General features: G+C 41.3%; 6 protein-coding genes, 1 long non-coding RNA gene and 1 pseudogene across 14 annotated transcripts; 5 read left to right on the top strand and 3 right to left on the bottom strand.

Moving 5' to 3' along the window:
• Window positions 1–12,136: 12,136 nt before the first annotated feature.
• LOC113151398 lies at window positions 12,137–12,269 on the top strand (annotated as a pseudogene).
• Window positions 12,270–23,687: 11,418 nt separating this feature from the next.
• Window positions 23,688–37,815, bottom strand: pcdh12 (protocadherin 12). 3 transcript variants are annotated; one of them, XM_026344123.1, is made up of 6 exons: window positions 37,753–37,815; window positions 34,497–37,434; window positions 31,282–31,373; window positions 28,646–28,794; window positions 25,094–25,282; window positions 23,688–24,934 (listed from the first exon to the last, which is right to left on the bottom strand). In XM_026344123.1, the coding sequence occupies exons 2-6, from the start codon at window positions 37,365–37,367 to the stop codon at window positions 24,675–24,677; spliced, it is 3,561 nt and encodes a 1,186-aa protein (XP_026199908.1). In that variant the 5' UTR covers window positions 37,368–37,434; window positions 37,753–37,815; the 3' UTR covers window positions 23,688–24,674. The 3 variants fall into 3 exon arrangements, with proteins under 3 accessions (XP_026199908.1, XP_026199910.1, XP_026199909.1); XM_026344125.1 differs by having other exon boundaries at window positions 25,094–25,258; XM_026344124.1 differs by having other exon boundaries at window positions 31,282–31,370.
• Window positions 37,816–44,610: 6,795 nt separating this feature from the next.
• Window positions 44,611–48,836, bottom strand: LOC113151228 (ganglioside GM2 activator). Its single transcript, XM_026344146.1, has 4 exons — window positions 48,628–48,836; window positions 47,739–47,891; window positions 46,495–46,677; window positions 44,611–45,860 (listed from the first exon to the last, which is right to left on the bottom strand). The coding sequence occupies exons 1-4, from the start codon at window positions 48,730–48,732 to the stop codon at window positions 45,705–45,707; spliced, it is 597 nt and encodes a 198-aa protein (XP_026199931.1). The 5' UTR covers window positions 48,733–48,836; the 3' UTR covers window positions 44,611–45,704.
• Window positions 48,837–54,836: 6,000 nt separating this feature from the next.
• shtn3 (shootin 3) lies at window positions 54,837–72,634 on the top strand. Of its 4 annotated transcripts, XM_026344128.1 has the most exons (16): window positions 54,837–54,926; window positions 62,865–62,959; window positions 63,522–63,690; window positions 63,828–63,925; window positions 64,042–64,123; window positions 64,388–64,482; window positions 64,883–65,029; window positions 65,355–65,508; window positions 66,470–66,644; window positions 66,910–66,980; window positions 67,236–67,354; window positions 67,853–67,867; window positions 68,151–68,216; window positions 68,372–68,501; window positions 69,415–69,721; window positions 69,870–72,634. In XM_026344128.1, exons 1-16 carry the CDS (start codon window positions 54,875–54,877, stop codon window positions 70,003–70,005), a joined length of 1,911 nt encoding a protein of 636 aa, XP_026199913.1. In that variant the 5' UTR covers window positions 54,837–54,874; the 3' UTR covers window positions 70,006–72,634. The 4 variants fall into 4 exon arrangements, with proteins under 4 accessions (XP_026199913.1, XP_026199915.1, XP_026199917.1 ...); XM_026344130.1 differs by lacking the exon at window positions 67,853–67,867 and having other exon boundaries at window positions 68,154–68,216; XM_026344132.1 differs by lacking the exon at window positions 67,853–67,867 and having other exon boundaries at window positions 68,375–68,501.
• Window positions 72,635–72,948: 314 nt separating this feature from the next.
• On the top strand, window positions 72,949–76,433 carry thoc3 (THO complex 3). Its single transcript, XM_026344141.1, has 6 exons — window positions 72,949–73,161; window positions 73,723–73,879; window positions 74,133–74,337; window positions 74,952–75,113; window positions 75,283–75,383; window positions 75,740–76,433. Exons 1-6 carry the CDS (start codon window positions 72,982–72,984, stop codon window positions 75,901–75,903), a joined length of 969 nt encoding a protein of 322 aa, XP_026199926.1. The 5' UTR covers window positions 72,949–72,981; the 3' UTR covers window positions 75,904–76,433.
• Window positions 76,434–86,015: 9,582 nt separating this feature from the next.
• On the top strand, window positions 86,016–116,470 carry LOC113151229 (complexin-2). The gene is made up of 4 exons (XM_026344147.1): window positions 86,016–86,109; window positions 104,057–104,214; window positions 110,442–110,617; window positions 111,286–116,470. Exons 2-4 carry the CDS (start codon window positions 104,184–104,186, stop codon window positions 111,481–111,483), a joined length of 405 nt encoding a protein of 134 aa, XP_026199932.1. The 5' UTR covers window positions 86,016–86,109; window positions 104,057–104,183; the 3' UTR covers window positions 111,484–116,470.
• A 576-nt stretch (window positions 116,471–117,046) lies between these two features.
• On the top strand, window positions 117,047–121,123 carry LOC113151231. Its single transcript, XR_003297707.1, has 3 exons — window positions 117,047–117,202; window positions 119,586–119,685; window positions 121,078–121,123. It is a non-coding gene; the product is annotated as an uncharacterized LOC113151231 (long non-coding RNA).
• Window positions 121,124–121,563: 440 nt separating this feature from the next.
• Window positions 121,564–133,503, bottom strand: slc25a48 (solute carrier family 25 member 48). Of its 3 annotated transcripts, XM_026344138.2 has the most exons (7): window positions 133,339–133,503; window positions 132,062–132,105; window positions 131,642–131,713; window positions 128,193–128,451; window positions 125,750–126,037; window positions 125,155–125,288; window positions 121,564–123,778 (listed from the first exon to the last, which is right to left on the bottom strand). In XM_026344138.2, exons 1-7 carry the CDS (start codon window positions 133,391–133,393, stop codon window positions 123,641–123,643), a joined length of 990 nt encoding a protein of 329 aa, XP_026199923.1. In that variant the 5' UTR covers window positions 133,394–133,503; the 3' UTR covers window positions 121,564–123,640. The 3 variants fall into 3 exon arrangements, with proteins under 3 accessions (XP_026199923.1, XP_026199924.1, XP_026199925.1); XM_026344139.2 differs by lacking the exon at window positions 131,642–131,713; XM_026344140.2 differs by lacking the exons at window positions 131,642–131,713; window positions 132,062–132,105.
• Between the last annotated feature and the right edge of the window lie 10,676 nt (window positions 133,504–144,179).

The following is a 144,179-nucleotide window of genomic DNA, read 5'->3' as shown; positions in this document are numbered from 1 at the left end:
GGGAATAAAAGGAGAACAGGAAGAGAAACAGACAGAAAGAAGGTAAGAAACTGGGTGACGAATAAGGAAAAAGAAGAAAGAAGGGAGTGAATGAGAGAAAGCAAAAACGGAAAGATACGAGTTTCAAGAAAAACCAGAAAACCACAGAAAGGTGAAAGACACAAAACACTCACACAGACACACTTAAATAAAACGTAATGGAAACTGGACTGAAGTCCACAACTGGAGACACTTGGTTTGGTTATTTTACAGGAGGAGGAGGAGAAGGTGGCACTCCCCATGGAGACGAGGCCCCGGCCAGAAAATCGTCTAATTGGGATCGACAGCACAATTCACACATATGCTCGACTAATAAGGAGAAATCAGTGCTGGGCGGCGACAAAACAACCACATGTGACGGACAGAGGGGAGACGGTGATCACGAGGTCGAGACATCAAGGATGTCCTTGCAGAAATTGACTCGCTGTCGTCACTTAGCGCCGTGCTAAATCGTGTTTTTAAGCTGGAAATGAGAAAGTGTGTTTTTTAATGTGTGAAATTGTTTGTGCTGTGACCTCTAGCATGCACAGACACCGACAGCTGGGTTGAGTCAGGACCAGTTTGTTTCACAATGAGCCGTGAACGTACACAAGACGTCTCCCATTTTACACATGCACTAGACGCAACACCTGTCCACCATCATTTACTCTGTGCTTTATTTGACCTTTTATTTCAGCAGCACGGTCTCTTGAGATCAGAGTCTGTTTTAGGAGAGTCACAACCGAAATGGCAGCAGAATTATGTTTCAGAAACAAAACACACAGAATAAAGATGAAGGGGGGGAAGAATGAAACAGATATTAATGTGGTTTAATCCAGTGCAGTTCTCCAACATCCTCATCTGTTCTAGTAGGAGGGCTGGAAATGATCAACAGCACCTAAAAAGCTGCTCATTAACATTACGTATGGTGGACATTTATCTCATCATCTCCTTCTTAAAATGTTTCTCAATTTAGTTTTTTTTTAACAGTGTCAGATTTTTAAAAATTATTTTAGACATTTAAGAAAATCCTTCAGTTATTCTGCAGTTTCGGTGCATTTCAGTCACATTTAAACACATCTATTAACAAAAAGCGATTTTTGCCACTTGGCTTTGTTGATTATTATTTATTATTTGTCCAGTGGTTAACAAAGGTTCCTTCAGTGAAAGACAGAGATTACCCAAACTGGAGACTGAGCAGGAGACGGAGCCTGTAATTAGGCAGCTCATTATAACGACCAGTGCTACAACCGTTGTCTGACCTGGAGATTCACTCACCTTTACCTGTCTGTGTGTTTTGGTGCCAAGTGCAGTGCTGGGAGGTTTATTCAGATAAAGTAGTGCACAGTGAGCTCTAGCTGTTGCTACACAGATCACATCAGTCTGTTGGCACGTGGACTAATGGAACACTGCTTAAAATGCAAATAAAAAACAATTAACACGGTAAAAGTGAGATTTCTGGTAGAGTGGATTTATAAATGAATCTAATTGATCCTGACACAGCTGCTTTGCACCGGACCACAGTACAGTGTAGTCATGCGTGGATATCCACCGTGTTTTGCTTAATTAAATCAGGAGCAGAATGCTAAAGTTAGAAGTCTGGATCCTCTCTGTCGTACAGGAGATGTTGGATTTCAGTGGCTCATTATTCCCGTGTGTTGCAGTAGGTGAAACAGCTTCACCAAACATGTTAATGTTGTTTAAAGCCACCGTCCCCAACCTCTCCGAGCCTGACGGTGATCCCTAACCTTAACCAAGCTGTGAGTGTCTAAGGACACCCATCGCTGTAGTCAGACACGCTGGATGTTGTCATGCACGACTGGACGTTTTGTAGAACTGTACACACGTACGCAGTAAAATGTCAGTGATGTGTTTACAGCTTGTTCCACTGGTGAAGTTACCGTTGTAGTAGATTAAAGGCAGTGCTTTACCCCAGACACGGGCTGAGAGAAAGCACAACCTTAAAGGCTGATGTCAGGGAGCTAGAGTCTGTTTTACTGACACTCACTTTATTAGGTTCACCCATACAATCTAATGCAATCCTATGCAATAACTCTGCAAAGTTATAATTTGTCTATAATAATAATAATAATAATAATACTCATATATATAAATAAAATTCTACTGTAGGTTTCTTAACGAGGTCACCGTGGCTGCCTACATGCACCACTACACCTGTGCACTCCACATGCTTCATTGTACAGCTGGGAGATGTCTCTATGAGTCTCTATGTGTCCTAGAGATATCAGGAGTGGCTGTTTTGACCTGCTGCAGTTAATATCAAGTAACGATGTGCTCATGTTGCCAGATCTTAAAGATAAAACTTGAGAATTTGGATAGCTTATAAAAAATAATGAAAAAAAAATGCATTAAGGTTAGAAATGGCAGAAAGATGTGTCGTCTTCTAAGAGAAGAAGAGGAAGCAGAAGAAGGCTTTGACAGTGTTAATATTTACCCTACTGAGGAAAGGGCACAACATTCTGCAGGAGCTGCAGATGACTTTGAAATGTCATTTTCTAGTTCACTGCCCTGTAACTCTGCTGCTGCTTTAAAGAAAAACAAATAGCAGCATTTAAATCGCAGCCACCGCAAACACTCAGAAACACTCACAACTGCAAAATGTCATGGAAACACAGACACTTCAGGTATTTACAGGATAATCCAGTCACAGCTTATGAGAGATGATTTTATGAAAAATACATTTTATGTAAAAGACGTGTTGACGTGTTGCAACTCTGGACCAAATAATACACAAAATAAAAAAGACAACTAGTTCATTTTCAGTCTGTAAATTTGAGTTTGTGACCACATGTCCAAGATGATTCCTGGAAAATTATTAAATCCATTTAATTATATATAAAATAAAGCTTTTAAACTCTCATCCTCTGCCTCTTTAATTTGCCTTAACTGCATAAAGCCTTGTATGACAACTCTGAAGAAGTACAAATAAGTGTTAGTTTGGCATCCGGGAAGTGCAAAGGCTGGAAATTCAGTTTAAACGCACTATAATAAGATGTGTAATTATGTTTCCCAGTAATGTTTCCAAAAATTAAGTCATTTTTGTTATTTCTCTGCTGGGAAACTGAATTAAAGGAATAGTTACAATATTTTCCTGATGTACATTAGTAAAACTACATAATGCAGTAATTGTATTATAACACTAACTACTGAGGTGTTAATTATATATATTAGTACTGTCACCTACAGTAAATGGGTGGAAGTGAGTATTAGGAACAAAAATCTGTTGAGTTGTGAATATTACTGCAAGTGGAGTCTTTTATAAGCTTATTGTGAAGTGAGATATTTGACTTTCAAAGTTTCTGCAGGTTTGGACATTTGAATAAAATGCTAAATAAATCAACTGTGCAGAACTTAAAAGACGACACTTTTCGATTGTCTGTAGTATTTTGTATATTTACAAATTGTATTGTATTTACATATACAAAAATATGGTAATATGATATTTGATCATCTACATTCTAATGTACTTTGAGATATATCTGATCTTTAATATTTGTAGTACTAGTACATACTGTGGTGCTGTTTGGACTCAGAAGTGCCAAAGAAAGTTGGTGAAGGACGATTATAGAACGGTGAATCAGCCACTGCTGTGGAAAAGTGGGTGAGACAAGCTCATATTGGGGTCCGACAGTTCAAAAAGTCGGGGGTTTAAAGGTCCTGAAACGCAGAACTTCATGTAAGAAAACAGACTTCAGGTGTTTTTTCTTCCCTACATGCGGCACAGACACATCTGTTCTCACATCAATCTGCCATCACTGCTAATTGTGCTCCCAGTCTTTCTGGTGAGAGCTACAGCGCTGGCGAGAGTTTAGTGCTGTCTCACCTCAAGAACCTATTTATATCCACTGTGCACACATGCAGTCTGGTGGTTGTGTTTTTGGAGCTCCAGGACTCTCAGACAGTGCAGCAGTGACTGCAGCCCTGCCTGTCGGCCATGACGGCTGAGTCCAACCTATCACACACTTCCCCCTGGTGCCGCCAGCCAGCATCTCTGAGGCTGAAAACTTCATCCTGCTGTGACTGATGGGAAATTCAGAGGGTGTGTAATATCTCAAAAAGAACATTTCACCGGTCAAGCAGAACGTTTCGTGCTGAACCGAAGCAAAGGGATTTCGGTTCGGCTGGAAATCCTTCCCCCTATTTTCTGGTAAATCGATGTCGACCTGCAAGACGTGACAGAGTGAAACCGACCACGAGCACCTGGAAGAAGCTGTGACACACCAACATTCATCAGACACAGAAATTAACATGATTTTCAGGTCTGCTTCCTTCAGAGGAGATGTGTCCTGCATTCAGACACACGGAAATTAGATGATTTTAGCCTTCTCAGACTAACTGCTCTACAGGTTTTAAAGACAGAAGGTCTTCAGAACAGTTCACTCTGACTGCGAACATGCAAACAGGCAAGAGTCAGGAAAAGTTCATTCCTCAGTCAGTGTCTAACCTAACTCTCCTCCTTCCAGCCTCTGTGAATTAGTTTGAGCTACATGTATGATTTGTGGTGATATGTTGAGCTGTGAACTCCCTGTGTGTGTGTGTGTGTGTGTGTGTGTGTGTGTGTGTGTGTGTGTGTGTGTGTGTGTGTGTGTGCCATGGGCCAGGATGTGGCAGATACGTTCTTTAGGTCAGGTGTATACTGATTAAAATCCTCCGACCCCTCCCTCCATGTGTTCTTTTGTCCATCTTATTATTTTACTCTTATTGTCCAGTGTGGGGGATTTATTTACAACTCTAACTCTGATTTAAGTGAATTGTTTATTAAAGTTAATTGTTATTAATTATTGTTTGTCTAATTGAATAATGTGTAATTAGTAAGTTTTCATGTGTCTTCATAGGACAGCCTGGGGAGGGAAAACGGGTCACCGCCCATCACTCACTTTATTACTAACTATTACTAACAGTGCCACTCAGACTGTTCACAGCTGCTCAAATCATTCTCAAATCAAATGTTTCTGCTGTTATATGATCTAAATATTTGTCACAGAAGAGAAAAGAAGAATTTCTATTTAGTCTTTAGTAAACGTCAGAAACAGAAAATGTCTGATCGGCCTTGAATAAGGAGCCACTGAACATTATCTGGACTTAGTTTGATGTTGAACGACAGATTAGAAGGTTATTTAGGTGGAAAACACGTCGTGTGGGGACATTTAACTGATAGTTTCATTGTCAGTTCACGATTTACATAAATTAACAACATCTTAACAGAAAATGTACTTTTTTTCTTGATTTCAACAACAATAGGAGAAGAAAATATATCAGTGTTTTTATATATAGTGGGATCAGTTTAGAGTTGGTTTTAAGGCTTTTTCTGAGAAGGACAATACAGAATATCACTACACTCACCCTTCATAAAGGATCAAACCTTTGCCTTTCTATAAAAACCACTTCAGCAACACAAGTCTAGAACTGCATAGTATATCATGTCAACACTGCTTCATATACTGTACTATAGCTCTGTACTGTCTTTATTAAAAAGTGTCATTCTGGTAGCTCTGTTATGTGTTTCTCTGCTCCTACACTATTTTGTGCCTGTAAATATGCTGGATATGAGAATGTTTTCCTCTGCTGTATTTAGTCATTTATCTCCTATCCAAAGGCCAAACAAAGATGTAGACCCGAGTAACTTCTCTGCCTTTCACTCCTGAATGTTTTCCTTGATTCTCATCATTTCAGAACTTAAGAGGGCCAGAACAAAAATACAGAACACTAATGAAAAGACTCTTGTGACTATGAGGAAGGCTTTTTAGAGTGCTGAGAGGAAGCAGATGTTTCTGTGTGTTATTGCGTTTCATCGGATTTGCAGCGTGTGTGGAATCTGGGGGAGTGAATCAGGGTCACACTCTGAGTTCTCCTTCCTACTCAGTTTAAAAGAACACGCTATGCTGACGGGAGACCTTCTGGTTTTAATACGCAGAGTAAGGAAGGTAGAAGTGATGGGGAGACGTCCTGAACTCAGTAACCTCGTGACCTTTATCTGGCTGAAGCCAGTCAATAAGAAGCTACACAGAAAGATAATGGCCGTACAGAAGAGGAGTTTATCAAACTTCCTGGTAGTTTATGGATAATGAAAGGAATAAATCTTCACACTCAGGTGTGTTTTATGTTGTTTTAACCTGTGAATGGTCTGGTGGGAACTTATTCAAGGCTTAGAGTCACGTTAGAAGGAAACAAGATGGAATCAACAAGAATATAGTTGTTGTAAAATTACTCATTTTGATATTTTTCATATTAAGTTATAATCCTCTTTTTTTCATGAACCCACTTTTGATTCTACTTCTCACAGATGTTTTACATTAATATGTAACTTCATTACATTTATTATGTCTTAAACACTGGCACAGTCCACTTGGGCTGTGTTGACTGTGTTCACCCAGTCATTTCAGAGTATTGACTTATTTTGAAATGTGCTAAGCATTTCCTTCTGCAGGTATTTCACATAAAAGCATTCACCTAGAGAAATAAGGTTTTCCCTTTTATTGCTTGGAACATGTCAGTGTAGGCATTTTACATGGAAATTATTGCTGACCACACTTCAATGAGTCTGCAAAAAGAGACATTTGGGACATTTTGACATCAATTACACATTAGGAAAAATCTATTCATTTATTTACATTGTTCATTTGCTGAAATTCCCACGGGGCCTTAAGTGTAGTAAGAAAAGACCGAGTTTTCAGATTCAGTCATCCTGCAAATCACAGCTTCTGGATTTATGTATTGAACCAAACTGAAGTGCTGTATGTGCACTGAATGAAGAAATTACCCTTCATTCTCTTATGATTTTTATGGATATATTAACTGTGCTGCCAGATGCACAGAACTCCCAGAACCTTTACATGCTGTGATAAAGTGCTTTTGACTGAAAGTAGACAATTTACTGTAAATAAATTGTAAATTCAACGGCTGTTCGTACTTTATGTCAGAACGTCCCGATGCTACAGTACATGGTACATACTGCACCTTCAAATTGTCATGTACAGACAGCTAACTGCTGATTTTACAGCTGTTGCATGGCATAATGGTCCCCGGAGGTGTGTCTGGAAGGTGTTTTTATAGCATCAATCCATCTGCACTCAACACTTCGGCTCCTCCATTGTACCTGGTCGCTCTAATTTTGGAGAATTGACCCAACTTGTCATTTCCCACAGACGTGCAGCATATTAATGTCTTCACTCTGCATTTGCCTGAGGATGATTACAAAGCTTACCTCTCAATCACGGGATGTTAATGACAATGGCCAGGTACGATCAGGTGATTGATAGGTGGCATTTATCTGGGATGGAGCCCAATATACTCTGTCCTCTTACCAGAGGACCAAAGGGAGGAGAGCGAGCCACCACCTTTCAATAATCGAAAGCCTCTCGCCCAGTGAAAGGCTGATCCTTTTGTTCTAATTAACCTGTGAAATGAGTTCAGCGGCTCCCTCTCTACCCGCGGTGCAAACGTTATAATAGTCTCTGAATGGCCGAGCGCGGAGAAGAATGCCAAGAGGTGGAAGGTCTGCCGGGCGACTTTCAACAGATGCTCTCTGTCTCTGATAGCATTAGCATCAGGAGAGAGGAAACCCAGGCACACTTTGAGGGAATTTAGGTAGAAATGAGATTTCTCAAGACCAAATGACTGGCAGCATAAAATAAAGGGATTTTTGGGAAATTACTGACTTAATAAAAAATCTGAGTCATTTAGCAACAACTGGGGATAAGAGGATATCGCTGCACTTGAATTAAGTAGCTTTCATGAACTGTACTGTATTGAAATGACTCATTCTGTTTTAAGTAAGTCAGTGTTTAAGTGTTTCAGACACTCAGTTTGTTATTCTATAATTATGTTGACTCATCATTATTATTATTTATATAAAGTAGAGAAGGAAATTCTATCTATTTAATCTGTGCCTTGATTAATATTCATTTTATTGGAGAAAAAAGGTGCAGTTTTGTGACTTTACTGATGAGAGATTTAACTATCTACAGGGTTATACATCGACAGTGTGGGTTTCTGTTTCAGACTTACAAACATTAGATCCTACATATTAAAATATCAAATTAATAAATCAGTGTAAACTATGGTTTTATGTTCTCCGGGAACCCAAACAAAATATTAAGGTTAGGGAAGAAGCCAAGAGTACATGGATTCTGCCTCTGTGCTTATGGATAGGGGTTTTTACTTTTCTATTTTATTTACTATTCTTTATCTTTATTGTTACACGGATATTTTTATGGCATGTTTCCTGCATCAACATGACAGTGCCCCTGTGCACGAAGCCAGGTCCATAAAGACATGAATATCACATTGGTGTGGAAGATATTAACCTATCCGCACAGAGCTCTGACCTCACCCCCGTCTAAAGCCTTTGGAATAGACTGAAACACCCACAGCAAGCCTGGCTATTAGTATGTGTACACCCACTGCACATACATTTCCGCTTGTTTTGCCTTGAGGCAGTTTTTTAGTTGATGCACACATGTACAAGTCCCCACGGCATGATGATATATTATTGTTTTGTAACTGCTGGATTTGTGAGAAGAGAGATGCTGAAGTATGTTAGTCTTAGTAAGCTTCAGATATAGAGGTTGTTCAGTTTTAATGAGACAATGAAACATCAGGAACTAGCAGGTGAACATAGGTCCGAACTGTTCAGTGTTAGTATGTCATCGTATGTTTTGGTGAAGTTATTCACAAATAATAGGTTTCAGTGTTTTCACTTTGTATTTTACCACAACACACACACACACACACACACACACACAGATTGAAGCATCTGCAGAGGAGCAGCCTACTAAACCATAAAACCCTGCACATCCTTGATAGTTTTGATATTCTGGTGTTTTTCTGCACCACCAAACCCCACTGAGCTTGTATCTATTTCTGCAGATGGGGAAGCAGTGAAGGCCCTCGCAGAAAAAGAGAGAAGAGGAGTGAGGTGGAAAAACAAAACAAATTCTCCAACATGATGCCTGAGGCGGCGAGGCTCTGCAGGCAGACCGGCTCTCCTTCATCTTCCTGCCGAACTGAGAAGAGGATTTTCAAACACCGTCAGAAGCAGAGGGCATCCCCGCTAACAGGGAAGAAGGCCGGCGGCAACGCTGTCAGTCAACATGCAATCCGAAGCGGCTCATCTGTCTGCAAGTACAGCTTTATATTTATACCCTGGTACTGTAGGAAGGCCTGTAGGCCACAGGACGACACAGTGCAAGTGAGAAAGATGTGTGAAACCCTCGACACATCCAGTTTATCACCTGTTAAACCTGATATCGGATTTATACTTTGTTCGTCCACAGCCTCCTGAGCAGCACATGAAAGCATTGTCTTACCTGCCAACGTGGGGAGTTATAACAGCCACAGTTTGTGGCTCTGCTCTGTCACGTGAACATTAACAGATGTTTTTGTGAGTGAATTATTAGCCTAAAAAGGTTACTGCATTGCTCCCAGTACTCTATGAGTGCAGTTTTATGGGCACATGGGACTAAATTAGCTCTGATTCAGGAGCAGGGATCTACCTTCATCTGATTCAACTACACAGTATGTGTCAAGGATGTAAAAGTTAACAGTACTAGTTCACTGTACCTCTAATGCAAGTTCTTCTGTTCTGTTCTTCAGGCTTCGGTCTAATGCAGGGATGTTATTTGTCATGTGTACTACATGACATTGAAACGTGATCATAAATACAAACACATACAAATGAAGTTTATGTGAAACAAGCTCCTGAAAGATGTGCCTGTGAAATGTGCCTGTTACGAGAGAGCAGTTACAGCAATGCAGGTTAATGGGACGGTGGTAAAAGACTCTCTTCTATGTGCTTTTTACACACACACACATCACTAACACCGAGCGCGCTCTCTGCAGCAGGTTTGTGTTTAGTCCAGATGCGACCAACTATCTGATCATTTCTGGCATCATTCTGCTGCTGTTGGCAGCTTGACCAGCCAAACAGAAATATAGATTTCACCCCCAGCACACACGCACACTCTCTAACATTTACACTTGCATGCACATTACCTTTGGCTGTTATTATCACACTGCACCCACTCAGTGATTCGGTGTATTGGCTGAGTGGCCAGAGGCTTGAAGTATTGAGTCCTATTACAGCGGTCCGAGCTCGAGCGGGATAGCATCAATGTAAAGTTGGTAAACAGCGGGTGGGCCTCTGGCTGTTTCTGTTGCTCTCAGGCAGGAAAATGAGCACAGACTTCAAAATGTCATTTGTGGTTGCTGGGCAGATAAATGGACTTTTATACATTTTGGGGGAAAAAAGAACAAATCTGATAGAAGAAAGTCAGAACGGCTGCCGGCTGTTTGGATGCAGTTCATAAAAAGCAGTTGTATCTCTGTCGGGTTTGTTGAATAGGTAGAAAATAAACATTAAAAATAAAACATTTCCAACCTTCACCTGCACACAAACTGTCACTAAAACCCCACTTTTAAGTTTGTCCAAATCTCAAAGCTCATTAGTCACAATACAAAAAGAACAACTGTTAAACATGCTCAGGTCAGTGATCTTACAGACGCTTTATCTAATTAATTTTATTCAAACTTTGCCTCTACTCACATCTCCCAAACCCTTTACACAAACTTTAATCATAATTTATCCAAACCTTTATATGTATATACATTTATTTCCAGAGCTTAACCTTTATCAAGATCATTATTCATACCCTAACCTTTAACGAAATGGAACATTTATTCATTATTTGCCTGCATCTTAAATCTTTTCCAGACACAGGCTGATATTTTAATGTTCTTCCAAACTTTTGCCTTGAATCAAAGCCTTTTTCCACTTTTCTCTAAAACTGAATCTAAATTCTTGTCAGAACCCTCAGAACTCAGAACCTCCAACACCCAAATCTTCATCTAAGCCGTCGACTTCATCAGTCTGTTTTTCCAAATCTTATCCTGTACTAAGTGCTCTACGTTAGTACTAGTGCTCTTATTTCATATCCTTCATGTTCTCAGAACATCAAGTTTTTCAGAAATTCATGCAAATATTTGTAACTTTCATCCAGTTCTTCCAAACGTCTAAACCACCCTGTTGAACTAAGCTAAATATGCTACAATCATGAACCTTGAAATTTGAATATAATAAGAAGACGCAACCACTTGCTCCAAATTAATCTTCATCTCTCTACTCTAATAATTTATTGTTCATTCGAACTCCACTTCCCTCCCATCCAAACTTTTAGCTTCTTCCGAGTGTTGCTTTTCACAGTGTGCGCATGCAGGCAGCCTCTACCTGTCATTTATCACATTGAGAAACGAAGCACTAATAGACCCACAACACACAACACCTCATCTCTTCCTCCTCAGTTTACACTCTTCCCCAAAGGTTGAACACATTGACAAATGTTCAAAATGTCCTCGATTGACTGACAACAGGTCTGGCATTGACTGAAGATCTCCAAGGATCAGCCAGGTTCCAATGTCGACTGTTTAGCAGCATTAAGCAGCCCTCATTAATGCATTGCTGGAGAAAGAAAATAAAAACGCTCAATTAAACTTAGGAAGACAGGAGCTGGGGGAGAGCGGGTAAGAAGACAATTAGATAGACAGATGGTGAGAAATAATAATTGAAATGAACAAGTCCAAGTGAGAAGGGTGTAAACTGAGGCAGAGGGAAATAATGAGAGGACAATAATCCCAGGTAGAGTCAGAGAGAAAACATGAAATAAGGGAGAAACGTGAAAGAGCGAAAGAGGAAGGTAAAGCGAGCCAGTTAAGTACTCACTGTTTGCATCAGGGAGCTGCAGGCCTGAATGACAAAGTCCCCATTAAACCAAGATGGAGTCTCCTGCCTGCAGCAAAGCACAGCCAGCACTGTTCGCTAAGGTGGATCCATTACAGAGGCGTAATTAGAGAGAGAACACAGTGATTTCCACAGACGGGTCGTCTATGGAATTTAGCGCCGCAGTTAACAAGAGAGCTGCTGAAAAGTTTTACAGCAAACTCGTTGATTTCTGACACAACTAACATCCCCAGTAAGGTTTGGACATGTTGACGTGTCTCCAGACCATCAACAGACGATCTGACCACCACTTCACTGAAAAACATCATCTAGGTCTTTAGAGCAATCGGCTAATTTCTTAATAAGAACGTTTTTTTTTATTTTATACTTATCTGCCAGAGGAGATCCGATGATCAAGGAGAGGGTTCACCCAGGGTGAGGCTCAGCTGTTGTGTCGGCCCCTACCAATTCCCCAAGTGTGGGAATTTCAACAGCATCATTTTTGCTAAATCTGGAGGAAAATATTCATGATGCAAACTTTAACTGTCTTTAACTGTAGCAGGTTGTTTTTTGACAGCAATGGAAACAGCATGAAGCACTGTGAAAATCTCACTATGCTCATAATTGAACAAAATCACTTCTTGAGTCGTCTTTAGGTGTTTTGCACTTCCTGAGCTACAGCTGTCTGTCTTTGGGTAAAGTGACTTTGTGCTGTGATGTGCACTTGTGCAAACGTTAGTGCACATCACATAGTGAAGAGATGGAGTGTTGCACAGTTAATGGCACCATTGTGCATCAGGTATACTAATGTTCACTACTTGTCATATACCTTATGGCCTTGAATCACAAATCACCTGTCACTGCTTTGAGTTCTGCATAAGAAGTCACAGACAAAAGCGCAAATTCAAAGTTAAAGATGATGAACACTCATCCCCAGGTTGTACTCTTTCAAAGTCGTCTTTGTTGTCTTCACAGGCAAAAACAAAGTTAACACCAAAATAACATAACTGTACAAAGATAGACTCTACAGACCATAAGGATCTGTTCTGTGCCAAAGACTAAACTATGCATATAAACACCTGTAAAGTTGCCTCATTTACATAATGTGGTGATATTTATCTTCTCATTTAATACTTGAAAGCAAAATAAGTATATTTCCAAAATGCTGATGTGTAACCTGGCTAAAAAGTATTGTGTGAAAAATGTTAATGAGATAATCACAGGAAATGAGACACTGACTACGTCTATAATGAGTTTATGGTTAATATAGTTTGGTAAAAGTGACAAAACACAGTCGAACTGCAGCAAGAATGACTTCAGTACAGTAAAACAGAGGCTAAATTAAATATTGGAGGTATGTGGGTGGAAAGTATGAAAACAGCCTGAATAAAAACAGAAAAATATGTTGAGACAAAGGAATAACTAAAAAAATATAAACAGTAATCTCATCCTCCAGGCCTTCTTTCCTCACTCTTTATCTTCTGTTTGCTCGTTCATATATGTGAGAATCTCTCCATCTATCCGTCTCTGTCAGACACTTTCATTTCCCTGCATCTCCTCCACCATCTCTCATTATTTCTCTCTCTCCTTCTCTCTCAGTCTTAATTGAAGCAGTAGCAGCAAGGCGAGTGAGGCGATACCTGATTAGGAGGTTAAACCAATGGTGCGGCCCGATGGCAGATCCATCTGCTAATAAACACAAGGAAGCGATTATATCTCACCACCCGCTCACCCTCGCGCTGCCTTATTTCGTTTTCAATTCAAACTTGTTTTATTGGCAGAAATCTACAGCGTCTCATCAAAGCTCAAAGCATCACAACATCTTATATGTATTTCACTTGATTTGTCCTGTATCAGATCCAATAATGCATTTTTTATTATGCAATACAATTCCAAGTACAACTGAGAACTGGAAGAACTTATTTGAAGGCCTTAAAACCATGCTATAGAAATTTAGCTGTAAAAATGGTCTTATTACCCCAGCTGAAGACTGATGCTATGAATCTTACAATGTCCAATAAACAATAGAGTTGTGTTCCCTTTTTCAAAGATGGTGTCTGGGAGTCAGAGCTTTGCATGACTTGGTTAAATGTGAAAGTCTCCAGGATAAATCAGCCTTACAAAAGATTAACAGCTGTGTTGGAAAATATCTGCTTCTTACAGAAAAAGTCAGAGGTACAAGTCTGTGAATGCAAGAACTTAAGGAGAGATATCATCTAACACCCCTAAGGTGCATTTCAGTAAGAAATGTTCAAGCACCGAGGTTAAGGCTCTGTTCCGACAATCAATATTGCCAATTTAATGTGAATAAATTGCAGCTTTTCAAGTCCTCAAACAGGACAATAGCCTGGTGATTTGACGGTCATCGATTTGCAGGGTTGCAAGTCAGATTCATGCCAGTGTTCAGTCTTACATGGAAAAACACTGGGGGCAGGTGTTTAGTCATATGCTGCATAAAGGTTCATACAGTATGTGTCCTGTAGAACAAGGTTCATATAATTCAAATGGATGGAGAGAATGAGAAACCTTTACTGTCACCTGAACTAGTATCTTTGCCTCTATTTCAACTCTCCCACACCTTCCTGGGAGGTGTTTGTGCAGCTGAATATCCAGGTCTACAGACTATATCCTCGTGTTTTGCTAAATGTTAATCATCAGCTGGAATTCTGAGGTAAATTACCAGACACAGAATATTCTATCCCCTACCACCACCCTAATGGGGCACAGGTGTCACTAATAACATTAACACTCACTCTGTTCTATTCAAGCACATCCTGACAGTGGGACAGTGAGTCAGCATGTCGAAAACCAGTACCCTGAAACTGCATCAGCTAAATGGAATTCAGCCATTTATTTTCCTGGTATGGACAGAGCTGTAGCTCCTGTTTGTTGCAGTAAAGGTAACTGCTAATGTACCATTGGCAATGATATTAAAAGCACCACCGTTCTTCCACATAGTTTGAGGAAAGTCATCTTCTTTTTCAGTAGTTTTCCCAGATTGGTGAATAACAACTTGACTGACAGAGCCCATTATCACTCCTGGGATGAACAGGAACACCAACCAGAGCCAGACCTCATCACACCACATCAGTGTTGGACCTCAGCGCTGCTCTTGTGTCTGAATGGGATCAAATCCCTGCATCAGATTCAACATGGAGTGGAAAAACTGCAACCAGAAGAATGGAGGCTGTTAGAGCAGAACGCTAATAATCATGGTTTTGAAATGTTCAACAATCACATATGGGTGTGATGCCTGTGTCTCCAGTTTTTCTTTTGGCCATGTGGTATATCTCGCTTTGGACCAAATTGCTGGACCAACTGTCCTCTCCAGCTTTCATTGCCACTGGCAAACTAAAAATCTGGGCATTTTGCTGAGGTTCCCAGTTTGTCCAAATTAAATTCTGGTGTCAGTCTAATCGCTGGTGGAAAGTCTCCTCCTCCACACAGGATGTGGCCGATCCAAACTGAAGAATAAAAGACAAATATTTGTCCTAAAACAGCCGTGCTGACTTGTTCTATCCAACTGTTTCCTCTTACAGCCGTATGAGACCAACAAACTAATTCAATAAACAAAAGAACTTGGTCCCTTATTGTAAACAGGGTCTGCAACTGCAATATGCTGGTGATGTTTTTATCTGTTCGCAGCACATCATGAACAACTATTTCACTACCTGCCCCAGTATACAGCAGGGTTTTCAAGTAGGTTGTTGCTGAAAGGTGGTTATGCTCCAATTCAGCATAGTTTGGCCCAGAGGAAGACGGCCACAAGCTGGTCAATCAGAACTGAGTGGGATGACTTTAATGACACAGGAGCTCAAATCGGCTGTTTTAGTCTCAAGGTCAGCTACACTTAACACAAACTCTAACAACTGAATCCTAAAATCAAGTCTTAACCCTCAAAATGCTCTTTGAAGTTTGAGGACTGTCCAAAATGTCCTCATATCAATGATAAACATTACATGTGAAACATTACATCAGAATTCAAACATTATGAATATTTAATTATGTCTTTCTTGTGCAACACTCGCCAGCTGCATTATGTTCTACTGTATTATTTAAATACTAGTAGGACACATGCATGGTCCCTGCAATGTTTTGGTTTCTGTGATTGTAACTTATAACTTCTGTCGACATGCATAAAGACAGGACATCAACACATATCAGCAAATGGGACAGTGGCCTGATGGATCAAGGATTGCAGATTTGAGGGCTTGACTGAAAACAACAGGTGCACAGGCGTCAGGTTAGTATTTTGTGGTTTCTAGCAGTAAAAAAGGTGCTGACCAGGAGTAGCTGTGAACTGACAGTAAATCAAAAGACATGTTAATGGAAGCTTTCCATCTGCGTCTCTGTTGACAGAAAGTGACGTCAATAGGATGGTTAGTTATTTAAATGGAGATGTAGGTGGATAATCAGAGTTTCTATAGCTAAAATAAAATAAAATAAAATAAATGCCAAACACACTCTATAAAGCAGAAGGGGGAAAATCAGTGTTGTTCCAAATAAGCACAGAGGGATGAAGACAGACATAGAAAGGGAAGAGGAGTGAGCAGGGGATCAGAGGGAGAGAAGTGAACCTGGAAGATAAACCTCCATAAGCAGCAGCAGCTTAGACTAATAAATATTTGGTGTGGAGTAAATTGCCTGCTGCCCGCTGGTGTTTGACCACAGTCTGCTCTGTCACTGAGCTTTACAGCCTCTGAACTCACATCTGAAAAAACCCATCGGGCCTCTCTCACAAACACTCCACACACTTTCCTGAGGCCTGGAGAGCAAATAAACATTTAGCTGCTCTGTGGACACATGAATATAGAAAATATGTTAATTTGACAAGCTAGACATCATGTTCTGGCCAGTATTTCTTCATCGTCCTTCCCTCCTCGTCCTGCCATTCACGATTTCTATGTTGCTATTTTCACATATGGTACTTTTTTCTGTGACTCCTGTCACTCCGATATGAAGAGCTGTTTTGAAGCTGTTTTGAAGCTGTTTTGAAGCTGTTTTGAATCTGGTCCATCTGGAGCTTCAGTTCTTTGTGTCCAGCTACCAGAAAGACCACAACAGAGTCCAAAGCCGATTTTTTTATTTTTGGTGAAAGGAGGATTTCAAACAGAAAGTATTCAGATTGGTTCTGCCTCTGAGGCTAACTGTGTGTTTATCAGTGAAATCATCTGGTGGAGGATTTGGCAACAGTAAAAACCTGGAGATGTTTGGCTCCATATGGCACAAAAGGCCTCGAAAGGAGCAGTTCAGTTTACAAGGATGCAACAAAACACTGGGGGAAAAGAAAATATACCGAGACTCAAAGAAGGAACAACTGTCTTGAACAGTAAAAAAACACATTTCGTACCAGAGATGCCATTAATGGGCAATCATTTTGGGACATTTGGTTTCTGGTTGAACAGCTTCTTCATATTCTCATAAAAATCAACAGCTGTTTTGTGGACATGACAAAAATGGCATACCTAAAATAAAATGGATCATTTTCTTGACCGTAGGGATTCCATTTATGAGCCTGGTCTATTTGTGGAGTAACAGTCTGTACTTAACTGTCAAATCTTCAGAATTAGTTGAAGTGCAACTCAACAAAATTCACAGAGGCACAAAGTTGGTACGGGAAATGGGGCTTGTACATAGAAACATGGGTCTGTAGCTGCACCTGACAAACACCAAACGACATGATGCGTATATAAAATGGTGAAATACCATAAACAGTATCTTTATATTATTCCACAAAACTATTACAAATTACAAATTACCTTTACAAAGTACCTGGCAGGCCATATTGTATCAGTCACCCCAGTCAAAGGATAGGATTAGCTGGCTGGTACAACAATACAAAGTTTATACAGACATGTTGCTTTAATTATTCACTGACTGTGATGCACAAACATGAATGAGGCTTGGTGACATGATACAGACAGTACAGAGGTCGCACCTCTCCCAGAAGTTTCAGGAGTCAATCAGTAGTGACTCCCTGACACCTGCAAATCATATAAAACACCAGGTAACAAGGTCATTGAATACTTCTCCCTTCTTTGAATAAGTCAGACTAGGAGCAGCTGGGAGGCATTCGGGAAATGTACACAGCTTAGGTCATTTGGGTGTAGGCACACAAACCACACATCTCTCCGAAATTAGTTTTTGGATGGTGGGACATCAGATTCACTGGTATTTACATCCAAGCAACAGAAACTGAGAACAAACAGGAGCAGTAGTCACAGAGCGAATCGTAATTCAAACACCAGAGGGTTTGTGGACTTTATGTTGCATGACATGTTGTAGGACAACCTGGTCTATTGATACACTGATTATATGTACTTTTAGATTTTGAGGACACTGGCTTGTGTATGACTTGAAGCTTTGACAGAAAATGATGACAGAGAGAGAGAGAATCATCTCTAGACGACAGGAAACGATGAAGACATTTCGACGTGTGTGTATGTGTCTAAGTAAAAGCTCGCAGATACACCAGAATGGGATTTCAGAATGTTCATAGTACCATAAGCTAACTTATGAGCAGGCTGCAGTAAAAGCATGTGAGCCAGCCATCCCACTATATTCAGACTAAGCACATATTGCGTATCTATGTGATACAGCCCATTCCCATTTTCAGCTACTGAACTCTATTTGTCCAAATAATCTATAAAAACTCATCAGTGAGCCTGTTGCAGTGGGAATGACACACTCACAAACAAACAGGAGCAAAACATGAGGATTCATCCACCACAGGAAACAGTCCCCAGTGTCTGGTTCCTGTGGTTCTCAAATCTGAAATGTTTGAATGCTAAAACAAAGAGCTTGAAATTGAAGGTTGTAGAAAAGTGACTGACAATACTAGATATTAAAAATGAAACCAGCACATTTTGCATAGACCAGACAGAGGAGGAGCCCGAGCAAATAGGAGCATTCAAATGTCAGAATACTGCAGGGGGATAATGTGGTCAAATGAAAAGTCTGTAACTTAAATCAAGCAATTGAAATTACAGCAAACGGATGACTGAAGTCCTCATTTCTATTTCTGCTGTGTCAAACATCCCATCACCTGTTGATCAAAGCTGATGCACAACAGAGATATACTGTATAGGAAACAGTAAATGGAAGCAGTAATTAAACGTTGCTTGGCCTTCACCTGATGTAAGTTAATGATCAACTCCTACTGTGCTGCCAAGCTTTTATCAAACCCACAGAACTTCATTCTAAATTCTAACATTTCTAACCTCAAGCTAACGTGTTTCTCTATAAATAATATTTCCGCTTTATTGAATGGTGCAGCCATGAAAACCTAGGCAAAGATTGAATATTTTACTAAGTTCAAACAACATAAAGCTTCAGCGGAGAGTTGAACAAGCAGAAACAGAATTTAAAATATGTCAGCATGGAGCAAAATACATTTAGAGAGTAGTCGATGGTAAAATCAGGGTTCAAGACATTCAAAAGTTAAGTGTTTCCACATAAAGTGGATATTTCTGGTTGTGGAGATGGATGAATGAAACGGCAGCGTCTCTCCCTCCAGGTGGAGTTAATGCTCATCTCTCTGCAGATGTTCTGACGCTTCAGACAGACACAGGAGCTAAGAGCAGATCTGTGGAGCGTAGCAGCCGTGAGCGTCGACGCTGTTCCAGGCAGCGAGCCGTTTACATCTGTCGCTGCATTTGGACGTTCTCCTCAGCTCTGTGTGTGTGTTTGGCTGTTTGTTTGTTTGTTTGTCTGTTCTGTCGCCCAGCCACCTGTCACACGCAGTGATTTTACCTGGCGCTGTGTGTCGCTGATGGTCGAATTGACACAAGTCCTAACCGGCTCTGTCCTTTTCCTCACTGCAGAAGGTCAACGACTTTTTTCACTGATACCAAAACACTAAAGTTCTTTTAATTAAGTCCAGTAAGCAACAAGTCGTGGTATTTAAAACTTTTCCATACACTGAAACTGTCTTTCTATTGTTCTTGTTTCATGTAGAAACTGAATCTTAAAACACCTTTTCACCTTCTGTTCGGTTAAGTCAGGTCTGATTTCTCTCACTTCTGTGAGAGGAACATTTAATAGAAACTACACTGACCAGCTGTTCCAGGAAACAGCTGTGACGAAAACACAGAAGAGAAGTGTCAAACCTTCTCTTCTAATACTATGTTGAATGAGAATCAGACACAGCTGAATGCAGGCGACTTAGTTGAGGGTAAATCTGCAGACCACTGCCTTCATGTATCGTATTATCTGATATAATATTATTTCCATTTGATTGAAATGTTACTAGTCATTGCTGGGAAATCACATGCTTTTATTTTAGCTGCCAATCCTACATAAAGACAGCGAACCCTCAGCTGCAGTCTGGTTTGTCCCGTATGCATGCGGTTGCTATGGGAACAGCTTTAAACAGGCCTGTCCTGCCTGCAGTCCTCAGCAGGGAGCTGACAGCAACATCTGAGAAGACCGATAATAAAATGCTATTTATTAAATAGAGTTTGGTGTAGAGCTATAGGTGCAGCTGCCGTGTTGATGGCCAGTTTGTGTTCGAATCATCATCAGCTAACACTGTTAATGTGAGACACCCTGTTTTTGACCACCTGCTCCGTACTGCTCTGAGGTTCCAGTGTGTTAAGATACGATGCCTCGCTTTGTTATTGGACTGGTTATGTGTGAAGAAGCTCTGTGTGTCTCTGTGTGTCAGACTACAGTGTGGAGGGAGAAGCTGCTGGATGAAACAGTTTGCCTGACTCATCTTGATTTGAGTCTTGGAGATTTCCAGGCTGCAGCTGTTCATTTGCAGTCTGCTGCTGCCCCCCAGTGTTTCCTGAAGCTTCAGCCACACTGAACGCAGCAGCTCTCTGCTGCTCTAATGCTGCGTGACTGTCATCGTGCAGTAAACATCCAACCTTTACACATAAACCAGGGATTTACTAAAAGGTCAGTCAGTGAATCATCCAGACTTGTAGTAATATGGTATCTACTGTAGTAAAAATGTGTTTATTTAATAAAATGTTATTTAGCATTGAACTACTACTAACTAACTACTATACTATAGTTTTACAGTGAATTAAACATTTATCTCACTTCTGTTTGTATAGTTCAAACATGAATGTGCATATTTTCCAGGATATATGAGAATTTAAGCCTAAACATTGCTGATTCAAGCATATTTAACAGTATGAAAAGACATTAACACAGCGTCTTGTAATGTACAACATGCGACACAGATTTGTTTCCCCTATAGTCCGCAGCGGAGGTTAATGCTTCAGGTGAATTACAACTAAAACGGGGAAAAGCGGCCAGAAAAGAGGCTTTTTAAATCTGTTCTCTTCTCATCCGAAATGTTGCCAGAACAATCAATACCTGCAGAGTGAGCTGCAAAAAGCTGCTAAAATTTTAGAGGGCGTGTGTGTGTGCAGTCAAAGCAGCAAAACACAGCTCAAAGAAGGAGCCTGCAGCAAGCCTGGGGGCTGAAAGCCCACCAGCAGTTTAATAATGTAGAGGAGTTACACATACTTAGATAATACTAAATACTTTTACAATGCTGTGCAGCAGCGTTTACATACTGCAAGCTGCGTCACAGCAGCAGAAATTAATGTACAGCAGGAAAGAGCAGACTGATCATTCATACATAGAAATATTCATAACATGATTTAAAAAGCTGATTGAATATCTACTGGGTGTTTTATGAATGTGTCTGATTCTACTGAAATATGTTTCAAGTGTTGCAGGATGTACAACATAAGAACTCAGGGCTCAGCTCTGCACACACACGCACACACACACACACACACACACACACACACACACACACACACACACACACACACACACACACACACACACACACAGACTTTACTCTGATGGTTTATTCAGACATTTGGGAAAATGGCATTTATGATAGTATTAAATATAAACACATATAAATAAGAAATAGAAATGATAAATTACATAGCAGCCGACTAAACCCAGACTTTTATTGTCTTCCTTGATAGAAAGTTATCAACTAGCACAAACTGCCGTCCCTGACCTATCATGTTAGTCATTTAATATTGAATAACTTCATAAAAGACAGGCTTGTAATTCTTCTAAGTTGTATTAATAACCAAAACAGAGCCTGGTACAGCCAAGTAGTGGTACTGTTCATCAGAAAACAAACAGAAGTCCATTTCTTTTTTCCTTTTTTAATACAAATGGTTTATTTTATATTGGCCTTCAATGATATTCCAGTTCCTTCATCATCTGAGATGACTGGTGCAAAATTAAACACCTGTTGTTCTAATACTGTTTCTGTGCGTCTCCTTTTATTCATTGTTTCTTTAAACATTTCCATTGAGGCCCGGCTGTGTTTTATTCTGCAGCAGGTGAATCCACTTTTCCTCCTCCACACAGGTTCCTCCTGGGATTCACTCCTCGGCCCAAACGTCCTCTCATTTCTGCCAGAAATGAGTTTATACTCCACTTGTATTGTTTGGGTTTACAAATAAATGACTAGTGTTGTTTTAATCGAGTTTTTATTGAATTTCTGGTTCCTCTCACACACACTAGCTCACAGGTGGCACATTTAATAGCAAACTCTGCATTAGCAGCTTCCAGATCTATTTCCTTCCACAGGGCTGCTCCCACTCCTTCCTGTTTACTGTCCATCTCTGGGGAAGAAAAATGTTTGTTTTGCTGTTTTTCTCACTGAAATGAACTGGACCAGTTTGTCTTTTACATTAATATTCTCTCTACATACTGGACTCGTTACATTGGCTCCGAGCTCATCGACTGTCTCGGGAGTAAAGTTGGATTTTAGCTTTCTAAAGAAGGAAGTAAACTTCTGGTCAGAGGAACATGTAGGTATAAAGGAAACGGATGTACAGTGTTTATCAGTCAAGTGTAAGTAAAGAGAAGAGAGACGGAGATCAGACAAAAATAAGTCAGAGGATCTAAATTCAAGAATAAATTAAAAACGTCAAATTCCAGAAAATTATTATAAAAGACACTTCCTGTGTAAGTGATAGGAGAAAAATCACAGCCCTTCACGTGTGAAACATGAATTTTAGTGACAATAAAAAGCTTAAGTTGTCCTGATTAGTCACAGATAGTTAGTGGATATCTGGTACAAAAGTGGATTTTGGACCTCACGTGGTTCTTTGTGGCAGTATAAGCAGGAGGAATGACTACAGGAAGTAAAACCTGACCCCTGTTTTAAGACTAAACTCTAACTTTAATAAAAAATAAGCATTAAATAATCAGATGCGAATGAAGTATAAACCAGCAAGAGAAGTTTCAGTGACAAAGAGTGGGATGAAGAGATGCCTGCATATTTATACAGTATCTATCACATAAAAGTCGGTGTTCGTTACTGGAGGAGGCCACTGAGTGGCGCTGTTGTTGATGTTCTGTGTCTTTTAACCTCCACAATTCTTCTGCACAGTGGAAACATCCACACACCCTCCGCCTGTCGTCTCACTAGTTATTAAATCAAAAAGTAAACATCCACAGTAACATTAGCGGTGAACGTCTAACACCACCCACAGGTGGTGGCATGGACACACAGACAGGTGGTGGAGCAGTTGGCTAAAAACCACAAAGTGAGTGGTTTGATTCCCGGTTCCTCCTGGCTGCTTGCTGAGGTGTCCTTAAACACCGAACAACCGTAGTAGCGCTGACAGATACTGTCTGGTAACTGTCAACTGTAATTTCCCCCCTGGGATCATTAAATGATTACACAGTATAAAATTGGATGTTTCATCAGTGAAGTTCTGAATCGTGTCTGTTGTTCAAATTTAATTTGAGTTCTGTAACAATTCAGTATGAACATGAGACTTTATTAAAAATATTTCAAAAACCTTGATATAAAAAGATTATGTACAAAGTGCTGTTCACCTGGTTTGTAAAGTTAAAAAACAGAAAACAACTATAAATGGATATTTCTACTTTGCTACACACACATTTGTCCAGACTGAGCCGCTTTTCCTTTTCCTCTCTACATTCAGCTTGTTGTTGTTGTTGTTTAGTCTTGAGGAAAAGCGAAAAGACAAAGCATCACTTCCTCCTGGTTCAACAACTTTCTGCTGGCCTGAACCACCGCGGGTGACGTTTGCCGGCTTTCAGGTGAGAGACACTGGAAAACAAGGAACGTGTTCAGCTTTTCGATTCAGCATTAGCTGGATGCTTTCTGTTCCTGCTCAGTTCCTTCCTTCATTTCCTGTTTTCTTCCAAAGACTTGTCTGTTTCTTATCAGTGCTGCTTGATTTTCAGAGTAAACAACCTGGTTATAGCAAAAGAACTGATCAAATTCACATTAGCAGAGCAGGAAACAACTCTGCATGTGCTGTTCATCTGTGAGACCCGGCTGTCGTTACAGATCCTTCGTTCTCCACCTGGCCACTAGCTGTCCTCAGTGTTCTCACCTGCTCCTCATTCCCTCATTACTCACTCTGTATTTAAACCAGTTTCTCTTCCCTCAGCAGCTTCTCCTGGATGTTCTGTTTTGCTCTGTAGCTTTAATGTGTCGCCTCTAGTCCTTGTCACCTGCCTGTGTTCCTTGTCTTTGTCACTAATTAGTTCAGTTTGCCTTTGCTGACTGACTGTCTCTGAGTAAACTCTGCTCTCAAAACGAGCCCAACAAAGGTTCCCTTATCTTGACTTGATCTTTGAGACCTGCTTTTAAAGCCTGTGTCTTCACTCTGAATCCTCCTCGGACCACTAGTCTCCTCACTTACTGACACAACAAGTGTGGAAAGTGACGCCTCCTGTATGTTAAGATTTGATTCTACAAAAACATGATTTCTAGTGGCATTATTTACAGTTGCATTCATTTAAATTACATTTCCCTATTGTATATTTTAATGCCTCTAAAATCCCAACATACATCTCAAACACAGAGACATTTTCTGTAGCTCTCTGTTATGAGCTGCATCAATCAGCTCTCCATCTTTTACAGCATTCAGTGAACCCAGTTTTTCATTTACTGATAAAGTCCTGAGGTTGCAGCCAGGCCGAACCGCTTCTCAGTGTTCCCAGAGTTCCTTGGTGCATTGCCTGCAGCAGGTGTGGTGGTGCCGTCCAGGCCCAGCGAGCGCCGGTACGCCGCAGAGAGCCGGTACAGGACGTCGGGTCGAGGGCCGGGATGGGCATCAGCCTTCTGCGACATCAGCATCTCAAACAGCGTGCTGACCTCAGACAGGAGGGCTCCACCCAGTGGGCCGTCCTTCTCTGGAGTTTTACCTGAGTGGAGGACAAGGAGAGGAGGTGTCACTCTGCTGCCATTTCTGTAAACTGAAAATAACTTAGAACGATGATTTAAATAGAAAATTAAGTTGTTTTTAAGAAAAAACAATGTTAAAATAAGTTCTAATAAAGTTTTCCAAGAAAATGTAGTTCTACCGAAGGTGGAGAATGAGGAGGAGTCCAGGCGGTCCCGAGGGAGGAGCTCGCTTTCAGAAGATGGAGGCCCGTCAGGAACAAAGATGTTGTCGTGGTAATCGGTCAAGAGTGGCAGAGAGAGTCTGGCCATCCAGGCCGGGTCAGTGACCTCGAAGAAGACGTCATCTGAAGAGAGAGAGGGAGCCGTGTCTATGAAGATGAATTCAGCAGCGAACATTTTGAGTCGATTCATCAGTGGTTAGGGTTAGAAAAAAAATCTTTACAATGTGTTGATGTGAGTAGCAAACATCTGACACAACCTCAGTCCCACTGGAAACAGAACAGGAGCTAAATGAGTGACGACGTGTTTTCACACTGGTGCTTTGAAGAAATTACAAATATACAGTAAAGTCTGTTCTTCACGAAGTGTGATCTTCCCTTTCAGCTTCTGTCTGACTGTTGGACCAGAAATGACACAGTGGTTAAATCTGGCTGCTCTCAACAGGCTTTTCCTGCCATCCGTGGTGTCCGACGCACTTCAAGCGTACGGCTAAGCATCACGTCCACAGAGCTATAAAATAAACCTCTCGGCCTGCTGGCTGCCTCCAGCCTGACATTCCAGTGACTGAGGCGGAAACGTCGGGTGTGTCTGACGAAAACACACAAACCGAGTCTCTGAGTCACAAACAAACAGATTATATGACGATGACATGTCTCATTTAGATTTCTTGTCTGCTGCACATAAAAATAAGCTTCCCTGTGGTTCCTACTGTTTTACACCTTGATTTTCTTCTGTCCTGTTTACGTCCTGTTTTTGCGTCTTCCTGCCCCATCAGAGCTATTTAAGGCTCATCTGATCTAATTTAATCCCAAACCATGAAACATCAGCATGTAGCTGGAATCCGTTCATGTGTACGAGATTTTTTTTAAGGAAGGTTAAATAGGTCAAGTGGAACCGATGTGGACACGTGCAAGAACACCCAGCACTCAGTTACTCAAGTTAAAGACATAAGAATCACACACACACAACCTTTTTAGCTTTTCCTACCCAAAATGTGTTTTTCTCCATCTTTATGTCATGTTCAAGCATTTTGTGTAGTAGTAGTAGTAGTAGTAGTAGTAGTAGTAGTAGTAGTAGTAGTAGTAGTAGTAGTAGTAGTAGTAGTCCTGCGGTCTCATTCATCTAACCACAACCACATGCAAGGAGCTAAGGTACACACAGTGTGGTGCAGACCGCCCTCAGTCAACCCCTGCTCTGCCCCTTTTCATCTCTTTGTTTTTGCAGTATTTCACCACTGATCTAACAGACACAGCTCTCTTTAAATGACTAAACGCATAGTTTTAGCAGATCCTTCAAAGATAAAGAGTTTACAACTGGTGTTTGTCTGCTCCAGTGTTGAACCTGGAAGTTAAACCTCATTTTAACTGCTTTGCTGCATTAGGGCAGGACAACTTACAGTTATTGAGAGGATGATGAATTCCCAAGTGTATCAAAACTTCTTCAGGATAATGTGAGAATATATGTACATCAGCTGAAACTCTGTAGGAGTCGGTTGACGGGTGTCAACCAGGTATTCATTTCTTTTTATGGTTGTTCTCAATAAAGACATGAGAGATAAGAATTTTTTGTGTGTTATTATTTTAGGCACATTATTTTCTTACAGAAGTTCAGATCACATTTTATGATAAATTAATACAGAAAACCATGAAAAGGTTCACATACTTTTTCTTGCTCTCACTGTATTTATAATAAACTCCAAGTTTTACAAGTAGTTGTATTGTTAGCTAATGTTGCTCAGACAGAAGGAAACAGTGCATTTGTTGGGACTATTTTCAGTGGTGGATTGATCCATAGTGTTTTAGTGTCTAGGTTGAACTACAGTGTCTTTGTTCAAGGGTGTGTTTCTCTGGTGTGTCACACAATACTGATTACAAAGATATGTTCAGTGTTAAATCACATAAAGCTGTTGGAGATCTTGTTTGTTAAAAGTCTCAAACTAACCATTTCACCCATTAGAACAGTGAAACGTGACGAGACCAACGTGTTTCACTGTAGAACACCTGATAACTGGACCAGTATGACCCATTCTGCTCATAACAGCATCTTTAGAGCTGAACAAAGAGACGTGTCTGTGTGTGTGTGATTCATCATGACTTGAAGAAGAAGCAGCAGTTACAGGTTAGAAAAACATGAGAGAAAGGAATACTGTGTGTTGATCAAAGCGTCAACACACACACACACACACACACGGTGGTGTGACTTACACTAATAATGGACCCCGCAGGGTGGAAGGTGAGTCAACATGCTCCCACACATTCCTTTGTTCCCCTCTCTCTCCAGTCACAAAGCGAAGCTTGCTCTACCATTATCAGGTGGTAAACCCCTCTCCTCCCCCGAAGGCTCTGACCATCACAATACCAGGAAGACGCTGTTTTAACACACACACCTACTGTACACACTGAAACTGGGAGCTGGTCTACGCAGCAACATGGAATTCACAGCTAAACAATGAGGCTCATTTGTATTTGAGGTCAAATACCTCTGTTAAACTTTAGGAAAGACGGCAGCCAGAGTAACAAACAGGAACACATCCACTGGCCTGACTTGTACTTCAGTCTCGTTTCACAGGGCTAAAAGTGTCCAGTCCAGGTTTGACCTGCACAGTTGCTTTGGTTAAATTAGAGTTTTATTCATTTTCTAGCAACAAACCATGTTGAATCTTCTTGTAGTCTAAATGTGTGGAGCATGCGTGGGTGGATGTGGACGTATAACCTTCCACTGTGTTGTTTCCTGCTGTCTTCCTGTTTTCTACATTTGTCAGTGTGTGTCCATTGTGAGTGACCAGTGTGTATGTTCTGCAGGGGTCATAGTTCAGCTGCTTTTGTTCTAACTAATCAAAGAGCTTCAGCGGGAGGTCCCTGCTAAACTCAATGACACCAGTAGTAGTTTACAGAGTCAAACACTGCAGTGGGTTATGTCATATCAATATTGAACTGCTGCTGTTTGTGTATATGTACTGTCTGTTGGTGTAGTTTTAGATGTACAGAGCTGAAGTGAAGTCATTCTGGTCTCTTTGACTGACTTGGTGGTTTGGAGTCAGTGAGCAGAGACATTACGTCTAACACTGGCTTAACTTACTGTACCAAGGTCAAAACAAATTGAAGGATACTAGTGATTTGAGTTTTAGTACAGTCAATAACCTCCATTTATTGTCATCAACACTCACTGGTGCCTGTCTTTATTGACCTCCAGCAACGTGATCTACACTCCTCTCCAAAAGTATTGGAACAGTGAGGTCAGTTCCTTTATTTTTGCTGTAGACTAAACATTTTAATTTGACTTTCAAATATGAATATGAGACAAAAGATCAGCTTTTATTTCCAGGTGTTTACGTCTGGATTTAATACCCAAGTGAGAAGATGGCACCTTTTGTTTGAACCCACCCATTTTTCATGTCAGCAAAAGTATTTGAACCGATCGACTTAAAATAGATTAAACAACACATTTTTGACTGTACTAAAACACGCGTGTGTGTGTGTGTGTGTGTGTGTGTGTGTGTTTTGTGTATATACCTGTGGTGTTAACTATGTTGTTGAGTCCCTCTTCCAGCTGTGGGTCTATGGGCGAGTCTCTCCCCGGTTCCCAGTCCATGTCTCCAGCTTCGCTCTCACCATGACCACTGTCTTTGGTGCTCTGCCAGTCAGAGTCCTGACCTCCGTATCTGTACAAAATGCATGTGTACAGATTTCAGATGACATTAGAAATTACTGATTTCTTTTGTGTGGAAGTGCCCTTGAAAAAAGCAGTGAGCCCCAAGTTAAGAATAGTAGTTATGAATAGAAGCTGTGCTGAGTCATGTCAAGGAAGTGAATAATTAAAGGAGATGAATATGCCATTATAGAATAGTTGGACAATGTACTTCAACTCCCAATGGCTATAACGGGAATCCTATAGTGGGACATTTTGTAAAGTATGAAAAGATAAATGTCGACAGTCGCAACATTTGTACTTTTTTATTTTCACAGTGACAAAGTCCATAAATCCTGATAGAAACCAGACAGTGTAAATGTAAAGATGTGGAGCCAGTGGTCTGATGAAGTGAGATTAACAGGTGATAAAATTCCTGAGGTGTTGGGTGACAAATCCCCTGATTATCACAATCAGCCCCACACACACACACACACACACACACACACACACCTCTGAACCTGCTGAGCTGTGTGTGGCTGCAGGCTGGTTCACACAGGAAATGCCATTCCGACACAGGTGAGCTCACGAGTGAGTCACCCCCAGGTGAACATACAGCCTCATTTTATTACAAGATCACAATCTTATTTATCTGATCTGACTCTAAGGTGTTTTCACTTAATGTTACTTTGTGATTTTATTTCATAGTTGTGGAAAACAAACTGTAAGTGCTGTAAAATAAAAATATTTTTAATGCAGATTCTTTGTACGAGTCACCAGATGGAAGAAGATAAACTTTGTTACACATCTGTGATTAATCAAATGATGTAGCTCTGATATGGAGAGAAGCTGGAGACTTGAAAAAATGATTCATGTTTCCTGATCTGCCATCACTATAGATGTGGTCCAAGGTGTGTGTGTGTGTGTGTGTGTGTGTGTGTGTGTGTGTGTGTGTGTGTGTGTGTGTGTGTGTGTGTGTGTGTGTGTGTGTGTGTGTGTGTGTGTGTGTATTTGCAGTTGCAGTGAAACTGTACCATATGTGTATCAATGGGATATCAGATCTAATCTCATCACCACGGCAAAGAAGCTGAGGTAGCTGCTTCCTGTCAGAGACCATGAATCACTCAGATAGAGCCGCTATAACCTGCCTACACACACACACACACACACACACACACACACACACACACACACACACACACACACACACACACACACACACACAGATATTGATAAAACTATAGTGCAGCTAACCATCACTATGACTTTACTGTCAACTAAATTCTAACCTTAACCATTAAACTAAGTCTCAATCCTGAAACAGCACCTTGACTCTAAATGTCCTCACAACACACAGAAATCTGTCCCCACACATGTGGACACGCTGGGGTTATGAGACACTCTTCCTGTGACACTGAGTGTTTGACTCCGTGTCCTGTTTGTCTGTTATTTCAGTCACAGCAGGTCAGTTGGTCAGAGTCACTTAGGAAGACATTTATCAGCTACAACTTCTGCCTTTCACCACATTTCATCATGTTAGATGTAAAATGTGCTGATTTTACCCTTATAAATAAAAATGGACCTGTCATTTGTTGATATGTGCGTCTGTGCCCCAGAACAGCAGAAAGACACAAAGCTGAGAAGAGAGGTTCAGTCCCTTTACGAAGCCCAGAATGAGCTGAAGCTATTACAATGGAAACGAGAACAGACGTACGTATGAGAACTACGAGTGTTTCTAGTGCAAAGTTACTCTGCTGTGATTTGGTGACTCTGTCAATAACATCTGCTCCCTGCGCTTGCAGCTTTGTTCAATACAACAATGTGAAGGCAGCAGCCGTATGATAACTAATGCAATGACTTCTTAGAGCTGATCCAACCAAAAACAACCTCCAGTTCACACAGTGCCACCGTGCATCAGCGACTTTGATAAAGTCACACGCACAACGCTGCTATAAATTAATCATAATTCCCCTTTAATGTCGGGCAGCATGGTTTGATCAGAGAGCGTAGCAGTGATCACAGCCTGAAACCTGCTGCCTGCCGGCTCTGCAACAAACCTGACGATGATGATGGTAAGAGATGGAAGAGAAGAGAAAAGATTGTCTGTCTAGTGGAGTTTCTACAAGATCGGCAGGAAGAGACTCTGGTTGCATGTTACAGCTACTGTCTCTTCTCTGTGTTAGTGTCTCTAATAAAAAGTTTAAAATAAAGTCTTATACATGAGAAAAACAGCTGTGTCAGATCTAATAGAAATACAACATCATGCAGTGTGTTGGTGGTAAGATCTGAAAAACCACATGCAGCCACAAAGAAAACCGAGCTTCTCTGTTATAACCGAGTCCTCACTGGGTCTAAAATAAACAGCTGGCTGAACAATCTAAAACTGATTCTGAAAACTGAAGGAGTTTTTATTTTGGCTTTGTTGTGGTTTTGTTATGTCGACATCAGAGAGGGACAAGAAGCAGGCGGAGAATGGAGGATAAAGAGGAAGATGAGGAGGAGGAGGAGGGGTCAGACTGACCTGCCGTTGCGATGAGAATATTTGTTGCCCCTGAAGTTTGGCCTCGGCTGCAGCTGACCCTGCCGCAGGAGGGAGAGGAGCTGGGAGATCTGCTGCAGGAAGGAAGAGCAGAAGGAGAGAAAATGATTCACACATTGGTTTCACACCTGTGTATTGTAAAATACCATTTACACGTGCTGCCTGATACACAGGGACTTTCCAATTTTGCCTCTCACTCACCTAATTTTACACTGATTTACAGAAAAGTTAGTTATTGTAGCGTGTAAAGCACTGGTTTAACAGCTCGGACCTTATAACTCGAGGACAAGTTGACTGAATTCTGTAAATGACCTGATGAAAGACTGAAGCACTAAACTGTTCTCTGTGAGTCAGAGGTCAACAGAATGAGCTACTAGCTGCACCGGGTTCACTGCACAACATCAGTTTCAGTGAGTATCTTCAAAGCAACTTGTAAAAAATACGGCTTCAGTAATTACACAGCTGTTACATGTTACATATGAAATATGATCATAGAGTTACATTTGATCAAATGCTCTTGAACCTCACACCTCAAGCTGCACAGGAAACATTTCTCCCTGAGTCTTGTTGTTTTATTTTGGACTGTATCAGCCTGGAGTGAGCAGCGACAGTATCTCTGTTGGTTTAGCTGCTTGAACAATACGTGAAGCTGATTTCAGGTAGAAAGTGAATAAACGTTTTCTTTTTTTCTCCAGTTTAACAGTGTGAGAACTGAGCAGCTGTGTCCGTCTCATCACTCAGAGCTTTCTGCTGACAGCTCTGTTATACAACGGAAACACACTGCACACCAGGGAGGAAACACTGCACACGCACACACACACACACACACACACACACACACACACACACTGGTGAAGGTGTACTTGAACCTACATGCTAATATATCTTTGCATTAGCCATGACTTCTGTGTGTTTTGTGTGTTTTTGCACGTGCGTGGCTCTGCAGCGGCAGGAAATGGCCTCTATGCTGCAGCCTATTCTTCTCTGGCCAGTTTCCTTCCAGGATGGACGAGGGGAGGAGGAGGAGGGGAGGAGGAGGGGAGGAGGACGGGTGTATGTGTGTGTTGAGGTGGAGGTGAACAGTAAATCCCCTCTTCCCAGTAGGCCTCTTCCTCTGCAACCTTGAGGGAGGAAAGAAATGTCTGAAGCCAGAGAAGTGCCAACTGGGCCGACTGGAGGGCGGAGGAGGGGGAGGAAGTTATGAAAAAAAAAGAAAAAGTCCTCTTCCTTTCTTTAATGGGATTCACGTGAGGATCTCGGACCGGGCCGAGTTCTTTGTTCTCTGTCTGCAGGGCGTCGGCAGCGACTTTCGCCCTTAATGACGCAGGTTTGTGTTTCAACCTGTGCAGTGATTTTACATTTGTGTTAAAACAGGTGTTTCTGATGAAGACGAAGATGAAGATGATGTTAATGTACCTGATTTTATGAGCTTTTCACTGATTGAGCTCCTTACAAAAACGTTATTTTAAGGGGAGTAATAATCTAATAATAATAATCTAATATGTATCAGTAAAGGGTAGTACACAACATGCTTTTCATATGCGGGGTGTTCAAAATACTGCAGAAAACTACATTTGTCATGTGACATGTTCAGAATGTCTCTGGTGCTACACTAGTTAAGATCATTGTCCCATGAAATCACAAACTGTCTGAATACTTCCCTAACCTGCCTCCAGCTGCCAGATTCAAACTTGCTTTTTAAAAATGTCAAATTGTTTTTCATTAAATATCAAAAAAGTATCAGTAATTTACTAAAACTTCAATTATGTGAAAACATTGTTCAAAATAAAAAAATAAGGTAAATATTGTTCCCTCGAAGTCTTGAGACTGGCCCAGTTTCACACACACTGTACAGTGTAATAAATAAACCTGTGGACATGTGGTCTTCGCTCTGTGTCCTGATGTGTCCTGATCTGCTCTCTTCACTCTCAGTTGTTGTTCTTCCCTCCTGCTGCAGCTCAGCTCAGTAAAAGTGATTTTAGGTCATTTGTATGTGACAGAGCAGCATGTCAGGGTGGTGTTAGCTTACACTACAAACACATCACATCTTGCTATGGCTGGCCTGATGTCCCCCAGCCAACCCTACACTCTGGTCAGATCCCCCATCCAGCAGAGCAGAGTTCACCCCCCTCCTCGGCCCCTTTCTCCTGGTTTCTATATGAATCTGACATGTGATATTCAGTAAAATACGCTGTCTGAGTTTCTCAGGAGGAGGATTAACTGTCTGTGACACATGAGCACCTGAATAAACTTGCTGCTTTTTTGGCTGCACAGTTATCCGTCAGCTAGTTTACACCCCCCACACACACCTCGGCCTCCACCCGACTCCAGGCCTCAGGGTGTCTTGAGTAAGTCATCATGCATGAGGCTGAAAAAGCAGAGAGGCTACTGGGAAAATGTAGAGACGCTGGTCTGTGTGGGGGGCTGGGATTCGGGGTGGCTCTAATGGACTTCACTTCAGATTAATCTCAAAGGCTGCAGGGTAGAAACTTAATTATGCCAACACTAACTGTAAGCACATGTTGAAATAAATGTGATCACACATTTTAGATGGAGGTAAATGACATTTAAATGAGAGGCAGCAGTGCATTAGCCTTAATGCTTAAGCTATAGTGGAAAATGTAAATAGGGAAACATTAAAAAATAATCATGCAGATTTACTTAAAACATTAATGTAATGTAAATGGAGACATTTGTCAGTTTGACTTGCAATAAAACTGTTTTTTTCTGCCTTGAAAACAACTTTAGAACTTATAACCATGAATTTTAGCCTCGCTACAAAAATTAAAGTTTTAATAAACCTTGACCTGAGTGAACTCAATTTTAAGTTTGTTGTAAAAGACATTGTGAACTTGTTACCATGCTTCCAAGAAATAATTTTTTCTTATTCTCCTTTAAATATATTTACACGACAGGGCCTCATTATGAGTTTTTAAGATAAGTAATAGGTTTTTGTAATAAAAGTAGAACTTTAACTATGAAGAAAAAGTAATTTTGATGGAAGATCTGTCCCCCATTATATTGCTTCGAGAGAATCAATTCAGTCTCATGTGTGAAAATGTCTACGATTGTTCATTTACCATTCAATGATTCATTCGTTACATCTAAGAAAGAAAATTTTACTTCCTATTCTAAGATACTGGGTTGGCTGAAACTGTGTTTATTACAGTGAATGCTGGGAAGGTTTCAGTACTCACCTGCACCTCTGGGGAAGCTGATGAAAGCTCAATGGAGTCTCCAAACGCAGCCATGGACAGTCGAACCAAGTTTCGAAGCATCTGTTGATGTGCAGCCTCTTGTGCTCCACGTCCCTCTGAGTTCTTTGGCCTCCTAAGAGTCGCCTGGGATCCAGAACACGGCAGATCTGGCACTTCTCCTACATGATGAGGCTGGCGCTTCAAGGTGCTTGAATGTGAGACTGAAGAGGATGACGAGGGGTTCCTGGCTTTCCGAAGAGTCCGATATGATGTAGCTGGCGTCAGTGTCAAAGTGCCGTCAAGTTCGATGTTTCCAGGCTTTCGGAGTGTTCTGCATTGTGGGGGAGTTGCATCTCCTTCTGGGTACCCTTGGGAATGGAAGCTTGTGTTCATTATTGATGGTGGCAGGGTATACTGTCCCTCAGTTTGATCCTCTGACATCATGGGAGCTGGAGCCAGTGGCTTAGCTTCACTGTCATCTTCAGAAGGGTCTTCCTTTCGCCCCCTGATGACAGGAATGAGCTGGATGTCAGACTTTCTGATGTTTTTCTGTGGGCGCCGAGGATGGCGCGTGTAGGTTGACTCAGCCTGTCTGCAGTTATAAGCCCGGTTGTCCCGTTTCTCAGGGCGGCAGAATGTCGTCACCATAGCAATGGCCAAAAGAAGCAGCAGGCATGTAGCACCCAGACAGATTGCCATCATCATTGTAAAGCTTAGTTGTCCACGGTTACCAGGTGATGAGTTCTTCAGATGGTCTTTGAGGTTGATGAAAGTCACCTCCAGCGTCACATTGGTGTCCAGTCTGGGACTACCCTTGTCAGATACTGTTATCTCCATCTTAAAGGTTTTCCCAATAAGCTCAGTAGCATTGGTAGTGTTTATGAACAACTGGCCTGTAGTCTGATCCAACCAAAAGAGTCCATAAGGGTTTCCACCAGTAATTAGGTATTGGAGTTCTCCATTGAGCCCTGAGTCAGGGTCTTCAGCCGTTATGGTGGATGCAAAGAATCCAAGTCCCTCTCTGACGAAGTGATTTATTGGCAAAGTGGTAGACGTCTCGTCCATGTTATTCCCCAGCTCAGTCACAATTTCCCCCTTGTCTGCATTGACAGGCACGCTCAAAGAGGCAACACCCTTTCTGGGTTGTGGCTCTTTGATGACCGGGCAGTTGTCATTTACGTCCTCAATGTCAACCTGCACAGTTGCAGTGCTGGTGAGAGGTGGGTGACCATGATCAATGGCCTCCACAATGAAAGAGTATGTGTGGGATTTCTCATAGTCCAGAGGGCGCTGGATGCTTACAACACCACTGGTTGGGTGGATAGAGAAAGATTTTATATTAGTTTCTAGGTCCTTAGATCTTTCTAGGTCATTGGAGTTGTGTATGGAGTAGGATACTCTTCCACTGAGATCCAGGTCGAGATCGTGGGCTTCAACTTTGAGGGCATGGTAGCCTGCAACATTGTTCTCCTTAAAGGAAGTCTTATAAATGGAGGTGGAAAACACCGGGGCATTGTCATTTTCATCCAGAACGTGGACAGGCAGGTGTTTAACACAGGACAGTGGGGGATCTCCATAATCCTGGGCACGAATTGAGATGTTGTACTGCATAACCTTCTCTCGATCCAGGCTGCCATTCGTGACAATCATGTAATTGTTGCCATGTATCTTTTTTAGGCGGAAAGGACCAGATCCTGAAAGAATATGTGCTCTCACTTTACCATTTTCCCCTGAATCAGCATCAGACACCATCACCAGAGCAAGAAATGTGTCTTCTTGTGCTCCTTCCAGGACAGTCGCCACAGGTGAGTTAGGTGGAGTCCACGTCATGTGTACCCTTGGTGCATTATCATTAACATCTCTAAGCTTGACGTGCAGTTTGCAGTGTGAGGGGATTGCATTGGGCCCACGATCACGGGCCTGTATGGTTACTTCATAAGAAGTCTGAGCTTCATAGTCCAAGGGTGCTCTAAGACTCACTGCTCCACTTCGTGGATCCACATAAAAGAACCTCTCTAATTCTGAATCTGTATGTTTACTGAGCGAGTATTCCACTTCACCATTGGCACCCTGGTCTGGATCAGTGGCCTTGAGGTTGATGATGACTGTCCCACGGGCAGTATCTTCAGGTAGCTCCACAGTTGGATTGCTGTCCTCAAACGTTGGGCTGTTATCATTTGAGTCCAGAATATTAACACGAACTAATGTGCTCCCAGACTTGGAAGGGATTCCTTTGTCCCATGCCACCACAGTTAGGTTAAAGGAGGCCTGAACCTCCCTGTCCAGCTCTTTAATAACCACCAGTTCTGCCTGTTTTGTTCCACCATGAGCAACTATAACGTTCAGATCAAAGTGCTGGTTGACAGACAGAGAGTAGTTCTGGAGGCCGTTGGGCCCTGCATCAGGGTCCACTGCCCGCTCCAAAGGGATTCGCATTCCTTGGCTGGCTGACTCTGAGATCTCCACTTCCTGCAGAGAACTGGGGAAGGTGGGACTGTGGTCGTTTATGTCCATCACCTCCACATGAACAGTAAGGCAGTTCACAGCACCACTTTTCCTGTAAAGAACATTGAAGGCCACCTCACAAAGGTCCGACCCTCTGCACAGCTCCTCCCTGTCCAGCCGGCCTTGGGTGGAGACGACCCCATCTCGTGTGCTGACGGAGAAGGGAAGGGCTTTTCCGTGCTCCACCACCTGGAAACTGTCCAGAGGACCACCTTCATCCCTTTGCCGAAGGTCATCCACCAGACACCCGACCTGGGTTCCCTCTGGCTGCTCCTCCCTAACCCGGTATTGGATAGTAATTGATGACGGCTCGGAGGAGTGAGCCTCAGAGCAAACACTCAGAACCAGGAGCAGAACCAGCAGCATAATGACGAAGAGAGGGAATAATAATCTCTCGTCTATTGGCTAAACTGACATTTCAAAATATACTGTCCTGAAATATGAAGGAAAAAGACACTGAATTATTTTACTTTAAACTTTAAAATTGTTTACTTTAAAAAAAGTAAAAAGGTATATATGATATATAATATCACGTGTATCTATAACAAATATGACATAAAATGAAACTTAAATTTACTTTTTCTTCAAAGTAATTTACAGTTTCCTCTTACAAAACACACAACCACAACCAAGCTGGTTTCTAAAGTAAATACCTAGAAAAAAAACATTCTGGTCTAGGGACAGTTATAGAAACCCATAATTAAGATATCATCCTTTCTCGGTTCTTACACTGCCTGCTGCTGTTACTCACTCATTCGGCTGCTGCTGTCTGGCCTCTCAGTTCATCCTTCTGTACTTAGGGAAGTTTTGGTCCAACTGAGAAAGTTTGGATGTGAGTTTCCACATGCCAGCAGAGCGCCGGCCAATCCGAAGGGAGGAGGAGGATCATATGCAAATGAATCCAGACTCAACACAAAGATAAGTCCTCCTGCCCTAAGGGAACTCTGCACAACTCCGGAGTGCTTTTAAAGAAATAAGACACCACCTCTCCTGTCCCTTAAAGCTTCTCTCCCTCTTCTGTGTCTGTGTAAATTCAAACTAGAGTCCGAACCCTTGAATCATTTGGAAAATTTATGTTAAGTTAAATCCCACTGAGACAAAATGCCATGATTTGATATATAGACAGTCACCATAAATGTAGTGACTGTTTCAGTGCTGCCAGTCATCAGTTTAATGCAAAGTAGAATGCTACTATCTGTGAAGCAGAGCGGCTTTTTGTTCCGAGTAAAGATTTAATTATTACTGCAGATTCTTTAAGTGTAAAGTCTGATGAGACCACAGTCAAGGACATCCCACACAATCACAGCTCTCTCTTCTCTGAAGAATTAGTCTGCTTTGTTATACGTCCTTGGAAATGAACATGATAAGGTTTTAAAGATGGAGAAAAACAACCCTGGAAGATTCAACTAGCCAGGCAGTAAATGCTCAAAATTCAGAGGCCTGTCGTTAATGTGACAAAAACCCACATTCCAGCTTTTTTCTAAATATATTCATGAAGAGTTTGAATGTTCATCTTCAACCACAGGCCACAGAGGTCAGAACACTTCCAGTAAACCATGGCAGGAGCTCATTTCACTCATTCTTTTGTGTGTTAAGGTTTCTCAGATGATCAGAATGTTAAGTACTGTACATCTTATATTCTCATATTTTATATCTTTAATGTAAATGTTTGACAGGTTTGATATTACACTGAACTGTAACACACAACTTCTGCTAGATCCATTCCATTCAAGAGGACATTTGCAGACTTGAGTGCATGGTAATACTATCAAAGTGACGACCTAACAAAGACAGTTTGAAACTTATTATATAAAACAGTACTTCATGTGCACATACAGTACAGTATATTCCTGTTTTTCCATGTGACCTGCTGTCTTTGGTTGATTTATTTTCTTTTTAACAATGAGTTAAAACCATTAAAACCAGTTAGAGTTCAGAAAATTGAAAACATTTTTCCCAGGAGGCTCATGGGTTATTTTTCACTTGGTGCCCTGAAAATCCTGCAGGCTAAGAGAGAATCTTTCTGAGGAAGGTTCAAGCGTATCACTTTCCTCTCAGTTCAGAGAGAGGGGGACTGTTTCAATCATAAGGACATCAGCACTGTCACCTGTCAATGACAGACGTCCACTGGACAGAGAGATGGATGACTGAAGTAATACGGTGAAGGGTAGGGCAACGCTGACAGGGTTCAGGGATTCAAGATAAAAATAATAGTGTATAAGTGAAAAACTACAGTAGTCTGTGTCACTTATAAACTCAATTTTACAGTTTGCATAGCTCAGAGTAATGAAAGCAAACCACAAACCCTAATCACAGACTTAGTTTAAGCCATGTGTCAGAAACCCAAATCTATGAAGTGCTGAGGAAAATGTAAAACTAAGATTGTAAGAAAAACGAACAAACTTAATCCTAATAGGAGGAGAAATACTTAGTTTAACCTTTAACTTTCTGCGATGTCTGTGGTCGTCTGTTCAGGGACCTAAACCTGAGCTGGAGATCATTCAGGCGAAGCAGAGGTCAGTCAATCAGATTAGATTATCACGAAAACAAACACCACACACCGTCAAGCCCTGTCTGCAGCCAATCAACTGGCACCGTGTGTGTGAGAGAGAGAAGCTACATTCCTAGTTGAGCAAGCTGCCAGCAAAAGGCTTTTGCAGACACACACATGCATGTATGTTTCCAATTCGTTTACCAACTGTACAAAACATACACACGTCGATCTTCCTGCATGTGAGACTCACAGTTGAAGCTGTTCAATATAAAGAGTTTCATTGCTGTCATTTGCTTTGATTTTTTTTTTTTAATAATGGACCAGTCCAGCAGCTGTAGTGATGTAAGACAAGTTTGTGATGGAGGTGTGTCTGACAGTGTAACCTCTAAGTGAGTGAGTCTCTTTTCCTTTGTTCTTCTAACATGTCTGATAAGCAACTTTGTAGCCGACAGATCACAGCATGCTGGGTTATCTCACACACACACACACACACACACACACACACACACACACGGCAGTGTGATGATCTGGAGGCTGCTCTGGTGAAGCTAAACACAGCGATTTGTACACGACTGGAGCCGGTTTCGTCCCTCAACAGGACATTGACCCAAGGCTCAACTAACCTTCAGGAACATCTGCTGAAATTGCTTCAGACTCAACTAATGGATAACTAGGAGATCCAGCATCATGGCTGTAGCTGGCTGTACATGGACTCCTGTTGTTTTTATTTGTTTGTTGTTGTTGTTCTAACTCGCGTCATGTTTTTTGTCAAGGACGTCGTGACCCTAAAGTTAGTGTACACGGTGTAACTGTGTTATATAACATTTCTATGAAATTCAGAGCTTCACCTGACTGTGTGCATGTTTGTGTGTGAGCGAGTACATGTATATGACCCCATTAGCAGCCATTAGCGGTGCAGTCAACAGAAAATTCACCTTTTGTTTGGCCTGAAGCTTCGTTGAAAGCAGCTGAAAAATCCCTCAACAACAGAGAGTCAGTGTGTGTGTGTGTGTGTGTGTGTGTGTGTGTGTGTGTGTGTGTGTGTGTGTGTGTGTGTGCTGTTAAAAGCAGGATGTAGCTGATCTCCTGACCCACATGTTGCCAGATAAGGATCAGAGTGGAAGAAGACAAATACCAGACTCCCCCTGTGAGTGAGTGTATTACCGAGTGCTTAGGAAAACGTTTTCCTCCCTCACTCATTTCAGACAAGTTGAACTTTTTAAAAGATCAATCTGGTGATTTTCTGTCTGTCTCTGTTTCCAAAGCCTGACACATCTTTACAGTAGAAAACAGTTTGAGCTGTGACTTCACCCGTGTTCATAAGTGAACACTAAGAATCTGAGAATCTGTCTTATAGTTATCAAAATGACAAACGGCACTAAAGTTCTATCTGGTGATGAAGAAGACTCATTTATCAGATGGTGACCAATACTGCTCCATTCAGTCCTTTCTGATTGGTTGATTGGTTGATTCCACATGACAACAGGTGATGACATAGGTCTGTTAACATCCAATCAGGAAGAGAGCTGAACCCGTTCACCTCCACTTCTTTTGTCAGACTAAGCCAGCGATTTGTTTGTTTGCACGGTCACCTCTGACCTCTCTGCTCCTCCTCATCATCACCTCCTCTCTGCCTGCCTCCGTCTCCTCGCCACCCTTCTGCCTTTTCCTTAAACATTTCTGCAGACATTACTACTCTCCTCTACTTCTCAGCCAGCTCCTCCTCTCCATCCTGCCTCGCCACCTATCCTGCATCTGCAAATCAGTTTCCTGACACGGGAAACAGGCTGACTGCAGAGGCCAGAAACGGGTTTATTTAACAGAAACTTTTGTTTCTAGTACACAATACAATATATATATATATTTCTGCTTCCCATTTCAAAGTTCTCTGCGATCGATCCAGCCCTCTGTGTCCCTGCTCTGCATTAGTACGTCTTACTATAAATTCCTGCTATTGTCTCATTGGATAGAAGGTGATTCACTGAACAGCTCACAGCCTGTGTCATATGAGGCTTCGACAGCATCTCTGTAAATTTGGTGCATGTTTCTATTAAAATAATATTCAAACCAAGAAACTTGCAGCTTTACCCTGTCTCTGAATCTCTGCTGTTACTTGGGTAGAGTAAGTATTTTCTATATTTGTCATTCGTGTTTATTTAACACGAGCCGACTGGTTTGGATATTCTTCTTTTAGATTCGTGGCTCGTTCATTTGTGGGCTCGTGTCCATGCAAATAAAATAACCAGCGAGCTCATCGAGGAGGAATTTTGAGGCTAAATTGCTAAATTGAAACTGAATTGTTAACTGCGAACACCATTCACTCGTCGGTCGACAGCTCTTGTCAGTAACATTAACATCAGTGTCCATGTCGCCTGTTTTAACAGATCTCCAGATCAAATTTTAAAACCTGTTTAAAACTCTGACAATGAGCTTGTTGGCGTCTTCCTTCCTTGACTTTCAACATCCACATCCGCATCTACTTTCTGACCTACTTGGTGTTTCCACTCATTCATGAAATAATGACTGGCATTTAGTTTGTCTTACGGAAGACGTGATGATGCATCCTGCATTTCCTGTTTATGAGGAGTGAACAGAACAACAACAACTGGACACGTCGCTGAACGTGATCCGATCCACTTCTGTAACTTTAAAATCAAATCTGCTTAAAAGAATAATCGGAATATGTGTGTATTCTTGATTTGTTTCATTAGTGGGCTGATAAAATGAAGGCGACACACACACTTCAAACACAGGAAACAGCAGAGTCATAACATTAGTGCGTGTGTGTTTCGTAGTGTTTAGTTCTTGTATGAGTGCTGGGTTAATTATTTCTTCCTGTGATTGTGGATATTCGTCCACCTCACCCAGACCTACTGACCTCCTCAGCACACACACACACACACACACACACACACACACACACACACACACACACACACACACACAGACTTTAGTGTTAACTAAATGTTACAGCGTTCAGAAACACCTGATACTAAAACCTGAAAGTGGTATCTTTCCACAAATACAAATAGGAACCAAGATTTTGGTTTTTCCCTGGAATTCCTGCCAAAACTGATGGGAATTTAAAAAAACATGATTCTACCCTATAAATATAATCAGATTGAAACCGGTCAAAGGACGATGTTGGAACAACGCGGCACTAGAAAATCTGAATCCACCTGTCGATCCAGAGCTCCTTCCTCCTTAAACTGAGTCAAATACATCCACCATAGACCAAATGAATTAGAACTTGAATTAGAACACTTAAAGGTGTGCTATCATCTGTACTTTACTGTCAGAAACTGTCCAAATGGACACAAGTTCACGTCATGTCAGAGGACACGGCACCAAACAGCACCACCTTAACTATAATGCTAATGCTGCTAGCGGGAAAAAGCTACATATTAGAGACTCAAGCTGTGTTTTTAACAGTATTGTTGGCTGAATTAACACACTGAGTAAACTTGATGCATCGTATCTGGCTAAAAATCACATATATCTCAAATGTGAGTCCACTGGGTCAGTGGAACTCGACACTATATATAAAATCAAGCAGAAGAAACCAGAATAAAGGACTTTAAACTGTGTTGTGCTCTGACAAAAGCAGCAGCAGCACATTTCTTCACATTTAATGTTACTTTTCTTTGTCAGAGTAGAAAATGGAGAATCCACAGGAATCACTGTGATGTTTTCTGCCTCCTACTGGTGAGAATCATCCACTGCATGTAGAAGAAGCTCAAATCATTAAGTGTGTATTACAGTTGTTAACACAGCACATGTGTGTCTGGTGGCCACATGCTGTGGTGAAACCACATCACCTTCTCTTGGTTAAATCACTGCTGCTGCCAAAGTGGAGCACTTCCTGTCTGAGATTAGACCTGGAACAAGTGGTCGGCAGCTGCCTCTTAACACACGTGCACGTTTGAAGTTGAAGTTGCTTTGATGGAAATTTTAACCCCACACATGCTGTGAGTAATTGGGAGGAAATCATCTTTGGTTTGGATTAATCAAACACGGTGTGTGTTACTGTACAGTTTTCTTCACCGTTCACCACACGACTATCCTAGTCCAGGATTACATTAAAGATCACTGTTGGAGAAACAGGCAGATGTCTGTTCTCAGGCCTCATCACCGCCTGAGGTTTGCTGTTAGTGTTTCCTCTTACTTTGATAAACTTGATAAAGAACAGCATTATGGGAAACTCACAGGTGACCATCACCAGTCTTGGCCACGTCTTCTCTGAAGAAGAAGACGTCGGCCTTGTAGCACTGATTTCCTTTAATTAGGTCTAATCCAGATGGGATTCTGTAATTCATAGTTGTATATTTCAACCCAGCGTGTGCTCGTCTTCACCGTTTTGCTGCTGTCCTGCCACGTGCAGCACTTTGCTCCATCATGTGTGATTCCTCCCATTTTCTGTTAACATTCACTGCTGCAGCCGCTCAGCATCTAATTTTACACTAAAGTTGCTTCATCGTGACAGAAGAGACCAGGATGTTGCACAGTTATGATTTCTTCAGAGGAATCATGTTGGTGTTGCCTGTTAACAGCTTTTCAGAGGAAATGCTGCCACCCGGTGGTGAAGTGTGGAGCAGAAGTTAGGTGACCAGACTCCTCGTGCTCTGCTGAACTGTACAGAAGAGAAATAAATCTACATTCAACACATTCGGATATGAAACAGCATTGAAGCTTAGGTGAAAGCTCGATGAGGAAGAGCTACTTCCTCTAACTCACACAACTTCCTCTCCTGTCCTGTCCATCACTTCTAAGTTCACGCTTCCTGTGAACAGTGGTACTCCACAAACTTCTCTAAATTGTGCCGACAACTGTCCGTCAAACAGACAGTTCTGCTTGTTTTACAGGGTTTGTGTATTTAGTCTGTTAAAAAGGTTTCAAGAGCATTTTACTTTACTGTGGTGTCTGAATGAGTAAAGACTGTGATCGTCCACTTCATCTCAGTGTTACTGTTAAATTCAGTAAGTTAATCAATAAATGTTATGAGTGAGACTTCGTACTTCACCAGGTGGATTCTTCATGTTGGAATCAGTTTTTTAATTATGAGGTGTAAAGTGAATCAAACTGTTTCTGTGTCTTTACAGGAAAATGAAAACACAATTTTAGGAATGATGTTTATTAGAGTGTACACTGTGTGTCACTAATCATAAGAACAATTGGATCTCTGTCATCAGTTATCAACACATTAGGAAACAAACTATTAAAAGTTTCACAAAATGATCATTAACTAACATCCCTGTGAGCTCCCCCACTGTGTCTGATTTATTTCCTCCTCTTGTTCATTGTCTTATTGTTATTATTATTCCAGCATGTGTCGATACACTAACACTTCTCAAAGATCTAATCAGGCACTAACTGAGTAAAAAAATCCATCATAATCAAATAAAGATCTAATTCAAATCAAATAATATCCATCACAGGCTCGCTACCATTAGGCACACAACATTAAACAAACCTCCAGTTGCTATTCGAAAACGTTATCCCCATTTAAAAAAGATAAATTAAAAAAACTGACAGAGTAATAAACAGAATCACCACAGCAAAGAATTTACAGATGTTAAAATGAGCATTTCATTACAAAAAAGAGCAGTAAGCAAAACAACTGATTGATATAAGAACAGGAGCAGCTCCCTCTGCACTGTAGCTTCTTGTTGATGCAGCAATTAATGAACCACATCTACATAAAAAAACCCGGGAACCAAGTTGCATAGAATAAAGCACGTTCATGTTAAACTGGAGAAAGAAAAATCAGATTCAAAAGTTTGATTTTCTTCACTACCTCCATTTGGAGAGGAGCTTTAAACTGAGGTGGACGTTTCAATGAGATCTCAGCTCTCGAAGCATCGTGGTCGCTCAGCAGCAGGTGAAGTGATCAGTTACTGTACTTTAAAAACTGTGTTGCTCACTGGCTCAGGTGGATTTGAACAAACAGGAAAAGGTTTTGATTTCATGCAAACTGGCCCCAATAAAAATGGTTAAAAGACCTAAAATCTCTTTGTAATTAAACGTACATCTGTTTGTACATGTATTCGTTTCTGTACAATTTAGCTGACTTCTCTTCTTTCTCCAGCCGAACTGGAGGTTTAGAGGTTTAGAGGTTTCTGTTCTCTCTCTGCACTCGTTTTCCAATTCACAATCATGTTTATGTGCCACTAAACCAACCTCCAATCTCCAGACTGGTTTCAGTTCTGGTTTCAGTTGGAGTGGATGGACAGAGACAATTTGAGGCAGGCCAGCTCTTTGCCCTGGCTGCCTAGGACTCCCTGAACCCGGTAGTTCCCATTGGTGAGCCAGTAGGGCAGGTCCACGTAGGGCAGGTAGAAGTCTGACTGAGGCAGAGAGTACGAACCCTGAGGAGGGAGAGAGACAGACAGAGAGGTCAGACGGCATTCAGAGACAGGAAATCTGCAGTTTGAACTTCTTCTTAGTTTCCTAAACGTATCGAGCTGTAACAGTAAATACTTGGACTATTTTATTTATGAATATTTATTAACCCTTTAAGATTACGCTGCCCGACTGGAGCTATATCAAACCCAGAAGGTCGTCTTTGTTATCACACTGAATGAGCTCATGTCAAACAGGTTTATGTCTTCAAATGACATATTACATTTAAAGAGGCCATATTAGACATCATTTCAGGTTTCTATTCATATTCTGAGGCTCTAGTGATTTGCATTAACTGATTGCCAGTGGGCCAAACAGATCTGTGGATGAACCGTAATATGAGAGTGAGTTGGGACAGCGGACGTCTGTTTCCAGGAAAGGTTCCATTACTATAAAAGTCTAATATCCTCCAGAAAATCTATGAATTTTAATGGAGATTATAAAAAAACTAATTAACAGGACTGTGTAGCCTCGGAGGAGGTTTGTGCTCTACGTGTTTCCATCAAACAAAGAAGTTTCTTCCAATAATATGTGGATTCATTCCATTATTTCCACCTTTGGCATCAATCCACCAATGACAGAGTCTCAAACTCCACTCACAGCTTTGAAGGGGCAGTGGCAGGGCAGCCCGTAGGTGTGCAGCGGTTCAGGACAGTCCTGACCAGGTGGGATCAGCTGGTTCAGAATATCACACAAGTCCTTGTAATGACAACTGCCCAGGTTCTCAACACAGGGGACCTTCACCCAGACACCGACCACCTCCTTCTCCAGAGTCACGTTCACCTGAAGAGAAGATTGAAATGAGGTTTGAAATGACGTCCTGCAGCCTCTGGACTTGTTTACAGTGATTACACAGAGACTGGGAGAATCAACAGAGCAGTTTCATGATCAACACACACACACACACACACACACACACACACACACACACACACACACACACACACACACACACACACACACACACACACACACACACAGTGCAGATACCTGCAGTATCTCTGAGTATTAGTAGTCAGGGTTCATCTCATCAGTGTTAGCTGACAGTACATTATATCATGATCTTGTTTACTGACTTTAAACTAGTTACAGAAAAACTAAACATTCCTTCTGAGTCTGTGATGTAAGCAACACAACATGAGCACGATAAATATCTGTGGTTGGACGTCAGATCGTTCTTTACAGCAACAGCAACAACATGTGGGGTTCAGAATATCAGAAACAGTTTGTAATATTAACTGTGGCACCAACAATAAACACTGTAAAAACATGTTCAGGTAACATTTATACTGCAGAGTAAAAGAAATAACTCAGCACAGATGGTTTTGTGATATGAAGTAGAGACAACAGAGCTCAAAGTTTAGGGTTTAATGACTCTGTTGATCCTGTAGCATGTGATCAGAGATAAACTGCTGTGTTGAGTCATTTAAAAACATTCTGACAACCTTTTAATAGCAAACAGGAAGTACTCATGAGAGCAAACAGTTCAAGCCTAGAGAATACCACTAGAAACCTGTGCACCAAAAACTCTCCAAGAATTAAAGGAGTTTTAAAAGTCAGAGCTGATTTCTTACTCTCTTGTTGGAGTTTTTCCAATCTTTCTCTGTCTTTCTGTTCTAAAATCAATGAAACAAAGTTTAATTTGTCCTTAATGTGATCTGTTGATGTGGATCACAGGATCAGGAACCGACCACAACCTGCCCACTGCACTACATGAAATACTCATGTCACTGTGCAGTAATCCTGCGTGTATGGCCCTGACCGCCCTGCAGCACAGGAGACAGATAATGATCACCTCACTGACATTTAACCCCAGTCTAGTGTTTTACAGGTGCTGGACTCACAGCCAGGGGGGAGCTGAGCTCGACAGAGGTGGAACCAGAGGCAGAGGCCTTCAGTTCTCCAGGGATGTTGATTGGGTCTGGAGACACCTCCAAACTCTTCAGCACAGCAGGATCCTGAGTCTGTCCACAGTTCTTCCAGTCAAAACCCAGAACCTGTCCACGACACACAGGGTTCCAATCAGTTTTTATTTCATTTCAACAACACACAGATCTCTGCTCCTCTGTTCAGTCATTTTAAATCCGTTCTGCTTTTAAATAGTGGAGCTTCTCCAGCGTGTCGCTCTAACATTTACTTTACTAACTAAAGGCTCCTAACCCTAACCAAGACGGTTCAGCACCGGATCAAATACTCAGAGGAATCCCTTTCTGAGTGGAGTATGTGAACGTTTAATCTAAAACTTACGTACTGTACCTTATAGTACTACAATATGTTCGTACTGGTTAAAAATATTTTAACACACACGCTTATTCTTTTTCACCTATTCACACATTTCAGTTACATAATTCCTCTTGTAAATAAATCCCTGTATTTATATTATATGTTATCTGCAGCAGCAGCAGCAGCACTAGCACTAGTAGTAGTAGTGCCTGTAGTAGTAGCTGTAGTATTACTAGTAGCAGTAGCAGTAGTAGTAGTACTAGTAGTACTAGTAGTAGTAGTAGAAATAGAAGTAAAGTGGGAGGACATGATGTTGGAGCAACAACATGCAGAAACTTCCTGGAAACTTAACAGAAATAAAACAGACGAGTTCCGAGCTGAGTTCCTGATTTACTGATTAATAATCCACATGTTTTTATGAATTCATATTTTCCTCCTGGTTTAGACATTAAAGTCGATGTGAGCAGAAGCTCACGGGGTCCACTGGAGGTGTGAAGGTGTGAATCTCACCTGAGCTTTGGTGACTCTCCTCATCGAGGACGATCTGCAGCTCACCTGGCTGAAAACTGCAGCTACAACCAAACCCACCGTCACGGTCCACGGTAGTTTCTCCATCCTCGGTCCCTGAACGCTCCGACACAAACCGAGGAACAGGACCGATCCAGACTGGGCGCGTTTCTCAGCGGATCCTCTTCCGTGTTTCCTCCGTCACACCGGGCCGGACGGTCACATGACGCCGGGTCACGTGAGCAGCGTGCGCTGGTGCGTTCACTGACCGTTCACGGTGTCTGTGAAAAAGAGCCCTGTCTGGGAAAATGGGTCAGATTGTTCCAGAGCAGCTGAATGAGTGAGAAATGTTTATTATTGATATTATTATATGATATTATTATAGAACAGCGTGATTACTGTAACATGAAGCATGTAATATGAATAAAACGTAAATATGTAGAATAGAAGTATTTCAATAAATACAGGAAAAAGAGTAAATACTTAATTCAATATTAGTTTAACATAATACATGAATTTTATTAATATATAATAATAAATATATAAATAACAATATATTATATAATGATATATTATTTTAGATTGTATAGGCATTTAATCCATAGTGTTTGGACTTTATTCTTTTTATCATAACTGTGCTTATCATTATTTTCTGATGTGATGGTTGAGATAAAGTGTCTTGTGATGACAAACCGTCGTCGACACATGTCGCTGTTGCAGCCTGAACAAACCCAGTGTGTCCACAGAGCTCAGTGTCAAACGGTGACCTTTACTGAGGTCTCTGCACGAAACACACAGTGTTTTTAATGAATTTACAGGAACACACATCGCCCTGAGGTGGTCGTTTAATGTTAGCTCTGGTTTCTCAAACAATGAATAACAAACAGGTCAGATATGAACCAGAAAATGGAATGAAGGCGACAAATGCAGTTAAAAGGGACTTAAATGCAACGCTGGTCTCACGGCGAGCTCGTTCTCTCAGATTTTTCATCAGTATTTGAACGCATCTCCTCCTCATGGGGTTAACAGGGTCAAATATGAACCGTGTGTGATTATTGTGATTATTTCTGGGCCTCAGACTCACAGGGGAAATAAAATAAAAGAATCAAATGTTAAATAAAACGAGACAGAGGCTGATTCATCAGCTGAACTGATGTTTGGTCTGTGAAGAGGGAGGAGGGGCTCGGGGACCAGATGATGCTGACGGTGAAGGGAGGAGGAGGAGGAGGAGGACCACCGAGCTGCTCTCCATCCCATGTGTTCAGAAGCAGAAATCTAGATAATGGGCCGTGATCCAGACATGTGCTGCTAGAAGAAACCGTCTATTTGTGGCAGATTTCCCAGTTTGTTTAGGAAAACACCGAAGTGGGAAGATCGTCTCCCTCTTCCTGAAGATGCTGCCGTGCTCAGCTACCGCGCCGATGGAGGGATGCGAGGACAGAGATGCACACATGCAGTCCGAGGTAAAGCCACACAACATGTTTGCCTCTAGTTCACTTTATTCAGCTTGTAACGTGTCTGAATTGTGGACAAACCAGCGGCTCTGGCCCTCGGATGGGACGTTTTGCAGGCGGATTTCCGCCGGTGTGATTCGCCGGCCGGCTTCTCCTGGAGGTTATTGTAGACATCAGATCCGGACCCCTCCCTAAATGTCTCGCTCCTCTCCTCGTTGAAACAGAGCCGAGACATTTTAAAGCTCTTTTACTTCACCTTTACATTTTCTGTCGGTTTCATGAGCGAGGAATAATTGAGGTTTTTCTCTTTAATGGAGAAATGTGCTGAGTGTAAGAGACTGGAGCTGATTGATGTTAATAATCAGAATAAAACCTCGCCCCAGTTCTGCTCTGATATTCAGAGTCCAGCTCTTTCTGGTTTATTGATTTGATTGTATTTTTCCCTCAGCAGCTCTTGGAGGTTTTTCCTCCTCCTACAATCCCAGACACCTTCCAGTTGTGCTTTGCTGTAGTGAATGAGGCTGCAGGGAAGTGAACGCACCATCAGTGTTTAGTGGCTCCACCCTTTAACCTCCAAGGACAACATCATCCCCCTAAACTCATCAGTGCTTTGCTTTATCCAGTTGTTCAGTTGCAAACTGAGCTCAATCTTCCCAGTGTTGGTTTGTGCTGTGCTCCCCCCCGATGATCTGCAGAGGTCTAGGACCTTTGCCTTGCTCTGGACTCCTTCTTCCTGAGACCTGAACCCTCTGAGCTGAATATGTTTCAGTACTTCTATTTTAATCCAGTCCTTTTTAATCTCCTCCACCATGCTCGAGGCAGCTGAACCCTGAACCCTCAAAGCAGCTCTGCCCAACAACCTTCACACATTACACATGTATTTCTTGTATTGCTCTGCTTCATGTATTTATACTGTGACATAACTGTAGAACTGACCCTTCACAGTGTTTGTAGGTTCCTCGCTCCTTCGTACGTCCCACAAAGAGGGACTAGAACCCACAACCCTGCCTCTCTCTACCCACTGAGTCACAACCGACGGTAACTTATTGCTGAAGGCTGAGTTAAAAAGAGTGTGTGTGTGTGTGTGTGTGTGTGTGTGTGTGTGTGTGTGCCTGTTGACCTACATTTACAGTTTGGCCTTTGATGGCTTTCAGCTGCATTTCATGGTCTTCATTCAGTGAATGGTTGTGGCTCAGGTGGTCACATGTCAGCTAATCACCACAACCACCACGTGACCGAGGTGCCACACTCCACCTGATGACGCACCTGAACCAGCTCATTCACAAAACAAAGAATCTTTGCTATTCAGTATGAACAGTAATAATAATAATAATAATAATAATAATAATAATAATACGGAGCCTAGAATCACAGAGAAGTTAATTCGCATTTTATCAATCATTCAAGTGAATTCTCCCTGAGGAAGTACAGTTTGTTTGGCAGATGGCGTCTCGTAAAATGGCATCAAAATGGCAGCAGGTGTCTCACTTCAGTTAAAAACACTGGACGATAACTTACCAGACAGCACAGTATCATCAACGTTAAGTCAATATAAGGAATTTGTTTGAAGACTGAACTTTATTCACAAGCTTTTAGAAAGTGAATGGAGTCCTCTATATAATACATGTTACTGCTGCTGCTAACGAGGGGGGGGGGCAGGTTCATTGTGAGTGGTTAAATATTTCAATGTGTTTGCCATCATTTTAAAACACACTGAACAAGCTGGAACCATCACAGTGGTTTGACCCGCAGTGCATCTCTGGATGGTGTTTCGCTGCAGACCAGTCCATGTTTTTCTTGCTGGTTTTTATTTAATTCAATTCTGATGAACTACACTGACAGTTTGAAAAACCCTTGAGTAGCAAATGTCTGCCTGTTGGATCTGATGTATGAAGTACTGTATGTGGAGAATTACGTGTATTTGTTGAATCTGAAGAAATGTATTCTTATACCTCCGGTGAACCTGCTGCCCTCACTGTGCTCCTCAGGGAAATGTGAGCTGACAGTGTGTGAGACTGCAGGTAGAGTTGGGAGAAAGTGGGCCAAGTGCTTCCTGCTGCACGAAGAGAGACTGTGAAAGGTGCTCAGCCTCAGCCTCAGCTTCCTTTTTGGAAAACTGGTCGCTTTTGTTTCAGTTAGACTGAAATTTTAACTGTTAATTTTTACATTCTCATCAAGTTATCTTCTGTTATTACTCCTAAAAATCACACTGGACTTATTGACTGAAGACCAAAGACCCACAGGTTCCGGTCAGACAGCTAAACACAAACCGTGTGTGACATGAAATGGTGTAAAATAAAATGACAAATACATATATACAAATATACTGTAGTTTAGGAAACGTCATGAAGAATAAAACTTACCCAGAAATGCATTTCTGGGTAACTGAGGTTAGACCTGTGATGATGGTGACCAAATCACCATCATCACAGTCAGGTGAACACTGTGCAGGGTTATAGAAAAGAACCGAGCAAACCCTCCTTGGTTAAACACTAGATAGCAGCAGTGAGGAGAAGTTTCCTTTAGTGGAACAGCATCTCCAGGAGAATCAGGCTCAGGCCCGGTGACCATCTGCCTCGACTGGCTGGGGTGAGTGTGAGTAAAGAACGGGTTGTTTAGCTTTTCTACCGTTGATCCGACCAGAGGAGTTGATTGTCCGTCGTAAAGAAACTCTCAGTCACCTCATCTTGTGCATGAGCAAATAAGCTGAAGGTTCCCGTCCAGAACACACGTAGTGATTTACTGTCCCTCTATTTTATCACAACTGTCCTTCCACCTCAGAAAGAGTCAGAATGAATCAAACAAGTTTGTCCTTGAGTGTTGAAGGCAGGTTTTGCACTAAGCGCCGTGACGTAAAGAGCTGCTGCTGCTGTCACCCAGGTCTCATCCCTCCAACATCAGCAGGCTTCTCCACAGCTGTTCATCCTAAATATAGCACAACAAGGGAAATTTACATCAGTTCCAGTGGATGTGAAATCGAGTACATAGAGTGTTACAGGCGGCTGTCAAGTCAGCAGGAACAGGAAGAGTCATCCTGTGCTGTTATGAAAAGTGAAGGGTTGTCTGTGTTATTAGGAAGACGTGCAGTATTTTTAGACGATGGAGAAGAGCAGATAGAGAATATCTATGATGAGCAGGAAATCTGCTTGTATCACACTTTATCTGGTCTCCTGAGACACAGAAGTAGGCTGCTAACATTTCCAGATCCTTTGAAATAGGTGGGTTTTTGGGAGTCATCTATTTTTATCACTCTTGAAACCAGAAAACAAACGTACATGTCTGCTTTTTTAAGTTGAGAGTGTTACTATGATGACTTTTCAGCCTTTTTCCAAGTGATACCAAAGCCCTGCAGTCAAACTCCAACCTGAACCGCTGCTCTTATTCAGCTACATCATGATTTCTTAACTGGCAGAAACTCCAAACCGTTCCAAGCTTCAAGCTTCATGGTTCAAGGATGGAGATTTAAATACTGACTGATACATGAAGGTATCATTAGTGTTTGGGGAGATGGTGCTTTGTAACAGCTAAGTGCGTAAACTGTCTCTGAACACTGTGGTTGTGAGTGAGTCAGACACAACCCCGGTGTTCAGTGAGGGTGTGTGTAACCGTACGCTGCTGGTATCAGTGACATGTGTATCCAGTCTGTTGTGGAACGTGATCTAACACGTTGACTCTTCTTCTGCAGTGCAACAGACTGACGGAGGAGAGAGACGAGGCGGAGAGACAACTCAAACACATCAAGAGAGGTGAGTCCCGTTTCCTCCTTCATCTCTTCACCTAAAAGAATGAAGTGATAGGAAATAAAGGATCGACTGTTCAGCATCATTTACTGTTTTGATATTACAGCCGACCAACTTTCTGTGTTGGTCGGTCGGTGTTTTCCACTCAACAACCACAGGAAGGAAATTTAGTTCAGACGTTCGTGTTCCTATGAGGATGAACCCCACAGGTTTGTGAGCTCCCTGACTTTTCCAGCTAGGCACTAATGTTTGTTTGCAGACTGCGTATCCTGTCGACTGTGGCGATCAAAGCTCCACAGTGATAAAGTTCTGCAGGCATGAGTGTAAACGCTGGGTCCTGGTGAAACAGTTCATCAACGACTGAGGCCAAGTTTGGAGGAATTCTGAGACAAGTCTGTGCTTGAGAAGTTTTACTCAGTTGCCTTTACAATCTGTGTTTTTACAGCCTATAGTATGAGTATATCGTGGGTATTGGTGGCTTGCTGTATGTGTTTGATATCTTCACATAATATAAAGTTTTCATGCACAGCTCTAAGAACTTGACATGCAGAACAGCATCTATAGCAAGTAGATAATCCCAGATTGGGATCCCTGCTCTTGCCTTGGTCTGACTCTGCTGCAGGTTATAACTCAAACTTAACCCACTCTGTGTTTACAGACCGTTCTTTAACTGACCTCTGACCTTACAGCCTGCGGTGCTCGGTGTCAGCTCTACATCGAGTGATAAACTGATGTTTTAACTTCACACATTTAGTCGTTTTCTATCAAAATCAGAAAGCTGTGGAAAGAACACTACTGCTCTTTAACCCAGTCCAGGTTTCCTGTTTCTGACTGACACTTCATCCGGCCTACAGCCCGACAGCTGACACCTTCACTTCCTCCCTCTCTCCTCCCTCTTCACACCTTCCCTCCCCACCTGGGCTGACACCTGGTCCTCTGAATGGGTCGTTTCTGAGCGTAGGGGAGGAGTGTCCCTGTTTCCATGACGACTGACAGGTTACTTAGCCCGTGGTAGATGAGCGTTTGTGTTTCAGGGAGTTTAACCTCTGATTAGAAATGAGGCTGATAGAGCTGCAGGATCTGACCTCTGCCATGACTGTTGACAAAGGTAAGACTGAACAGCGGTTCGGTGTTTGATGTAAAATCCTCCAGCTGATCTGTTGCAGCTTTTATTGCACAGAACTTTAACAAAAGCTGTTTGGTCAGTCAAACTGGTCGTGACTTTTCCTTTCTGTCTGCATCTTAAGTTGAGAGCACCAGTAGAAAACTAGCAGGACTTTTACATAATACATCCGAGAGTTGTGAAAGGTTTTTATGTAAAATAACAGAAACTGACTTAATGGAAGGTGAAGAAGGTTCAGTTCTCACTTTAGGTCCATTAGTAATTTTTTAAAACCATTACCAAAGTTCTTTATGTTATGAAATACTCTAATATAGTGTTTGTTGATTTGGTCACTTGTCTGTGTCTGGCTGAATGAGCTGTTATTGTTCAGAAGGTAACAGGAGAACCAGGCGGAAAAGAGAGACAACAGGCTGAATTGGTGGGGGAGGCTGTTGCTTCAGGTACAGAATATGATCCTCAGGTCTAATTTATGTCCACTGTGAGTAACAAACCATGAGCTCAACGTCTCATTAGACACAAAGATGTTGTACTGCAGCTTATGAGCTTACGATGAAGGGTTGTAACACTTTATATGATGCAGGATCATTTACCTGGAAAATGTGCTTTGTGACTTTTTACTTGATGGATAAAGTTGCTCGGGATCCAGCTTCAACTAGTTTTCCCAACATGAATGTGATGGTTGTATTTATGTACAGTGTGTTTTATCATGACAGTAGTGAAATACAGTGAGACATGAACAAGCTGCAGCAGTAAGTCTGCACGAAGCACAAGTTAACAGGCGAACACAAAATCCCCCAATTAGTGGTTTTGTTGTACTTGTACTTGAACATGTTGAGGACAGTGAGTCTGCACATGTGTAGTACTGAATGGTGCGCTCCCAGCTACAGCAGGCCCTGAAGGGAGAGCATGACTCAGTCCGTCAGCTACTGTACTGCTGGAGGCGAACTGAGCATCGCTGCACAGCGCTCAAGTGAGTTTATAATAGTATTTATTTAAAGTTGTAATGATTTCAGTTCTACAGCTCACAGTTGGTTCGGCAGCAGTCAGACTGACAACAAAACATATTTATTGTTAAAATGTGTTGTAGTCAAATTCCTCCATGAAATACTGGTACTGTATATGTTTATATTCAGTGACTCTGCAGTGGTGAATTACAGTGTGTACACTGACACTGGCTTTCAAACGTATGTCTCCACTGAAAAGAAAAGACAGATGCAGTGTGCAGTCAGGTTTGGAGAAGCAACTTAGTAGAAATGTGGTCCAGAGTTTTTCAGTTCGACTCATTGCACGTCATGGTGCATGTATTTCTTTACTTGGGAATAAACTAGTCTGCAGCAATGTGTGCTGTGTGCAGATTTAGTGGGTGTTTACACAGCTGAAAGAGAAATAAAATAAGAATCACAGATACACAGGGAGGTCATTCAGCTGAAAAAACGAATTCACACAAAACCGGATCTAAAACCCTCAGTCAGCAGGACCCTGATCCTTCTTTTCATTTCAGGCTCCGTCACTTCAGTCTTTCATTCATTCACTCATTTATTCATTCACTGCCTCTCCCCAGAGAAGACAGCAGTCGCTCTTGTCATGTTATTCCCATGAATTATTAAAACCTCTTGTCATGAATAATTCAGCAGCTGAAAATGGGGGAAGGATGAGTGTGTGTGTGGGAGGCGGGCGTTCCTCTCCCGCCTCACTCTTTATCCGCTGCAGTCCTTCAAAGGGCCTTTCTACCTGCTACTCCATATTTGATGGCCACATTTTAATGGATTTAATGAGACAGACTTGGCTCGCTGGCAGGTACTTGATTTTAGCCTCGTTTCAATCTCAAAGCCCAGACTGAGCGAGCTCGGCACAGATTAGCTGGCGGTAGAACAGTGGAAACGTGACCTGACCCGAGAGTCGCCGTCAGACAACACACGGTCCTCAGTGAAGAACGACTAGGATCGTAGTCACAGTGAGAGCGTGGACATTCATGGTCCCCAGAAGATGGATCCTAATGACTCTGGCTGTTCTCTGATTTGTTGTGTAGTGTCAGAACAGCTCACTTTCCTTCTACCCAATAATTTAGCTCATATGTTTTTTTCATCCGCCACCTCTGTGGGTTTAAATGACAAAGATCTGTTTTTTGGGTCAGATTGAAAAATATCAGAGTGTTTTATAGAAGACTGTCTCTGTACTCAGGCCTTTACTGTTTATGAGATAGAGATCAGGAAAATATAAGTGTACAACTTAAAGTACAAGTTGTGAAATGATCTCATCTCAGTGTCCATTTATCAGTGAGAAGGGAAAAAGCTGTTAATACTGTAAATTCATCAAGTTTATATTCAAAAATGAAAACAGCATTTGACAAAACCTCTCTCATCAGTGGAAAATCTTTAGGTTCATTAGGTCACATTTTAAAAAATGTCTCCAGCAGCAGTAATGTAATGACATAAACTCCCCAAGTAGTTCATGATCATAAGTAAACATGATCGATCATAATGTCGTCCTCTCTGGGAGCAGAGACATGTTTAAAATAGAATTAGATAGTTTGGTAATGTTAAGGTGCTTTCTGAAGGATTTTGCAGCAATATGTGACAACATATATTGTTTAATTTAATTTAATTTAATTTAATTTAATTTAATTTAATTTAATTTAATTTAATTTAATTTTATTTTATTTTATTTTATTTTATTTTATTTTATTTTATTTTATTTTATACTGTGTGAGCAGCTGATAAACAGGACAGTTCAAATAAAAAAGCTGACGCACAGTTAACGCTCGAGCAACAGAGATGTTAACCTTCTCAGAGGAAGAGATTCTGAGATAAACACAAAGTCTGCTGCGAGGTTTCTTTGCCTTTGGCAAAAGGTTTTAAAGTTGAAGGATTCGTAAACTGCTTCTTCTGGCTTCATATTCCCGAACTCTTCAGCTGGCAGGAAGCAGGAGGAGCTGATGTCTCACAGCCTGTAATTTATGCTTTGTATTAACTGAGAGCAGCAGAACAAGTCGTTTGCAGAGGAACCGGGTGTCAAACATGCCTCACGGGACACGACTTTAATAGCAGCCAAAATCTGTGTGAGGCTCCAGTCAGATGTAAAGAGATGTGTTCAAGAAAGTAGGAAGAAAGATGCATATTAAAAATGAAACCCTGTGCACGCATCACTGTATGTGAACATGTATCTGGAAGCTAACTTTATAAAAGGGATGACCTGCAGTGCTGTTATTATTACTGTTCTTACGTAAAAGCCTGTGGCAGCACATTCCCTGCATTTAGGTGCTGTTGGAAACACTGTAATTACAAACTGAGAGCGCATGAAGGACCCAAAAACTGGCGACACGTGACCGGGGAGGTAATGCAGGGATGATGTGGCTTCAGGGGTTTAAAAGGGGAACTAACATGTCACATGTTATTTATTGTTCTGGATCTCATGGTCAGAGTTTCTCTAGTCTGGTCTTTTTTTATCTTTCATAGTGTCACACATGACGTGTGATAATGAAGCCATCAATTCTGGATTATTATTGTCATCAATTCATCCAGTGCAAAACTTAAATATGTTTGATTTTCATTCATAATTAATTAAACAGCTGTAGAAATATAGACCAACATGAAAACAGTTTATATTTCATGTGTCATATTTACTTCATAAACAAGCTAAATAATGAATTCCTTGTAAATTCAATGTGGATTTTTCTGTGTATTTCAAGTTTTAACACTAAATTAAATATATGAACTAAATCTTGAATATGGTTTCTGCTTAGTGCTAATCAGCTCTTTGATGGAAAGATTGATTGAAGAGTTTACAGTAAATTTAACATGTTTGCTTGAGAAATGATCATTTATTTCTTTTAAACTAACTTCAGTTTCAACATTACCTTTGATACTGGAAATTAACGCCCTCAAATGAACTCATACGTTCAGCTCACAGTCTCTGGAGGAGGATTTGAGGATTTGGGGTTAGTGTTACAGCTCAGACACCGCTGGTAATAATTCTCATGGTTCCTCCAAGTAGTTAAGTGACTTCATGCAGTGACTTCATGCCTCCCAACATCCAGCAGGAGTCTTAAACACTGAGCATCAGCACAGAAGAACGTTTAGTACTGGATATGTATGTTCATGTTTGGCTAGTGTTAATTCGCTGTCCAGCGTTTTCACCCTGCTTTAACACTCTGCAGTGGGATTTCACAAGCACTCACAGATGAATGTGCTTACTGTTGGCTAATCCTCCAAATCATCTGTTATAACACGCATCAAGTCATTAAAGAGGCTTTCACCGGCTTCGCCTCACTGGTGAAAAACAAAAGCAGCACCCTGTTTTTAGCCTGTCAGATTATTACAGGTTTTAAGGGCACGTCATTTAGCTCACGAAGCCCTGAACGCTGAGGAATTACTGAGCCAGAACAGGACATGACAGGAGACAGATGCCTGAAGGACAAAGTGTCTCAACTAAGACTTTCAGATCTCAGATATGTTGCAGTGATGGCTGCAGAAAAGTTCTGATTCTAATAATTGGATCTGATGGTTTGTCGGACACATACACATGCTGTGCGCAGTAATATGCAACATATAGAACGTAGGTTGAAGTACTGCGTGTACTAGTGAACTACTACTACTACTAACCTGTGTTGGTACCAGCTGTCTCAAGTAAAACAGAGTAGAATAAAAACAGGACCATGAATACAGTGGCAAAAGTGTGTGAACCTTTTGGAATTTCATAAAACCTGATCAGAACTATATAGTTCCCCATTTTCTGACAAATTAATGCAGAAAACTATGAAATTCCAAAAGGTTCACATACTTTTTCTTGCCACTGTAAATAATCAGGACCGTTTCCCCTCCGCCTCCTGTGCATGTCTGACCCACAGTGCTGCAGTTGAACTGTGGTGCAGCTCAGCAGAGGCCGATCCTCCGTCATGTCGGCAAAAGCGGTGGTTGAAGAGACTGATTGGAGCCCAGAGAGAGTCTCTGACTACGAGGGAATCACTGCACCAAAGCCCATCGAGAAGCAATAAACAACGAACGAGGGATTAAAAATAGACCGAGAAGCCGCTCCTCTCCTCTTTCTCTCTCACATCAGTGTCCTCACCAAACCTCTTCACCCTCAGAGTCTCAGTCACTGAGCTTAGAGAATAACATCATCACGTCTCAGAAAGGTCACTTGGTTAAATGTCTGATGCAGCTAATAAATATCAGGCCTATAAAATAATTTATTTTACATGTGAAGACACAAACATCATAAAATGAATAATAAATTCACCTTTAGTTAGTGGAGGTGTTGATCCAGCTTCATGGCAGTAAAAGACACTTCACTACGCTCCTGCGTCTCCTCACTGGGAGTTTGGCCCACTCGTGTTTTACTTAGTTTGTCTTAGATTTTAAAGGTGGATTCTTCCATCTCTGCTTTTTTATTTCACATCTCTCCACAGGTGCTCAAGGGGATTTAGATCCACTTTGCCGGCCACTTTAGAACAGTCAGTTGAGGCTTTCTGATGTGGATTTTGGGTCAGTGTTACTGTTGCTGGAGGACCTGACCTCCTATAGTTGTGCCTCTTCCTCTCTCCACCCTTCTGCAGGTATCAGAGCTTTTATTTAGGCAGGATAATAGAACTGTAGGCTGTCCTGCTGTGGGATGATTCTTAGTTTCTTCTCCAACAGTAGACATCGTGTTTCGCCATCAGCCCGGAGCTGCATCATTTATGATTGTCAGTGGAGGTTCCTGAGTTGAATCATCTCCTCAGGGAGCAATTTTCTTTTTCTTCCTCTGCTGCTCAGCATCCTCTAAATGGGCTGCAGTTCACCTTTATTGACCACAGACGATGTGACTTTTAAAGACAGCTGTTCAGGCTACATCAGGTCAGGCCTCCATGGTATTTGGTTCAGATGTTGCTGCAGATTTAACAGATAACAAATTCAGAGGTTTGTTGTATTTGCCGTGCATCCCTTAACTGTCAGAGGCCTGAATACGCTGCTGGCCTTTCACAACTAGAAAGGAGTATAACAGATGTAACGTTGACCCTTCATTGTTGGAGCTGTGTAGCTGACGTCATGGTGATGCTGATGTGTGTATGTGTGTGACAGTGCAGCATCAGAAAGAGGAGTGTTACATAAACCTGTGAGCAAACAGCCCTTCACATCGATTCGATTCTTCACACTGATCTATGCAGGAGCGTAAAGTCTTCACTGGACCTGAGACCTCACTGACACAGATACAGGATTAGTTGTGGTCATGTGGAAAATAACCACAGTAGAAAAAAAGGATCTCTTTTAAAAACAGTACAATGTCGAGTCCATGACGCGTCTCTGTGTTGTCACATGCGGTAGAAGTAGTGGAGCTGCATGACTCAGATCCTGTAGCTAACGGCATGTGAGGTGAATAGATGGTACTGATCAGTGTCACAGAGCAGGAACCAGACCGTGCAGAACACACCAGGTAAGAGTGGATGACATTTTGTGCAGTACATGTAGTTTTACATAGAAAAGTAACAGTACTTATTTTAACCTCAGGATAAAACGACTGAAGTCATGTTGTAAAATCTGTATCAAAACTTTACAGCTGCATCAATGAGTGGGTTGAAAAAGATTAAAAAAGGAAAAGTGGCGAGGAAAAGAGAAGAGAAGCTGGTTTTTACAAGACACTGGTTTCTGGAGATGTTTGAACAAACATTTTCACACATATAGTTAAAACTATTTAAATGCTGCAGATTAATTTCAACCAGGATAAATTACATCCACAGTGTGACACTGATCTCCACTGATCTCCTGTGTGTTTAAAGAAGTTAAATAACAGTAACATCAGTGGTTCATCGTACTGTGTGATGGTTTCTATATGAAACGCCCGGAGGTGTTGTTAAACCAATTCAAATTTACAAAGGAAATAAAAATGAGAACAGGACGAAGGTCTTTCAGTAGCAGGTGTCTTTGTGTAAAGGAGCAGCTGGTTGCTCTGAAACTCCAGAAACAGAACATAACTGGAAACTTTAATTATGACCTGATGTCTGACTGATAACTGACCACAACGTACTATTAGTCAGAAACTGATCAATATGAGGTGGTTTATAGTCCCAGGAGACTAGTGACTAATGATAACAAGCTGCTTTTCCAGTTGAATATCTCACAGTTCACTGGATAAAAACTCGTTCTTACCAACAGAAGTAACAGGAGACTGAGCTGTGTTGGTTGCACTGAGGCTTTATTATCCTGTAAATATTTCACTATTCAAGGAAAACAGCATCGATGCCTGTACTGAGCGTCTGTCTGCCTGTGGCTGAAGACAGGAGTGTCTTCTTCTGCCCTCAGCTGTGTGAGTGAGAGGTATAATCAGATTTGGGACCTGCACATCGACCAGGAAGAACTCTGTTAATGGATCAGGAGCTTCCTGCTGGGTGTAATACGATCCAGCCCCAGCAGCCTGACAGAGTCCAGACCTGACTGTGTCACCGCAATGAAACTGAAACCATCAATGAAGGCAGAGAGACAGAGACAATATGACCTAATGCTACGATGGGCCGAGATTTCACTCATCAAGAAAAAGCATCAGCATGCAGAGAAAGACGTGTTTAAAGGAAAATTAAAATATCTTTGGTAGATTTACAGAAATATGATTGAAACACAGCCAAAGAAGAAAGAGGGAGATGAAAAGAAAGAAAAAAGACGAGTGAATCTTTTAACGTGGTGGCAAAGCTGCTTCATCATGTCGAGTCCCCACAACTGGGTCATTTTAAAATAACCGAGGACTAGCTGAGCTCTGGTGACATGTTCGACAGCTGCGAGCGTCTAACAACCCGAGGCTGATTTTACATGTTAGTGCTGAAAAAAGAACCATGAAAACATGTAGTAGAGTCTGTGAGGAGAGTGATCCTCTGATCCTGTGTGTGTGTGTGTGTGTGTGTGTGTGTGTGTGTGTGTGTGTGTGTGTGTGTGTGTGTGTGTGTCCTCCCCTCAGTGTCTCAGATGGTGATTGAGGAGGTGAGCGTTCTGCAGACTCAGCTGGAGATTGAGAAGTCATGCCGGGAGAATGCAGAGGCCCTGGCCACAAAGGTCAGCCATGCACCACACACACACACACACACACACACACACACACACAGAGTGATCAATGCTATTAAATTAGCATTAGCATTATCAGGGTCCAGCTGACATTAGCAGGAGAGTAGTTGAGTCAGTCGAACCGTCTCTGTGCAGACTCATCCTATTACTGTTTCTACCTCCACAGCAGAAGCAGTCGAATTGACGTCACTGTTTGGAGGGAGATGGAACACACACAAGATTTATTTCTGCTGCACAACACACAATCAATTAAAGGAGGATTTGTCCTGAGTTGGAACTCTGGTTCTGTAACCAGCAGAAAGTAGTTTTAATGGTTGTTTTAATGCTGTACAATCATCATTCACTCATCTTTGTTGTACTGGTGAAATTTTAAGCACAGATGTATCAAGATGAATCTAATTAATGAGAAGATAAGAGAGAACCTTTTACATGTTATGTATCTGATAATCGTGTGGTTATTTGGGTGAAGTGACCCCTGCATTCAAATTGATGATGCATTTAATTGTTTGGTTTAAAGGTTTTATTACTGACTGCTGTGAACTTTGACCTCCAGCTGAACTGTGAGAACAGGAAGTTGAAGTACCTGAGCATGTCGTCCCGGCCGTGTTTGGACGAGCTGCTTCCCAGCATCTCGGACTGCATCGCCCTGGAGACGGATGCAGAGACAGATGCTGCTGACAGCAGCCCCGACACCTTCACACAGTACCAGCAGCAGGTTAAAGGTAAAACCTGAAGTGAGACTAGTTTAAAAACACTTCACTCTCACATTTACTACTACTGCTCATCAACAGCACTGCTAAATGTGCGCGCTGGCTTCACTTTCTAACTTTGTTGCTTCTCACTGTGGCTGTTTTGTCAGAGCTGAGGGAGACGGTGAACAGCTTGTTGGAGGAGAAGAAGAACTTTGTCTGTCAGATTCACGACCAGCAGAGACGGATAGAAGAGCTGACTGTACAGGTGAGGACATCACCACACGGTCTGCTGCTCATAGTCAAAGAGTTTCACTGTGGAGATCTTCACAGAGACAAAGCAGCAGTTCCTCTTCACATTTATTTTTCTCTCGCTGTTTGCAGTCAGAGAAAGATCAGGCCGAGATGAAGGAACTCCGTGAAACTGTCGAGCAGCAAAGCAAAACCATCAAGAGGTTTAACAGAGGTCAGTAAACACAGAGTGGGACACGATTAAACATGTTACATGTTTGGTGTGGGGGCAGTGGACGCTCAGAGTGTGGGGGGGGGGGGGGGGGGGGGGGGGGGGGGCAGACCAACTCCATCAGCTTTAGCAGCATGGGATGTTACACTGATATCAGCAACATGCTAACACCTTTAATAAACTGCTTGAATAATTAATTAATTTACCAATTCAAATTCACTCCGATCGGATCTTTGTCATTCCTTCACTCTGTCTCTGTCTCTTCAGTCTCCATGATGGCGGCTCAGGAGTACGAGGGGATGAAGGAGCAGCTCGACCTGGAGCAGAATCTGAGAGTCAAAGCTGAGTCGTACGCTCATGAGGTAAACGAAATCCAGAACTAATGTGCAGTTATTTATAACAGAAACATGTTGGAAAAGTAAAGTTGTGGAACTTTTGAACTGTGCATATCTCTTTATGCACTGATACAATTCATTTCTTTCATTAAAAGCTGTTGGTGCTGCTGGTAGCTGCACTGCAGTGTTGATAATTGATGTGTGTTAATAACATTGTGTCCGATTAATGAAACGTTCTGATTCTGCTGTTTACTGACCTGAAACGTAAAAAGCCTTTGGGATTCAAACAGGCTGCGATGGACAAACTAAGATAAAAGGGTTCAAGTAAAACTGTAGGAGAAGCGAGTTTGTTTTTTGTGATCCATCTTCTTCTTCCTTCTCTTCTTCTCCTCTTTCTATGTTTCCCCTCCTCCTCCACCTCCTGCAGATGCTGGTGAAGCAGAAGGAGGCCAACAGGCAGAGTATGCTGCTGCTGCAGAATGCTGAGCCCAGCGTTCAGCTGCTGAAAGCTCTGGAGGACGTCGCTGCCATCACCAAAACCCTGGAGGAGGAGCGTCTGCAGCATCAGCAGAAGGTAAACCCTGAAAACTCCTGCAGCTTCGTGTTATTGGCAGAAAGGTGGCGCACATCCTACCAGAGCCGATGATATGTCCGTCATCGGATTTCTGTCCAGTTTGATTGACAGAAAGTTCAAGTTATTCTGAGTACTGAGTCATCATCAGTCTATTTTAGCCAGCTAGACGAGCCCTTAAAGGAGAAAAGCCACAGTTAATCTTTACTTTATTCATTCAGACCCAGAGGAAAATATTTAACTCATATTTAAATAATTGGACACAGTCTTCAGTGTGATAATAGTGCAGCCATGTTGTGAAGCATTTTGTACGTGTGTGTGTGTGTAGGTGCAGAACCTGGAGGCCCAGCTGGAGCAGAACTGTGTGAAGACGCAGCTGGAGGCGCTGCAGCGGCAGCTGGACCTGCTGGAGGTGGAGAAGAAGGAAGTGGACGGACAGCTGGAGCAGGCGGAGATAAAGAACAGGGAGCTGGAGAACAGAGGTGGGTGGAGGTGGACGTACACGTTAACAGACACGCGGAGTGAAGTTAAGTGAGTCGTTTAGATTAGTGAGATTAGTGTTCGATAGGAAATGCATCCAAAACCAGTACATTGTACTGACAGAGCTCAGACTTTGCTCAAGACTTTGTCAAACCAGCATTTGCATCACTTACAGTGCTTTTTGAGTGTGATGCTACAAGTTTGACACTTTCTGGATGCACTGTACAAAAGTACAGTGCTCTGTCATAGCTTAGTTTGGGTGAAGTATTGTGGACGTCTGTAGGATTTATTTTAAAGTCTTGTGGAGATGGAAAGTTTCCAATGACCCCACATGTTCTACAAACATCTAAGAAAATAGAAAATAAATCTATTTATTATTTTAACTTTAATATTTTGTAAAAACTGTAAAATAGCTACTCTTTGTAAAAAACACTCTTGATTTAATTGCATTTGTACTTCACAGTAAACACCTTCATTTATTATGTCCTGCCTCGATTTACTGGTGCTCTCTTTCCTCTGTGGCCTCTAACATTAGTAGGTGTGCGTGTTTACAGCATTTCTCCACTGACAGTAACACAGACCATTGACCCATCTGCTGCAAACATGCAGAACTTCTCCCTGCGTGCAGAACAGCATCTGTCTCTTACTTTTAACTGGGTCACATCTGACTCCAACCAGCAACCATTAAAAGAAACAATAAGTGTAACAGAAGCCTCATTATTTCTTTGTGGTGAATGTTGTCCAGAGATTGCACATTAGGTAAGATGCTTCACTCTGAAGTGAAATGTGCACACTTGAGGCGTTTCACCAGAGCTCCTACTGCAGAAACTGCAGCTGCAGTAGTAGTATTAGTAGTAGTATTAGTAGTAGTACTAGTATTAGTAGTAGTATTAGTAGTAGTATTAGTAGTAGTACTAGCAGTAACAGTATTGCTCTAAGTACCGTCTTCTTTCCTCTCTACAGTCCACGAGCTCCAGGAGATTCAGAATAAGATCACCATGACGACCAGCACAGGACCCCCACCCCCTGAACCTGGTGTGGCTCCGCCTCCTGCCCCTCCTCCACAGCCGCCTCCTCCCCCTCCCCCTCCGCCACCGCCTCCTCCTCCACCTCCCCCGTCGAGATGCAACCCTCTCAGGTGAGGATGGAAACAGACAAACCAAAGTCTCAGTTACAGACGTTCCTGTGCAAAGACACCGAAGAAGAAACCGCACTAACACTAACAACACTACACCAGTCTGACGCAGACCCAGTATTCAGAAAGGAATAATGAAGGAGAGAATAAGAGCTGCTGGAACGTTCTGAAGATAGAAAAGCTTGTAGTGGTTCAGTCTTACTGTTATAATTAATATAATACAACATGCGTCATCCTCAGTCACAGTTTGTCTCCATCTCATTCCCAGCTCTCTGATAGCCATCATGAGGAAATCTTCCAAAGGCTCGAAAGCCTCTGTGAAGGTAGAGCAGCCCCCAGGTGAGAATATTTACACTATTTTCTTATGTAGTGAAGGGTTTCGTGGTATTTCACATGAAAGAAGCAAGGCATCAAGTGGATACATCAATATCTGTTCATCAGACCTGATTTAATTTGAGCTTCTTCAACATTTTGTATGAATATTCTATAGATTGCACAGATCGATTCCAGCACCTAACTCTTAATTAGGTTAATCCTGTCATGGATAAAGATGCACGTTGCTCAGGTATTGTTCTTTTCTTGCTCTCGCTCCAGTTTCTGAGGGAGTTGACGATGTGAAGGTGAAGGCAGTGAACGAGATGATGGAGAGGATTAAACATGGCGTCGTCCTGCGGCCCGTCAAGAGTCAGGAGAGCAAGGTGAAGGCGAGTCAGGTGAGGAAACATAGTTTGGTTTAGTTTTCTTTGCTTTGTTTGTTTATTTGTTTGTATTAATTCTATAACAGACTGTGATCCATCTTTATAATCTGAAAGTCACAGGTTCGCTTGAATCAACCTGCAGCAGCTTTAGGAAATAACATTAAATCATCTTTATTGTCACAGTGCTGCATAAACATCAAACTATGCAGCACTAAGCAGTAAACATTCAACAATGTGTAGAAGATATTCTTCCCTTCAGTCGTCATTATTTTTGACTCTATACGCAACAGGGGTCAAAGGTGAGGTTGAGGGTCAAAGGTCACAGCTCCCAGTGTTCCTGTGGGTTTTGAATCGATCTTTTTAACTCTAAAGAGCATGAAAACATGTCAAAGCAAGAGAAACATCCCTGCTGTAGCAGCATGTTTGACTCCACTCTCTTCCTGTGTGTGAATGCACTTCAGCTGATTGCTCTCTTGTCCTTTCTCTCTATGTTTCTCTTTTGTGCTGCCACAGAGAATAGCAGTAAAAGTGAGTATATTGACATCTGCATCAATCACGTGCGGTGATGCACGACAGGTCTCTGGAGAAAAAAGACTTCTCCTCCCCCGACCCTGCTAACCCAGCACACACTCTGCAGAGCCTCCAGTTTTAATCAGATGCACACACGTGACTCTTACATCCATTTCAGATGACCTCACAGCAGTGGCCACTTTCTGCATCATCAGAATTCAATAATTAGACTTATACTCACTCAATGCAGCAGTTGTAGCTGCTCTAACCCTCCAAAAATATTTGTGTTTTCCATTTGCAGCAGCCTCCAACCACGAGTGAGGAGAAACCACAGGAGAGCGCCATGGACGAGCTCAAAGGCATCCTGGTAAAATGATCTTTTATCAGGTTCACATCGGTTTGTGTGATGCATCAAAGCTGCTGCTATGAAACAAACATCGAAGTTAATATTTTTTAAATGGAAGTACTGACTTGTTGGTGACTAGTGAATGTTCTGCAGTGACGGTTGTGTTTTTCCTCCAGGAGACGGTGAAGAGGAGCCCGAGCCGAGGCTCTCAGGAGTCGGGGCCGTCGCCGCCAGGGAAGAAGGACAGCGAGCTGGAGGTCATCCTGAGACGCAGACGCAACAAGGCGGGAGAAGCTGGCACCGGAGGTAAACACACCCGAGCAAGCAAAACTGAAAAGAAGTGACATCAGATCTCAACATCAAGTGCTGCATGACGGCACTGACATGTGCAAAAACACATGTTTTTATGACCTGAGCATTTGATTTGACCTTTAAAATGTCAGAGACGGTTTGAGCAGTAAATTACAGTCGGGGTTTATAACTGGTAAATGGGAAGTGAAGTCTGTTTGTGTGAAGCAGTAAATATACACTCAGTGAAGTGTTTTCTGTATCTCAGGGTTCATATGAGGTTGAGCGTTTAATTATCATGTAGCTCGATGTTCGATTTTCTGAACGTGTGCAGATGTCAAAGTCTGGACTCCTGCTGTGAATATACTCAAAACTATTTCATTCAGAGGAGAGACTGGAATACCCTTAGTACAGCAGTAGTCCAGGAGAGGGTGCTCTGTACCACCGAACAACGAGGTCAACGATAATTACTGACATCGATTTATCTGCTTTTCCATGATTGATTGGCCTAGTCTGGTAGAATTAACCACAGCACCTTAATTTGAAGGGTCCAAGTTTGACCCTGGTCAAACGAGTGTTAATAAAGTAACTGCGGAGTCAGACACATGTCAAACTGTGGCAGCATGTTACAAGAAGACAAGTGGTTTCCTTCCTGTCCTCCCAAAACTCTCATCTCTGTTTAGTTTACAGGGGCCTCGCTCCCCAGTACAGTACCTCAAAGTAGAACTGTTCACACTTCAGTCTGACTTCATTTAAGTACATTTGAGTATATTTACACAATGATCTGTGTGTGAGACATATGGGTTGTATACTATATTCCTGCTGTCTGCAGGTTCTGGTGAGCATCTGGCCCCAGGTCGTTGCGTGAATTCTCTCTGTGTCTCAGGGAGAATAGACTCATTCTGGATTTATTCTTCTCTTTCCTCTCCAGATGAGAAGGAGGGCCAGATGAGCCACGTCTCCTCCTCTGACAGCCTGAACGGGAAGTGCAACAGCAGCAGCGACTCAGGGAAAGATGCAGAAGGTCCAGGGGGGCTGAGCATCCCCTCCGATCTGCCTGGACCCAGGGTGAACCCAGAGAGGCGGGGGTCAGGGCCGGGGCCTGTCGTAGCCAGGAGGAAGAGCTCCGACACGGGCAAAGAACCTCGAGTGGGCTCGTGGCAGGAGAGGAGGTCCTGCAGTTCTCTGTCTGAGAAGGAAACGGCTGAGTCTCCAGTCAGCAACGGCTGCATCGACAGGTGGAGCATCACTGTGTCTCAGATATGAGCTGACGGGGGGGGTGATGTCCCGCTTCCAATAAACCTCATGGTTATTGGAGTCACCCTGTTCTGTTGATTATGATGTGAGACATTTTGTGCATACATAATATTTGTCTCTGCTCCGCAGTGTGGGAGAGGATGATCCAAATGGGACTGAGACGTGTGTCCAGTCAAACGGAGTCGACCACGCTGAAGCTGGTGAGGACGCACACACTGCCGTTTGTGCCGACCCGGTCAACGGCAGCACTGACGCCGAGTGCTAGGATGGCCTCGTCTCGGATCTTGGGTTTTGTGTCTGTAATCTGATCCACGCATTTATTAAACGAGAACAATGCAACCGACATTCGCCCGTTTAGGGTGCGATCACACCTGAGCTTTTTGATATAGGATCAAAAACAAAAGGAAACATTGATTTACATATTTAAAAGATTTGACTAAAGAGCAGCTCCGTTACGTTTCTGCAACACTAATACACAGCGTGTTGAGCTATTTAATGTGCAGAGTTTAAACTCAGATGTGGTCTAGTGTGAACGCACCTTAACATTTCTAGCAGGTAGAAGCCCCACCCTGTCAAACACGGACCACGTATTATAATCAACAACTAACAAACAGATAAGACATGTTCCAACTGGTATTCTTGTTACACCTGTGTAGGGGATAAAACAAATGATCTCGACAGTCAGTAACTGGTTTCTATAATAAGAAAACACCCTCAACTAACTATTAATTCTCCATTTTATTCATGGCTCATGAGATGAGGAAGAATAAAAACACTAAACTCAGCTACAAATGATAACATGTACTTTCTTATTTTTACCTATTCTAATAAAAAGTCACCGGGTGTAAGATCCAAAAAACACTTTATGACTATTAAACTTTCAGTTTTCAGATCATAAAAACATTTAAATGAAGAAGTTTTGATCCTTTAAACACGACTTAAAGCCACAATCAATAAAGCAGAACACGGAGATCAGTATCCAGTTACAACGATGTGAAAATCACCTGAATAGAAAAATAGATCATGGAGCATAAACAGTCAGTGGGGCCGTTACATCAGTTCATGTCTGGGAAGGTTTCTGAATACAAACCTACGGATCCTTGGGATCAGTCGACTGTATGAGGGAGCTGCACTGTTTTTGCACAGATCCTCAGTTTGACTTGTAAAATGACTGAAACACGTTATGTTGATGTTTGTTTGTTTTTCTATTTGATGCACAAAGAATCTGTTCAATAGCACTTTGTGTCATCGGAGCGAATGCACTGCTCTGTACAGTTTAGACCTGCTTCTGCTTCTCCTGCTGTTTTAATCCAAGTTGCTGTGAGCGCTGCACAGATGATGTATGGATAATCAGTGTAGTTCGCTTTATCAGCAGCGACATTGAAAGAGGAAGAACACTGAACGATTTACTTTGTTATATGATGCAGTAGAACAGTCAACATTTTGAGATTGAAATAGATTAAACCATTTCCACCATGTTACTGGAACGTTAATGCACAAAAATCCCTCCAAGTATCAATCTATTGCATGAAGTGAACATATTGATAATATAACTGATCACTGGCAGAACCAGTGGTGGAACTAAAACTGTTGGATTTCTGAGTTCTGAGGATTAAATGTAAATGTTAAAAATGGAAAAGAGGACATTTGAACTTGTTGGTGTCACTAGAAAAATGTGAGGATTCATACAAGAGGAACCATCAGTAAGAAGCTCCAATGCTGATTTAGTTCATCAAAAAAAAAAAAAAGAACCACTTAATTTGTTTTTAAAATCAATCTTCATCCAAATATCTGCACATATCTGTATTGCCCACAGTCGGGGAGCTTGGCTGATCCAGTATACATGTTTTAAAGTATGAATTTTACAACAGCGTGAAGCAGGAAATGGGCTTTTTCTTTTCTTCCACTTCTGCTACTGAGGCTTCTTTCCAGGTTTCAGCGTATCGACTATCAGTGTGTCATAAGGCTCTGAGGTGGAAACCAGACGGACATGGAGCACAAATGTGACTGATATTCAGGGTTTAGAGGAGCAGAACTAGAGACGGTGATAGAGATCCAAATAAACCACATCAAACACAAACGTTCTCAGGGTTCATGGGACAAAATTTCACCAAACCCACTGTGGGAGCCTTGACAGGAAAACGTTTGGGAGAAACAAGCAGGAAGTCATTTAGAACAGCTTTGGAGGAAAGAGGTGCTTGTGTACATTGTCTACCTCTCCACAGACACCTGCCTCTAAACCTACACGTTCACCGCAATCCCATTTTGTGGCATGAAATCTCGTGAGATACGCTACAAGATACAAGATGTCTTCCACACGCCGTCCTCCACTAAACAACACTGAGTCCAGAGTCCTGTATGCACATGTCCCGAGTCGTCCTCAGTGTTTCGCTCAGCGTCCCACTTCACCGTGCATTCCTCGACTTTTATTTTGTAGGTCCTGCTGTCTATATATAGCTTTCCTGACACGTGCTGCAGCATTGAGAACAATTTTGAAGAGTATGCAATTACGTAAGGCACATTTCTTTGATGCTTTCTCACCTTGCCTGTCATTCTTAAAACACAGATCACTTTTAAAAGTGCATTTTGTTCCGTACTTTAGGTGTATTTTCTTCTAACGCAAAGAGCCAGATGTTGAGGAGTTGAACAGTTGGGCTGCACAGGAAACAAACCGTTAGAGCCGTGAAGCCGCCACAGGCCTGAATATTATGCATATCGAGGCCTTGCACAAGCCTTCAGACGGCCGTAGATTTGGCCTGCAGCTCGGTTATGTTGTGAGTCTTTGTACTGATTGCATAGTTGTCAAACACGTAGCTACTAAACGAAGGGATTTTCTGTATCTGACAAGAGTTTGGGTGACTATAGATATTGTGTGTGTGTTTGGGATATAAATGGAGTGCTAAAAGTTTTTTAAAACATGGATTTTCATTTTAGCATCACCTTGAAATAAATTGTAATTCAAACTAAAGTCATTGTTTGTCTTTATTTCAAAAAGAAAAACTATTCCACTGGAGTGGTTCTACACAAGGCTCCAGAATCACTGATTTGATCATTTACTGTACTTTTAAAATAAAATAAAATCAAATGCAGACACGCAGAAACACAAATGTGAACAAAGAAAACAGAAAAACGAACAATAAGTCTGGAACGTGGGATTTTAACCAGAGCCGTCCACCCTCCGAACCACCGGGGGGCGCTGACGGTCAGACACCGGCGACGGAACAGGGGCCCGGATGTCAAGATGGCGTCGCAGTACTACCAGGAGATGCAGGAGAGCTTCAAAAATAACAACAAAAGCCGTGAATTCCCGGCTCATACAGCCAAAGTTCACTCGGTGGCGTGGAGCTGTGATGGCAGGAGACTCGCCTCCGGTTCTTTTGACAAAACAGCGAGCGTTTTTATCCTGGAAAAGGACCGTTTGGTGAGTGTTTGGTTAGCATATTAGCGTTAGCCTCGTTTCAGTGAATGAATGGGTGTTCGAGGTTTTGGCCACAGCGCTGTCCACTAAACTCTAATAAGCAAATTAAATAAATGTAAAATGTTTAACCAGGTAAATAATCCTCTATGCCACACTACAAACATTCCGGCTTTTAAGTTATCCTTAGCCAAAGCCACGAAAGCCTTATGCGAAATATTGCACCAAACTCCATTGGGAAAAGGCCGAATTTAAGTTAAGATAAGAGTTAGTCTGAGCTTATGTTTTAGAAGCAGTTAACATTTTATCTTATTCGAAACAAAGTGTAAACGTCACTTTTTACAGGTAAGTTTGTTAGTTCTTTCCACCACGAATAGAAAAATCCACATATCTTCAACTATTAGAACTAGTGAGTAAGTAAACGTGTAGTACTAACTAGTACTAACTAGTTCATGTGGTTTGTGAGTATTGTAATTTGGATGGTATTTAGTTTATAAAGCTTTCGTGCTGGAGGCTTTGAAGCCGCTGATGAACACCTGTTATATTTAATGTTGTCTTCATCCTCAGGTGAAGGAGAACAACTACAGAGGTCATGGTGACAGTGTAGATCAGCTGTGCTGGCATCCAACCAACCCAGATCTGTTTGTTACAGCATCTGGAGACAAAACCATTCGTATATGGGATGTTCGTACCACTAAATGTATTGCTACTGTCAATACAAAAGGTAAGGCGTTACTTTATGTGGTGGCAGGGACTTTCAAAAGTATTTCGCTCACTCACCCTTAAGTAATTTAATCCCCAAAAAGCATAATCAGTTCAATATGTGATTTAGTGGGTAATTATTTCAGGTTATTAGTTGAGAACGGAGCTGAACATTTTTACACATAATTAAATGACTCCTTTGACAATATGGAAACCATGAAACCCAGAAAGAAACATTGTTCTTAAGAGAGAAATTAATTTACATTTTTTTAAAGGAGAAAACATTAATATTTGCTGGAGCCCTGACGGTCAGACTATTGCTGTTGGGAACAAAGATGATGTGGTGACGTTTATTGATGCAAAGACTCATCGCTCCAAGGCGGAGGAGCAGTTCAAGTTTGAGGTGAACGAGATCTCCTGGAACAACGACAACGACATGTTCTTCCTCACAAACGGCAACGGTTGCATAAATATTCTGAGGTAGGAACAAAACAGAGCCAAACAGGAAAAGTGCATGTGGCAGTTGAACAGAATTTCTATCGGAATTATCTCTGAACGTATTTTTCTCCGGCTTCTACATATTCATGATAAGCTGTCTGACTACAGTTTTCATGTCACTTTTCAAGCACTGACACCTGCCAGCTGCTCAGTGAAGCCACAGTCTGCTGAAGGTGTGGAGTTACATATTTATACTTGGCTGCAACAATTAACCCAAATTTTCCAGATTAATACTTCAGGCCAATATCTGAAACACTTATACCCAAAACTGGCATTGCAGGGACAATTTAGTGTATTTATTTGTTTATTTTTACATTTTTAGACAGTATTTTATACCAAAACAATAAAGAAGCAAATTTATTAAAATCAAATGCGTGAAATGTAACGTGTTGTCTTCACGCCACCTCTAATACATCTCAACGCAATATTGTTGTTACCAAAGGAGAAATCAACACAAGTAAACACAGCTTTTATTTAATAATTCCTGGATTATCGTACTTGATAATTGTGCTTTTGTAAACACCAGTGAACGGCACAGATCACAGATACCAGTCCATACAGTGTTCTCTGAACTTAAATACATTTGTTGTTTACAGTTATCCAGAGCTGAAGCCTATTCAGTCCATCAACGCTCACCCGTCCAACTGCATCTGCATCAAGTTCGACCCCACAGGAAAATACTTTGCCACAGGAAGTGCTGATGCCCTGGTCAGTCTGTGGGATGTAGAGGAGCTGGTGTGTGTCCGCTGCTTCTCCAGGTCAGTCTGTGTGTTTTTGTGTGTATGTGTTGAAATGACTGCTCTTGATAATCTGCTGTTTTATTTAAAATGCGTAACATCTGTCTGTTTTTTGGGATTTATCAACAAAAAGGTTCATTTCATGAATTACTGAATTGTTAATTTCTTTCTATTGCTCATGTCGTTACAGGCTTGATTGGCCAGTGAGGACGCTGAGCTTCAGTCATGATGGAAAGATGTTGGCCTCTGCTTCAGAGGATCACTTTATAGACATTGCAGAAGTGGAAACAGGTCCGTATTAAATGTTAATAGCAACACTACAAAACAAACGTTAGAGTCAGAGGAAGACTTTAAAAGGAAGCTTTTAAATGTTGTTGTCATTCATGATTTACGTCTGCACAGCACTTAAAAAGCTTTTGAGGGATCTGCATTCTCTTCATTTGTGTATTATCCCAAACAGATCTCACAGAACAACCTTCAGATTATTTAAATGACAGTTTTTCATTTGTCACCAACATAAGAATCTTAATCTACATTATCGCCGTCTGCCTTTTATATTTACCAGTGTTAGAGGAGTTGTTAACGAACGCCACATTTGTTTTTGCTTTTAAAGAACACAACACATTTTCTTGTTCCTTAATGTGTAGGAGAGAAGCTGTGGGAGGTTCAGTGTGATTCTCCAACCTTTACTGTCGCCTGGCATCCAAAAAGGCCGCTGCTGGCCTACGCCTGCGACGACAAGGAGGGAAAGTACGACAATAACCGGGAGGCGGGCACTGTCAAACTGTTTGGCCTCCCCAACGATTCTTGAGACTGATGAGCTCATTTTGTGCTGGTAAAACTAGTTTTCTCTCCGGTGATAAGAACCAGGGCAAAATAATTGAAGCATCACAAGGAAAAGTCCTTCACAGCTGAGAGGATGCTGCTGCGTCACACTTCCAATGCAAGTCAATCAGTAACTGTCTGCCACCAGCAGATGGTGCAGCTGCCCTTTCAGTTCTTAGGAATTGAAAACAATTCTCAGTGTAATGTATAGTTTTTATGTAAAGTACACAGCATTTTGATATTAAAATTGGTCTCTTTTTATTATTCTTGTTTCCTGGGTAAGATTAATTTCTACTGAAGATGGATTCAAATGTTGGAACGTTTGGAATGATTGTTGTCAATCCAATTATTCATTGCTGTGTGTTCGGGCTGTAAGAATCTAATCTAGCTGATCTCGGTATCAAGCACAATACACAGGAGAAAAGTTTATTCATGTCTCTGCTCCTTAACGTTGTTGCCTTTAATCTGAGCTGTTGAAGGAAGCGTTACATGTTTTTATGTTATAAGAACGAACGTGAAAATCAGAACATTCATTTAATGACTCTGGACCTTTAACCTGCATGCAGCGTGGGTGTGCTGGGTGATAAAAGAAGGAGCTGTGGGCAGAATAAATAAACCAACACAGGTAGAAACATAACACCTTGAGTCAGACAATAGATTTGTTATCAGTGGACATGTCTTTCTTAGCATTTGTTGCTCGACTACTTTGTTGTTATGTCCATGATGTCGTTCACACCACGAGTCCAGATTTAAGGCCGTTGTTGTGGGCCGGTGACAGCTGGTGGCTCGCTTTCCCCTCCGCCTTAAACCAGCAGGTTGCAGGATGTTTTTGTCTCGTGGCTTCCTGTTATCTTCGCATGGATAACATCAAGCACCCCACTGTCTCCACTTTCTTTTAATTTAGTTCTAAACCACATGAGAGCTGTGTCTTCCAAAAGCTGCCAAACTTCTCAGAATCCTCCTGTGGAGAGACGGTGCTCTGCTGACTCGGCTTCTTTTGCATAAAATGAACTTTGATTTACTTCTTTTTAAAGTTTGTTAAAATATCTACATGTGTTACGAGCTAATTCATGTTTTCACTGCTTGATTCCTCTGAATCTCTTTTTCCCAATCACTGTTTCTCCCAGCTATTGTGGTGGCAATTTATAAAACACTCATGATTCATCTTCTACCAGTAATTTGAAAAAGTCACAAGAAAAACTGAAGAACAAATTCATGCAGACCATAATATATGTAACACAACAGAACAGCAGCTTTCACATCCATCCTTATAATGTTAAAATGTGGAGTGTGGGGTGATGAGGTCAGATCACATCCTCACCACAAACTAACCTCTCCAGAATCTGTGTAGGAGCAGATCGAAACCACGTCCACCAGAACCAGAGTTTGCAGTGAAATAAAGATGAGTTTGAAGCTGAAATTCTCAAATGACTTGATGAACACGGTCTCTGCTGAGGAATCCTGTTAAATCAGTCGAGTCAAGCACCTGATATTGAATGTGGCCTGGTCCTGTTCGATGGCCCTTGAGCGTGTCACCCCGTCGCTCCCCCTGCTCGTCCTCGCTGTTATTTATTGTAGCAGTGACATTGTCGAGGTCGTTCAATATCCATGGAGACAATTGCCAGCGAGCATCATGGGATAATAAATTAAATTTAGCTGCCTGCGGGGCTTCCCTCATCTGCCTGTCCCATTGTGTAATCAGGGAGGTCTATCTGATTTGACTGGAAATCGTTGGCTCTACACGGACCTACCTCACAATGTCATTTACAGTTTGCCTATAAATTATTTCTGTTAGGACATTTTGATGTTCCTCCAAAACTCACTGCATAGACAGCAGCATTAAATACTCTCGGTGATTCATGTGAAGTTTAAAATCATTTCTGGCTTTTGAGAAATTGTCAAGTCAGTAAAAGGTACAGAGCTAGCAGACAAATCTAATAAACGTATATGTCACTGCTGACTCCAGCAACACAGTTTATTTTATATATTTTATTTTTATTTGTAATGCTTCAATCTAGATCATTTAAATGAACCTCTATAGGATGAGAAAATGTTTTCATAGTTTTAAGAAATCAAATGGCAGAAGGTTAAAGAGTTACTATACTAATACATATATATGTGTTTTCTTTATAATTCTATATATAGTTATATTTTGTAAGGTCTTCAGATGACATCAGTTTGGCTGATTTGGAACAAAATAATCAAATTGAACTGGACTGAAAAATGACTCTAATGTAGCTTCTGTCTAATTGAATGTTAAGAATCCAAACTAAATTGTTGTAATGGAGATTTTGTCAGTGGGTGTCAACTCAGCTTCCATTTGTTGGACTTTAATCCTCCTGAGATGTTTTCTGTATCTCTTATTACCTTAACGTGAAGGCTACATACCTCATTTCAACCATACACAGAGAACACACATCTGAGCTGAAGTAGAAAGGAGTCCTTCGTAGGCTGGTGTTCCAACAGGCTCAGGATGAGGTTCTGATCTTTTTGGCAATGATCGTATTTGATGAGTTCTTCAGTGACTCTCAGCTCACACAGCTTCCTCTACAAGTGGTCCAGCAAGTTCCACAGGATCCAAGCATCCTGTGGTCGGGTTAGCCACACCGCACAGCACAGGAGTCAGATGGACTTTGTATTCTCCTTCCATATAACCATTAAGGTTGGGAAAGGAGCCTCCTCTCAGTAAACGTTTTCCAAGACTGGGTATGTGGAACATCAATACTGGCTCTAGAAATTAGGCAACAGGAAGCTCGTGTGGCCTCGAACTCTAACTTTGCCTCTGAAGAGAGGGATTCATCCACACCTTCAAAGTCTGCCCTAGTTGACAGCAAGAGGTTTTAAATAATGGCACGTGGACAGAATGCTTGTTAGGATGCACCTCAAAGAAGAAAATGATGCTCAGTAGCAAATGCAAAGTGACATTTTAGAAACATGTAGCTGAAATAATCAGTTACAGTTGTATTTGTGTATCTAGACCTACTACTGCAATGTAAGAACCTTTCAGGGGTTGGTTCTTCCTAATGGGCTTCACACAGTAAACAGATGGAAGCTGAAGCAGGTCAGAAATGAGCTTGAAGCTTCAATCAGGTTTCACTCGGATCAATATTCTCATTGATTGAACAACAGCTTTTTCCAAGGAGGTTCTCCTCTATTTCATCAAAAGCAGTGTTCAGATGAGCTCAGGCATGCTCATCAATCCAATCAGATGCTAATGCTTCTGGACAAGGTGTGTGTGTGTGTGTGTGTGTGTGTGTGTGTGTGTGTGTGTGTGTGTGTGTGTGTGTGTGTGTGTGTGTGTGTGTGTGTGTGTGTGTGGGAAGAGCAGCTGTATGCTGAGACATAATCAGACCCACTCGTCCATTTGCTTCAGTCAGAGTGAATTAGTCTCTGCTTCTGTTTAAGGGTGTTTCCACTATTCTGGATAATTGCTGCTTTGGGTTGACAGCAGGCTTCCTGATTGACTTTTTGTTGTTTTGGTGACGTGAGGATCTTCGCTCTGTCATTCACTCTCTCCGTCTTCCTGATTGGTGACCAAATAGGCTGGTTGAGAAAACAAACACCAACTTGTCTAAAAGGATATTTGAGAATGTAAATATGCTAATGTATAAAAGACGTGAGCTGTTTCTTCATGTTTTAGCAGGTTCATGAAGTCACAGTACAGCAAGAAAACACACATGGAACAGATGTGAGGTTGATCCTGTGGATCCTCTGGTAACAGAAACACTCCATCTTTAGTCTTAATCAGGTTCTCTGTGTCTTTCTCAGTCCATCAGCATATTTTTACATATTTTATTTGTGTGAAAATCCTTTATAAACTCTTTGAACAGATGTAAATCTAGTTGGGAATCTAGCCAGAACAAAGTGAGTTGGACCAAGAAGTCTACACCACGTACAGTGAAATACTGTGGTTCAAAACAAACTGGAGCTACCTTCAAGCTCATTTTCACATTTACTCTCATCTCACTGGCACCTTCTTAAATTTCTACAGTGCAGCTGGTAACTGAGAAGCGACCTAACCCTAACCCGTAACCAGTAGTCCGGTCAGTAGCTCTGTCAAACTCACAGTCAAGATACATGTTGAGCGCTTTGAGCTTGTTTTCCAGCGAGTGATTTTAAATATCAGTTCTGTGTCAGTACACGTGCACGATATGTCAGAATTAAAATGAATAAAACTGTTCAGCTCATTCGTGACTGAAGGAATGAAGCTGAAACCAGATCTAAACCTCCTCATCTCACTTTCAGAACTCAATTATTGGTCATTATTGTCGTCTCCAGATTAAAATGATTGATTTGATTGAAATATTTAGAATCTATATTTAATGTCATGCTGAGATGATATTTGAGGGCTGGTGGTATCTTCAGAAGGTCAGTTCTGGATTAATGCTGTAGATAGAAGCTTATTATGAGTAATAACGTACGTTTGTCATGTCGAGAGCTGTTTCTGTGATCTCATCCTATTCTCTTCAGTCTTCATGAACAGCCCTGTTCAGTAACTTACATTCAAAATGCAGCTGTGAACTGTGAAGTATACGGCACACGTATTAAATGGTGCTTCATCAAATGACATTTTCTTGAAGCCACAGATGAATATTTGAGTTTTTTTTTTTTGCTCTGCGTCAACATCTGTTATCTGTCTGAACGGAGCCTGAGTCACTGCTGAATGACCCCTCACTGTGTGTGTATGACATTTGTGGGTTTGAATAAGTACAACACCCCCAACCCCATGGTAAGAGTGTGTCTCTAGTCTTCCTGGAGAAACCAAGGTAGAGATCTAACAATAAACTATGTAATACCAAGGCTTCAGCTGCCAGTGAGAGTCAGTTCAGACAACAGTAGAAACGTTCAGGATTCTCATCTGTGGTTTTGACTTTAGAGAATAAGCAGCAGGGACGCAGCTCACAGCTTTAACTAGAAGTGCAGGAGTCAGGACTTTTCTTTCTGGAGCAGCAGTGAACTGCTGACAGCGGCTGGATACTGTACTAAAAACTAAATACTGGAGAAACAGACTCACAGTAAAACACAGTGTGGACAGAAACACCTGCCTGATAGAGAGACGGTTAAACCGTTGTATTCACGCCACCCTGCTGATTAAAAACAGATTTCATCATGTATTTATTTTATTCCATCTGTGAACTACTCTTTTTGTTAATTATCTACCTACGTTAACGAGAACGTTTCCACATGGCTGGTCCTATAAAGAGGAGATGAAGCTGTTAATAACTCAACTCAGTGTGAAAATGGAGCAAATCAAACCTGTTTGTGATCATTTGATAGATGAAGACGTGCGAGCAGCAACATCAGGTTACTGAGCTGCTCATCACACAGGCTGCTCTAAAGCTGCAGGTAGATTCTCCTGAGTTTTTGTCCTGCTCAGTGTCCACAACCATTATTTTATAGGTTTATGTGTCTATTACAGACGTATCCTGTCTTGTCCTGATGGTTAAATTGCTTCAATGATAAGTAAAATCACAGGAGCTCAGTGAATGTGTTGTTTCCCACTTCTCACTAGGAGCTGTAGACCTGTTTGATCTTCATACACCTTTTACTCATGGACGGATTTTGCTTTTTCCAGCTCCTGTTTTATTTCAGTGATGTTTTTGAAATGTTACTTCACGTTGTCAGTTTCCTTCTCGTGCCCCTGAGAGGACTCCTGCTTTGACCCAGTGAGTCTTTATCGTGCTTTCTTTCACGCTAAACTTATTCTACAAGTTGTTTACTGCAGCCGCTGTAATGAGGACGAGATGCTACAGGAATTAATCTTATTTTTTCTTGTCTGAACTATTTCCAACAAATGAAGCGACGAACAACAGTGATGGATCGTTTACTGAAGCAGGAGCGATGGCTTGTTCTCAGATGATAAACTAGACGCTTCTCTGTGACTAATGAACTAATCAGAGCCGTAATGCAGCACAGGAGAGGGGGAGGAGGAGGAAGCAGACGGAAACACTGAGAATAAGATAGAAGCTGCTTCAGCGAGTCGGTCTAGGAGCAGAAGTTAGAGAAGTGGAGGTTTGTAGATCTTTAAAGTCTCCATGTTGGTTTCATCATTGTTTGGAGATCAGGGGTTGTGAATTCATAATAAGACAGCTTCACTGTTCTAGCTTCATCTTACTGCAGCAGGAGGGAGAAAAAAGTATGAAATGATAAAGGAGGAGGTTTTTCTGTCACCGTGAACTCTGTGATGACTGCAGACTCAAACCCTGGTGATTTAAACACTGGTGATTTAAACATTGGTGATTTTGCAGTGTGAAAACAGGCTGTATGTGAACAGATGGTGCACGGACATCAGAAAGCACATACAGTATTACTTCTGTATGAATTATTCACTACTGTGAGACGTGATGTGCTTCTGGGCGACGCCTGGTCCCTGATTTAGTTGGATAAAACAATCAGTGGCACCTTCTTTACCATCAGATCCATGATCAAACTTCCTTCGTCCACAAATGTATTTGTATGAGAAGGACATGAGAAATTCAAGCAGAGTGTTTAGTTTTAGCTTCAGCCACAGACCTCACACTGGAGCCTGACATGTACAGTGCCTGTATAAGTATTCACTCCCTTGGGTCCTTTTATTGACATTATAAATCGGTCATGGTCAATAAAAGTTGGTGACTTGACAAAAAAAATATGTGATGCAGTGATGCACAGTGCCATAGAAACCCCCCCGGCAAGGCCTCCAACCTTAACGCCCAGGTCATCCCAACCCTCTCCTATGTTCAGGAACAGGCTTCACTAACTAACTAATTCTCTGGAAGCTGTGAATGTGTAAAAATCCATTTCAACAGGAGACCTAAATCACAAAATACACTTTAGGTACCGCAGCAGTGATATTAACGTTATCAGTACGCTCACAATGTGGAGTGGTGAGAAATACTCTGAAATCACTACATGAGCGAAGAAACAGAGAGAAGCTGGCGACTCAGTCGATACGACGGCCATTAGCAGCTTCATCATCACATTTACACTGATCTCACACAACAGCAACATTAAGCCTTTAAATCCCACCTATAATGAGACCTGCCTACATTTTTCATTAGTTGAGAGGTTTCTCCACAGTGGAAGTGGGCGTGTAAAGCTCTCTCAGTAACCTCTGTCCGACCCCTCAGGATGGATTTTATGGTGAGTGCAGTGAGGGGACGACCATAACAAAGATTTGTATCTTCACCAGGGAGAAATGACTGCACGCCTCAGGAGGATATGACTGCTCAAACCTCACCTAGTTTCTTCTGGATCCCAACTCTTATATTTAGTGTTTGACAAGTGTCCTGTTAGATTTAAACACATTTGACTCCCTGAGAGTTTTTCCTCTTTTCTTTTACTCGACATTTATAAAATATCCTTTAATACTGTTACAGGAAACCGAGGGAGACGTTCTGTGTTACGCTGTGTTCATCAGCAGAATAAAAGCACTGAATCATTATCCATCTCTGCACCCCAAACTGAGGTTGGAGCATAGTTTCTCTACAGATAAATGGGATGTTACCTGCTTATGGACCAGAACAGCACAAAGGCCAAGGGAGTGTCCACTTTTGAAGATGAAGAACATTCCTCTTCCTCATCTGTAAAATGTACTGTAGCTGTTGTGAGGAGGATTCAGGGGGAGAGAGAGGGTTCCATTCATTCTGGGCTTCAGAGAGTGGCTGTGAGAGGAACTCATGTAAGCTGTGAAGACAGGAACAGTGTTCTGTCTTCATGATGAGACGTTCAGTATGAGACGTTCAGTATGAGACGTTCAGTATGAGACGTTCAGTATGAGACGTTCAGTATGAGACGTTCAGTATGAGACGTTCAGTATGAGACGTTCAGTATGAGGCGTTCAGTATGAGACGTTCAGTATGAGACGTTCAGTATGAGACGTTCAGTATGAGGCGTTCAGTATGAGACGTTCACTATGAGACGTTCAGTATGAGGCGTTCAGTATGAGACGTTCACTATGAGGCGTTCACTATGAGGCGTTCAGTATGAGGCGTTCAGTATGAGGCGTTCAGTATGAGGCGTTCACTATGAGGCGTTCACTATGAGGCGTTCAGTATGAGACGTTCAGTATGAGGCGTTCACTATGAGGCGTTCAGTATGAGACGTTCACTATGAGACGTTCACTATGAGACGTTCAGTATGAGGCGTTCAGTATGAGACGTTCACTATGAGGCGTTCACTATGAGGCGTTCAGTATGAGGCGTTCAGTATGAGGCGTTCAGTATGAGGCGTTCACTATGAGGCGTTCACTATGAGGCGTTCAGTATGAGACGTTCAGTATGAGGCGTTCACTATGAGGCGTTCACTATGAGGCGTTCAGTATGAGGCGTTCACTATGAGGCGTTCACTATGAGGCGTTCAGTATGAGACGTTCAGTATGAGGCGTTCACTATGAGGCGTTCAGTATGAGGCGTTCAGTATGAGGCGTTCACTATGAGGCGTTCACTATGAGGCGTTCAGTATGAGGCGTTCAGTATGAGACGTTCACTATGAGGCGTTCAGTATGAGACGTTCAGTATGAGGCGTTCAGTATGAGACGTTCACTATGAGGCGTTCAGTATGAGGCGTTCAGTATGAGACGTTCACTATGAGGCGTTCAGTATGAGACGTTCAGTATGAGACGTTCAGTATGAGGCGTTCAGTATGAGACGTTCACTATGAGGCGTTCACTATGAGGCGTTCAGTATGAGGCGTTCACTATGAGGCGTTCAGTATGAGGCGTTCAGTATGAGACGTTCAGTATGAGACGTTCAGTATGAGGCGTTCAGTATGAGACGTTCAGTATGAGACGTTCAGTATGAGGCGTTCAGTATGTTTCCAATTTCTGTCTGTTTGAGACTAAGTCAGAAAGAATGAAATGATCTATTTAACTAATATAACTTTTTTATGACACCTTGCTGAGGTTCTTGTTAAATTTGAACTCTACTGTAAATGTCATGTGAACAGAACTCAGCGTGTTTTAAACTGACTTTTACAAAACTGCAGCTCGTATCATTTTGCTCTTTCAAACACACCATGCAGGCAGGATGAGGTCTAACATGTCACATCTACCGTCTCTGTCTCTTTGTAGCGCTCGAATCATAGAAGTCGTGTGAACGCAGTTGTGCAGCTTTCACATTGTTGTTGGAACTCAGTTCTTTGTCAGTGTGTGTTTGTTTTGTCCGGCTGATGCTGCGTTGTTAGCGTTTCTCGGCTGAGAGCAGCTGGCAGCACCTGTCCCGTGTGTTTGCTCAGTGCCTGTGTATACGTGCACGTGTTTGCTCAAAGATAAATGAGGCTGGTAATGACACTTTAACAATGACTGCATTAGTGTTACACAGGCTTCACCACAGCAGTCAGACAGCAGGAGGAACAGCTGATGACACCGAACGAAGCAGCAGTGTTAGTCACTGCATTTCATCTCATGTATTTGTGTCCAGGTCGCACAGACTTAAACTAACACACTGTTCAGACTATTAGAAAAATATCTTTTTACTGCACGGAGCCTGTGAACACGTGCTGTGATTATTAATAACAAACACATCATTGTACCAAATGTGCATCAGACTTTTTTTAACCTTTAAACAGGTTTTCAGTCGCACTGTGTGGTTTGGAAAGCTTCTCCGAGTTCAGTCAAACTTGGCAGAAGGTGTCAGATTTCTCTTTTGATTTATTTGCTCCTTTAGTCGTCACTGTATTTTATGTCTGTTTGGACAGATTGAACTAAAACCTCTACACATTAAACTTAACTAAAGCTGCAGGACAGGATTGGAGAAATGCAAATAGAGTTCAGTAAAAGTGACACAAGTTACAGGAAAACTGTGTCATATTTAATAAAAATCATCAATTCAGCCCAAATTTAGAATGAAGCTGTGATAGAAACTAAATTAAAGTGAAATATAATGTTCCACTGTTGTTGTTGTTGTTGTCCATCTTATCAGAACCCAGACCTGATCCTGGTTTCTTTATGTGAACAGGAACTGTGCTTTCTCTGCTTTGAACCGGTTCTTGCAGAGAATCTGTCGCCATATGCTTTTCTGCTCTCTCTCTTGTCTTAGAGGAGCCGAGTGGAGGCTGTGAGGTAATAGTGCGCAGGAGGGGGTGGTAGTGGAGAGACAAAGAGGGAGGGAGAGAGAGAGAGAGAGAGACAGCATATAGGACAGGCATCCAGCGGAGGCTTGGCTGCAGTCTGCTCGGGATCCCTTTCGCCGCCTCGTCGCTTCAGACGCATCAGGTTAGTGGAACCAAAATATCTCAGGAGGCGTGATGAGGAAGCTCATGCTGATCATTTTCTGTTGATAGCTTATTTCGACAGGTGCTTTGCGTTTGTGGTGCAGCTCCGATGGTTTTGTGAGGATGGAGAGGAGCAGAGAGAGAGTGCGCACAGCTTTTTGAGGCGTGAACTGCTGCTGTGTGAGTGTTTGTGCAGATGAGCAGCTCGTCTGCAGGCTGCAGGGTGAAGCACACACAGCCAGCTCACAGGAGGCATGCTCACTGTGCAAAATGCCTCGTTGATATTTCAGTTCTGGCACCCGGGTGCTAAACACTGAGGCGTGCTGCGGACGATGCCTCCCTCCTCCTCCTCCTCCTCCTCCTCCTCCCCCGTCATTATCATCCCGTCTTCTCGTCTCCTTCACCGTCGTTTCTCGCCTGTAGGTGTGAATGATGAGACAGTGACAGGAGGCTGCAGCAGGAGGAGGAGGAGGCTGCAGCGCAGGTTTTCAGTGAGACATCACTGATCAGGACGAGCCAGAGCCCGGGCCCAGGGCCCGGCCGGCTCCGGAGCTCCGCGGCTCCGCAGTGCCGTCACCTCAGCTGGGGACGGGTGGTGGAGCTGCAGGTGCAGTGATGAGCTTCATGTGGAGCACCAGGAGCTGTGGACGTGTGTGTGAGACGAGGGCTGTCACAGTAGAAGGCGGTGTTTGGGTATGTGTGTGTCCAGAAAAACACAGTCTGAAGGTGTGTGTGTGTGTGTGTGTGTGTGTGTGTGTGTGTGAGATGCAAGTATTTTCTCGTAGCCAATCATGTGCAGAGAGAGAACTGAGCCATAGTAACCTATAACACAGCTCCCGTTCATTTCATCAGTTTCTCCTTGGTGATACATGATATGTGCAGATTAATGTGTCAGCAGCATGTTGAAACAGTTCAAGTGAAGTTTGAGATCATAAAGAATAAAAAATGATGGTGAATATGTTTAGTGGTGATGATTTAAACCTTACAGGCTGCAGAGATAACATGAAAAAAACTAAAACACAGACGTAATAAGACAGAGACAGCAGCAGCAGACGTTTCCCTGCTGCAGGTTTTGTGAGTCCATCACGAACTCGGACAGATAAAGTGAATATTCACTAGAATTAATTAGTTTATTTGAATAAACTAAACCGCAGAACGTCTTCAATATGTGGTTGTTTCATCTTCAGTAAACTGCAGCCGGTGTGCAGTGATAGAGATAATATTTAATATATTATTAATGTTAATATTTATTAACTGTGCTGTCGTAAAACGTTACAGTGGTGATGAAACTGGTCAAAATGAATTCAGTTAACGTTCTGGGTTCTTCCTAGAAGGTGACGGTAGGTTTTCAGGTGTCACTGATTATAAACTCTGAATCATAACCAGAACTAAGAGAATTTCCTTCACTGGTAGATGGTTTCATCTTTATTGGGGACCTCTCTCTACATCAGCATATATTTAAAGAGTTGTTTCCTACCTGGATGATCTCCTAATAATCATATGACTGTCAATAATCACAGAATATAGTGCTACCAGGACAGTAAACAGAGAAACAACAATAATATCATCAGGGCAATGAGGAGAGCCTCCTGTAAAGTGCTCTTTATTGTTCCTGCAGGCTGGAAAATAAGTAGATCTCAGCTTCCAGTGCTCAGAGTTTGAAATGTGAAGCACTCAGGGGGTTAAGACTGTCCCTAAGCTGTGTTAGTTTTACCAACAGTAATATTAACTGTATGAATTCAAAACGGTGCAGAGGTCGGTGAAATCCTGTAGCTACGTGGAATTATTATTTAATGTTCATTAGTTAGTTCCCTCTACTAACCTCCACTCCTAGTCAGGACTGATGCTTCCTCACCTGATGCAGTTCAGGATTTGTTAACTTCCATCCCTCTGTAAAGGGCCCCTGTGATCTGCAGCAGCAGAGGCTCACATGGAGTTCGTCAGACTGACCATGAACGAAGTGACTTACAGCTCACGTATGGTCCTTCTTCCTGTGTTCACCTTTAATCAGGGCACCTGTGTCACACCTGACAACAAGCAAAAAGCGCTGTGCCTTTATAACTAATCACATTGCAGTGTATCAGCAGCCACAGCAGATCTGCTGCCTGTGAACTGACTCCACTGTGAGTTTCCATTTTCAGCACTGCATCATTTCTCTGTTCTCACAATGGAAAATGTGGCAGATGAATAAACCTCGAGCATCACTGGTTGAATCTCTGCTTTTGTGTTCCTGAGCACTGAGAGGTTTGAGTGACAGAAGCACACAAGAATTCATCCGGGGGGCGTTGGCTCACTCTGTCTGCTACCCTGCTGTTGCCACAAACAGACCTCTATACATGCAGGCTATCACTGCACTGAGGCCATTAGCTCCCATTATTCATCCAGTCTGCACAATCACTAAATCAGCTGTAAGCTGAGAGGAAATCCCCTGGTTCATCTTCTTGTTGTAGAGATAAAGTAGAGTTGCTTTTGTTTGAGTTGTTGAAATGATCAGTGAAACCATGGCGTCCAGTCCTGGAGGTTTTACAGGGGGCAGAGGTGAGGTGGCATAAATAAGTGGCAGCCACCACCGCTGATTGTAATTGGCTTTGACACATGCCAATCAAGCAAAGTCGATGCCGAAATAGTGCTAAAGGTCTGGTTAGTATTGAATTAATGAATGAATCAGCATTTTGTGTTGCTGCCATTTTCAGTGCAAAGGTACATTTAACACACTGCACCAGTCAAAACGCCAGCTGTTACTGCTGTTTAAAATGATTTGTTATTTTATTATTTAACCCTTTTCTTCTTCTGTGATTCTGTGATGCAGACATGTGGGCAGCCATTATCACTGGCAACAGAAAACACGAAGACTTGTTGCTTTTGAAATTTGCTAGAAGCTGAACAGTTAACTTACCTCTCAGGTCCAGGTGTTTGTCAGCATTAGGTAAAGTGCACGGACTGTCAGTCAAACGGTTGCAAAAGGTTTTCTTATTGAACATCTGCAGGATAAAACCACTGATGCCCCTGTCATACTTTCATTCTGCTGGAGCCTCACCACAGCTGCGACTGTACGTCAGAGTAAATTCATAAAGTGGTGAATTATTTATCACCAACTGTGCACTGAGATGCCTTTAGTTAGGGTGCCTGGTCTGATACATTCAGGTGACTTACTCTAAAGATTTAGCCTGAAGAAGAAAACACTGTCTTTTATTTATTTGCTGTCTTTGAGTCTCACAGTCTGCGCATGACCATATAAAACATTTAAAATCGTTTCCATTATTCACAAACTGGGAAACGACGACCGGCAGAACCAGGGGAGACGCTCAGACAATACTAAGACTGATGGAAAAGTCAGTCTGAGAATTTGAGACATGCAGCCAGTGTTCGGTTGATAGGTTTGCACGGTTGAAGGTCAGTCAGGTTCACTAATCTATCTCTGACGTCTCGCAGCTGCTGAAATAGAAGAAGCTTCGCTGAGATTCTTCACAACTCAAAGAGATTAAATGACATGAATTCCTACTCACGTTACAACGAATAACATCGCTTGAACATCGCTTTACTAGCTTTAATACACATCGATAATTCCTCCTTAATCGACTTGAACTACACACACACACCTTTAATTGTGTTTCCCTGTTTCACAGCGGGACATCAAGGTGTTGATCTAAAACCCAACACAAAGCTGTAAAATTGGTTCTGACCACGAGGCTGTTCCTCCATCCAGCAGTATTGTTGTCAGAGTTGGGTGATAGCAGCTGGATGGAGGCTTTAATCTTGTTGAAATGTTATGCAGATAAAGCTGTGTGAACTTCACGCTGTGTTCCGAGGAGGCTCGGACCAGCGTTATCTTCCTGGCACAGCTCGGCTGGCGCGAGTCTGAATCATCAGGAGAGGAGGGAATACGAGCTTAATGTCAGTCACATGATGTGTAAACATCAACATTATAAATACAAAACCTCTACGGAGTTAGAAGTTCAGAGCTGACCCCGTTTTCCCCACTTGGTGTGATTGGGAATTTGGTCGTATACAACCTGGCGATCTGAAATGTTGTCTCACTTGAGTCACGATTCGGGGTCTGGAACAAAGTTTCAGACGATGTTTTAATTCCATTCACACTGATTTAAAATCAATCACGTTATGAGTTTGAAAGTATTTGTTCTTGCTGTCCGCCCCAAACTGTGAACCAAATGGAACTCTTCATTTATCGTGAGACAGCCACTGGAGAAATGAGAAGTGATCAAAACGCAGACAACCACCCTACAAAAACTAAATTCAGGGAGGTGCCACTGTGTACGATAGGATACTGGGCTCTCTGTGTTTCTGAAACATGGATGTCCTACACTCTGTACTGTCCCTGAACGCCTCCCACACCATTACTGCTGCTGCTGAGAGGCTGCTCCCACTACGTGATGATACTTTCCTCATGTTAAATTAAAACCTAAAAATTATAGGGTCACTACCTGGATAGTGACTGTAATTGGAGAGTGTAGAATTAATTAATAAACAGGAGACACCAAGAACATCTGGCAGAGGTGGGAAGTCTGAAAATGTCCTCAGATACATAAACCCACACAAGACTACAAATAGTCAGTACCAGCCTGAAGTGAAATGAGAGTTATCCTCAAAACTCTCAATTACTGATTGCACAATGAGTCAACAGCTCATATTCAGAACTCCCTGGTTGTTGAGCTCCATGGTGATGACAGAAGCTAATTGGGAGCATAAAAGTAGGAGGAGGAGGAGCAGAAGGATGAAGGATAGAGGTGGGTTTTCCTGACCTGCTGCTGCTTCACAGTTAAGAGTCAAAGTCGTAGTAATTCTACAACCATTTCAAATATTATCATCCCATTAAATGGCCACTTTCAGCTGTTATCACACCCATAATTATGTTTCAGTAGAGGCAAACAGTAGCTATTAGTAGGCCAGAAGAGCATATCGCTAATATACTATAATTAGGCAGCGTCTAGCAGCTACAGACAGGAGAAACAGACACCGTGACAGTGACATCATATAATGAGCGGCAAGGTCCACATATAGATTAGGTCGGGGTGGATGGATGGATGCAGGAACACGGGACAATCAAGTGTTTTCATAGCGAGTAGAGTACAGAAAGCTTGAATGTCCCTTTCAGACAGGTCGGTTGTCAGCAATCGACAATGAAGTTGGACCCCGTCTGACATTCATCAGCGTTGTTTCAGCTTCATCTGATACAAAGACACTGTACCTGCCTGTCTAATAGCTTATCTGTTCCAGCAGCTGTTCCTCAAACTACACACCCACACTATCCATCCACCTGTCTGTCTACCTGTGTGTCCCTTCGTACCTGCTCTGGTTCACCGCTGATGAAGCATCAGCTCTGAATCAATGACTCATCCTAAAAACAGAGTCTGAGTCACTGACGCCTCTCTGGCTCATTATGTGTCTCGAAACGAGAGGTTTCACTTTAGTTTCCCATTAAATGACTCATTCTAAAATATTTTAAAATATTTATTGCTTTTTAATGACCACTCAGACGTTTAATGGACTCGAGGGCCAAATGTCAGTGGAGTGGGACGTTACTCTGTCCTCTCTTCTTGCTAAAACAGTACCAGGACCTTTCTGTCTGCTCTGTTCACTGTTGTCAGCTTCAATACAAAATCTTCTCACCATTCTACATTAGTGTGTCACTGCTTCAGTGCAGCTTTGAGAATAAAGACCTTTTAATAAAGCAGAAGTGCAGTGGACATGTCATTAGTCATTAGTCAATTGTCGAGCAGGTATTTGGTAATAAACCAAGGAAACTACTGAGAGGAATGTCTGGACCAAGTTTTACAGAATTACATTTGATGATTTTGATGATTTTTATTATTATTATTAAAATATTTTATTCTTCTTTACCTTTATTTCAGGATCATTCTTCCTTGACCTTTTCTTGTCACTGTATCAATAAGTCCTCCAACCAGGGTCGTTTGTCCCGACTCTCTCATACAACTCTTATGAGTGTTTGTTGTTAATGCACCTCACGTACGGAGGCAGGAATGTTTTAAAAATGAATCCTTTTCTCAGCTGTTATCTTGGACAGTGACACCGAAATGGTCGCTGTGGTGGGTTGTTTTTCACCATAAACAGTAAAAAACACTGAACAACACCTGTACAAACAAACCCATTTGGTTGGGATCAGGCACAAACACATCTGGGTTCGGTTTAGGTTTGAATAAAGACGGTTATGTTATTAGACTTACACTTTACTAAACCACTTATTCACCACAACCTCCTCCTGACAAACATGTAAGATGTCATCAAACAGTAATAATGGGTCATTTTATGTGGCTTTCTATAAGTTAGGTATAGTGTTGGTTTCAGTTGGGATATTTTAGGTAAATCAAATGTTATTTAAGGACAGAAGATTCACCTGAGATGCACGTTACAGTACATGAGGTTAAGTGGAAGAGTAGCTCATGGTATTAATCACAGCAGCAGTAGCAGGCTGTTGGCCTCCCTCTTTCTTTAACACTGTCCTATAGCTGATGCTGCCACTGTTGCCAAGGCAACGACCCTTTGGCACCTGTTGCCGTGGATCACCGTGTTAGCGTTTGCCAACCGGTGACGTTCCAGCTGACTTGGGAGAGAAAGCAGCTTGTGCAGCAGCAGGGAGGCAGAGACAGAGACAGAGGAGGCATCACCTCAGTTTGTCAGAGTGCACGGATAGAGAGCGAGTACGTTACAGTCAAACCGACCAGAAATGTGCATCTTCAAGAGAAACCTACTGTACGGTGTCTGTGTTTATTATAAAATGTACAATAACTCAGAAATCCATCACAATCATGCAACATTTGTTAATTTAAAACACTGCTTTTTGTTAAGTTACTCTGTGTTTAAAGAAGCAAAAGTGAGCTAACATCACAGAGTGCACCCCCCCTCAGCGTTTCAGGGTGGAGAGTAGTTCTTATGTTATCATGAGCTAAAACCTAATTTCACACTTTCAGAGAACGTATTTATTACTGCTCTCCTGGACTTTGAAATGACCAAAATAATATTCAATAATCCTGAAATAATTCACACCTGCTCAAGCTGCTTCTCTCTGATCCAAAGTCGCTGTGAACGAGAAACAATTATTAGTGTTATCATTAAAAAAATACATTTTAATATGTAACGGAAAACGGAGGAAGGAAAACGTCTTCTTACTTTTCAAAGGAGACTATCCTCTCTGTGTTGGTGTTAGCAGACTCTGAAGCCATTTTAACCGAATGATTACTGTAATTAATTGATACTTGTGGTGAACCAGAGACAGCCGAGGGTTTGTAGCCCCACAAGGTGAAAATATCATCCTCAGAGCGGTGATTTCATATAGTTTCTGGTTTAATTTTAGGAGTTTCCGGGTCTCCGCTCTGAGCTTTGACCTCGGCTGAGCCCCTCTAGTCACCCCTCAGAAAACACAGATTTATTGTTCAGTCAGCCCTGTAATGAATCCCACTATTCAGAATCCCCAGCTAATTAACTGCACGGCAGGTTCCACTGCTAAGTTAAATAACTTGTGGCCGGCCCACACATTAGCCCCGCTGAAGCAGAGCCAATTCACTTAATTCCACTAAAAAACCTCCCGTTAATTCAGAGGAACCCAAAGAGCCGGTTCCTGCTGAAATGGTACGCTGAGTTGAACTCTTTTGACTTCGATGCTGTGGCTCCCTGAATGTTGCACAGGATCATAATCCACAGTGCATCACGCTGCTTTGCAGAGCTAACGCTGCACCGAGGTCTGTGAAGTCCTGGTCTACATCCGGCCGTCACTGCGTTCACGGGGCTCCTCACTCTGTCAGTCGGTGACAGGAAATGGGGCAAATCGAGGCCTCGTTACACTGTTTAGCACAATGTCGGCAGCATGACACCAGTGTCTCGTTTGACTGTGCAAAGCTAAAACAAAAACGGTTCATGAATTTTATTTAGCATGACACAGAAGCTATACAGTGTGTGGACGTGACAATGGGCTGATGGGGAAGACCAGTTTTTAGTTAACATCGTACAGTGTTGGAGAAAATAGTAAAAGTTAGACGGGTCAAAGCTGAAATATTCATATACAGAAAAACAGAGAGAGCTGGTATTACAGCATAGAAATGCTAGTTTGGTTTCAAAGTCTGTGTGTGTAATGAAGATGTCAGTGTGCTGTGTGGTCTGTGGACATTGAGATGTCTACAGATACATTACTACCTGCTGTTTCTTGTAGACCTGTTCATACAGAGAATCCTCTTCCAGTGCTTCCAGTGGAAAGTGATGGATAAAGTTTCAAAGTCATCTTAAATGCTGCCTGACCTCTAAAGACACAATGATTAAACCAGCTTATGAATAAAAAATAAAATTACTCTTGCTGTTAGTCAACATAGCATACTGCTGCAGTGAAGCGCAAAAATACATCCCGAGGCCTCCTGGACTGTGCATGACTGTCTCATGCACTCGATTGAAATCATGTGATTGTGAATGGGGCTCCTCTCAGACAGCAGCCTGTAATTTCTCTGTATTTTTAAATGCTCTGCAGATCTTCCGGTTGTTGTGGGCCAGCGAGCGACTCACAGCCAGCTCCAGAGCTCTGTGTTTAATGTTAATTATCCATTGTTCTTCTTGTCACATCCACTTTGTAGAAGAGGAAGAGCTATATTGAGCATAACTTGATTACATAGTCCCTGCCCCTCACTCTCATGTTCAAACACACAGTTTATTATTCTGACCCAGTGTCGATGACTCTACAGCTGCTGTCCCGTGCAGTGTTTCACACACGTTGAGTCATGTTCACCCTTCGCAGCCGCTCATCACATGTTCCTCTTTTGGTTTTCTTGTTGCTTTGTTTTTTTGTTTTTTTACAGTGCAGCTCTCCATCTCGCAGCAACGTTCATCACTGCACTCGAGCAGTTGGCTGGCAGGCGTAGCAAACCCTCCGCCCGCCCTCCCAGCGTGCTGCTGGCCACTTATCACGGCGCTCGTAACCCCGATGGAGTTGAGTGGGGCTCAGTGAGCACTTAATGACAGGAAAGATAGGTGAGGGAAGAAACAAACAGCAGTAATGTGTTTTAATCACGTTCAGCAGCTTTGTAAGTACGAAGCTCGTCTTTGTATCTAACCAAGTTGTTTTTGGGTCTCGACGTACCAAACCATAACTGGGTGTTTATGATTGTTTCTATTACTGTTTTGTAGTCACCTTAGTGGTTTTATGTCAAAGATGTTTCTGTGGGTCATGTGACAGGTTAGGGACAAATGACCTATGGCCATTTAGTTTGGGCTGAAGCGTTGCTTCATCCTGTTACTTCCATGTTATCGTGAGGTTAATGAGCTTGTTTCTGCTGTGTGAAAGCATTCATCCATGATCATTTCACGGAGGAATCTACACATCTAAGATCACTAAAACGTATGCATACTGCCACATAGCTCTTCTTATCAATACCTGACACAGGAGGAATTGTCACAACCTCTCCGGTCACATGTGCTGCGACTTTAACCCCGACCTGTCCTGCTCAGTGGAGCCGACAGCCTGGCTGAAGACAAACCACTTAACTTTCCATGTATTATGAAGTGTCTGTGTCTCTGAAGGCATAAAAACAGATTCGGAGCTAACAACTCACCATTACTAATTTAGTGCATTGCTTCTCTTCCAGTTGGTGAACACATTTATCTGAAGATGTACAAGAAGATAAAATGGCTCTCAGGTTCAACACTGACCTCTGTTGCCGTTCTTAGAGGTTCTAGATGTGAAATGGAGAATGTAACTGTAACCAACCTGAACCATGAGACCAAAACTAATGAGCTAAAAGAGGCTAAGAAGCTGAGTTGAGCTTCAGATTTGTCATATTATATTTTTCTACTGCTTCACCATCAGCAGTATTTCAACCATAACACATCAATCATCTTTGCGTTAGTTCAACTGTCTGAACCATCTTCCAGCAGCGATCTGTGCAGCTCTGAGCTGACAAGTCTTCAGTCCTGAGAACAGATGTTTGGCCTCAGGGGTCTTCGCATGCTGACCAGTAAAGTGATGCTTCTTGCAGTGGTTAGCAGGTGCCTTGTGACTACAGCAGGAATTAGCGCCTGCAGGGCTCTGAGTCTGTCAATATGTCCTCCAGCCAGTTACCAGACTGTGGAACAGGAATATAGCATTGCTGCTGATCACATGGTCTGACATGTGTGATGGCACGTCTGTGAGCGTGTGCAGGGTCTGTTCATCCAGAAAAACAAACTCCACTTACACTCTGTGACTCGATGCTTGTTGGTGAAATGCTTCTTTGAATTAATTCGTTCCGCTGTTACTACACTGTTATGAATGTTTTGCACTGATGATTTAAACAGAGTTTGATGTCCATCCAGTCCTCACCGTGCTCCAACTATAATCATCAAACATCGTCTAATGAGAAAATGGAGCAGACTTTTACTGTAGGGATCCCTCATGCCCAAAAGCCCACTCTCTCCTTGATATGAAATTAGGAACGAGGTTAAATAATGTCCCTGGTTGGCTCGTATTTCTGTTGGATTAAAGCTCTGGATGATACACACTCCTTCTCTCTTTTTTACCACCGTGACGTCTGTCATCTGCCCCATTTCACGTCTTTACTTCTACATCTCCTCTCTCCGTCCTTCTCTCATCATTTTCTCTTTCTCTCTCACCTTTTGTTCTTCATCGCCACCTCTTGTAACATTCATTATGTGCCTCGTGTCCTTACAAGCACCTTCTCATTCTTCTTCTCTGACCTTTGAAATGTTCTCTTCTCTCCTTTCCTTATTCGTATTTCCTCTTTCATTTCTTTTTCCCTCTCTTTCCCACCACCTTTCATATTCGTCACCTCTCTTTCTGTCCACCTCTGAAGTTCCCACATCCTATCTTTTTTTCCTTTAGCCATCCAACTACAAGACAAATGTACAGATGCCTCATTGGTGATTAATGACATGCTTCCTCCCCCTCCATAGTCGATCACCTGAGGTGAGGAGCAGGGAAGGTCAACAGCTACATAATCCCCTTTTACACAGAAGCCCTGGTGGGCTGGTGAGAAGGTGGCCCCTCCTTTATGACGCCTTTGCCAATTTACACTGAACCTTAAAATGCCGTCTTAGAGAAGATCCAGTGTTACACAGGTGGTGGCAGTAATACGTGTGGATGATGGATGGATGAGTGACATTCTGTATCAATGCAACAAGTGAAATATCAGCAGACAGTTAAATGTCAACAAATGAACATCAGCTCTCGATCGGTTGGAGACGTGTTTGAGAACCTTTTGTCTGTTTGATTCTTTTGTCTTCAGGCTGAATGGGTTCACTCCAGAAATGTCACCGGCAGTTTGACTTCACTTTTAATCAGCTGCCTGTTGACTGCTTGTTTTTGTTCCTTTTTGTTTGTTTCTGGTTTGACATGCAAATCCCGCTCCTTTACACCGTTGTAAAGATGTTCAGTCATCTGCTGGAAAACACTCATTCAAACAATGATTCTGTGTTCAAGTGTTTGTGTTAGTTTTACTTCCTCTGAAGCTGTGTCATCTACTGAGTCATTGAGGACTACTAGAGAATCTCAGTAGGTTTCAGTAATGCTCTACAAATAGATATTAGCTTACCTTTCAGTTTCCCTTCCACCTTACATTTGGGCTGTGACAAACCAAGACAAGATCAAACAAGTGGAGGTGACTGAGACTCGTCTGGGACAAAAAGTGGCACAAGGTGCAAATGGGAAGAAGAAAGCAGCAGAAGAAGGTGGTGCGTTATTTTGGAGACGTGACCCAACCAGTCGTGTGGCTTGATCAGACTACAATACTACTATAATCCTAGTGCTGTTGTACGTAAGAAACAGTGGAGCACGAAGGTTTCTGTACAAAAAAGAGCTTCTGACACAAACACACACACATCATTCGCTTTTGTGCACAGGTTTCACATTAAAAATAAAACTGTGCAGCGTCTTTCTCTCTCTGACAAAAACACACTGACTAGGTCAGAACCTAGGTGACGTATTTCATCTGTAGTTTGGATTTAATGATTTTATTAACCAATAAATAGTTTTGCTTAAATGTGTGTCCTCCTAAAAACCTGTTTACAACCTTATTATGATGTAGTGACACAAAAAGACAACTTACTCCTTTGGTTGGTCGATTTTATCGTCTACAAACCCTCTGGCTGTTAATCTTGGACCACGGTGTCACCACTTCTCCCCCAAACCCCAAGCGGTTGTTTGAACTGTATCTCAGCCTGTTCATTAAATTTCCACCTCACGTCAGCCTGTGACTTTTTTAACTCCGCTCTGTGAACCAGGTTATATTTAAACCCGTTACCTTAACGAGGTTATAGTTCAATATTTAACCTAAAGGTAAACACAGTGAATGTAATACCTGATAAATAAAGGTAGAAACTAAATACTGCCCATGTGAATGAAGCCCACTGAATGGCTTGTTTAATGGTTGACAGCCTGAACTGCGGCTGAGCGTCAGGACTCAGCGGCGTGTTGATTTCATTGTTTATCATCTGAACAGATGGTTGAGTGAAAGCTCCGTACTGTAGCAGCTAATTGCTCCATTAATTACACAATGTTCATCACACCGCTACCGGTGGATTTCAGCTGTTACCTCGCTCACTTTATCTGATAAATCCTCTCTCCTGGATGAATATCCTGCATAAAAGCCTCAGGTCGATTTATTTGTCAAATGACAAATAGAGACAAACCCTGCAGACTTTAACAACCAGTGTTCGAGTCCAGTGACTCTTCTGCATTAAGGGAGATAAAGACAGAGGAGAGAAGGAGCGGAGCTCAACAGATGGTTAAAGAAACATGTAGGAAGCTCGAGGAAAAGAAACAGATGGACAGAGGAATAGAGCGTTCATAAACGTGACCTGTTATCAGTCATTGTTTCTCCCTCTCTCCTGTTTATGAGTGGAAATCTCCCACAAGCTGCTCAGTTAATGAAATTCAACATTAAATTCTTCTTTCAGCGTTCGCCGGGTGTAAAAATTAAGTCACAGGATGCCGATGGTGTGGCAGAGATTTAGGTGGTTAGTTAAAATTGAATGTACTCAGATATTTGGGTGGTTATTATCTGTCACAGAGCTGCTGGTGCGCAGCCTTCATCATGTGTCCAGTGCTTTTTACAGCTACTTACTGTATATTAGCCATGTTCATCATTTAAATGGTAGAAATCATAGTCATAAATCAGTCTGAATAGAACCTTTGTAGTAACTCTATACTTTGGCCACACTTATTCATATTAAAAGAATTTGAAATAAATTTCCATTCACTCACTGTTTCCATCGTAAGAAGCTCTCGTTCCATTAAAGACACAGTTTCTCTTTTTGTTCACCGACCTTGAGAGGAGTGATATGTCCTGTCGGTGACTGGTGAAGATATTTAACTATCAGGGGAAGAAATGCTCATTTTCTATGTTAAAAAATTCTCTAAATTTGTCTTTTTTAGAAGCAAACAACAGAACAGAGGCCTGCATATCCCCAAAGAGACCGCCCACCTCCACATGTCCTGAGCAAAAACAAATATGTGTTTTATCAAACTGACAAAAAGCCAAAAGGCACAACACAGGACAACAGAGAAACAAAGAAATGAGCCAACGAATACGTAGGCAAAGAAACAGAGACAGAAAAAGGTAAAGCAGAATATAAAAGCTCTGGGTTTGGCCTCACAATCAGTGCAGAATTTATGAACTTACCTTTAAATAGTATGTGAAGGAATGGTGTAACATCATTTTAGTTAAAATTAGCTTCCACAATGTGAAATAATTTGACAGAGTCTCTTAAATATTAATTTTAGGTCGGTTGATCACTTTTATAGAAGAAAAATGAGAAGTCGTGCTTCCTTCTTCCGCCTTCCAGCCGGAGCTGAGGGAATAATTTATCATGTTTCTGTCGCATGAATAAAAAATGCGGCTGAGCAGTGAAGTTGCTTCCTGGCAGATCTAAAAACGAGGGCCAGCATTAGCAGCTCATCATTAATACATTCACCAGTGTTTTACAAATGAATGTTCTGTCTTTGGTGACCTTTGCATCATGAATGTCTCATTTTGAACAGCGAGTTTTATTCCGAATAAACAAAACAAAAATTAAATTCATTCACATCCCAACAGACCACGTCAAACAGACACAGTCACTGGAATCTCGCGTACACAAGATGCAGTCGTGTATGAAACATGAAACAAACCGAGCAGCATCTATGAATCGCAACCTGCTGAGCTTTTCCACAACTGTCTGATTCATCGCTGCTGTTTTCTCAGCACCTGTCACCAGTTGTCCAGCTCTCAGTAGGTTGTTTGAGCCCATATCAGCAGGAAGAGACATGATGAAAGGTTAAATAAAAGTCTTTTATGATGCAGATATTAGGATTTTACTTACTTACCGACTTACTGTATAGTTGGGAGTGTTTTGTCTTCACTAGGAGCCCATGAGACTGTCTACTGTACTAAATTGGGCCCATTATTGGTCTTTTCCTGACGTTTGGTGGCAGTAGGTAAAACTTAGGTTAGAATAAAACCAGCCTTATCTTTTGAAGCTAAAAATCAGCTAAACTGGATTGAGGAGCTTTTACATGACGAGCAGTGTGTTATCACTAAACCAGGCAACAGCAGCGTAGCTTGTTGGATCCAGCGTGTCCCTTATAATAATAATAAACCTGTCATCTTCTAACTTCAATCACACACATTCAAGTCTTCGTCTGATATAAACACGCTACACTGACAGCCTTCCAGAGCCTCTCTACCCCGTGTCTGGCCGCGAAACTCGGAAACAACTTCCAATTAACTGGATAGGATCAGCGAGCCGTCCTGCCCGGCCCTGATAACATTATCCCGCGTCATGCACCACTGCCAGCGCCTGGATTATGAAATTAAAAAAGGAGGAGAAGAAGAAGAAAGACCGAGTGATGGAGGATGGGGGGGAGGGAACCGTGGTTGCCAGCGATTGAATGGTATATAAAACGGGGGTGGGGGGGTTATATAAGGTTTTAAAGCGCCTCCATTATCACCAGAATCAGGAACTTCGGTGTGTTGGAACAGCTCCCAGTCCAACGCTAACCGCCCACTGATGAGCTCTTATACAACGTGCTGCCGCCCGGGCCCCTCGGTTTTCTCCTGAGGTTTCCATTGAGGATGAAATGGAGGAAGGTAGAGTGACGTTCCTCCATTTCATATGAGGATGTTATTTACCTGTACGGACATCATATACACACTGAAGTTCCCCTTCAGTTGACTGTGACGTGGAGCGTTTTCATCACCTACATCTCTCTGTTCCTACATCTCTGTGTGTCATGGGGTTGTAAACAGTACCTTCAGTTATTGTAGTAGTCTGTCAGACAGAAACATCCATCAGCTGAATGTGTGTGTGCACCAGAAGGAGCGAGGACAAATTGATTTAGACATGAAAAGGATTAAGATGGGGCTTCGGTGCCTGTGTTTACTGTGTAAGGGTGTGGGGGTGGAGGGTCAGTGTGTGGTGCCATTGGAAAGGAAGACGGAGAGCAGAGAAACAGGCGATTAAAAAAAAAAAGCAAGGAACGGGAAAACAAGTGAACGAGCCGAAGGCACATTTAGAGATAGAGAGATTAAAAAGTCCAAGAAAGAGACGTGGCTCAAAGACAGAGAAGCAACGCAGGCAACAAATCCAGCAGACACAGTTTCACACAGGTTGCGTCACTGCTGGAGAAAAACAGTGATCAATAAAATAAATCCAAATATTTATTGTCACAGGTTGAATTTAATGTCGAGGTTAGGAGTGTGTGTGAGGGAGAGAGCGAGTGTTTTCTTTCAGATGTCCTTGTCTGACAGCAGCATCTTCCCTTTATTGCGTTAGCATGTCCTTGAGTTTGTTTCTGTAATGATAAGAGAAATGCTCTGTTTCCAGGCCACACACACGACTGTCTGCACGTTAAATCCAACATACAGCTGACAAATAAAATGAATAAAGAGTCATGGAAAATCATGTTAATTATTTTAAACCTTGTTTTTAAATGATGCTTTTCCTAAAACATGGATCATGATGTGACCTAATCAACACATTTGGTCTTTGAATCGTTGTGGATCAAACTTATTCACATCAGTTTGGGCAAAATGAAGAATATTGAGCCAACAAGTTGAGAATTTGTTTAATACAGAGCGTTTACTGCCACACTGCTTCAAAAGGATCAAACGGTTTCTTTGCATCAGGCTCTAAATATGTAAATACTCACTTATTGGGACCATCAGTTAATGTTGCTGATTCAATCTCTGAACGGATTCTCTCCATCTTCTCTTTACGTTGATGATGCTCCTGCAGACACACACTAACATGGATGTGTGTGATGTGCAGTATCAGTGTTTAGTTTCCATTAATAAACCCACTCAGTAATATCTGCATGCACACACTCTTACTCCTCACACGAGGTTAACGATGCACCATTTGTGTTGCTCGTATTATCAGCATCTATTTTTGGTCCTATCTATCGAAATCTAGTGTGTGTGTGTGTGTTTGTGTGTCTGTGTGAATGGAAATGAGGTGCTTCACCCCCTCAAGCGCTCGGTCATAGCTACACATAGATTGTTGTCCCACTCTGCCTCATCTCCCCTGTTACCTCCCGGAATAAGCTCAGTCTCCCGTCCCATCCCGTCTCATTCCGGTTCTATTCAGCTCAGGCAAATATTGGCGTAGCGAAATAAAACCAGGAAAGTGAGAGGGATGCGCTTCAAACCCACCTCGGTTGACATTCATGCATTAGAACATTTAATCAGCCGTGTACATATGAAGAGAGTGGGGCGACGAATTCAATGAAAAAAACATGACTTGAAATTCAAAGGTAACGTGTCAGAGACTGTACACGGTTAATTCTCCTGTTTTATCCTATTGTGTTCTCAAACATGCTTCACCCAGCACTTTGGAATAAAGGCAGTTGTGTTAATTGGTGAGTACAGTCAAGGTGACTATTGGGAACAGGTCCTGTAGTGACTGCAGCACAGCTCACATGGCACCAATCAGCACCTTGGTTTCACACTTTGGCAGCGTGTAGGTTCAGCTTCTATTGAGATAATGAAACAGGATTCAGAAATAATCCATGAGTTTAAAGGCTTATTACAGGAAATCAAATCAGCAGTTGATACTATGAAGAAAACCTTTTATTCTGTTTACATCAGGTGAGAGATCACGGACCTGCATCGGACCAGGATGTGCACTTGGTGTACGACTCAGTCTGTCAGTCAGTTATTATTGTAATAACTAAAAAATGTGTGACCTTCCCATCAGCTTCACCCATTCACTGTGTTATTTAAATCAATCAGCACGCTAACAATATGTTAAGAAGCTCCTACAGCCTCACACATGTAGGACTACATTTTACCTTCAGTCATACACAATGCTGCCAGTAGGCATCTTAAATCAGCCTTCGCGTACTAGTCCATTAAGTATGAAGAGGCTGTGATGTCAGGGTGCCACCATTTGAATTCTCTTGATGCTTCACACTGAATCTACTGGTTGTTCTGGACTTGGCCTGAATCCACTCTCCCCTCTGATCTTTATGCACATTCATGCAGTTTTGCACTATGATATATAATTTTATTTATTTGTATTTATTTATCAGCATTGATAGAAATTGAGAAAGTAGCTTCAGATGTTTGTTTCAGATGGAGCAAAATAAATATTTAGGACTGGTCAGTAATAAAAGACTGATCTGCTGGTGTTGAGTTTCAGACAGATAAGTGTCTCGGAGCAAGCGGCTCCATTGATTTATGTGTTTCCTACAATGGGTTTCCTGTCACACGGGTAATGAGTGTAAAGAAAATCCCATTATCTGTTGTTTTAACATCAGCATGAGCTGCGGCTTCCCACTGTCCGATGCTGCATCTGTCGCTGATCTGTTGTATGTAATGTCTCCATTGATGAAATTGTCAACACGGAGCTTTTGTGCAGGAAATGTGAAGCCAGCAATAAACTGTTATATCAGTGAAAGGAACACAAAGGCTCCAGCTTTTAAATGGTATTAAAATAATTTCACATTTCCTGTCTCTCAGGTCCAACAGAGAGTCACTGAAGACGCTCGAGCTCAGTGGAAAGTGAGGAACCCGGAGATCTCAGGCTCGGTGGCTACATGCTCAGTTCTCTTTGGCTTTGAGAGGAACGAACGGATCAGCAGGGACCATGGATTTTGTAATGAAACAAGCTTTAGGTGGTGAGTACTGTACGATGTGTATTTCCTTTAGAGCTCTTTATTCTGGTGCCCAGTCTTCATTAATACCACTGGTGACCGGCTGAGGTTGAACTCATTCAGTAAGAGCAACATAAAAGAGGCTGTGGATGTTCATGTGAGTGAGGGACCCTCAGGGGCCAAGAGGTCAATGCCTCCTTAAATCAATGCTCTCATCTAGTTTCATCAGCTCAGTGACCACCAGCCAGAATGAAATGAGATTTACTCCTTTATAGCTCACTCTGCCCTCTCTGCCTCCTCCCCGCTGAGTTCTTCTCCGCCCCTCTTTCATTCCCCTTTTTCATTTCCGACTCTGGGTTTCATTCCTCTGTTCTCTGCTAAACCTTTCCTTCTCTTCAATCTTCCACTCTTTGATTCTTTACTCTCCTGTGTTTCCTTATAGGAAGAGAGCTAAAATGACCAGCTTCATAGAAAATACTCACAGGTATCCCTTGTTACAAAGCAGATATTTGAGAGGATGTATGGAAATAAGAAATGGAAAAATGCTTTTGCAAATCTACATATTATAAAGATTCAACTTGTTATAAGTCTTTAAAATGATGGTAAAGGTATAAAAAGTTTAACTCAAAATTACGTTTGTTTCTTCTTTTTAAATATTTGAATATATAAGTTTCACTCTTGACACTAACAACACAAAGCTCCACGACTCTGAGTTCGAAGCTGTACTTAGTTTTCTCCAGCGTTCTCTCTTTGACTTCCATCTAGCTCCTTTGTGTGTGTTACTTTTACATTTAGGTATTTACATTTGTTATGTGTGTTAGGCAACAAAACCCTTTATCCCTCATTACACCACCCAGCCCCCTTGTCCATCCATTCCAAGTGTTGTAATTTACCTCCCATAGAGGTGCTGTCTAGTGCCGTGACCTTTTCTCCTGGAGCCGAGTGGCATTTATTTAATTGGGACGCAGCTGGCCATGCGTGAACATGTACAAGAAGCCGCACACACACCAACATGCACACGTCCAAAAACACATACAGAAAGAGGGACAGCACAAATGAGGGTTCAGTCGTGGTTTTAGTTCTTAGCATGGAACAAGATTCAGTTTAGCTGGAGGTCATTTGCAAATAAAGTGCCATTAAAACTCTAAACCAATTTTCACATCTGAAATGTTCTTTTTGGAAACTGTTACGTGCTTGTTTTAAGGCAGAGACACACCAAGCTGACATCAAAGAACTAGTGGCCATAAATGCAGACTTTTGAGTTCACATCATCTGAATCTCAGCTAAACAATCGCACTTAAACACATCACAAAAACCAGAGCCAGCAGCCATTCAGCATGTACATTTTGCGCCTGCATGAGAAAAATGATTCTGTGTGGATGGAGGTAATCTGTATAAGTCATTTAGTAACGGATGACTGAAGACTGTAGATACAAACTGATAATAACCCTAAAAACAAAGCAGCGTTTGTGCTGCTGTACTACACTTCCTGTCACTAGGGAAGGGTCTCCCACTGGATAATTACTGCATGGATTATTATTTTTCAGCTGGTAGGATTAATCCTGTTCCAGATTGACGGCTCATCAGGGTAAGAAGAGAGGCAGGTGAAGTGATGCACCCATCATGTCTAGTGCCTACTGTACAAGCCTGTGGGGGCAGTGCTATGATCTGGGGTTGCTGCAGTTGGTCAGGTCTATGTTCAGCAACGTTATGAACCAAAAGAATGAGGTCAGCTGACAACCAGAATATACTGAAGGACCAGGTTATTCCATCATATTCCAACAATGGAGTTTACTGATGACACAGGCATATTCCAAGATGACAATGTCAGAATTCATCAGGCTCAAATTGTGAAAGAATGATTCAGGGACCATGACACATCATTTTCACACATGAATTGGCCACCACAGAGTCCAGTCCCACCATCAATACAAGATATAAGGAAAAAATTAATGCAACTATGGACGGAAATAAATGTTAAGACACTGCAGAAGCTCATCAAACCTACACCTCGGTGAATGTGTGTAATCAAAGCTAAAGGCAAAGTGTGTGACTGTTTTTTTTTTTTTGATGGGCAGTGTATTTTCACGCCTTGTCACTCTTAAAATATTCTTGTACTGGAAAGTTAAAATGAGACGAAGATTGAAACAGACAACATACAGACTGATGGATGCCATACAGTGAACACAAGCAGGAACACAACACATGCTGGTATATCAGGATGAATGCACTCAGCCATCTCCTCTGTCCTACTTAGTTACACTCACATTTTTATCTAATTTAGCCTGAGACCTACACACATCCAGACCAGTCCAGACCTCACTAATTTCATTAGATGTTGGATAGCTCCTGAACATGTTATTGGTATGGACTGAGGTATAGATTTCAGCTGCAGGCCACAGATTGTATTTTCTGGTTCTTTAATTAGACATTGGACTCATCAGTGTTTCCACCTTGTTTTAGATTAATCAGTTCAGGACAGCTGGTGAATCCATGGACCGAAGATTTACTACGACATATCATTTTACAGACACTCTAGTGATCATAGTCCACAGATACTGGGTCCTACTGATTTGGTGACTTCTCCTATACTAATGAGACAGAAGTGAGACACACCACAGGAAGGTATCTTCTCTTGAGAAGGACGCAGTTTAAATGAGGAAAGAACAACGTAAATTTGGAAAGAATGTTTTCCACTGACAATTAATTTAGTCCAAACCTCCACTTTGCAAATGAATAGGAAAATATATATGGTAGATATGATTTGCAGCTAAGATGTCATTTATGTATAAAATGTGACCACTGAGTCTCCATTTGACATACATGTCTGCAGAAAGGTGTCCTCAGAGCACTGATTTAGTTTCCGATATGTACTTGCTGCCTTTTCTGACTTCACCAGGACATCACACGTGAACATCTCGCCTCCTCATAAAGGAGCTCATATGAAAGATTATCTCAGCAAGATCAGCACAAGCTGGTCCTGACCAGGCGAGGTGAGCTTACCATTTCATTTCCTGTGCAGGCAGGATGAAGATGAGCAGGCGAGGAAGGTGTAATCAGAGGAAGCCACATGCTGGCTGATAAGTTGACTAGAGAATCTACACAGAGCCACATGTTATCAGCACTTTACTTCAGCAGAACAAGAGTGGGGACCAAACTGGTGACCATCCACTGGCAGTCTGATACCTGAAAATGTGATCGATGTGTCAGATTTCTCAGGTGGTCCAGGCGCTTATATGAGTTATGAGGGCCGACTTTTGCAATGGAGGTCATTCATTATTTAAATGAGCTCCATTTTTCAAACCCCTCCACCCCTAACAAATTATCCAGCAGCACTGCCATCCATCTGACTAGCTGGGGGGAGTCAATGGCCCATGGCTCGTCTCTGACTTTGTCATTCTTTGTGCTGTCTTTTCTCTTCCTAACATCCTTGTGTTCAGCTCAGGCTTTTCTCATGTTTTCTTTACACTTCTTTCTCGTCATTCCTGTATAAACTCCCTGGAGTACTCAGTTCCACTGTATTAGGGATAGAGGACAAATTAAAGCAAGCTGTGTGCCCAGGTAGAGAACGGTAAATAATATGTATGAAAATATACTGATTGCAGATTAAGAACCCCTTCAATACAAGGCTGTGAGGTGAAGTCATTGTCCAGGCATTAGCTCAGTACCTGTGCATCCAGTCATAAACCTAAATTTCACCTTGAGCTCCACTGTTTTTTGACTGACTTGGTCCAAGAATAAACAACCTTTTGACACTTTACAGTTCATAACTACTCTTTTTTAAAAAGCTAAAAGTTGGATGTAGAAAAAATAAAAATTCCTCTCACGGATTTTAGTTTCACATCCAGGTATTCTCTTTAATCAGCTTCAATCAAATCTACTAAATCAGTCAAATCTTGTACAAGTGGGCTCTTTGCTGCCCAGTATTTGTCTTTTAGGCATCTGTTAAGGCACTTGAGGAACCATGCTGTAATCAGCGTGCCTCTACATCCTCAAACTGAGAGCTTTTGTGCATGAAAATCCCTGTGGCACAAAGACCTGGCCAATGCAAAAACTGAATAAAGTAATGAAGCAATAGAATGAACAATACGAGGACTGGGGCCATTTCAGCACTTAGTGTCAAACTGCCCACCTTTGCAGAGCAAACCTGTGAGCTGGCCTTTAATGGACTGATGGAGGAGGGAGACGGAGGTGAAGCAAAGGAACAACTGCAACGTGGACATGGTGCAGTGATGTTTACGTGATGACAGAATCAAATGAAAAGACAGAAGCTATCAAGTCCTAAAATATAGGACTTGTTTTTTTACCTAACAACCTGAGACTAACAGTGTTATAGCAGCTTTATCAACAATGTAGGAATTATCATGACAGATCATCACAGCAGCATGTGTTCCTCAGTGTTTCTGGGAGAGAAGTCTGTGTCGTTGCTCTTTAGCTGTTTGCACACAACACACACACACAGTCCCAGTACATATGGTGTGTGTTTGAGCGAATTGCCCACAGTGGACAGTGTGACCTTACCCCGACTCTCCAGCGAGTCCTAACCAGCGCAGTGCTAATTTGTCATCCTCGGGTTTGCTGCCACCGCGCAGCGCTGCAGGGAAACTGGGACCACTGCGTGAGTCGGCTTCAGAGCGCAGAAAAAGGCCAACCCTGGGTTCATAAACCTGAGAGGGAACCACATTTCTTCAGAGTCATTTACTCAGAAAGCTCTTATTTGATTCCTGTGTGCTTAAAGAGGCAGTAATTCAGGTTTTTACTGCCACATAACAATAAATGGCCTCGGTATATCTGTATGGGTTGATGCGGTTGGTAATAAATAGCTGTGACTGAACCATTAATGTTTAATGAACTTCCTGGCTCTCAAATTTCTTTTTCAGCTATAAACTGTATCAGAACAAACTACCTTCATTGAACCAATCGAGGAAATACGAATATTTCTATTTATTGATGTATTTATCTTGCATCAGTATTCTTTCCATCTGTAGCCTGTATCCTAAATTAATGATGCTATTTTGTGGTTTAACATCCTTTTTACTGAAAACTAGTACATATGATTTCATTTCTAACACATATAATCCTGGCAACATAATACAGGAAATACAACTTTCCTCTAATAATCCCCTCAGTGGCAAATCACGCTTGGCCCTTATTTTGGCTCTGACTAAAGAAAGGCGTTAGATGGCAAACCAGACCGCCAGCAAGGCTCTCCTCTCACCGGTGCCTCAGAGGCAGATCAATACCCAGATGAAGTTTTCTCTCGGCTCGGGGATCCATAATTCATACACTCTCGGGTGGTCCTGTATTTACTATCGATCAGACGGAGGTAACAACAGAAATATCGATAGGCCTGAGGGAGATGCTTTCACATCTAGAAAGCAGCTTCTGTTACAGATAAAGAGGCAAGAAAGTGGTGAAGGAGTCACTGTTGATGTGCCTCTGTGCAAGGCATCACATTTCAAAACCTGCAGTGGCACGTTGTGCACATATTTAACCAACTCCTTCATAAGACCACTAGCTAGTCTGGTTATTTTTAAATAGATTTTTAAATATGTACAGTACAAAGTGAAAAGCAGCCAGTTTCAATTAAGAAGCTGAAACCAGAAATGTGTATTTTTGTTTGATAATTGTTTAGAAAGCTACTAGAAAGCTCTTTCTTCTGTGTAAGCCTGTTATCAACTATAAAGTGATTCTCATCTCACCTATGATTAATAATTCAGGTATAACTGAGACAACTACCTAAACGTGGAGGAACAGGAAGGCTGACAGATGGCTGACGCCGGATAGAAGAATGTGTCTTCCTCAGTCTCTGTGGTTGTTTGAAGCTCTTCCAGCTGGCTCTCTGTCTTCCTTCTTGTTTTCCCAGATGCCTTGAGGATCTTCCCAGATCCCCGTCACCACATAATCCTCAGAAGTGCAACCGTGCATATTTTTCATAGTTCAATATGCCAGTCGTGGGTGTCAGTGTTCTATTGTTGGGTGGCTCTTTGTATAACCCACATGAATTCAGTTGATTTTGACAAAACAGCTGCAGCAAATTCTTCTTTTTTGTTTTTAACTCTTGACTTGCTTCTTGATTACATGACCTCCATGTGACTTCTAATAAGTGTTTTGTAGTACACCTTCTGCTGCTCCAGCCTGTTGATCGTGGGTCCAGCAGATCACGTTGAAATATCACTGTCACGACAAAAGCAGTAGACTGGGGTCAGACTGGGAAACAACCGTCCAATATCTGTGTCCCATCTGTCCAGGGGCCACCAAAGACATGGGTAAGATGCTGGGTGGGGAGGAGGAGAAGGACCCAGATGCAGCTAAGAAGGAGGAGGAGCGGCAGGAGGCGCTGAGGCAGCAGGAGGAGGAAAGGAAGGCTAAACACGCCCGCATGGAGGCAGAGAGGGAAAAAGTACGGCAGACCATCAGGGACAAGGTAAGGATACACATCTGGTTCTATGTCAAAGAGTACTACAGGATACTATCCATGTTAGCTTGTTATTACTTCACTCTGTTAGGACTTGTGTACTGCCAGCCTGATGTTTACATGATTCACATCCCCTAACAGATCAGAAATAAATCCATTAACTCAAACTAAACTGCCACTTGGTGAAGGTAAAGCTTTTATAGCTCCTGAGGATCTGGATCCAACAGAGCAGTTGCCTGCTTTGGTTGTAATTCAATTTAGAATATCCTTGTCTTGATATTTTAAATGATCATGATCAAATTTAAAGTGTTGGAGTGTTTGGAGTCTTTCTGAGACATTCACTGTGTTCAGAATGTGTTCACATACTGCAGCACAGATTTTTTTGTATGTGATATTGTCTGTAAGAGGATGACCGTATGTGTTTGTGATGTGTTTGATAAAGAGTTCTCCTCTTGTTTGATTTTGTGCACAAGAATCCTGCAACATGACGCTCGAAGGTTTCACACACAACACCAAATATATAGCGTGGTAATGGGCCACTGAAAGGCACAAAGAAAGGAAGCCAACCTGCAGCATTTGAAATATGGTTTTATTTAGTTTTTATAAGAAAATAAGTGAATCTGTAACACGTCACGTTTGTGCTTCTACCATTCATTCTTATTCACTCTAATCTCCAGTACGGGCTCAAGAAGAAGGAGGAGAAAGAGGCGGAGGAGAAAGCAGCCATGGAGCAGGCCTGCGAGGGGTCACTGACCCGTCCCAAGAAGGCGATCCCCAGGGGCTGCGGAGATGACGATGAAGAGGACGAGGAGAGCATCCTCGACACTGTCCTCAAGTTTCTGCCCGGACCTCTACAGGACATGTTCAAGAAGTAAAAAAAAAAAAAAGAAGCAAAAAACACCACAAATCAGATGAACCCTAAATTCAGGGTCCAGTCTGGCCTGGGCCAGGCTGTGGGGCAACGGGAGGAGGGAATCTTTTTGTCAGGGATTTTGGGTTGAGCAACTTCGATGGTTGAAGGTTTGAGGAGATGAGCGACTGGGGACTTGAGTGTTGGGGGATTTGTTGGGGGGGGGGTTCTCGCCAAACTGTTAGAGGCTACACACTGCCTTTCCAGAAACCTTTTACTTTGTCATTTTCTACTCTTTGACAGTCTTTCATTCTGTCTCCCTTTTATTTTACACAATTACTGTGCAACCTTTCTGTAAATCTGTTTTTCACCCACTCAGATCAGACATTTTGATTGGTTCACTGTCACCTGTTCCCAGGTGGTGGTGACCAATGGAGAACAGTGTTCCTTTAAAGAAGGGCAGGGACTCTTCAGTCGTCTGGCTTCTGTGGTTTTTCACGACACTGCCACCATGTTTTCCAGTAGATGGCGCATGTTTTGTTTATTTCGTTGGGGGTTTTCTACTTTTACAAACCTGCTGTAGGTCTTTATATTAAAAAAAAGAAAATCAGCATTTGAGTTTTTAGGACATGTGCCTTCATAGTAATTGTAAATGAGGGTTTCACTTTGAGTCAAGTTGTTGGTAGCATTTAGGTACACGTTCGAGGATACAACACCAGACACTTTTGGAATAATGTATTTTAGTAATGTTGGCTTTTGGGTTTCTAAAAGTTCTGGGAACAAAGTTTTAGAGGCCGAACAGTCCACTAGACTATTTAAAATCATACTTCCTGGTTCCCCGTGAGGCTACCAGCTTCTGTTTGCTGAAGGAAAACCTACTTCTACTGTAGTTTTACAAAAGCTATACTTCTTAAGCCTGTCAGCTAGTTAGACTGCCATCGAGTTAGAAAAGCAGAACTTTAGAACCTGAACGCACCAAGAACTTATGTTAATGTACGAATTTTAAATCACAAAAATTTTGGAACAGACTTTACTTTGCTCAAGGCACCATTCATACAACCAAACAAGTCTCTTTTTAACTTGTTTGAATCCTCGGAAATGTCGGTTTTGTCTGATTTTACAGATCTTCACATCAAAGTAAAAGTCAAATCTAGTCACTCTGATTTTAGCTGGTGTCGTCCCCATAGACAATCAAAGCACCGACCACTGGGAAACAGTTGAGGTAGCCGGTGAATATTCTGTCACGCTGTCTGTCATTGGTTATACATTATATGAGCACTCGAATAACTGACTGCTATCAAGAAGCTTTTAATTTGTACTTTCTATTCATATTTGACTTTGTTTTTCTTATTCACACATGAATACAAATGCCAGACAATGTCAATGTTACTTTTTCTGAATGTACTGCCGATTTCGTTTAAGGCAACAATAATTGTGAATTAAATCACATTCTAACTGAGCTAATCTCCCCTTCATCGTTGAAAGCGTAAAGTTCACTTGACCGAAAGACCAAAGAAATACTGGTGAGACCTCACTATTTCTTTTGGCACTGCCTAAACAAAGACATGCATGTCAATCTGTTTTTTTAACTGCAGCCCAGTCAGTGTGTGCATGCATCCCAAAGGCAACCACTAAACTAAAACAATACCATCCTATTAGCTCAAAAGTGTCCCGTGGCTAGATAGGATTAGATACTGTCCCTGTAGTAGACTGAGCCTGAGAAAACTGGTCTGCAAGTTGTCATCTCGCACGTAGAGTGTACTTTCTCTTAATCCCATGAAATATCATAGTGATTTGTCAGATAACATTTAAGTAGATGTACTGTAAATGGAAACAATCTCTATTTAGTGAAACTACCTTAATATATGGACATTTATCAATAAAACACAGCATGTTGGTTATTCCTAAATGATCCGGTGGCTATTCAGTGGTTAGTTATGCAATGATGTATGATTAATACATTGTTCCATGAGTCTGTAACTTAGAATAACTTAATAAGACTAATGATGAAGTTGTCATAAGCACTATACAATATTTTCTTCTTTTCATTTTCTAGCTCAGATAGGACTTTCACTAGACAAAGCCATATTGTTTAGATTGCAATAATTGCTTAAAATTATAAAAAATAATTTTTCAACACTAATAGTAAACTGTCTCATGTTTGTTTTCTGTAAAGAAATAGAAAATCTTTGCATATCTGTTTGTAGATCCTCACATTCCTGTATCTTTAAACATGTATACTAATGTATACACAAAGAATATGTATGTAGAAGAAAGCAGCCATTGTTATAACTGTCTCTGTGTACTACATGTGTACTGTAAACGTGTGTGTTTATACCTGTGTGTCTTTTTACGTGTCTGTAACGTGAGACCATGTTGTTGACTCATATAGTCCTGGTTTATACTATGTAAAAGTGTCTTTAAACTGTTTTGTGCACTGGCAGAAGCTAGGGTGGCTCCCTAGTTGTGCCATGTCTAAAAAGAATAATACTGAATACATTCCTTTCAAATGATGAGCATGCAGATATTTAGTAGAGAATAAACTACACCAAATGTAAAAAAACAAGAAAAAACAGACAAGTTTCAGTTTCTGCAGGAGTCTCCAGGCAACAGAATCTGTGCATTGGATCCAGAAAGATTGACTGTGCGATGGGCTTGTTGAGTGTTAAATGTTCTTTGTTGTCTGAGCGGAGGAGGTCTGCTGAGTTATTGGGTCGCGATCACACAGGAGCTTGGTTATTCAGCCAAGACACTGAAAGTCATCTGTGGTCGTCACTACCAACAACGTTTTATCTCTGAATGGCGTATATGGAGCGTGCCAGGAGCCTCACATAAAGTGATGTGATGCAGTAGAGCCAGTAAATCTTTGACTGATGCGTTTGATTCAGTGAAAGAACTGAAACATGCAAAATACGAGTTGGCAGCCACCTTTGAATTCAAACTGAATGGCTGGGTTAAAGTGATCTTGAAGCGAGTGGAGCTAAAAAACATCCTTAGTGGTAACGTCCTGAAGACAGGAACTCTGAGATTAATTGAAGGAAAAAAAAAGGGGGGTGTGCAATTAAAAAATAAAAACAACTACTGTAAGTAGAATCTTAGTTTTTTTGTTAATGTAGGGGTAGTACTAGAAATGTTGATTTCATTGTAAAATAATCATTCAAGTTTCCACGTCTCTACAGAAGAGACCAACCTGCAGAGAGATTTATTTTAATGCAGTCATGTTGTTTATCATCATAAAATCACCACTTGTGTTGGAATAACGCATGATTAGGGATTTAACGGTTGCATGTGCAGACACTGAGGTCTTTCTTTGTGCAGAATACTTTAAACCTAATTGGAATTTATTTGATTTATTACATAAACACAGGGATCCCTACATCTTCTCCTGCACCCAAAGCTAGTTTCATCTGTATCATCTACAGCCCATGGAATAAGCTTGTTCAAGCATTGCATTCTGCAAATCCGGGACTAGGCCTAATTCTTGGGGCCCGTCATGGAAACTACAGCCATACATCCTCTGTATATAAAATAGTCTTTCAGCGGTACTCGTCTCAAGGCGTCACAGCATGTGAACTGCCTTTGAAAAGGGCTATAACCATGTAATCTGTGTGTGAGGTTAGTACTAACTCACCTGTCGCGTCTGTGCTTGTCTCGGTGTGACGTACTGTTTTGATTCATTTTGGTTGCATGAGGGTGGAAAACTGTGTTTGTGGAACATAGTGTTGTTTTAAATTTTTGGTTTACAGTAAATCCTTGGTTTAATAGACAATAGTGTAAAAGTAAAGAATTGTGTCTGTAAGAAAGAGGTTTTACGTGGGATATGTAATTTGCGTATTTTTCTAACACAGATGAAGATGAAAACTGCAAATGTAGACTTTGAAATGGAAAGCCTTAAAGCCTTTAAACAAATCTCTGAAAAATCTTAACTCAAAGGCTACGATTGATGTGATGATTTTAGGGGAGACTAAAGCTAACAGGACTGCAACTTTAAAAACTGGATTATCAAAGCATCTTCTGTTGTCAGGAGCCCAGAAACATTCAGAGATCTGAGAAACTTGACTTGGCTCAGATCCACCATTCACAGCCACTGTTTATCCTCTGTAAAAAAAGATGAGATTCTCTATTGGGTTTGGTGATGCAAAGGAATTGATACTGGCAGAGTGCAAAAGATGTGTTGTACTTCCCAAGCATAAATATCAAATATAATGAGTGATTAAGATTGAGGGAATATTCAATTACAAAGACTTTCTTTAAACTGTATCATTTCTCCAACTCCAAACGAGGCTGAACTTAATTCGTCTCAAAACCTTGATGATGCCACAACAGTTGTCCTTTTAGTAACATGTTTACCTATACAGAATATCGTTAAACAGTAGGTGCCCTGCTCCAACCTGCCAATAGACCTATGAGTGCCGACATCTTAAGAAGCTATTTCATCACCAAGCTTATTCTCCCCCTGATGAAAGTGGAGGTGAGCTCTCTTTAGCTGCGAGCACCACATTTACTGTGAAGAGAAACTCAATACATTCCAGTCTTTTTACCATTTGCACTAGAATACGCTGAAATGTTACACTGACAACGTTATGGCATCTAAAGACTATCAACCATCATTACTTTACTGTCCATCAGCCCTGTAAATGACAAAGTGAGCAGCCCCATCTCCTTAAACAGGGTTCAACACCTTACAGGGGTCACTTTAATCTGGGCCTATGTGCCAACCAACACAATTGAAAGTGTTCACAGATACGTGGATGATGGGTGAATTATTTCCAAAAATGTATACAAAAGGATTCAAACTGAAAACATGTTGGATGAATTTTCCTAAAACTGGTCTTTCTGTTTAATTCAGGTTGAATATCATTTCAGGGTGCATCGTTTAAGAATGTAAAATATAAGTTGTTATGCTGTTTTGTTTTTTATTTTTTATGTCCTTAATTGCATGTCATATACTATGTGGAGCCAATCACTGTAAAACCGTCTCATCAATGGAAATGAATCATTCTTTTTGGAAATTAAATGCATAACATAAATTAAAAAACATTTCTAAACAGATGTATTCTTATTGTCTTATTATATGTCTTATTCTCCTGTTTCTTGACCTTTGTGTGTTACTTTTTAGACTTTGGCAGAAACTTTATTTATGAGACACAAGTAAATAAATGTGGAGTAAACATTCATGTCATCAACAGTGGTAAAGATAGAAACTATTTTATATCAGTATCTCCTATTTTGAAGATACTTGTACTTAGTACTTCATGTTAATTAAAGTATCTGTGGTACTTCATGTTAATTAAAGTATCTGTGGTACTTCATGTTAATTAAAGTATCTGTGGTACTTCATGTTAATTAAAGTATCTGTGGTACTTCATGTTAATTAAAGTATCTGTGGTACTTCATGTTAATTAAAGTATCTGTGGTACTTCATGTTAATTAAAGTATCTGTGGTACTTCATGTTAATTAAAGTATCTGTTGTACTTCTACTTCTGTTTACTGCAGTAACTAAGGGGTGGGGCCTTGTTCAGCCCCGCCCCTACACAGCTTATAAAAGGGACTCAAATCAAGATGGCGCCCACTCACCTGCCGAGAAGAGGAGGAACATTATTTAGTTAAATGTTTGTGTGACTTAAAAGTTCAACTTATCTGGTTTCTTACAGCTCTAAACTACCACACAGTCCACAGTCCCCATCAAACAGCCAGACTGTGTCTGTGTGTCCCTGAAACCGACTGAACTCCAGTTTACCAGGTAAGAATTTAATAGCTGGTGTGATTTATAAGATATTTTATTACTTAACGCACATGTTATTAATCCTGTGTAGTGAGAATGCACCTGTAACCTCAGCCCAGCACGTGCCTCCGTGTATCAAGCTAATTAACTCTAGAAGCTGTTAGCTGAGTCTAGCTAGCTGTTAGCTAACTAAGTTAACCTTGTTTAAAACGCCCGGTGTGTCGTTTAAAAACACTTGCGGCTGTTTATAGTTTACTAGAAAGAAAAGACTCCTAAACATTAGTAGAATAAAATATTCAGTCCACTGAATTCCAGGAATTATTTCTAATTGCTTCGAATTAAAACAAAGATGGCGGCCGAGCGGCTTGTTGCTGAGAAGGACGACAGTTTGTAAACAGGTGAAAAATAGAAGAGTGTGTGTATATATATATATATATATATACTACTAATATAGAATTAATATACCACTAATACAGTACTAATATAATACTAATATCCTACTAATATAGAACTCTACCGATATTTAATGATGGTGGTCAGTTTCTGTTTTATAGAAACGTGTGAATGTGAATCTATAGGGTTAGTTGATGTCTATGAAGTGGCTGCAATTAGTCATATTAGTTAATATAAGTTTTATTATTAATGAATATTAGTTTTCATTATTCATTCATCTGACAACTGGTTTGTGTTGGTCTCTGTTAACAGAGTTTCTGCTTTGGGGTTTAGTTTAAACAGAAGGACCTGAACACTATTGGGGTAACAGATTTACCAAGAGCATTTAGTTTAATGTTTGTTCCTGTAAAAGTAATTTATCACAAACACGTGTTATCATTCCTACTTGTGTTTCAGAACAGCAGTGATGTGCCAGATGTCTTATTGGATTAATTAATTTAATTTGATAGATTACACCACATTCATGAAGGAATCTGCCAGTCGTTATTTAATGCACAGGTGTGTTTGCAGGCACCTTTTCTCAGTGTAGTGTAATAACCAGTAGAGATACTCAGTCCTCAAATGGTAAAATAACACAGACGTGTGCTGATGCCAAGAAAATCCAGTGTTCTGTAACAGCAGCGAGTTGCTTTTTGACAGTCCTGTTAATCCTCAGTGAAACACTCTCCAACAGATTAGTGTGTGTGTGTGTGTGTGTGTGACTTTTCTCATTAAGGTGTTTTGAATTAGAAATGACTGAGAATAGGTTTAGTGTATTTTTCTGTCTCCTGAGGAAAACTCAGCACAAGGCATTTACATAGGGAGCGAGAGAATTTTTCAGAATTATATTCCCATTGTGTTTGTGCTCAAAGTAAGAAAAACAGTCATGAGGGAAAACATTTTATTTTCTGTGAAATGTGATGTACCTTCAGAGAAACCGTACACACTTAATGGCTCAGCAAAGTGGAAAACTGTCAAACTTAATTATTATCACAGTAGTAATAATGGAAATTATGTTTTCCACACAGGCCACTCAGCTTTTAAACAGTAAGAGTAATGAGTTTGTGAAATCTTACATCAGTGAGATAAGCACATGTGCTCACTGCAGGTCGTTCAAACATGAAACTGAAAGGATCAGAAACTATTTCACAAACTTTTATTTACTGATTTTGCTCATTCTCACCTTGTTCTTTTAAAGATCCCCTGTCCGTCAAAATGATTTGACTATCCTGGCTACTTTAATATGTAGGAGTTTATTTTTTAAGATGTATCTATCTGTATTGTACACAAAAATAATAAATAAATATATACACAGTGGCATAACTCAAAAGTAGTTGAAGTAGCTCTAATCTACACCTCCAAACTAATTTTCTGAACTTATGCTAACACCTGACTCCAATTAGCCTTTTTGAGGTCATTATTTAAAGGTGTCACCTACATTTTCCTCTCGCACTATGAGGTTTTTATGGTTGTTCTCAATAAAGATCAGAATTGTTTTGGCATCACATTCTTATTTTTAGGCACATTATATTTAATATTCTTGATTTAGATGAAGATCAGATTAAATTTGATGACAAATGAAAGCAGAAATCCATGACATTCCAAAGGTTCACATCCTTTTTCTTGCCCCTGTTTATAGTATTTATATGAATATATATTAAATACAGTGTGTAACTAAAACACATCAAATAGTTTGTTCTTTGCTTTCCAAAGTTGAAAAGTTTAACATTATAGTTCACTCTCCATGTACAGTATCCAGAAGTAAAAAAGGGGAAATGGATGTTAGCGGCCACTAGAGGCTAATGCAGAAATAATAATTCTCATGCCATGTTATATTAATAATATGCTCATTACATCCCTCAGCTCAGAGTGTGAATTTTGTTCTGAAGGTGGTGCTAGAAGAAAAGCAGTGAGATGTTGAAAAGGGTTCATTCTTCAGTGTGATTTAATTGTTGTGTTTCATGTCCAGGTTCTGACCTTCTGCATCCTCGAGGTTTTTGTCCTGAGGTGTCTCTGAAGGGAAGCTGACCACTGCGTGAAATGGAAAAGGTTGATGAGCATAAATGCAGGTAACAGCAGTGTGTCCATTAGATTTTAGCTCTGAGCTGGTGTTGGAGTAAAGATGGGGGGGTCACCATAATACATTTGTATAATTCACCACGATTCTCCAAAGCGAATTGAATACAGATGTTGCCCACATTTAAACTGAAGTCATCCAGCCTTTGGAGCTGTAAACCGCCAGATGTTCCACGTGTGTGCACACTCACATGTTGGTCCCTGTGTTTTGTGTGCAGTGGGGAGACCCTCAGCTGCACTGGGTCATAGCCAGGAGAGCAAATCATAGACATTTGGACCAAAAATGAAGCCAAAGCAAAGGGAGGGATAAAACAGAGGGAGGGCAGCTGGAGAGGCTTAGGTCTTGAGTGTTAGGCTTATTCTTGCTGGATTTCAAGCTGGCATGTTGCTCCTTTTGATTTTCTTCCACATGTAAAGAAACTTTTCAGGTAATTCCTGCAGCTTGTAACTTTAACAATATTCTAATGTGATTAAATAAGTGTAGTTTTAATATTGAGAAGATAATTCATCCCTTTCTTAGTCTCTTGCCTGGGTCTGAGACGCATGTATAATTTTATTTTCTAGGCATTACAGCGCATCATGCATGTGCTGCAAAACCAAAGCTACTACCAAAATGTAATAGTGTGTCAGAACTAAGTGGATTAAGGTCATGGTATGCCTTAAGGCAGAAGAAACCAGAGTTTGTGGCCTCAGTTTGGGTCAAACTGTTTAACTCCAGGTGAAGATGTTGTTGATGAACAGCTTCTATGTAGCATCTTGGGAAAATTAACATATCAGGGGTCAGATATGGGGCAGCCAACCTCCCATGTGCTGCCAGAATTTACAGCAGGTCAGTGCTTTGGTTGATCTGTGTCCTGACCCAGCCTCAGACAAAATCCCAGCTGCTGGTGAGTTGTCAACATGAGAAACTCATTTACATTTAAAGAGCTCTGTCTTGTGGAGATAATTTAGTCTCTCTGTTGTTAACAAATAAAACTTACCGAAGTGGAATATTCTCCTGGACAGTACTGTACTGTATGGAAAGCTGTGAGATATTTGTACTTCTAGAAATACCACAATTATAATATCTAAGTTTAGCAATTATCACACACAGGAATGGTAGCAACGTGTTGCTGTTTACAGGATTTATGGCCTGCACTCATTCAGCCAGTTCAGATATGGTTCGACTGACTGGCCGAAGATTTACTATCATCGTTTCTGTATTTTGTGATGGAGTTTCATTTTGGATACTTGGCTAATGTTTCCTACAGTTTTCTTTCTTTATGTATTCAGACTGAAGCTGTAACAAATTTTAAATGATCCTTAATAATATTAAACTGAACAGTAAATCAGCAAGAACATTAAATTATAAATTAATAGTGATATTTGTATTTGTATTTTTGCAGATTTTCTTGGATTCAGATCTGAAGTGGACCAAATGGAAAAGCATGTAATGAACGGCTGGATTCCTTCCTCCAGATTTTAGTGACGGTTGCTGATCTTGTTATAGACTCCCATCTAGTGGACACTGAATAGCATTACAGGCATGTTGAGGTTAAAGTACACAAACAAGGAGTACATTTATACTTTTATTTAGTCATTTGGCAGATTCTTTAATCAAAGGTGACTTACAATCACATAGTTACTGTAGTTATGGCAGTGACCCAGAGTGACACTTATCAGCAGCCTGCATTCCTGCTGATAGTCTGATTCCTCCCATGTCGCTCATTAACAGAATGAAAATATCTTTAAGACATGTAAACATAACCTGTAGATTCATGTTTATCTGGTAATAGCTTATTATCTTTATGCAGTTGTTGACTCGAGACAGGCTGTCATGTGATGAGTGGTCACAAGTTGCATGTGAGGCAAAGAAGCAGCAGGACCTCTGATGTGTTTAAAGCTTTTTATTTATGTACAGTAAGACACCTGTGGTTCTCCACCATGTGAATTGGCAGTTAATATTTATACGTATTTACATGACACTAAAGTCATTTACAATTTAACTATGAGGCAGATGAAGACATTTCCTCCAAAGTTATTCACTCAGAAATGAGAGTTGGCTCAGATGTTCATGTTAAAAAAGAAAAGACTTAATGTGACTCTTAGTTTTTACTCATAAAACAATGATTTCTCCAGATTAGAACAAACCTGTATCATTAGCTGTAAACATATTAGTAGTTCTACATTTATGCTGCACACTTGGAAAAGCATCAACTGTACCATGATGGCTCATTAAAACAGTATTAGGGGAAAAGTTAAAATTAACTTAAAATGTACTTTTCTTAATATAAGAAACAGAAATTTGTACAAACAGCAGATGGAGTCATTTCAACACTACACAGAACCTTTCAATGCAACATAAGAGCAGTTAATTTATTGCAAACTTACCTAATTTTAATTCTAGGTTTAATAATTAAAGTATAATTAATTAAATGTGATTAAATACGTACTAAAAAGTTCTATTTTTGATTGTGTTAGTTAAATGATACATCCCTATAAAATTATCTGCACTGCTCCCTTCCTAACCACACTCACTGAAATGACTAAAAATCACCTGATGGTGACCAAAAGCACTGATGTGTCGAGGTGCTGGTCAAACGGCAAACAAACGGATAAGATATAATGTTTTTAAGTGTGTAGGTCCTTATTTCAGCAGCAGGGAGAAACTAAATTGTGTTTTACTTGTTTGAATTATTTCATGTAAGAAAACAAAAATTTAATCTGGTTTAAACCTGAATATCACAAAAGCTTCTGCCATAAAAATCACCAAATCAATGCAAACTGTTTAATACTGTGTAATAACAGTATTATAATGTTTCTTCTTCCCAGGTCTCACAGAGATGTCTCTTCCATGATGAAGGTGCAGGTGTGCAAGTCGAGTGTCTGCCCAGGTAAACATCTGTTACAGGTCAGACGGATCCAAACTCACCATCTCCACCAAAACTAATTTAAAGGAGCACACAGCGCTCTTTGGTATATTTGCATCAAGATAATGACTAAGCTGACTCCAGAATCATCCATGTGTCCTCTTTACCTTCATTATGTCGAAAGAGTGCTCAGTGAACTGCGAACACAAATCCAAACTCAGTGTTCTTAAACCTCACACTGTAAAATGCCTTCAGATTACTTTTGTTTTTGTTTTGAACAAAACATCCAGATTTTTTCCCCGCTGTGGCCTAAAACCTGCTTTAGCATGATCCACTCAGTAAAGTTTAAATGTTGAGTATTTGAACATTTACAAATCGTTCTTTAGGCTCTGTGCACCCGTACATTTGATTTGAAGTAAAATAGCCAATACTTCATTAAATGATCAAATCTCAGCTTCAATGTGAGACTCGGTTTACACGTGATCGATGTACAAACAAGTGTGAGATACGGCTTTTTAAACAACACACGTGCACTTTCCCTTTTTCAGTGGAAAGTCTCTGACATCATCGTTTGATGCTCTCCTAGGTCTCAATTAAGGGGCTGCACCCTTCACAGGACGCATTTCACCGGTGGTCTCAACAAGGCTGTCCAATATCAAAGGCTTCTTTAAACATGACTTCTCTTGCCTGAGCAACAAAGGCGACAATGGATCCTTTGCTTCCTTCCCCCTTTACTACTAATGCTTACGATGCCACTGCACTTTAAATAGTACCTTCCGGTCAACAGAGGTACTAACACTGAGTCTACAGTCATGTAGGAACACTACTGTTCCAATGTGCTGAAACCCAGAGCCCAGAGAGCGAAATGTGAATGTCTCAATACTGAATATACATGTCTCTAAAAATCGGAATAATCAGGTCTGGACATTGTTCATGTCAGCTGTGTTCTCACATGGATGATTTTTGTGTCCTAAATCTTTAAGATTTTGACGTTGTCCTGTTCGCATTAACTAAGCAGCCGCTATGAACTGCTTCGAATTGCTTGGCTCTAAAATCTGGGGCCTGTTCGCTGTGTGCTTCTTTGCCTGAACACCGAGTGTCATTCCTTTACCACAAAAATGTTTTCTTTGTCCTGAAGACTCCTGAAGAACTGCAAGGAGAGTTCATAGGTCAGGAACATGGTGGCGCACATTGGGAAGCCTCGAATGGCGTTGACTGATGCTCCACGGAAGAAGACCTGAACACAAAAGAAGACGTTGGTGAGTTACATTTTGTTTCATTTTGCTCATTTTTAACACACACACACACACACACACTTTACCTGTAACCATAGAAAAAGCTAAAGCTGCTAAAAACATTAACATGACTCAGGTGTTTTAAGTAAAAAAAAAAAAAAAAGTTAAATTGAAAGTGAAGTTATTAGTAAATCGATTTAATATCTGTTACATCAGTTATGACGTCTCTTAAAGATGAAGCTGCAACATTCAGTCAGATTTGTTAATGATTTAGTTTCAAAGGAACAGTAAACTGTCTGTTCTGAAGGAAATGCAGCCGTATAAAATTTAAGGTTTATGTGTCTTGTTTCTCCTCCTCCTTTCAACATGTGCTACAAATTGCTAAAAAAGATTTTATTGATTATTATTGTGTGTTGTGTGTATTGACGTCTCAAAACATTAGATCATAACACAGTCTTGTTGTTTAAACTAAAATCAGTGTGGTTCATAGGAGACGTCCTGTGATAACCTGAACAAGTGATGTGTGACCATGAAGTCAGAAACCACTTTCTCAGAACACAGCTTACCTTCTGTTATTGATCATATGACTGTTTGTTTGTTTCAGAGTTACTGAGGTTTGTCTACATTTTGTAACCTTTGACTGTATCAACAGTATGAACGCTGAACTCGGCTGCAGATCCATTATTGATTTTGAAGTAGGTAGGTAAACTATTTTAATGTCATGCTTTCCTGCATGAAGTGGTGATGAAATGTGATCTTTAGCAGCAACAAGCTCTTCCTGTAGCTGTGGATTAGACATGCACAATTACATTTACATGGGGAATTTCAAACCATTCTTCCTCAAACTGCTTCAGCTCAGACTGATTCTTAGGACGTCAGGCGCTCAAGTCACTTTACAGCATTGCTATTAGGTTGAGGTCTGAGCTCTGACTGGGCCACTGCTAAAGGTGGCTTTTGTCTCTGAAGCCATTCAGACAAAATTCACACCTTGCCAAACATTTTCCCACCACAATGCAACTTGTCCATGCTCATGATTGATTGTGTTTGTTCATATGTGTCTTTGGTGAAGATGAAAGGTGTGAAGACGACAAATTCAAACTAGAAATGCTGATGTGGAGCTAATGTCTTCACTACGGCAAAAATACCTGTACAACTCTGAGTGAGTTTAAGAACAGAGGTGGACGTTGTACAGACTGTGACTTTCACTGAGGCACATATGTACAATGAGCTACGACCATATGTCCATTTTTACACAACTTTTCTTGTTGAACCTTTGTGTGTTCATACTCAAACTGAACTTTTCTTTCTTTGAGTTTTTTTTAAATGCACAGCGTCTCTTTTACTGTACATGTTATGTCTGTGGTTGTGCTTCACTCACCTGTGCTCCCTCTGTCTTGTAGCTGTGGATGATGCAGTGTAAGATTCCTCTGTACTTCCTCTGCCGTTGAGAGTCGGCCTGCATTCGACTCTTCACCACGTCAGCCGGGGTGGCTGTGACCCAGGAAATGGACCCTGAAGTACAGAACAACCTTTAGTTCGTGTAGTCAACATGTAATGATGTAATAAAGGTGATCAATCCTGTCTATTACAGTATTCATGATTCTGTGTTGTATGTTTTAAATAATATCTTTGAAACATGAATAAAACATTCACAGCATTGTTTGTTAATGACCTTGTGTAATAAACCAATAAATAGAATTTTTTATAAACAAATGATTTATGGAGAAAATGTGTAAGATCACAGTAGAACATAGGTAACAAATATCACGTCCAGCCTCATGTCTTCTTGTCTGATATATAGACCAACATACGTCATCTGATCCAAGTTCATACCAACAACTACATGAGGCCCAAACTGACACAAACTTAAATCTTGATGTAATAAACATTATCTATCCTATGCTGTCAGTCAGTCAGGGAACCTCTCAGGGAACCTCTCAGTTCAACATCATCAAAGTGACGGAGACGTCTACCTGCCAAACCTCCAGCGAGCCAGATGGAACAGGGATGAGGGCTGGACGTGGCGTCCGGCTTCAACAGGTTACAGAAGACGCTGTAGGGGATGAAGTAGAGCGTGTATCCAGGAATATCCCTCAGCATCATGGCCCCAGCCCCCCTGTACAGGCCCTGGAGACCCTCTGTCTGCAGGATGCTGCTGATGCAGTGGATGGGGCCTCGGTAGAGTCGCTGGCCAGGAATGTCAACAGAGCGCAGAGGGATGTTGGTGCCATCTGAGACGCTGCCAGCCAGGTGTAGGTTCTCTGTAGATCAGAAATTAAACATAGAAGATGCTTTAATGAACCACCAGTGTTCAAACTAATCCCAATCTAATCTAATCTAGTAGTGTATTTTGTTCTCATATTGCAAAAACATGTCTTCTATAAACAAACACAATACGATCTGCTCAGTACAACATTAAATATACTTTTAAAAAGTATATTTAATGTAATGACACTGATCTGAAGGACAAATGTGGAGAAATGCAACAGGTAACAGTTGTTTTAATGATTGCACTGTATATTTTCCTCGGGGTGATGAACTGAAGGTTTAACCTCCAACCCAGGAACTTCGGCTGGTCACAGTTTGAAATAAATCACACGTCCCAACACTGAGGATGGAGTTAAAGTTGGATTCTGTCTCAATGAGAGAGAGAAGCACAAATAAATAAAGGCGACAGGATTCTCTTAAACGTACTGGAAACGTTATGTTTACCTTCCCAGCTTGTGTAAATTCAACATTAGAGGATGAAGGACTGGATCTGTTTCACCGACAGTCTGCTGTGATGGGACTTCACTGCTCCATGTGTCACCTCCGTGTTAGCCGACGCTAGCATTAGCCAGTCTCTCCCTCTGAACATCTGTTCCGAATCATCCAGTTTATTAAAGTTCGTTTCTGTGAGTCCATCACATCCAACAATCTCTTCGTGTGAGTCAGACTCTGTCCCAGACATGAGAAACGTGTCAAACAGCCGCCTACAGTCCAAAGTCAGGAGGTTGTCGTGTGTAGCAACGAGCTAGCAAGGAAATTCAAACTAAACCACGTGACCGAGCATGCGCAGTGCCCGCTGCGTTAAAGGAGCAGTCTGTAGTTTTTATGAATTCACAGATTCACTGAGCCCAGATTGGTCTAATGAAGAAGGTTTGGAATTCACAGATCTCAGTTAACATGAGCAGGTTCATCACTGACTTTAGTGTCTTTAAGAATCAAAATATAGTAAATATAAAACCACAGAGTTCCTGACAACACGTCAGCACTGATCCACTGCAGCAGCCTGGTGTCAGATTCCTGCTCCAGCATCAGTGACCTCCTCAGGTCATGTTTACATCTGTGCTCAACATGCCAAAGAGCCGGCGTGGCCACGTCTTTAGCTTCAGTTTAACAACATCTTCAACAGCTGCTGTTGTTCCCGTTTCAACTGTCAGTTCAGTTTTAGACTTTTTTCACTATTGATTAAGTAAAAAAGAGTTTATTGTTCATTTCCAGAGAAGTAAACAGTAACTGCAAGTAAACAGCTGTGTTTACATTTATTTAGGATGTTACCTGTAAGTTTGTTTCTGCACGTCTACTCACCACCTGGTAACTTGATTGATTAATTAACTTAACTAATAAACCAGTGGAACATGTGAATATGAAGCTAATCACTGAATAAAAGCAGCACTTCGCTGCCACTTCCACATTTCTCATTGTGGAAACAGGTCATAGTTCAAGTGCTTGAGTCACATAACATTTAACAGCCACATTTCAACACCACAAACAAAGAGAAACGCAGACGCTAAGATGATCCATCCAGGGCGGAGTCTCGTTTGACCTCTCTCCATCATGTAACTGTGGCCAGCAGATGAAGTAACCAGGTCAGAATGTGCTGATCTCATCACTTTGATAAGGTAAAAATGATTCAGACCAATAAACGGTCAGTCAGCGACGTCTTCTCTCCACGAGGCTGTAGTGTCATCCTGACCTGTGGATATTTGAGAACCATGAACTTCATCGTGAACACCGGCACTTTAACGGGAACCTCTCAAATTCGATACAGCATCCTGGAGGTCGGACGTCTCCTGTTGTCAGATGACCTGTCACTTCCCTTTGTGCCATCTCTCCAGTGTGCTGCGTTCAGGGACAGCCCAGTGTGTAGATCATATGTGTTTAGAAAGGCAGCAACCAGTGTGATCAGAAGTCGAGGGCTGCACCAAACGGTGACTGATCATTTCTGACCTGATTATTTTTTATTTAAATCTCCAAACAAAACCAAAGACAACGACAAATTCCAACCAGGATGGAAGCGTCTGCACATCGCTTTTACTTCACTACTCAGACCCAACACATCTTTTCTGCTTTGGAACCAACTGTTGCTCCTCGTTCTGTTGCCAAAGAGGGAAAAACAAACACCTGAAGCCAAAAAAACAAACCTGGATTTACCTGCTAGAACCGTCTGCGTCTGCATCTGCATCTGCAGTCTGATCTTGACCAGGTCCACCGGGGCTCCCACGCCCACTGACACCAGTCCGGTCAGCATGCTGGCCACCGTCAGGTCCAGCATGCCACACGGGTGCCACCCATCACCATAGCGATACTTGCTTATGAGTCTCTGAGTGTTACTGAAAAAGCCAAACACCACTGAGTTGTACACGGTGATGGTGGCCAGCGGGAAAGACAGGCCCTTAAAGAAGCCCATGACCTGAAAGACAGAACCAAAGGAAACTGTTTCAGAGTGAATGTTAATAATTCACAGAAAACATCAGCAGAAAGAAGAAACGACAGCAGAAACTTTAAATCAAGGATCCACTTGGTGTTTGTTCGACTGTGCCAACAATGCAAAGAATGAAAAATGGGGTGAAGTTGCTGCCAAAAGGAAAGTTTTTCTTCCAAGCAGGGAGGGGGCTGAAGATGGGACACGTGTTAAAACTCAAACACAGCTGTGCACGTCTGAGCAAATCGAAAGAGCAGAGTCGATGCTTATTACAGCTCACAGTGTGTCACTGGACAAACACGACTAACTCACGTCACGTATCATCTTCTCTCTTCACAAACACAACTCAACGAGGATTAAAGTCCGACCTGAACCCCGGACTCTTTGTCCCATAACAATCCACAAAACCGCTGAATGAAATATTGTTGTAGGAAAGACTTAAAGACAGCAGCAGCAGGTAGTGCAATAATTATTATAATATAATATAATTATATATATTATATAATAATAATAATAATAACAATAATAATAATTATTATTATATCAGTCTTTATTACAGACATACAAACGTTAAATCTCGTTCACTTCGACACCAACACAAGGTCCAAATGTGGGTCAGGAGCCTGAAATGGACTCGAACAGCTGAGAGAAAACACGTCTTGAGTTCTCAGTGCAGCTTTAACAGCACATCGACCTTTCTGGAGTTTTCCAGAACACTCGGGATCAGTCTCGCTCCAGGCGCAGTACTACTGACAGTACTACAGTACTGCTGACAGTACTACAGTACTACTGACAGTACTACAGTACTGCTGACAGTACTACAGTGCTGGTGACAGTACTAGTACTGCTGACAGTACTACAGTGCTGCTGACAGTACTAGTACTCAGAGCTTTGCAGTTATAGATCAGAGTATTATAGATCAGTGTATTAGAGATCAGAGTATTATAGATCAGAGTATTATAGATCAGAGTATTAGAGATCAGAGTATTAGAGATCAGTGTATTATAGATCAGAGTATTATAGATCAGTGTATTATAGATCAGAGTATTAGAGATCAGAGTATTAGAGATCAGTGTATTATAGATCAGAGTATTAGAGATCAGAGTATTATAGATCAGTGTATTATAGATCAGAGTATTAGAGATCAGAGTATTAGAGATCAGAGTATTAGAGATCAGTGTATTATAGATCAGAGTATTAGAGATCAGAGTATTAGAGATCAGAGTATTAGAGATCAGTGTATTATAGATCAGAGTATTATAGATCAGTGTATTATAGATCAGAGTATTATAGATCAGTGTATTATAGATCAGAGTATTATAGATCAGAGTATTATAGATCAGAGTATTAGAGATCAGAGTATTATAGATCAGAGTATTATAGATCAGTGTATTATAGATCAGAGTATTATAGATCAGAGTATTATAGATCAGAGTATTATAGATCAGAGTATTATAGATCAGAGTATTATAGATCAGAGTATTATAGATCAGAGTATTATAGATCAGTGTATTATAGATCAGAGTATTATAGATCAGAGTATTATAGATCAGTGTATTATAGATCAGAGTATTAGAGATCAGAGTATTAGAGATCAGAGTATTAAAGATCAGTGTATTATAGATCAGAGTATCAGAGATCAGAGTATTAGAGATCAGAGTATTATAGATCAGAGTATTATAGATCAGAGTATTAGAGATCAGTGTATTATAGATCAGAGTATTATAGATCAGAGTATTAGAGATCAGAGTATTAGAGATCAGAGTATTAGAGATCAGTGTATTATAGATCAGAGTATTATAGATCAGTGTATTATAGATCAGAGTATTATAGATCAGTGTATTATAGATCAGAGTATTAGAGATCAGAGTATTAGAGATCAGTGTATTATAGATCAGAGTATTAGAGATCAGAGTATTATAGATCAGAGTATTAGAGATCAGTGTATTATAGATCAGAGTATTAGAGATCAGAGTACTATAGATCAGTGTATTAGAGATCAGAGTATTATAGATCAGAGTATTATAGATCAGAGTATTATAGATCAGTGTATTATAGATCAGAGTATTATAGATCAGAGTATTATAGATCAGTGTATTATAGATCAGAGTATTATAGATCAGAGTATTATAGATCAGAGTATTATAGATCAGAGTATTATAGATCAGAGTATTAGAGATCAGAGTATTAGAGATCAGAGTATTATAGATCAGAGTATTATAGATCAGTGTATTAGAGATGAGAGTATTATAGATCAGTGTATTATAGATCAGAGTATTATAGATCAGTGTATTATAGATCAGTGTATTATAGATCAGAGTATTATAGATCAGTGTATTATAGATCAGTGTATTATAGATCAGAGTATTATAGATCAGTGTATTATAGATCAGAGTATTATAGATCAGTGTATTATAGATGAGAGTATTATAGATCAGTGTATTATAGATCAGTGTACTATAGATCAGTGTGTTATAGATCAGTGTATTATAGATCAGAGTATTATAGATCAGAGTATTATAGATCAGTGTATTATAGATGAGAGTATTATAGATCAGAGTATTATAGATCAGAGTATTATAGATCAGTGTATTATAGATCAGAGTATTATGGATGAGAGTATTATAGATGAGAGTATTATAGATCAGAGTATTATAGATCAGAGTATTATAGATCAGAGTATTATAGATCAGTGTATTATAGATCAGAGTATTATAGATCAGAGTATTATAGATCAGTGTATTATAGATCAGAGTATTATAGATCAGAGTATTATAGATCAGTGTATTATAGATCAGAGTATTATAGATCAGAGTATTATAGATCAGAGTATTATAGATCAGAGTATTATAGATCAGAGTATTATAGATCAGAGTATTATAGATCAGAGATGAGAGTATTATAGATCAGTGTATTATAGATCAGTGTATTATAGATCAGAGTATTATAGATCAGAGTATTATAGATCAGAGTATTATAGATCAGTGTATTATAGATCAGAGTATTATAGATCAGAGTATTATAGATCAGTGTATTATAGATCAGAGTATTATAGATCAGTGTATTATAGATCAGAGTATTATAGATCAGTGTATTATAGATCAGAGTATTATAGATCAGAGTATTATAGATCAGAGTATTATAGATCAGAGTATTCACAGTGAGAGGAGTTCGGTACCGTTTCCTTCCTGTAGATGGTGAGGATGCAGTGCAGAGTGTTCCTGTAGCCTTTTCCCGCCTGGAGTCGCGTCTGAACCACAGAGAAACACGAGTGTCAATAATGAACCTCAGTGTTTCAGCTTCCATCCGTTTCCTCCAGAAGACTGAACTCAAGCTTCTGTTTTCTTTTCTTTCGAGAGTTTCAGATAAATGTCTGTGTACTTTTAAACGTCTACCTCTTTTGTTAACGTTTACCAGGAACTGATCAAATGAAGCCACAGCTACTTAACTGTCTCTAATATTTCTCACTTCTTAGAATGAACCTTCATCATTTCCTTTTTAAACTTTGCAGTTTCCCTCAACACCAACACAGATTTGCCAGAAGAACATGTTGTTCTTCGTATGAAGTGTGGGATCGATGGAGCTGCTGTTGTTGTACCTTCACCGTGTCCAGTGGATGACCCACCACCACACTGGAGGCTCCTGCAGCCAGAAGAGAAAGAAAACAGTTCATGTTCAGAAATAAGACACGTTAACATGAAACCATCTCAAACAGACGCTTTACGTTTATTTATTGTCTTAGTTACTGTTAATTTGGCTGATGATGCACTTCTTAGATAAATCACTGGAGCTACTGTTCTTTTATTAACCCTCAGTTCCACCTGAGATGTGCACAAGCTCACAGCACCAGGCGTCCCACCTGGGAACACGGTGAACCCGTCAAAAAGAAAACGACTTGAGATCCAGATTTCATGATGCAGCACTGAGCTTGATCCAGAATCTGTTCAGTGCTGCATCAGAGGCCGTTACCTGAGGTACAGTCAGCGTCACAGCACAGAACACATGAAGACATTAACTGAGCTCATTTATTTAAAGGCTGTCGAACAAACATAATAAATAACGCCGCTTTATTTATTTCTGCTTCTGATTCTGTGAAAGGTTAAAAGAAACGTGCTGCTGCTGCTGAACCGTCCTGAGCAGGTTCTACTGGGTCCAAAGCATGTAGCTGAACTGTATAATATAAATATATATATAAATATATTTATATATATAACTAACTGTAAAAGTAACGGATTGATCTCGAACAACAATGAAGTTAAAACAGCTCAAATTAAAAAGCAGAACGTCTGAAAACAAACAGTCGATGTCAAATATTGAATTCTTCTGTTTAGTTTCTATTGATCGAGCTTCAGTGTCTGATTTCAAACTTTGTCAGAAACCATGAGTTTGACTTGAGTTTTAAAATAAAGTTTTTAACACTTCATCACATGAACTGTTGATGTTTAACTGATGCTTCTGTCTGGACCATCCTGAGTCGGATTGAGGCCTAACTCTGGGTTTATGCAACTCTCTCCCCCTCCCCCCACTGACCCCCCACTGCCCCCCCACCCCTCAGACCTGTTTCTCCCCCTCTTTCTATTTTCTAGTTGCAGGATTAATGAACCGTTCACAGTCTGGGTGTCTGCTCATCTCTGCAGCCTCGAACACAGTTGAACACTGGAGGTGTCTGTTTGTTTTCGGGGGTGTTTACAGCCCCCCCCCCCCCCCTTTTGCAGCTCCGGATTCTGTCTTTACTGATAAAAACCAAACATAAGTTCAGTTTAGTTAAAGTCACTGAGTGCACGGACCCACCGCCCCCCCAGCCCCCCTCCAGCCCCCCTCCAGCCCCGAACCACACATTTAACACCGGACGCTGGAAACAGATTCTCGTCTCACCTCCGATCCATCCTGCGATGAAATCATCCAAGCGAAAACTGTTCGAGGTCTGCATCTTAATCAGAGCTGGTCCGGTCCAAACTCAGCCTCTCATGAGTCGGAGCTCTGGTTTCAGATCCGGACCTCTGATCACCGAGCTGCTTCTTGACAGCTGAGAAAACACAAAGTGATTCAACAGCTCACTGAGATTAGACAGAACCACGGCAGGTTGGCACCGACAGCCAATCAGAACACAGCCTGAACCGACGGACAGCTCCTCTGGCCAATCAGAGGAGAGTGCTCCACATTCCCACAGCCTATAGAGACTGAGCCATGGAAATGAGCCATGAGGAGGAAACTGAGAAGAAACACTGAAGGTGGGGGGGGGGGGGGGGGACCAGAACCAGAACCAGAACCAGAGAAGAAGACCCTGAAACCCTGGAGGGGGGTCATCAGTACGACCCCTGAACCAGAACCAGAACCAGAGAAGAAGACCCTGAAACCCTGGAGAGGGGTCATCAGAGGGGTCATCAGTACGACCCCTGAACCAGAACCAGAACGAGAACCAGAGAAGAAGACCCTGAAACCCTGGAGGGGGGTCATCAGTACGACCCCTGAACCAGAACCAGAACCAGAGAAGAAGACCCTGAAACCCTGGAGAGGGGTCATCAGTACGGCCCCTGAACCAGAACCAGAACCAGAACCAGAGAAGAAGACCCTGAAACCCTGGAGGGGGGTCATCAGTACGACCCCTGAACCAGAACCAGAACCGGAACCAGAGAAGAAGACCCTGAAACCCTGGAGGGGGGTCGTCATTGATCGTGATTGATTGTGTTTAATGATCATTCGTTTAATATTCAGCGTGTGACTTTGTGACTTTTCTATTAAAGCTTCTTTTTTATTCTGGATCTTTTCACTCCGTCCTCTCTCGTCTCCTCACGAGCTCTTTACAGAGGTTCAGATTTCATTTTCAGCAGCACGTCTGTTTTCTAGTGTATGTTGGTTCAGTTCCCATCTGACCTTTGGAAACAGCATTTGTAGGATCTTTGCTTTAAAGATTTACCCTCCAGAATAACAGGAGGAATTCAATTAACATAAACTCTTAATGTGTTTTTCCTCTTCAGGTCTGTTTGAGTTTAAAGTCAAGATTTACCATGAATCCCTTTAGGGGATATTTGTCCTCTGATGGTCCTATTCAGGAGAAACTGTGTCAGCTCCACAGCTGAGGTCAGTGACTCGGGCGACTTTGTGATAGTTCATGTAATACTTAACGTCTAATGTCTAAACCACAGCACATAAAGGAAACCTATAAAAACAAGGAGAGGGAGCAAAACAACAGCAGAGCTGGAACTCAAACAGCTTCGGTTCCAGTGTCTCGTCCACTTTTCCACACTCGTCGTGCCTTAAAGTAAAAACTTTAAAGGCATAGAAAGACGTTAGTGAGCTGCAGGTTCACAAACAGCGAACATGCATCCAAAAATGAGCTTTTATTGACTTTCACTATGTTCTGAGTTGTTGAACATCTCAAGGTTTAAAGTCCAGCAAATAAAAGCTGAAATTCAGAACTTTCACCTCATGATCTGAAACTCAAATGTGAAACTGGCCCCGATGTTAAATCACTGGTTCAGACCGAGTAGGAGAGCAGCGATACGACTGTCGAGGGGTTAAACCCTCTGTGAACACACAGTGTCTCCATCAAATCATAAAAGTTTCCATTGTCAGTTCGACCTGCAGCAGGTTTGTTTGAAGACACAGGTCAGAGTGGACGGTCCTCGATCTGTGGAGGTAAAACTTCCTCCAACGGTCGAACATACAAAACAAGCAGCTCCTGAAACAGTCTGCTGCAAATCTGCAGGCTGTCGTGGACACTGACCAACGTGGACACTGACTAACGTGGACACTGACTAACGTGGACACTGACTAACGTGGACACTGACTAACGTGGACACTGACTAACGTGGACACTGACCAACGTGGACACTGACTAACGTGGACACTGACTAACGTGGACACTGACTAACGTGGACACTGACCAACGTGGACACTGACTAACGTGGACACTGACTAACGTGGACACTGACTAACGTGGACACTGACTAACGTGGACACTGACTAACGTGGACACTGACTAACGTGGACACTGACCAACGTGGACACTGACAAACGTGGACACTGACTAACGTGGACACTGACCAACGTGGACACTGACCAACGTGGACACTGACTAACGTGGACACTGCTCTCTGTCCTCAAACCTTTTAACTCACTCAGTCCAACATCATTAAAACCTGAATTTATCAACCTCATATTAATTTTAACACCGACCGCGTCTCAAACGGTCAAACTGTGTGAGATCCTCACGTGTCTGTGGTGTGTCCTCATTCAGGCTTCTGATTGGTCTGTAGGGACAGGTGTGGCTGACACGGACGGGTCATGTGAGGTCGAGTTTATCACTAAGAGACAAACTGTGGAACAAAACACAGACGCACCTTAATTCCATTAAATCATCAAAGAGGAAGGACGGAGGAGAAAGGATGAGACGCTGCTGATGACGCAACAGGAAGGGAGGAAAACGCTGTTCCTTTAAATAAAGTTCAGTTAAAACCTGATTAAGGAGCCAGGAACACTCGACCACGTGCACAGACACCTGTGTTACATTAACTGTTGTTTACAGGTCGACACCGTCTAACACAGGTGTGATGTTTGGTCGGAGCTGTTCTGATAAGACTTAACATGAAGTCACCGTCTGTTCTGATTTGATGTCAAACAACAACACAGATGTCCTGTTTTTTCTGCCCTGTGTAAAGTGCACTGACCTGGAATAAGTCCGACTGGATGTTTGTGAAGGAACAGTGACCAGTAAAAGCTCCATCGTCTGTATTTGAAGAGCAACACGTGCTTCAGTCTACACTGAAAACAAAAACACGAATCCTGACAGAATTACTCAGCTGTGCATCTTTTTATTTTGGTGGTTCATCGGTGAGTTTCCTGTTCTGTAGCAGAGACGAGCACGACAGTAAACACGACTCAGCTTGTTTTTATAATTTACAACCAAAGGAATAAAATGAAAAAAGTGAAATGAAAAAATTCACCATGACGTCAAAATCTTTGTGTCTTTGAGGAAAAAGTGAAGCTGCAGTAAAAACTTTTCCTGTTTCCAGTGGTGAAACGTTACTCAGCACACGTGTTCACTGTCTCCACTTTACTTGTGTATTTGCACTTTATGCTGACTCATACTAGTAATACTGTACTTTTACATCACTACATGTTTAGTTACTAGTTACTTTCCTCTCTGCTGAACTTCTCATTAAATCAGTGAATAAATAAAATAAGCTCATCAGCAGCAACTGCAACAATTAAATGATGAAGATAAAGCATCAAGAGTTACTACACGGTGTACTGCTACTTTTACTGTGACTCACTGATAGAAAATAGTTGTGTGGAATCAGTAGATTGACATGTTAGACAGTCAGTGACAACAACCACGAAGCCTGAGCTATGACGTTTTAAAGCCTCTCAGGGAGAAGGAGTCTATAACTTTAGTGACAGGGTTAAAAAAAAAAGAACAGTGGAAAATGTACTTTTTAAAATGTGCAGTAACAGTATTAACATTGAAAGAGGACTCTGTGGGATGTGTAGAACCATCCCAGAAAGAAAGGGTCCGAAATCCATGAACCCAGTGAGTCTGTCAGATACCAAGAGCTGAACTGACTCCGTTTAATTATTGGGGTATTTTGTCTTTTTAGTCTCCAAGAATAAAAAACATGAACATATACTATGAAAATATGATTTAATACAGTAACAGTTACACTTTACGTCCTACATCACTGATATAAGAAGAAACTTAGAGCTGAAGTTTAAGTTTGAAGAGAAAAACATTAAAGACGATGAAATGAAACAAAGTGAGGACACGACTCGTCTGCTGACACCAGGGGGCAGAATCAGTTCATCTTTAGACACCAGGACGATCGTTCATTCAGCCGGTCCGGCTCCTCCAATGTCACAGTTTCAATTACACGCGACCTTTTTGTCAACGTTCATGTCACGGCACATGTGATTCTTAAAGCAGTCCAGTAAACACGCGTGACCTCGGTTCATGAGGTTAAACCAGAGTCCAGAGAAACAGCAGAGACTCCAGAGCCCTTCACTGCCTCAGTGTTTGTCTGCAACTGGTCCTGTTGAATGTGTAGATTCAGTAGAAACGACTTCATGTGTTGAACAGACACAGAAATAAAGTGTCAAATACTGGAGATGCTGAACAAACAGGAGCATCGAGTGTCAGAGCCTCAGCGTCAGAGTCAGTGGATCATTCAGGTCCAAAACAAACAGGATCTATATGTTGTTCAGAGATTATATATTTTAGCTCCGTTATAATTCACATTAAGATGCAACACAACGAGCTCCCTGTGAGTTCAATGAGACAAAAGAGATGTGGATAATTAAGTGAGACAATCCTCCCTCCACCTTCACCACCAGGACACAGATGAGGACACGAGGTGGAAGAACAATAAACCAAATGATGTCGATGTTAATAAATACACAGCTCCTGGTACGTACACCTACTGTACATAAGACTGATGAAGGAAAAGTGACTCACTACCTTAAGAAATCCTTAAGAAAGCTGCAGCTCGTGGATAAATGTGGAGCTGTATCAACGTGTGTGAGTTTTCTGTTTCCAACGTTTTAACTACTACTTTACAACATTTCTAGACAGAAAAGGAAAACTGCTGATGCTACTTTAAATTAACCAGGAGACCAAACGCTGCTGCCTGAGTCTTAAGTATTATTTCCTATATTGTGCTGATTCCATTCAATTCATTCTAATATTGAGGCTTTTATGCAGAAAGAAATATTAATTCAATGATGCGTCTGTGAACAGACCATCGTAGACTCACCATCTTTAAGAAAAAACATATGGCAGCAGTCCTGGACCAGATTTAATTTCACTGTAGGAAGGATGCTAAATAAACTCAGCCTGGATCTCCTCCATGACCAGTCTGACTAATAGTCCGGCTGAACCAGGACCGTGCTCCTTTCATGAATTCTATTAACATCTCGTTTGGTAGACTCTGCAGACTGGGACCTAAAATGAGGCTCATGGCTGCGAGGCACCTTCATGACAGGGATAGAAATGTGTTTTAATGAGCCTGTGTTCTGGGGCGACACAGTCAATTTTTTATTTGAGGCTGAGACTTGAAGAATGTGGAAAAAAGTATTTTTGTCTTGAAACAGTGAAAACAGAAAGAAGGAGTCGTCAGAATGGTGCCGATGAGAAGAAATAAGGTTTATTTGGAAATGTTGAGTCTCTTTTTTAACACGTCCTTTTTTAACCAGTTCAGTTTTTATCACATGTTCTTGTTCCTGCTCCAGATCCATTTAACCAGTTAGTTATTAGTTATTTTTATTTATTAGTTATTTGTGATTTTTATTTATTAGTTATTTGTGGAGCCATAAAAATAAATATTGACGGCACAAGAGAAAAAGACGATGAGGTCATAAATAAATGAACACGATTCGTTGTCTTGAGATCATAAATAGTGGAATCCAGTCAACGGTCAAAGAATAAAACTCAAAACTAATGATAAATAAAAATCTACTAAATATTAGACAGACACTGCTTTTGAAGAACTTTAAAAAACAAACCTATGCATCAGTTTTGTCCATGTCCTCGTTTTTCCCTAAGGTGACGAATGAAGAGGGCAACTGGAAATGGGATTATCATCTGGGGAGCATGAATTTAAAATCTGAGCATTTCTAGTGAAGGTTTTGGCCGTTACTAGTGAGTCCAGACTACTACTACTACTACTACTACTACTCCTACTACTCCTACTACTAACTACTACTACTCCTACTACTAACTACTAACTACTACTACTACTACTACTACTACTACTACTACTACTACTACTACTACTACTACTACTACTACTACTCCTACTACTACTACTACTACTACTACTACTCCTACTCCTACTCCTACTACTACTACTACTACTACTACTACTCCTACTCCTACTCCTACTACTAACTACTACTACTACTAACTACTACTCCTACTCCTACTCCTACTACTAACTACTACTACTACTAACTACTACTCCTACTCCTACTACTAACTACTACTACTACTACTACTCCTACTACCTATAAGTAAACTGACATTACATTGAAGGTTGTGTTTGAATCCTCGTGGTATCTGTCAGATCACAGGTCAGATTCACTGTGATCTAATAAACAGGTGATTTAAATGGAGTATTTTTAAAAACATACATTTATACGTTGCTGTCCAATAGTATTGCAGTATTACAGTTCTGAGTGTGTTTTCTCGCTGGTTGTACTGTGTAACACCGCTGTTGTCTACATTAGTTTAATAAATGTTAAATATCTGATGTGAGCATTTTATTCTTTTAGTGCCATAAAAAGCTTCTGTGTATATAGTCTTCACATTATTTGTGATGAAGGTCTCAGCTACAAGAACAAATGTGTTTTTTAAAGCTGCTGTATTTCATTTGTAGATATTATAAATTACTCTCGTGTTTGGGACAAAGAAATCTCCCTTGTGAGTCTCTGTGAAGGAAACTATTGAGAACTGAATTGGAAATCGCTCAACAAACAGACTGGGTGCGATTCTGGAATGATCTTATTTCAGTTTGGTGCCAAATCCACTGCAGATGGTTTATGGCTCCCTGTTTTTTCCCAGTACAGAGTAGGAAAAGTTCCAGCCTAATAAATACTGTGTCCCAGTTCTACAACAATCAGCAACCTTGGAACCAGACATCAGTTTTGTTATTTTTCAGTTTGTTGGACAATGATAAAAATTATTTGGCTGCACAAATTCAGTGCAGTGTGGAGAAATGCTTTATTATTTTAGTCTTCATTATCCTTCATGTTGCTTCTTTTAAAGCTGTTCAGTATCCACACACAATTCTTCCAATATTCAGTTTTAATTGAAGTTACTGACTTTTATCATATGAATGAAGATAAATCATAATCATATATAATGAATTGTTAAAGTAGAACCATGGTTTGGAAACCACACATTTATTTCCACTGTGCTCTGCTGTTCAGCGTTCAGTGTCTTATCCACAGACACTTTGACATGAATCAGGGGGAACCGGGAATCAAACCACCATCCCTGGTGTTCGTAGACGACTGTCCTACCAACTGATCCTGACAAACACATTCTTCTATGATGTTAAATCCATTTTTACTATATCAAACATATTCAGTCACAGAATTAATTTAATTTGACTTTGTTTTCAGAATTTGAAAGTTGGTTTTAGACAGAAACAGTTTCGTGGTAAATTCATCCAATCAGATCAATTTTGAGCCTGAACAGGAAGCCGTCACTCAGCAGGTCCACGCTGGCCGAGGACAGTCCAGTGGAGAACCAGTGTCACATCTTGATATCAGCAGTGTTTAATTTATTTCATTTCAAGGACTAATGATGACTAGTGTCTGTATGAAAACCAAATAGAGAAAAACATACGTATCGTATGTGACCTTTAGCATCTCACAAACTTTGTAAATCATTTTGAAAAAAGCTTTTAGAATTCATTAGAATACAACAGATTCCTCAGAGGGAATGGATTTTACATTTGACCTGTCGCCAATTAAATGTAATAGTTTACATTTCACGATAATACAACTCGTCTCTCCTCAGTGAAGAATTATCACTAGAAGCAGCATCAGTATCTGAACATCGGACCCTGGGTAGGAACCACTGAGCAGCTGAACTGTGGAATTAATGGAGCGTAATAAAGAGCGCATTGACCTTTGAGAACTGTAACTAAGGCTGCATGGGGGTTAGGGTCACTGAGAGACCCTGGTGAGAGTTCAGGGGTCAAACCGTAAGGAAGAAGATTTAAACCCGTAAGAACTGCTGAGTCATACTTTGTCAGGTAAATTACAGTAATCTATTCACCTGACATGTGGACTTAAGGCTGCACTGATCAATAATTTCAAATTAATCAAAGTGAAATGTGAAGTCAGAGATTGATGGTGTCAGAGCGTAACGTGTTCGTGTCCTTGAAAGAGAACAGAGTTTGTTGTTGTTGTTGTTGTTGTTGTTACATCTCGTGTGGTGCACAGTAACACTGAGAGAAGATTCCTGTGTGTGACCTGTCGACTGTGGCACAGTTGATTTGACTCCCAGTCCCAGTTCCAGGCCACGTGTCAGTGTCCCTGGATAAGACACTGAACAGCTCCCTGTCCACAGGCGCAGGACACGTTTCCTCGTTCTTTTTCCGCAGTTTTGTTTTTTGTCATTTCAAAATCAAAATCCACTTCCCACCGAGGGCAGGTACTGATCAGACCAAATCCTGGTGGACGTACCAACAGTCCAGTGGGACGATCACGTTGATCTGTCTCCTGAATGCACAGATACCAGTTTCAACAACTGGTATTTTGCTGCCATCAGTTCACCCAAAAAAAAATAACTCTGTTTGTCAGCTTTGTAGTTTCGCTTTATGTAATTCTGGGCACATTGTACAAACCTATGAGACCCAGACAGACGAGGTGAAGGACGACAACAGGATGGAAGGAAGACAGCTTTTAGGTTGATGATTTCTGATATGCGTTATAAAACTGTCCCGATGCTCAGATCATCATGTTGGGACATGTTGGCAGCTCTTTCCATCCTTTTCAACTTTAGCACACTTGGTCTTTTTGAAGTCTTTATCATCTATTCATATTAAATTAAAAGAAGTTTAAACAATTATGCTACAAGGCATCTTTTTCAGCTCAGGACAGTGGAAGATGAAAAGTGACTCTCTTTCATTTTCCATTAAATCACAGAACAGGAGCCTCCACATCATTTAATTTATTCTATTACTAGAATATATGAAGTACAAAAGGAACTGTAGTTTATAAAGTTAAATTACACAGTAGTCTACTACACTGTGGCCAAAGCAACAACAAAAGAATTTAAAATATATGACTTGACTTCTGATGATGACCTGAAACACTGGCCAGAGCATAGCAGAGCACAGCAGAGCAGGGAGAGGGAGGACTGTGTGGAGCAGAGTGGATCGAGTCATGCTAGAAACCAGAGAGCAGCAGATTCATGTTCATGGTTTCATAATCACATGTTGCACAGAACCACACTGACTGTACTGATTCTGTGTTCACATATTTTTAGTCACGTAGTTTGAAAATGTTCCAAATCAAACTGGGAATTTTGATTTAGGACTTTTTTTTTTTTGCAGCCCGACTCTGGTTAAAAACCAGCTGCTACATTTCTAAACTGTATAACATTTTAACAGTAGTCATCTCCTCAGTGCACTGAATAATGTATTGTTATATGTATAGCTCACAATAACCCCTACACATTTACTGTTTAGATGGGATTTTGGTTCCTAGCTGTATATTACATTTTATGACTTTCTTGTCTTCGCTTCAAAAGCCTGATTCGATTATCTGCCACTATGCACTAATAAACACTGACACGTTCCTCTGTCTGTCATATACACAATTACATTTAAATGTAGCGTAGTGATTCTCATCCGTGTGTGAGATACCTTAATAATGATATATGTGGACTGTTCTGCTGCTCAAGCAATCTGCTATCCCACACCTGTCTGCGTCTACATATTTATTATGTCAGTCCCTTATATACAGTACACAGGACATCTGCACACGTCTGCACATTTAGAAAAGGCTCAGATGAACGCTGTGGTTAGCTGCACTCGAACTGCTGCAACTGAGCATGTCTCAATACCAGTACTTGTAAGATTAACCAATGTTTCATGTGCATTAATTGGCAGAAACCTTTAAACTAGAGGGACCTTTCATTTGTTATATGATGCAGCAATGGATTAACATAAACATCAGGAGACATAAATCCCGCCTAAATACAAACACCTGGTACGTGTGGTAGCAGTAATCTGTTTCCTCTTGTTTTTAAATGATGATTCTAAAATAATATTACATTTTATTAAAATAAATTAATGTCTGAACAGGACAGTTGTGGTATTTTTAGGTTATAGAAAGATTATGTCTATTGAAAGAAAGGTATTGCTAGTATTATAAATGTTAGTGGTTGGATTGTGACAGGACAAACACCGCAAACTGCTTTGGTACTTAGAGTAAAGTATAATTACATGTATGTTTTACATGACATTACATTTACATTGAAATAGAAGTCATGAAGAAGTCATTTCAGTGCTCGTTAATGTTTTCAAAACACAGATGACCAGACTGCCAGTGTCGTTGCCAGACATCGTGTTTCGCTGTTATTGTAAAACCTGTGCACAAAGGTAAACGATAGCTCCACCTACAATACGAAGAGAAGAAATATCAGATATCTAGGATATTGTAAATCAGAATATTGCAGGAGTCAGGGAGCCACTATTAATATACAGAAGACTCACAAAACCCCCGGGAGCTGTGGGAAGTAACAACATACTCTCATTATGTTAATACAAAATGTGATCCATAGCATTACAGTCAGCTTCCTTACAAAATATATTTGTGGTTGCAGTTTAGCTCTAAATAAAGAAAATGAACATGGTTGTCACAGTTTGATACCTGACCAGGTGTCGCATGTTATATCTTGGTCTGCTTCTATCTCGCTGGTATCAAAAAATGTATTAAAAATATATTAAAAAAGACAAAAACTAATAAAACAACAAATTTGAATAAATAAATCTTAATGCAACAGATTAAAAAAACGTAAAGAAAAAAGCACTGAAGCTTGATGTATGCTCCTGTGTTTAGTGTAGATTTGATGTAGAAGCAGAAATTAAACTTTACACCTTCATCTCTGATAAAAAATACACAGTCAAAAACACAAATATGTGTGGTGTCTGTAGCAGAGTGAAGCATGTTTTTAGCATCAGGAAATAAAAATGTAGCTTCGAGAG

This window comes from Anabas testudineus, chromosome 9 (genome assembly GCF_900324465.2).
Source record: "Anabas testudineus chromosome 9, fAnaTes1.2, whole genome shotgun sequence".
NCBI lineage: Eukaryota > Metazoa > Chordata > Actinopteri > Anabantiformes > Anabantidae > Anabas > Anabas testudineus.
Note: the sequence above shows the minus strand (reverse complement) of the source record. Positions and strands in the feature narration are given on the sequence as shown.

Bases quoted from the DNA above. Each gene is read 5' to 3' on its own strand.
- shtn3 (XM_026344128.1), top strand. From the start codon at position 54,875: ATGAGGCTGATAGAGCTGCAGGATCTGACCTCTGCCATGACTGTTGAC. The intron at 63,691-63,827 runs GTAAAACCTGAA...CTGTTTTGTCAG, and splicing joins GTACCAGCAGCAGGTTAAAG to AGCTGAGGGAGACGGTGAAC. The intron at 65,030-65,354 runs GTAAACCCTGAA...GTGTGTGTGTAG, and splicing joins GTCTGCAGCATCAGCAGAAG to GTGCAGAACCTGGAGGCCCA.
- LOC113151228 (XM_026344146.1), bottom strand. From the start codon at position 48,732: ATGGAGAAACTACCGTGGACCGTGACGGTGGGTTTGGTTGTAGCTGCA. The intron at 47,892-48,627 runs GTGAGATTCACA...TGTCGTGGACAG, and splicing joins GGAGAGTCACCAAAGCTCAG to GTTCTGGGTTTTGACTGGAA. The intron at 46,678-47,738 runs GTGAGTCCAGCA...TCTTCTCTTCAG, and splicing joins AGCTCAGCTCCCCCCTGGCT to GTGAACGTGACTCTGGAGAA.
- LOC113151229 (XM_026344147.1), top strand. From the start codon at position 104,184: ATGGATTTTGTAATGAAACAAGCTTTAGGTG. The intron at 104,215-110,441 runs GTGAGTACTGTA...CCATCTGTCCAG, and splicing joins AATGAAACAAGCTTTAGGTG to GGGCCACCAAAGACATGGGT. The intron at 110,618-111,285 runs GTAAGGATACAC...TCTAATCTCCAG, and splicing joins GGCAGACCATCAGGGACAAG to TACGGGCTCAAGAAGAAGGA.
- slc25a48 (XM_026344138.2), bottom strand. From the start codon at position 133,393: ATGCAGACCTCGAACAGTTTTCGCTTGGATGATTTCATCGCAGGATGG. The intron at 131,714-132,061 runs GTACAACAACAG...TCTGTGGTTCAG, and splicing joins ATCCACTGGACACGGTGAAG to ACGCGACTCCAGGCGGGAAA. The intron at 126,038-128,192 runs GTAAATCCAGGT...TCTGATCTACAG, and splicing joins GACGCAGACGGTTCTAGCAG to AGAACCTACACCTGGCTGGC.
- thoc3 (XM_026344141.1), top strand. From the start codon at position 72,982: ATGGCGTCGCAGTACTACCAGGAGATGCAGGAGAGCTTCAAAAATAAC. The intron at 73,880-74,132 runs GTAAGGCGTTAC...ATTTTTTTAAAG, and splicing joins TGCTACTGTCAATACAAAAG to GAGAAAACATTAATATTTGC. The intron at 75,114-75,282 runs GTCAGTCTGTGT...ATGTCGTTACAG, and splicing joins TGTGTCCGCTGCTTCTCCAG to GCTTGATTGGCCAGTGAGGA.
- pcdh12 (XM_026344123.1), bottom strand. From the start codon at position 37,367: ATGCTGCTGGTTCTGCTCCTGGTTCTGAGTGTTTGCTCTGAGGCTCAC. The intron at 31,374-34,496 runs GTGAGTACTGAA...TCCTTCCTGCAG, and splicing joins CAGCTTCCCCAGAGGTGCAG to CAGATCTCCCAGCTCCTCTC. The intron at 28,795-31,281 runs GTCAGTCTGACC...CATTTTGTACAG, and splicing joins TATTCTCATCGCAACGGCAG to ATACGGAGGTCAGGACTCTG.